This window comes from Pleuronectes platessa, chromosome 7 (assembly GCF_947347685.1).
Source record: "Pleuronectes platessa chromosome 7, fPlePla1.1, whole genome shotgun sequence".
Lineage (NCBI taxonomy): Eukaryota > Metazoa > Chordata > Actinopteri > Pleuronectiformes > Pleuronectidae > Pleuronectes > Pleuronectes platessa.
The window spans coordinates 7,118,792-7,233,056 of NC_070632.1; the positions used below are offsets into that span (position 1 = coordinate 7,118,792).

At 45.2% G+C, this 114,265-nt stretch overlaps 7 protein-coding genes and 1 long non-coding RNA gene across 12 annotated transcripts in view; 1 reads left to right on the top strand and 7 right to left on the bottom strand.

Moving 5' to 3' along the window:
* LOC128444727 (neural-cadherin-like) overlaps nucleotides 1–36,443 on the bottom strand; it is a 94,153-nt gene extending 57,710 nt beyond the window's left edge. The window contains 5 exon segments of the mRNA XM_053427346.1: nucleotides 1,202–1,313; nucleotides 3,217–3,421; nucleotides 5,353–5,578; nucleotides 8,226–8,423; nucleotides 35,441–36,443. Coding sequence (XP_053283321.1) covers nucleotides 1,202–1,313; nucleotides 3,217–3,421; nucleotides 5,353–5,578; nucleotides 8,226–8,423; nucleotides 35,441–36,443 — 1,744 coding nt within the window.
* A 5,088-nt stretch (nucleotides 36,444–41,531) lies between these two features.
* On the bottom strand, nucleotides 41,532–65,136 carry mtss1la (MTSS I-BAR domain containing 2a). Of its 2 annotated transcripts, XM_053427599.1 has the most exons (14): nucleotides 64,654–65,136; nucleotides 61,765–61,826; nucleotides 61,566–61,639; nucleotides 51,142–51,226; nucleotides 50,494–50,585; nucleotides 50,319–50,393; nucleotides 47,848–48,005; nucleotides 47,654–47,761; nucleotides 46,684–46,781; nucleotides 45,212–45,344; nucleotides 44,440–44,514; nucleotides 43,536–43,703; nucleotides 43,200–43,368; nucleotides 41,532–42,958 (listed from the first exon to the last, which is right to left on the bottom strand). In XM_053427599.1, the coding sequence occupies exons 1-14, from the start codon at nucleotides 64,720–64,722 to the stop codon at nucleotides 42,138–42,140; spliced, it is 2,187 nt and encodes a 728-aa protein (XP_053283574.1). In that variant the 5' UTR covers nucleotides 64,723–65,136; the 3' UTR covers nucleotides 41,532–42,137. The 2 variants fall into 2 exon arrangements, with proteins under 2 accessions (XP_053283574.1, XP_053283575.1); XM_053427600.1 differs by lacking the exon at nucleotides 44,440–44,514.
* An 8,507-nt stretch (nucleotides 65,137–73,643) lies between these two features.
* Nucleotides 73,644–79,833, bottom strand: mapk12a (mitogen-activated protein kinase 12a). The gene is made up of 12 exons (XM_053427901.1): nucleotides 79,498–79,833; nucleotides 78,116–78,245; nucleotides 77,927–77,985; nucleotides 77,708–77,819; nucleotides 77,587–77,616; nucleotides 77,421–77,468; nucleotides 77,093–77,207; nucleotides 75,481–75,552; nucleotides 75,160–75,239; nucleotides 74,927–75,005; nucleotides 74,651–74,824; nucleotides 73,644–74,526 (listed from the first exon to the last, which is right to left on the bottom strand). The coding sequence occupies exons 1-12, from the start codon at nucleotides 79,614–79,616 to the stop codon at nucleotides 74,459–74,461; spliced, it is 1,086 nt and encodes a 361-aa protein (XP_053283876.1). The 5' UTR covers nucleotides 79,617–79,833; the 3' UTR covers nucleotides 73,644–74,458.
* Nucleotides 79,796–81,552, top strand: LOC128445114 (uncharacterized). The gene is made up of 2 exons (XR_008339252.1): nucleotides 79,796–80,021; nucleotides 81,416–81,552. It is a non-coding gene; the product is annotated as an uncharacterized LOC128445114 (long non-coding RNA).
* Nucleotides 80,306–87,567, bottom strand: selenoo1 (selenoprotein O1). The gene is made up of 9 exons (XM_053427896.1): nucleotides 86,927–87,567; nucleotides 86,052–86,255; nucleotides 85,749–85,926; nucleotides 85,038–85,168; nucleotides 84,106–84,383; nucleotides 83,813–83,981; nucleotides 82,533–82,718; nucleotides 82,113–82,269; nucleotides 80,306–81,665 (listed from the first exon to the last, which is right to left on the bottom strand). The coding sequence occupies exons 1-9, from the start codon at nucleotides 87,478–87,480 to the stop codon at nucleotides 81,444–81,446; spliced, it is 2,079 nt and encodes a 692-aa protein (XP_053283871.1). The 5' UTR covers nucleotides 87,481–87,567; the 3' UTR covers nucleotides 80,306–81,443.
* Nucleotides 87,568–87,818: 251 nt separating this feature from the next.
* On the bottom strand, nucleotides 87,819–95,608 carry trabd (TraB domain containing). Of its 3 annotated transcripts, none has more exons than XM_053427898.1 (10): nucleotides 95,535–95,608; nucleotides 94,414–94,454; nucleotides 94,104–94,158; nucleotides 93,492–93,658; nucleotides 93,150–93,290; nucleotides 92,359–92,469; nucleotides 92,133–92,272; nucleotides 90,706–90,878; nucleotides 90,245–90,341; nucleotides 87,819–90,133 (listed from the first exon to the last, which is right to left on the bottom strand). In XM_053427898.1, exons 2-10 carry the CDS (start codon nucleotides 94,435–94,437, stop codon nucleotides 89,962–89,964), a joined length of 1,080 nt encoding a protein of 359 aa, XP_053283873.1. In that variant the 5' UTR covers nucleotides 94,438–94,454; nucleotides 95,535–95,608; the 3' UTR covers nucleotides 87,819–89,961. The 3 variants fall into 3 exon arrangements, with proteins under 3 accessions (XP_053283873.1, XP_053283874.1, XP_053283872.1); XM_053427899.1 differs by having other exon boundaries at nucleotides 94,414–94,508; nucleotides 95,535–95,583; XM_053427897.1 differs by lacking the exon at nucleotides 95,535–95,608 and adding an exon at nucleotides 95,250–95,520.
* A 2,485-nt stretch (nucleotides 95,609–98,093) lies between these two features.
* On the bottom strand, nucleotides 98,094–102,183 carry panx2 (pannexin 2). The gene is made up of 5 exons (XM_053427719.1): nucleotides 101,955–102,183; nucleotides 99,671–100,785; nucleotides 99,317–99,452; nucleotides 98,674–98,859; nucleotides 98,094–98,413 (listed from the first exon to the last, which is right to left on the bottom strand). The coding sequence occupies exons 1-5, from the start codon at nucleotides 102,181–102,183 to the stop codon at nucleotides 98,094–98,096; spliced, it is 1,986 nt and encodes a 661-aa protein (XP_053283694.1).
* Nucleotides 102,184–107,582: 5,399 nt separating this feature from the next.
* Nucleotides 107,583–113,641, bottom strand: mlc1 (modulator of VRAC current 1). Of its 2 annotated transcripts, XM_053427218.1 has the most exons (12): nucleotides 113,347–113,641; nucleotides 112,293–112,612; nucleotides 110,860–110,949; nucleotides 110,646–110,699; nucleotides 110,429–110,530; nucleotides 110,217–110,318; nucleotides 109,979–110,050; nucleotides 109,775–109,891; nucleotides 109,608–109,664; nucleotides 108,648–108,770; nucleotides 108,359–108,520; nucleotides 107,583–108,077 (listed from the first exon to the last, which is right to left on the bottom strand). In XM_053427218.1, the coding sequence occupies exons 2-12, from the start codon at nucleotides 112,548–112,550 to the stop codon at nucleotides 108,000–108,002; spliced, it is 1,215 nt and encodes a 404-aa protein (XP_053283193.1). In that variant the 5' UTR covers nucleotides 112,551–112,612; nucleotides 113,347–113,641; the 3' UTR covers nucleotides 107,583–107,999. The 2 variants fall into 2 exon arrangements, with proteins under 2 accessions (XP_053283193.1, XP_053283192.1); XM_053427217.1 differs by lacking the exons at nucleotides 112,293–112,612; nucleotides 113,347–113,641 and having other exon boundaries at nucleotides 107,583–108,074; nucleotides 110,860–110,989.
* Nucleotides 113,642–114,265: the final 624 nt, after the last annotated feature.

The window sequence follows — 114,265 nt, forward strand, 5'->3', positions numbered from 1 at the left end:
GGTGTAAGAATACTCGTGAATAATGGGGCCGTTTTCGCCTTGAATGTGCGTCTTTAAGGGTTTTTCTGCCTTGAGCTGGCATTGATCTGTGGGTAACGTTTAACACCCTGCTGAGGTCCTTCTCTAGCTGAGGCTGCGGCTAAATATTGCAATGGGATCTCTACGGTACGATATCTTAACACATCTGACACTCTCGGTGCAGGGAGAAGTGTAATTCTTGTTTAACGCTGCAAACAGGAAACAAGTGCCACTGATCTTTTTACAGGAAAACCGGTTATCGCACATTATGGAGATTTGAACAGTGAATTCCCAGCACAATACGGTTGTGTTAACAAGTTCAACAGTGTGATGCCGCTAAACACTCAACATTGATGATTATAATGTAAGCTCATGCCATAATAGATCAGATCCATATTGACGTGTCATTACTCATGCAGAAGAGAAAACAATCGAACTGTAAAAATTCACCAAGCATTGTGGACAAACTATTTTGCATTTGGATAAGTAAGCGTTTGAAGCCTTGTCAAGAGACTTTTATGACTTGTATTTACATTCACCAAATTGTTTATGACTTGAGCTGTTTAAGGGTCGAAACTGTTTATGAAATGAATACAGTGAGACCTTTTGCGACTTAATTACCCATCAAAGGAAGGAGTGTCTGTCGTCTTATCACCTAAAAAAAACACATGTGAATCAGCTGTTGATGTTTAGATTCCTCTCCTTCCCCCCCTATGGAACCTGTCTGGATTGGTCCAGAAGGACAGCCCTAAGTCCTGCCATATGAGACCTGTGCTTTTGACTGTTCTTCAATCATCACTCTGAGCTCCTTGTGCCTCCCTGTGTTGATCCTCTCTGCAGAAAGCCCCTTATTAAATACACGTCGATAACTTGGTTGTTTCCAGCCTCTTGTATCTCCAGATTTCCGTCACAGAACCAAATGTGTTTTGTGTCTTTGTAGCAGCGTATTTACTCGAGTGTAATTATGATTATATGATCGCAGATTTAAATTAACTCTCAGTTTCTTTCAGAACGCCGAAGTGATGGAGTTATGAGTCCATATGCTGAAACGGTGACTCGTGGTCTACTGCATCTTTCTCCCCCCAAATTACATCTGTTGTTTTTTTTGTCTTGGATAGTTTCTCTCTCTGCGACTCAGAGAGAAACTGATGGATGTGAGGCGCTCGGGTCAGAGGAGGCTCACCCTGCAGCAGGGACGTTGCCGTGGTTACCGTCTCAGGGACTCCGTCCACGCTGTAGATGGATTGAAGGAACTCCGGGACACAATCGTTCTCGTCTGTTATCAACACCTGAACCTGATTAGTGCCGGCGTGATGAGGAGGGGAGAGAGAGAGGGAGAGGGGAGAGGGGAGAGGGGAGAGAGAAGGGGAGAGGGAGAGGAAGAGGGAGAGGGATAGGGGGAGAGAGGAAGAGGAAGAGGGAGAGGGAGAGGGAGAGGGAGAGGAAGAGGGGAGAGGGGAGAGGGGAGAGGGGAGAGGGAGAGGGAGAGGGAGAGGGAGAGAGGAAGAGGAAGAGGAAGAGGGAGAGGGATAGGGAGAGGGAGAGGGAGAGGGATAGGGAGAGGGAGAGAGGAGAGGGAGAGGGAGAGGGAGAGGGAGAGGAAGAGGGAGAGGGATAGGGATAGGGAGAGGGAGAGGGAGAGAGGAAGAGGAAGAGGAGAGGGAGAGGGAGAGGGAGAGAGAGAGGGAGAGGGAGAGGGATAGAGAGAGGAAGAGGGAGAGGGAGAGGAAGAGGGAGAGGGGGAGAGAGAGAGGGAGAGAGGGAGAGAGGGAGAGGGAGAGGGAGAGGGAGAGGAAGAGGATAGGGAGAGGGATAGAGAGAGGAAGAGGGAAGAGGAAGAGGGAGAGAGGAAGAGGAAGAGGAAGAGGGAGAGGGAGAGGGACAGGGGGAGAGAGAGAGGGAGATAGAGAGGGAGAGGGAGAGGGAGAGAGGAGAGAGGAAGAGGAAGAGGAAGAGGGAGAGGGACAGGGGGAGAGAGAGAGGGAGATAGAGAGGGAGAGGGAGAGGGAGAGAGGAAGAGGAAGAGGAAGAGGGAGAAGGAGAGGGAGAGGAAGAGAGAGAGGAAGTGGAAGAGGAAGAAGAGGACACAGACACAATCAGAATAGAAGAATGCAAAATTAGGCTCCTCTTCCATAACCCTCGGATCCAGGAGACAATCATATACGAAATGTTCCAATGCACAGGAATCTGCCCCCCCGAAACTTAATCCAAATTGCATTTTTATAGTTTTCTCAAGATGCCAGTTCAACACAATCCTTTATCTTCCACTTCCTGATCTCCCCTGAGTCAAAAATAGAAATGTTTTTTTCCGAGCATGTGTGTGCCTCACTGTGTGTTTTTGACAAAGGCCCTTAGCCGCTCTCCGCCCTACAAGCTCCCTGTCACCGCTGTGTGTAACGTGTGAAGTGACAGCTGAGTAATAGTCCTGAAATAGCCGGGATAGGTTTTTCCCAGTCGCCATCACAGAGTCCACATCGTGCAGTTGAGCAGAGGAAGGGTTTCGCCTGCTCGCTCTGTGGCGGTTGGCAAGCTGAGCAGCTGACACGAGAATTGGGTGCAAAAAAGAAAATCTCAGGATTAATAATTGAAATGAAACCGAATGCATGAATAGTTTATCTCCGAAGAGTTCGTTTTTGTGAATGAAGTGTTCGGATGTGGAGCTCTCGCACACCGGCGTGTGTTTAACACAGTTCATCTCCAGATCACACTCCTGAAAAAAAAACGCTTAGGGAGACACGGGCAGGAGGCGAGAAGGAGAAAAAGAAGAGGAGAAACCATTTGGTCCCCCCCCCCCCTGCTCCATTTGTTAACCTTTCAGAACCATTCAGCCGTGCCGTTCCTGCGCGGCTTCAAAACTCGGCTGTCGGTCCTTTGTGGTTATCGCCGAGCGGTGTTGTGTCAGGAGGTCAGAGCTGACACCAGATCAGTGCTGTTAATGCACCTTCTGTCTGCACGTAGCATTTGGGTGAAACCATGTCTGTCTGAGAGCTTTTGTGGAAGTCCAGTGGGGAGAGCGAGCACAAACACAGCTTGTCTTTTGAATTTCTCTTTCAATAAGATCAGACGCTTGTGCAGCAGATGCGATGATAAAGCATCACAGTTGACCTCAGCTCACGGGGGGTTAGTGGAGCTCACTGCACCAACACTCCTACGACTCTCTGGCCGTTTCTCTCTCTCTCTCTCTCTCTCTAAACTGACCTCCGTGGCCGTGCTGAGGCCGCCGGGCTCCTCGCTGGCTCGCACCATCAGCAGGTAGCGTCTCTGGTCGCTCTCGTAGTCCAGCGCCCTGGTCAGGCTGATCTCCCCCGTCTCCTGCCGGATGCTGAACAGACTGCTGGGATTGATCAGCAGGCTGTAGCCGATTGGCTGCTTCTGGAAGGAAATGGCGAGCACCACCAGGAAGCTGCGGAAAAAACAAAGAGAAAGTGATTTTCAAAAACAAAACGAAAAAGCCGCCCTTGCCGTTCGATTCCAATTGCGCACATGGTGAATTAAAAATCGAAATCCTCTTTTCCTACATCAGCACTGCACTGTAATGAAATCAATTACTGTATGGCCCATTGACTACGTCCCATGAACACATTCAATCAGTAATAATGTAATACTGTTATGCAGATATCAATGTTTGTTTTTCTGCTCTGTGTTCTGTAATGGCGTGTGACGATGACATGTCAATTTGTGCTCGAGTGCGCTGGTGTGACCAAATGAATATTCATCAACTTACAGTCGACCTGAACAGGTAGAGTGTGGAGATCCACACCGAGACGAGTGTGGATCTACCCCCAGTTATTTAATATATGTAGATGTGAAACTCCTTGTTTGAGCGATATGATTTCATGCATGTGTTCACTAGAGTTTGGTATTTTGCAGATATGAATATAATGAAAATACCTTTGGGTTTTTATTCAGCTTTTTTGTTCGTGTGCGTGTCTGCGTGTGCGTGTCCAAAAATAACTCAACCACACATGGACTGATTTTCAACAAACTGCACGGGGATATTATTTGGGAAAGTATCTCGAGATGATTCTCTTTTGGAGCTGATCGGTCAAAGGTCCAAGTCCTAGTCAACACATTTTCCAAGCTCTCTCTGTAAGTAATAGGACCAGAGGGACGAAGTGAAGCTTAAATTGATCGGAAAGTGATTTCCCATCTTATGTGATAAGTGACTAGCAACATGCATATTCCAAAAATGCCTTTTTAATAGGCAAACCAAAGTCCAGCAGGCCCCTTTAAATTCAACCAGGCCACATCAGATTTCACACACTCTTTGATACTAACATATTAATATGTCTTAATATTTTTATCAAGATTCACACGTAATGACTTAAGACACGGTCCAGCTTGGTGGTATTAGTGGTACAGATGCATCTTCTCCTGCTGAAGCCAGTTTGTTTGAGACTGGGAACGAGTTGGAGTTTACACACACACACACACACACACACACACACACACACGCACACACACACACACACACCCCTGACTGCAGAGTGCAGTGCTGGAGTTTCCTGTGTCCTCCTCCCCCTCTCCTGCTGACCTGCACTCACTTTAAATAATAAACAGCACCAACACTCAACACAAGTAATTAGAACCTGATCAGTACATGAAATGTATTAGTTTGATTCGCTCCAGAGTTCATGAGGCTGCATGTAAACACAATGTGTTCAGTACAGCACCAGACGTGAGGCGCAGAACCAGGACTCAGTGTTAAAGTGACCTGAGGAGCCAGATTCATGATCAGACACCATCAATTAATATCTAAATACGAGATCGTCAGTCTGTCCCCTAAATCATATAAATTATATATAATGTCACCTAAACCCAATAAAAAAACGGAACAAATTATTGTGAACTTCATTTCCAAATCTGTGAACTGAACTTTGAACCACTTCACACTGACCACATCTTTCCACCAGGTTGTGTAGTGTCAGTCCAGCATCTTTTGTGTTGTGCTAATCAATAGACAAACAATAAACACTGATGGAAAGATAACCTCTTCGTCCAAGGTAATTACAGCTTATTTGGATTAATCAATAATTTGTAATCACATGGTATAAATCACTAAATCCCGACACCGTTATGAAATGGTGTTCTTGCAACATTGCCTGCATGTGCAGGGCAGGTATTGCTCCTGCAATGTTTTTCTTTAATACTCTTTCATTGCAGATTCTGACTCTATAGTCGTACAAGGCTTTCAGGTGTCCCTGACCTAAACCATGTGACTGGGAGCCAGCATGCAAAACACCCCGGCCCTGAAACTGAAGCAAAGCTAAATGGAATCCAGCCACTAGTCATATCCTCCCTGCTTGAGTATGTGCGAGCGGATGCGGTACTCACGGCTGTCCTTCAGGTGTGTTCTCCGGTATGGAGATGGCGTAGCTAATATTGGTAAATTGCGGTGCTCGGGCTCCTGCCATCACGGAGAGCATGGCGGGGGCACTGCGGCTGCCCGGGCCGTCAAGGGCCACCACGCTTAACAAGTACTCCCTGTCCCTCTGGAGCAGCAGCCCCGTGGTCACCACCTGGCCTGTGTTCTTGTCCACCGCAAAGCAGCCGTCACCACCTGCAGGGAAAGACAATATTATTCTCTCGGACTGGATCCAAACCAATCCAATAGTGCTGACTGGAATAACAACTCAGAAATGTTACCCACATGGTAATTTGAAATAGTCTGCCTAAGGTTTGCTGAGTTGAAGGAACACAACACACTTTTATCTAAAATACGCAGTAATTCATATTCATTGAAATGCAGCATTTCTCTGAAATTTATTTATTCATGAAAACCGTATCAGTGATCTGGACATGAAAATAAACATACAAAAGCCGAGGTTAGTTTAATTCAAATCTTTGTGCCACAGGGAATTGACTTTAATTTTAGGGTGTGTGTTTTTAATAATTAAAGATTATTAAAAAAGACGTGATCAATATTCACATCCTCTTATTATTCTAACTCGGACAAAACCCAATGAATTTAGATTTTTAAAGCAGCTTCATCAAGACGACTCTTTAATTGCTGTTTTGCATTTTGACATTCAGCTTCGAATTTGAGCTGCAACACATTTCAGAAAATAAGCGACTCAACACACAGTGGCCCCTGTATCAGCGAGTATTGGTGACATAAATACTTTCTTACATATTCAGACCATTTCATTTACTTCACTTGGAAAAACCTTGTTGCCCCAAATTGTTACTAGAGAATGACGATTCTTCTTTTACATTATCAACCCAACAACAAGGAAAACAGTTGGAAACCTCTACATATCCAATGGCTATTATTTTACCAATATACTTAATCTATTCATCTTTGATTTGAACTGAAGGACTGGCTGATCTCTCCGGGAGTTTAAGCTTGGGGAGTTTGAGCTGAAGGTGGTTGTCCTTGTGCTGCACATTTGTACATTAATCCCTCTGTGTTACACTACAGACCAAATGTATCAGTGTTTATAGCAGATTTAACTTTTTGAATATTTGGAACTTACACTGTCTATTCATGTTTGCTAACTTCTTTCCATAATATGAAGCTGAGCAGGACTTAAACAAAACAGGATTCTACTCTTAGAGACATTGCTCTTAACCCTGCAGGTTACCTTTGAAGGACAACATAAGTACCCGTCTATTTTTTTCCACTTATGAAAACACCACAACCAGTAATTTTTAAATCCTTCTCTCAATAACTTTGCTACGTTGTCTGTGAATCTGGTTCCCTCTAACAAAAGGTAATAGTCCAGTTTCTAAAGAAGCCGTTCTCGTTATTCTGCAAAGTGAATTATGTCGCTATGAATCTATCTGTACGTAAGACTGAAGCACCTTTTTCTCCAGATGATGTATTTTTAGATCAAGGATTTTCTTCTTTTACTCAAAGGTACCCTGTAGCACTTGTGACCACGAGCAGCACTATGGAATAAGGGTTTTTGTCAGCATTTCCTTTTATACTGTGTTTGCTCACAACAATGCAGGTGTACTAATGCAAAGAAAGTGAGCCAACAAACAAACATTTGTTCCTCACGGTTCTGCTGACTGACAGCTGGTGCCAGTCATGTGCAAATATTTGTAGCAATGCATCAATAAAGGCTGCGAAGAAGACGACTTTAGTGAACGTGGATGTAAACAATGCATTTTTAAATAATTAAAAATTGGGCTTTGCAAATGTTTATCCAGGAAGACGTCCAGAACACACACACTGCATTATTTTGACAACCCGTTGTCTTATTTACAGGAAAAGCTCACAGCTTTAGAGAGAAGATCTAAATAACTTTTCCAGCACTGCTAAATACAAAATATGGGGTCAAGCAGGCTGACCTCACTCGTCACAAGCCCAAGCTATTCTCATCCTCTTGAGATCTTGAAAGTTAAGCACAGGATAAGAGGGTTATTTAACACATGTGGAATCTTTAAATATGGTCTAGACAACTTTGGTGAGGTACTTAGTTTGTACAAGCTTTTAGCAGCAAGCCTCACGCTTACATGAGTTCTTAGCATGGCCATGCAGACCACGGGCACCTCGTGGTAATCGTGGTTTAACTCACATCAGGGTGCTGTGTGACGGACTAATGCGAGTCAGACGGGAGTCGGCAGGGTTTTGTAAAGCCCCACTGGCAAGATTAGCGCATCCCCCCATCTTTGACATGCCAACAAACCTCTATCCCCTCAACCACCAGGGGGTATACTACCCTGGCTGACTTCCAAAAGCCCACTGTGCATGTGTTTTGTGCGTGCGGGCGTGTGTTTGCCTGATTCTCTGTGTGTGTGTATGAAATAGAGAGAAGGAGACAGATAGACAAGAGTGCATGATAAGTGCATAAACAAACGTGTGACGGCCTCTGGCTGTGTTTGTGTGTGTGCTTGCGTATGCGTGTGTGTGTGCGTGTGTGTGTCTGTGTGTGTGTGTGTGTGTGTGTGTGTGTGCGTACGTGTGTGTGCAAGAGAGTAAAGCAACTCAGACACAGCGGCAGAGAGAGACAGGGTGAAAGGGAAGCAGTGAAACTAATGGACACCTAAATAGTGTATGGATGCATGAATGAATGTGTGAATGCCTGTGGCTGTCTGTGCGACTCTGCTGGTGTCTGACAAGTTGGATTTATTTCCAGGGTTTCATGGACTGTCAACCTATTTTAACAACAACACAACCTATTCTATTACCACTTTCTACTCATGTGTGTTTGTGTGTGTGTTTGTGTGTGTTTAGTGTGTGTGTATGTGTGCGTGCTTACCATCGGACAGGAAGTATTCCACCTCTCCACTGCTGCCCTCGTCCCCGTCCTGGGCCTGGAGCTGGTAGACGAGCGTTCCAGCAGAGGCCTCGGGGGAGACCACAGCCAAGTACGGGTACGGCTTCATATTCCACTCAGGGACGTTGTCATTGACATCAATGATCTTCAGCTTCACCTTGTTCAGGTACCAATCTGGGCCTGGGGGATAGAGCAGAGATAGTGACGGAGCTGCGGTTACTGAAAGTGACAGCTGTCATGTAACTGTGTGTGGAGCGGCGAGACAAGCAGCCAGGGGAATCCAAAGCAGCGTAAAGCAGCGAGTCAACTGAGGGTACAGGTATGTGAGATATAAATCAACTGTAGTTGATGGCAAAACATAATTCTGCAGGATTAGAATAAACCACATTCATCTACAAAGTGGAACTGACGCCAGGGAAGTCGGTTCAGCTCAAAGTTTTGGCCAAAGCCAATTATCACACTATCTGTAATGGTAGTGTACCCACTATCTCTCCACTTCCTTTTGCTTCACCACAGCTGCCTGGCTTGTGAGGACACTGTTGATGTCAGGAAAGCTGCTTGGGCCCATGGTGGAGGCTAGTGAACGTGACGTCAACCAGCCACTCTCCATCAGGGCTCCCGTCCAGGCAGCCAGACTCCCAGGTTCCCATGGGAGAAAGCCACAGTCGCAGTCTCATCCACCAAGTCTGTGTGTAAGCTACCTTGATCTACCCGCAGGGGCCTTGGGATGATGCCTCGTGGCTGCATGCATTTTGTCACCTGCACACTGGCTCATTGGAGAAAAATAAGAAGATTCCAGGAATCCAATTACCAACTCACTCGCCCTGAGCCGGGGCCGACAGCAAGAGCGCACAGCAGCTCTCAAGGAGGAGGGATGTACAAGTGCATTGCTGTCTATATGACAAGAGCGCAGCATGCCTCTTGCTGGAACTGATAGCAGCGGATCGTTATCCACATTAAATACCACGACACGACCTGGAAACTGTGCACAGAGAGCTTCTTACACTGTCACAGGCCTGATCTAGGACACTTTTTGTGTAAAATCTATTCCTGCAAAGTGGAGCAAGTCACCGAATTGTGAGCTAAGAAACTATTTCCGCAAAATATTGGCTGTGATCTTATGTCGGCGTGGCATGAAGGAATGTCAGAACGGCTGCCAACCAGTTCAGTAGGCTGCGATCCACAGAGGCCATCTGCCTCAGCCCCGAGAGGGTGAACCCCCCTGCCAGGACACACACACACACACACACACACACACACACACACACACACACACACACACACACTAACACACACAGTCCCTGATATGAACACAAACACAAAGGTTTGACATACTGGCAAGTCGTCCTGTCACACCCAGACACATGTTTGCACACTTGACAGAGCTGACATCAGCATGTCTCTTTCTGTCTTCCTGTCTCTCTCTCTCTCTCTCTCTCTCTCTCTCTCACGCACTCAGACATAAACAACCCCCCCACGCACTCCGCAGCACAGAGGTGAGTTACCTCAGGGCTAAAAGTAACTATGGATTTCAAATCCCATTATGTAAAAGGTCTCCTGTGGGTGACCGCGGGCTTTAGATGGACTTTTTAATCCAAGACAGAAGCAGCGGGAGTTTCACTTCCTGAGGGCTGACGCAACAGATGTGCTGGGGCTGCACAAAACAGCTCTACCTTGCTGGCTTCCCCGATATTCTGTAACCTAAATGTCTCTCCAAAGTCAATTATAATATGATAAGAGAAAACTTTATGTTGGTAATGATCGGTGCACGCACCCAGGAAATGGTATAAAGTCTCCAAACAGTCTGAATTGATATCATAAATCTTTCTCTGCACCTACATGTTTGCTCGAGTGAGTTGGAAAGCAGAAAAACAGATGGTGAGATCACCGTTCCTCTCTCTCTTTTTTTAACTGGCTTACAGCTAAGATGCATTTTGATGGGAAATACAATGTGTTGCACACCAGGCTAGCTCCAGAGTGTCCACAAGCCGAAACACAATAGCCATAAAGTGTGTGACAGCTCTTAAAAGGATTGTTAGAGGGATAATAACAGAGGGAGGAAGAAGCTAGAGGAGAGAATTAATCTAGCTCTCTGCTCGGGCTTTAAAGTTGCTCTGCGGAGAGAGAAGTTCTGACTCGGATCTGACGACTGTTGGTTTTGGATAAATGGCCACAGTGTCGGGGGGGGGGGGGGGGGGGCAAAGGAAACCAATCAATGTTCAGATGCTATCTCCTAATATGTCGACAGCGGCAGTTTGTGCAATTTAAGCCAGATCATCCTGCCCCGTAAGACGGAAGAATCCTTTGGTGATGAATAATGAGAAAGGATAAAGATTGTACTGCAAAGTGGAAGGGGTTTAAAAGGCACTTAATCAAAAGGCAATCGGAGCTGCAGCACTTCACAAGTTACTTTACAGTCAAATCTTTTGCGTGGAGCAGCCGCGAGATGCATTCCTGGCCTCCCGCTTGTTGGTGTCTCTTCCAGCCATGTCTCTGTGGTAATGGCGGTGATGATTCTACAAGGCTCCATCTAATTAGCTTGTTACAGAGAGACTAATCAGAGCCAGAGCAGATAATTAGAGCCTATCAGCTCCGGAATGATAATGAAGAATGTACTTTTTGAGTGTGAGTGTGCATATGTGTGTGTGTGTGTGTGTGTGTATGCGAGGTGAGAGGCCGACGATGTGCATGGGGAGAGCGAGATTTGCACGCCCCGTGTGCTGAGGCTGCAAACGTGTGGGACTCCTCTCTGATCCGGCGAGTCAGGTGGAGAGCGGCGGTGAGCGATGGCCCTCGAGCCGCAAGCCGACACCACCCGCCTCACCTCACTGAGAGAAAACGATGCGATCAAATAAAGTCGGAGGGTCACAGGCTCCACCGGATTTTTCCAAAGTCAAATATGCTTTCTGCGCTCAGCGTGATGAAAGGCTGCTCCATACTGTGCGCTACAATCCCATAAGGATAAGAGCATCTGCAGGGGAGGGGGGGGACTAACTGTATTAATGTTTCACACAAAGGTGGGTGACAGGGGTGCAGAGTACGGCTGCATGCGGCCAAGGCTAAGTGACTCGAGCAGCGTGGTGCGTTCACATGTGTGAGCGTGTGTTCTATAACACTGCAAGGCATTCTGTTGATGTTTCCTGCTGTTAATCCTCTCCTTGGGTAGTTTCTATATAAAGCTGCTAAGTGGCTTGGCCGTATGAAGGAAAGAGAAAAAAAAGAAAAGTTGTCTCAAGTGCTTGTGTGCACATACACGCTGCCCACAGTACAAGGACACTGAGTGTGTGTGGGAAGGAGATGAGAGGGAACCGAGGCACAGATACAGAAACACAAATATCTACAGAGGGAGCGACGTAGAGGAGGGAGAGGCAGGCAGCGTGGAGGAAGAAGAAGCATTGTGCGATGCTTAGCAGCAAATGTATTAAAAAAACACGAGAGGAACAAGAGCACCGGGGAAGCACAACAAACAGCGTGGCACAACAACAACACACGCACGGAGCATCCACGTCTGCGAGCGCACAGTAGAGCAGAGCACACAGGCCACGAGAGAGAGAAAAAATGAAGGTAGAACATGTGTTTTAATTAATAACACAGGGCTTCTCTTATGGATCCCTGGTTCCTCCTACATCCAGTGAGGTAGGAAATTAAGAAACAAATATTTCTGTGTGTAATTAAACAAATTGCGTCTACAAGCATAAACGTCAATGGCCCGTGCGAGACATGGATTTCAGGGGTGCTTTCTGATCCGCCGAGTGAATGGAAAGTGAAAGTCAGCTCAACGGGGGGGCAATAAGCTACATTAACCAAATGTTTGCAGAGTTAAGGAGGCTCAATTCTGAGCTGCCCACCCCTCCACCTCTGTGCTTAAAGCCGAGCACGGAGCTGTCAGCAGGAGATCAACACGCTAAAAGCACAGGGGGAAAGAAATCTATTAACTCATTTGATCCCGGGCCCCTCCACCCTCCACCCTCCACCCTCCACCCTGCACCCTGCACCCTGCACCCTGCTGCTGCTCAGAATGGCTGACACAGTAACCGTGTAAACACACATGCCGGGCATTTCCATCCCCAGAACAATTACAAAAGAGGAAAAGCATCTGCAATTAATTCACTGGTTTTACTCTGAATCTGCACGTCTGCAGAAAACGCACATAAAGGTGTTGGATAACGTGTCCCACAATGTGTCTTCTGGCAACTATCTGCCTTCAGATTACTGAGGATGTCCCTATTCGCTCCCATTTCAGCAGCCCCTTCAACTATATCCGGTTTTAAACGTTAATATCTTAAAATGGAACAACTATTTTCAGAATTGCCTGCAAGATACATGAAGTTTTCCAGCTCTCCGCCCCCAAAAAAGGGAATTGTGTGCATAAATATTCTGTGTGTAGTTAATTTCTTGTCCGGGAGTGCCTTACGCTTCAATCCAAAACCCTGCTCACACAACTCGTGACTCATCCACTGTTGTACGGCAGCGAGATACAAATGGAAAGAAAAATGCAGGTGCAGTGCACAGAGATAAAACGCACATGTACAGATAAACGTGCACAGCTAGCGAAACCTATAGTTAACTACAGGGAAGCAGGGAAACAACAAAGGTCCGCTCAGCAGCAGCAATCATCCTCACGGTGCTTCTGACACCTTGACTCTATTCTTAACTCCAAGTATTTATAGTAGCATGTGTGTTTTTCTTCAATGCAAGAATCATCTCATGATGGATTGTTGGATTTCTCCTTCCCCATTACACCTCCATCAGCTACAACCTTTCTGGGTTCTCCCTCTTTCTTCTTCTTCTTCTTCTTCTTCTTCTTCTTCTTCTTCTTCTAGTTCTTCCTGAAGGAATGACACAACTCATTCAATCCCTTTTGTCTTATTGCTTTGAGCAGAGAAGAATGGGGCCTATTCACTCCATAGAAAGAGGATTTAGACGGAAGGGAGTGCTGAGCAGAGATATACTGGTACTGTAAAGCCCTCGGGGGGGGGGGGAGTAAATATATTATAATTTCTTCACAATATTTTGAATTCCATTTAAAGCGAGCATGGCCAATGATGACACCACTTGCTCGTTAAGTCGAAAGCAAGTATTGTAAAAGTTAATCTTTGCATTTGGTGGCAGGGGGATTTCTGACTCTGTGTGCTTAGCTCTGAGTTCCCTCCTCTGTCTCTGGATTGGACGAGACCTTTTCAACAGCAGTCATTTGGGCTCTGTCTCCTCACCTGGCATTTGCACATGGATCACTCCAGAGGATTACCAAGACACCCTGTCGTCTGCACCTGTGCCCATCACGCATCTCCAAAGTGTGTGTCCGGCCAAACACTGCTCACACGTTGTTATTTCAAACGTCACTTCGGCTAAAGCGACACACTGGTGTGCGCTGTCGCCTCACAACACGGATCCTGGTTTGGCTGGGGTGTGTGTGGGGAGATTTGTGCGTTCTCCCCGTGTCTGTGTGGGTTTTCTCCGGCTTCCTTACAGACCACAGACGTGCAGGCTCAGGTTAATGGGTGACACATAATTGACTGTAGGGTGTGAATGGTCATTTGTCTCTATATGTTAGCCCTGCAGTACACTGGCAACCTGTGCACCCTGCCTCTTGCCCACTGTCAGCTGGAATCGGCCCCACCCCCCTCCCCCTCCCCCAGGACCCATTTAGGCTAAGCGGTTTCGATAATGGATGGATAATGTACTTCTACTAAAAGGTCTAAGAGCTTGTTATTATGACAGACGACCGTCGGATTTGTATCACAAGCATTTAGAAAGCGAAACAGAACAAATATATGTAGGGGTCCAACTGTTGAGATTAACAAGATAACGCAATTGGTGACGAGCAAACGTGGGAAGATGAAAAAGAAAGAATGTAGCTTTTGCCAGAACTGTGTCATCCCCAATTCCCTGTATCCACCCAGTTGAAGAAGACATTTTCAAAAGTCATGGAAGTGTTTGTGAGTCTTTTCTAGGAGGTGTGTGCGATGCCATGATCCAAATGAAAGTGGATTGTCGAGACAAAATGTCATCTACGCCTGTGTCTATCATGCATCTCCAACGTGTTCCTGCTAATAGTTGTGTTCCACATTTCACTATTCCTTATGTATGTCACTTCTACTGTAAGGTCTCAAGGCTGGTTACTGTGTCAGACATGTGCCACATCGGTTTTTGTGATGGCGAGCCAAAAAAAGCCAAAAGACATGTATCTTTGTCCTCAGCTTCGATATCCACATTATAAAACGTTGACCATTTCAAACAAAGGGCATATTTACGCCAAACCATTGAACCTGCCAAAGTTGTTTTGAGCAGGTGAAGCAACTGTGCATTTTCTGTTGTGAGGGGGTGTGCGTTGCTCTACAGGCATCACAAAGCCAATTCACACGTCCGCCCGAGGGAGAGATAACCTGCAGGAGATCTTGGACGGCTTTGAAGAGAGATGGGATCTCCCTCAGTGCTGTGGATCAGTGGACGGATCCAATATCCCAATTACTCTTCGCAATAATGCACAACGTCTATTACAGCCGCTCAGGGAGCTGCTCAATTATTTTGCAAGCTGTTGTGGATCATCTCTCTCGGTGAGCGATATAAGTCTGGTACCCGCACAACCCAAATCCCCCCCGCCGACTTGCCAAAGCATGAAAAGCACAAGGGTAAATAATAGCATTATTGGTGGCTCTGTTCCATTAAGTGCACCATGTCGGTGAGTAAGCAGGCACAAAGCCGGAGCCCTGAAACTGGCTCACCTACATGGAAAGCTGCCATCGCCAATTTTTTTTTTTTTGCTTTCATTTCCACTTTCCCACCATGACGAGTCAAAATGTGGCTGCTGTAAAAAAATATATATAAATAAAAGGGTGTATTGTGATTTTTGTCTGAAAGAAATTGACTAATCCGGCGTTTGCATTGAATAAATAAAATAAAGAAACGCATGAGGACAAGCGGCCGTTGCTGCTACACGCTGAAGCAACATGCTGACCGGAACTCGAGTGGATGTGAACTGACAGAGGAGAGCAGAATGAGAAAAAACAAAACCCCATCCATGACGGGAACGTTAGTCATTTAAAAAATATGACTCAACAAATCCCTGCTGGCCATAATGACGAGGATACAAATTCGTTCAGCTGAGGTCACGGAGGTGTCACGTCATGTAGCCGAGGAAAGACCTTGTTCCTTCGCTGGTGTTGAACAGTTTCAGGATTTAGTTCAGTAACACGATGGAAATGTTGTTTCTCTGTCTGTCTGCCAACGACTGGGAACCTGAAGAAAAACATTACTGGCTGTAAAACTCCTGTAGATCAAGTGGTTTGACGTGGGGGCAATGGGACCGTGGGGGTTGAGGTAACAATATTTTGAATTCATGTATTTTACAGCTCTATAAAAAAAAAAAAAACAGTGGGACTGTGCATGTGTTTGGGATCAATAAAATGTATCTTAAAAAAAAAAAATCTGAAATTAGCCATTTTGAATCCATGGAAAATTGGGTCAATCTTCCTGTATTTAGATATTTTCTATTCTTTCCTCTGGCCTTTCTTCTCTGTCCTCACCTGTCACTCTCCGAGCTCCATCTATGGACATGAAAAAACAATAATTATATGAATTTCTATAGACTTGTGATTTTCCGGTGACAGCCTGGCTGCCTCCAGTCGCTCGTGCAACAATAGAAACTGCACCTGTGGAAATGTGACTCACTCCAACCTCGGCTGCTCCGCTGTGGGAAGTGAGGCCCTCGCTGTGTGTGAGTGAAGATGTCAGCATGTAGCCTCAGCCACAAAGACGTGCATGTCAACCGTGGTAAAGCCGTTCCTTTCTGAGTCGGCCATTAAGTGTGCGGAGAGGTTCAGGTTGTGTGGTAGTTACTGAAAACCATGTTTGGTAGAGCGCCGGTGCCGGTGCACTTCACCTCCGTGGAGAAGGTCATTTTTGTCGGTTGCTTTTGTTTGTTGATCTCTCGGTTTGCAGGATTCCACAAAAGCGATTATGAACTTGTCGGAGGGAAGTGTGTGCGCTGGGATTTATCTAACCCACGCAGAAAGTTATGGTTGATGTGCAGCCCCTCTGGGAAGTTTCAGGAAAATGTCCGGACTTCAGTGCATATGTGAAAGAAGCAGCTTTACAGACAACAGTCCATCACATACTGGCCATACTGGGATCTGAAATATTCCTTCAGGGACACATACCTCAGTCAAGCATCTTCCTTGTTGCACAATCTGCTCGACTGACGCCTCAAATGACCCATGAATCGTCCCTGTCGGCCATTTAACACCTGCTATTGATCGATTGTCCACGTTAACTGGTGAGAGTCACAACTTCCCACGGACAGATGCTGTCTACTTAACCAAGCCTGCAAAAAATAATGAAAACCTTTGCCATGCGCACTTCCAAGGAAATTGCTTTTGCACATAGTGTTGTTAACAATGCACAGATATATTCCACTGGTCATGTAGAAGCATCACTCCCCTACACGAACACAGTCAGACCTCTGTGTCAGTGAACATGCTTTCAGATTACTACAGTGGTGGATGTTTAAGCTTCCATGATGTAACCCCGACTCATTTCTTGCTAAGAACCTGATTTTTAAAGGAGTACGTGGTGGATGTTCTCTCTGCTGAGCCGTGGATCATCATCTGAGAAAGCTCATCACGGAAGCTGCTTGTTTTCTAATTTGCTTTCAGTAGTTGTGCTGCAGTGCGAATGCTATTTGTTTTCAGAGAAAGAACACGAGGCTCCGCAATCATCAGATGATTTATTTGAGCCGTGTCGGGTGTTTGGTCAACATGACACACGTGTGAAGCAGGTTTGGGGCACTTGATTAATGTCTTAATTATAGAACAGCCATGCATGTTTGTTTTTCACTCTTGTGTCAGATAGAGCTGCGTTGGACAACCACCTGTTGAGTCTGTTATTGCCCTGCTTGCTTTTGACAGAAACAATGAAAGGCCCCAGTCGAACCGTGGCTAATCCATTAGTGTTTATTCAGGGCTTGTGTATTTCATGTTAAATGGATTGTCCTCGTTCAAATACTGCCTGGTTTCTGTTATTTCGAAAGAAATGCATTTGATAATGTGGCGACAACCTCTTTCCCATTTGTTTTGGACGGGATTCGATCTGTGACATGACGATGCTCTTATAAAATTATTATCACGTCAACAGGATCATTGAAGTGCTCAACACCAGAAACATTAGTGGCAAAATAATGTTTAAATCCTGTAATCCATATCTGTTAATCACCGCTTATATATCACCGTGTAGGACGGATTACAAATACCGTGGCATTACATTATTTCTTCTAGTTGCTGATGGTTTATTTTATCTAAACGGACAAGGTTTGACTTGGAGGACCATATGTCAGAGTTCAGAATTGTAATGGTTTTTATCAATCTGTGCCCATAAACTTTAGCAGTTTGTTCTGAAACGCTTAAATGTAAACAAAGATCACCAGTTCCCATGATCACCGATTGAACTGGAACACTAGTGGGACACATAAGTGAACCATGCTCTGAACCGATCCATATAATTGCAGACCTCTGAGCAGTTTACTGCTGTTTAGAGAAATGAGGATGAATTGATCATCACATCTCTTGTGTCGAGTTGAGACGACAGCGAGGGTCGGTGAAAGGTTTTCAATCGATTTAACCGTTGTGTGTTGTGGACATACACATTTAGAATGTAAAGGTCTATTTGAGTACCTGGACTCAGCCTGGGACAAATGAAAACTGTGCTCAAGGGGCTTTTGTGGTGATGCCACAAAGATACTGAAAAACCAATAATGAAGTTGAAAAGAAACTGTCCTTCACTTTTCTCTGGGATCGTTTGGGTTTTTCTGCATTTTGGCCTTCAACCTTTGAAGTCATTTTTTAAAAATGTTAAGTGTAAAGTTGGGGGAAATCAGAGAATTGATCATATGAACAAAGAAGCCTCCGTAATGATGAGCACTGAAGGAATCCTGAAACAACAGCAACCACAACATGTCGGAGAACTGCGAGAGATGTTTATCGTGAAGCTGCTTCACTCAGGTTTGATGTGTTGTGATTTCCGAGGCTGTTTGTTTTGGAGCGGTGGACGTCGGTTGTTCTTTTTATCTCTCAAAGTCAACAAGCTCTGTGGATGTTTCTAATGAAAGTGTTTAAATGTTACACTCAAGGTTGCAAGTTGGCAAAATAAAAGACTGAACTGATGTTTCTCACCATCAAAAATAAAAGATAACTAGAGTGGCACTCAGGAGAGCGCCAGCCTCCGCTGAGGCGCATCAGTCCCCTAATGAAACCACTTCTAAATTCACAAGATCTTAATTTGTATTTGGATCTGCACCGAATTGCACAAACCTAAAATACCAGTCACCTAAACATGCCTGGTTTTTCCATGAATTATAAGAAATCAAGGGAAATGTCGAAACTAACTTGATTTGTCCAAACCTATGTGATGCACTGGGTTCTTCCCTGGCCCATAACACATCCTTCCATTAAGTGCAAATCAACAAACGGACAGAACGACCTCGATGGAGGTAATACAGGAAGTCGGTCTCGTTCGTTCTCGGATTAAAACATTTTCTCGATGTCAAAATATCAGGAAATAGTCTTAAACATTAACAACCTGATGATTTACAGGCCGATGATTTACAAGTACCTCGAACACCATAAAGCATCCTTCCTCTGCCTCCTCATCTCCTTCATAGACAACACCGTTTTTATTGATTCTTGACTTTGGCTCTAAATTATCGATACGAGGCTTGTAAAAAAAAAAAACTGGAAGCCGACGACTGCAGTAACAGTTTCTCACAAACACTGGAGCGCTGACCTGCTTCCATGGGAATCACACTTCAAACCTTCATGTTAGCTCCCAAACAAAGGCCCGTTGATCAAACCCACACTTTACACACATCACAGTTACTCTCATCTCCACTGACTTGAATTGATTCTAGCTCCCTTCACTTCCTTGACTTTTGTCTTTCTTTTTCTTTTTCTTTTACTTTGGTTGAATCATCCTACATTTGCCTTGGCCACAGCTTTATTCAAACATTTAAAAGCAAAGGACTGACTGACAGAATCTTCTATCTGATCAAACTAATAAAAAATGATATACATATAAATATATATATATATATAATAACTGCATATATTCAGTTATTGCACCCTGCTGCTAGGATTGTATGTATTCTGTTCACAAGCCAGGGCCATTTGAGAAATGTCATCAGTCCTCAGACCAACGGAGCAAATATTGAGGTTTATTTTTCTAACTCTATTCAAATTATGAGGATGAATATAGATGGAAGAACAAAGCCTTTTTCCAACCAGCGAAGGAAGCTCAAAAAGGTCTTTCCAAACCCGACCACTGATAAAATCCAGTTTACACAAGTAATACAAACAGCACCTTATAGAAATCCCTGTTCATTGCTGTTTTATACGCTAATGAAAACCACTTCAAAGACCATCTAATTACATTTAACTACTCTCAATTGTAGGCACTGGGATAACAACAAGATGGGCAAATTAAGGCTGTATCTCTTGTACTTGTAGTGGAAGGAGCCGAAAGCAAATACTAATGTAAAATGTAACTAAATTCTAAGTAAAATGCAAGTACCTGGTAGTTGGGCTAAGTACTTACGTAAATGTACTTTTGTTTCTTCGCACCATGTTACCGAGCCGTGAGGTGCAAGAGAGTTATTTCCGGCATCCGGCTCTTCCAAATTAATGCTGAATGAAATTATCCCACTCGACTCATCAGCACAAACAATACGAGTGTGTCCCTTTGGCAAAGGAGTGAAAGCAGGAACGGTATTACACCTCCGCACTGTGGCTATGAGGTAACACTTTCATCAAGTGTAAAAAGAAATCACAACAAACTGAGAGGGAAGAAACGGTCATAAAGGGAAGAGCTGGGGCTCAATACTGTAAATAATGAAGGGCACTTGTTGACTTCGGTTTTTCATGACCACCAACTTATCTCTTCAAAAAGTTAACGGTAGCTATGAATGGAGAAAGTGTGATATTGTGAGTGGATGTAAAAAACCTTGTGAAACGTTTCTATCGAACTTCAATAACTTCACAAAGCATTGAGCTGCAGTCAAGTTCATCACTGTGTAGTTCCCCTGGAAACATATTTACACGCGTGTTCTTATAGCAAAGAGTTGCGTATGAACACATTTCCAAATAAATCTAAATTATATTATTAATATGTAGCTTAGCATAACAGCGCATTAGCTGTGAAAGACAATGTAAGCCAAGCTATCCTAGACTACACATTATTGTTAGTTTCCTCTGCACGGGCAGCAAGAACTCCTTTCCCCAGATGTTGATTGACTGTTTCAAAATGGACGAACATCCCTTTTCCATCAAGACTCACACCTCAGAGGAGAACAGCCCACACATTAAACAGTCAATTAGTCCAGTCACCATTATAGCTAATGCTAAACACAGGGTAGAAGACTACAGGACCCAGTGCTCCCACCACATCAGTATCATCACTCCAGGATGATGAGGGCAGCAACCGGACTGGTGAATGCAACGTAATGAGGATTTCAGTTTTGTCTGTAAAGAACACGTTGCTGATTGCATTTCTTAAGGAAGATGGTCTAAACGTTTTTGAGGCCCTGATTGAAAGTGAATTATCTGCAGGTCGTCTGTAAGATTACAGATGATTGGGAGGAAAAGGCGATCCTAAGTGAGGCTGTAAACAAACAATCTGTCGTGTTAGAACAAGAGCGTGAGGCCTGGGAATTGATTGGATGGAAAACAAGTGAGTTAAATGAACATCTGGCCACAGCAGCTCTCTTCTCAGCTCTATGAATACCTATAGATTCCTCCTTCGGAGATTTTGATGGGCAGGTAGAGGATTTTCTAGGTGAAACATTTGAAAAAGTAAATTACAGTGAGTCCAGATGAGTGATAGTGTGTGGGATTCCTTGCATCTTCACAAATGGAACCGGAGAGAGAAATAACTGTACAGACAGGTATCTGGCTACATTTGCATAAGCCCCTACATCAGTAGTCAAGTATTGCATCTTCTCAACTATCGGTGATATCACACATAATTAGATCTGGCAGTTGAAGTGTGCTTTTTTGTTCTCAAACATTGCGCTGAAACAATGTGCTGCTGCTATCCAAACAGACACTTTGTGTAGAAATAATATGCTCTCAAGCAGATGTTAGTGGAGTCTATGGGCACACTCACCCGTCCTCACACCCACCAGCACCACCACTCTCTGAATGACAGGGATGTGTGACGGCACACGTGCACGCGCTGTCGCACAGTTCATGGCACAGACTGGTCTTTGGAAAAAGGTGGAAACAGAGTTAATCTAAATGATCCTGACAGATGGAATATTTCAGTGGTAAGAGGATCTGAGGAGGAGACGTCTATAGTAAACTATGTTTGGCCTCTGCCTGCCCTGCTTCTCCACCTCACTCTGGGCTTTCATTCTCTGCTCAGAGCAAAAAGAACGAGGTGTGTACGTCTTTCTGACGCATGCACACCGTGTGTGTGTGTGTGTGTGCATGTATTTGCTTGGCAATGTTTGAGTATTGAAGCTTTTGTGCGTTATGTCTTGTTTGTGTATCCGTGTGTGTTAGCGGGCTTCTATGTGGGTGTAACTGTATGGATTGTGCAGGTATGGATTTAAAGTATGCACTGTGCTGTGCTTTTGATTTTAAGTGTGTGTAGTTTGTGTGCTGATGTGTAACAGTAGCTGTGTTTGTGTGTGTCCAGTAAGACTTAGATTTGTGAGATGCTCCCGTGTACACCTCAGCTCACCTGCTCACCTCAGCTCACTCGCCTGTAGGGGTTAAGTGAAAAGAGGGAGAAGTTCCAGGAAACCCAATGCAGCTCCATATATATAAACAGTATATACATCCTGAAGATGTAGGTGATGTTGGTTTCAGCCAGAGAGGTGCACCACCCGCTAGTGTTTTGTTGTGGTGTGTTGGAGAGCTATACCCCCCCCCCCCCCTCGTTTGATGATGGAGAGGTAATTCAGCTTCACGATGGCATGACTCTAATGATGAGGATGGGAGCGCTGAGAACATGTCAAGGGGAGAAACACTGACAAATACTTTGTGCCTTTGTGAGTGTGTACACACAGAAGCAACACATCTGTGCTTTTGCTGTGTGTGTGTACGTGTGTATGTGTGTATGTGTGTGTGCACGCCGATGAACGTGTGGTCCCAAGCAGAATAGGGTCCAACTCCTGCCGCTGTCCCCATCAGTGACTGGGCTGTTAATGGAGAGTAATGAGGGAGCACTTCCATGGCAGATGTGCCCTCTTTGCAACTCTGCTCTACTCTGAGTCGGTAAAACTGACCCAAGCGAGACATCAGCAGCAAGCGGCCGTCCCCCCCCCCCTTCTGATTAAGACCTGTATGTGTTGCGGGAATCTGAATGGCTTGTTCGCTAAGTTCTCCTCTCGCTACCGAACCCTGGGAAGTAAGAGTAAGTATCACTTTGACAGAGCAGCGTGAGTCAACGTTATGTGACAAAAGCCCCGGCGCTGTCTGCCAGGCCCCAAAATCTGTTAGAGGTCCATCTTCTTCACTGGAGTGTGAAATTATTTTAGCTCTCTGCTCATTATAGGATTTTAAAATGCATTATAGTTAGGGCTTTTATGGTGTGCTGCGGCATTAATTCAATTTGGCCCATTCACGCTTTCTTATTATCACGCTCGGTTCGTGCTACAGTGGGAGGAAGCTGCTGAGCGGTGCTCCCCGGCCTTATCTCTAAAGGATAGAAACTACACTACCCAGCTCAATCAGAGCCGGCACGGACCGCTCCATCCATCCATCCCCTTCTCCCCCTCTCCTTTTCTCCAGATGCTGCTTCCTGTGGTGACCTCCATCTCTCTTTCCATTCGCCATCCCTCTCTCCATTTCCTTCTGAGCCGGTGATTGATGGGGGTTGTCCTCGGAGCCCTTTCGATATCTTTCCATACAAACGCGTGTACAGGCAAACAAACACACACACACACACACACACACACACACACACACACACACACACACACAAACACACACAGCCCCCTGCACGGTCAGAGGAGTCTTCACACACAAACACCTCCTCACTGCAAGACCAGGGCCAGACAGAAGCAACAGAGGGAGCCGCGCGGGTTTAATGGGAAAACAAGCCACAGTGTATGGGTGAGACAGCAATAATCTATCACTGAAACCAGAACCCGGGTCTGTGTTTGTTCTGCACACCGGGCGCCGATGCATTCTGGGGAGCATCCTATCACTGTCTGTTATTGTGCAAAGGTGCAATAATGAGCTGAATATATATTCCTTTGGAAGTCTGGCAGATTAGACGGGAGCAGCGGTGGGAGCTCGGACTCGAGCTGTAACAATGTTCCTTCAAAGCAAACCGCTGCTGGCTCGCATGAATGCACACTGACAAAACTCACACGGACACGGTTCAGCCTTTGTCGTGATTGCACAAACAAACACACGCACACACACACACAAATGCACACAAAACATGCTACACACCGGGCTAGTCACATGCATTAAACTTTAACTCTGCATGCGACTGGCTTACTGGTAATGGGTGAAGAGGAAGAGAGGATGAGGATAAAGTCCTCATTTAGATATCTAATCCAGTGGACAGTCTGTCCTGTGTGGCCCATCATCTCCCGTCATTAGCAGCAGGCCAGCAAGATTAAACAAGATCAATGTTTATCACCCGCTGTGCGCGGCACACACCAAGTGTGAGTCGGCCCCACCTCCTCACGACTCCTCACAGCATCTGCTGCCAGAGCCACGCTAAAGCAACGGAGATCTCTGATTATGCCCAACATACGTGGGGAAGACTAATATTAATCAACTTAACGCCCTAAATCTGTGATCGTGTTCATATTGGATGAGCATCATCTCATGTTAATATTTTTTCTGCAAAGTAAAGCTGTGTAAGTCGGGTTTAGTGTAAATATATAGTGATCTCGCACTCAATCCAAATCAGACGAGAGCCGCGCGACTCATTTGTCTCTTCGAGTTGCAATTATTCATGAGATTAACTCGACGTTTCTGCACAGATCATCAATTCCGGGTTTGACAGACACAGCCATTTCTCAGTGAGAGATATCCATCAAAAACCGCGTTAACGCACATTCATTCACACGATCAATAATTGAAATGATTAAACAGCAGCTGTGGTGTCGGGCCGCAAAGGGCAGCAGTAATTACGAGTCGGCAACTTTGTAAAAAATGACATGCGACGCTGCGGACAGGGTCTGAAGGAGCAGAGAGGCGGTGAACGCTGGAGAAGAAACAGAGCTGTGCTCTCCATTCTGCTCTCTTCTTACATTTTGAGTAAAACACTTTGTGAGGGAGACGGAGGCGGCAAACTCTGTGCACTCAGTTCCAGGTCCTAATCTCTGATGTGTAGCAGTGGAGTGTGTCGATGGGATTCCGCAGCAAGGCCGCCACTAAAAGCAGCACAGCAGCATCTCTATCCTCCCATCCTTCTCAGCACATCATAAGACTGTGGGGACCATATGGTCTGATTAGTCCGCAGAATTAAGCCCCGCGCTGTCGAGGCAGAGAGAAAAATAGAAAGTAACAAATACTTCACTAGTTCCACTGAGAACAGACACACACACTGGAGGCTGGAGCGCACCAAGCACACACCCTCCACATGCACATGCCCGTGCACGTGTGTGACAAGTTCCATCTAAAAGCCCATGTAACCCGTTCTCTCTCCTGGATGCTCATCAGCCTGGAGAGAGCAGCACAATTTCTGTGCATCAAAGACACCTGCTTGTGTAATCAGCCCTGCACAGGCTGTGATGGAGTTGTTCTCTATTTCTCTGCTTCCTGCAACTGATTAAATAACTGAACCATGAGATGGACATCATCTTCAAACACATCCTCAAATCCGAGCCTCGAATCCCTCGCCCTCTGCATGGTCTTTTTTTTATATTTTTTTGATCACCAGTAAGACAAGAATTTAGCAAGAAGCCTTTTTCTTCATTCTTCCGTCTCTTCTTTCTCGCTAGTCATTTTCATCTATCCAACAAAGGCAGTACTTTCACAAATTGCCGTCGCACAATTACTGCAATTTCTGCAATTTGTGCGCTTTTACTCCAAGGCAAAGTTCGCGGCATGTCAAAACATCTCACAAGGCAACTTGGCCAGCCATGTGATCTTTTTCCCCTTGCATTAAAAATCTCCTTGTTCACAGTTCACCCGGCAAAGCTTTCAAAGTTGTCTGTGTCCTGTGTGTTTATCAGTGCATCCTTTGGCCACAGAGAGTGCAGCCGCAGCCATTGTTATGCTCAGTTAATTGGACCTTTGGGTAGAATAGGTTGAGAAATTCGAGGCCAAATAGATAAATAAGCACACGCACTGAATTCCCACGACGCATCCTCGCACTCGCTCCAATTTTCCAACGCTCGCCGCAGCCTATAGGACGGCTCGTCTGAGAGCCTGGTTCATTAGAGGGCTTCGGGACAGTTCTATCTGCCCCCCCGACTCAATCACACACCTACCTGTCTGCGAGTTTGTAAAATATCAGCAACAGTCTGTCCCAGTCTATTCAACGACACATAAATTGTTGTTTAAAGTCATGTTTTGTGACTGGGAGCAAAACAGCTCCTGGTTAATCAATAGCACAAAATCGATTCCACTCTCTCCGGGGAAATGCCACAGAGAGGCTATCCAGCATGCAAAGGTGGAGCCGAGGGAGAAAAGTTTGAGACGGAATGAGGTGGGATATAAATGGTTCATGTGTCCACTACAGATCGTTCCAGATTTAGCCAATCGCTGCCAGCACGAAAGCGGGAGAAATCCAATTATGCCCGAAAACTCCAGAAACCTCAAACTCAAACCGTTGTCTCCCACTAAAACTGTTGTCAGCACATCATGGATTAGATTTAATAAAGCAAAACCTCCTCGGCCGGTGATAAGCTCCTCGTACAATGTGCGAGTCGTGCTCATTTATCACACAGGTAGACGCTAAGCTCAGCGGAGGCATCTCGGGAATCTGTGCCGCTGGAGGTCAGCAAGACATTTACCTGACAGCGGCTGCCTCCGCGCACTGTCTGGAGTTGACAATGTCTGTGGTAATGGGCATCAATAATGCAGACCCTTGGCCGGATAAAAGCTCCCTGCCGCCACGGCTGTCCTCACAGCACCGCGGCGTGAGCGGCGCTCGTGATCTCGCGGCACACCGACAACAAACTTGCATAATTCACAGAATGTGGGATGAGCCGGTGAGGTTTTCCTGCTGTAATGAGAAAAACATTCCTAGTGGAACGAGGACGCCGGAGAGACATGCATTCCTAATCATTCCACAGCTTTGGCCTTAATAATAACTGTGTTTGCCGGCAACTTCAGCCAATTTATCCGTCTCCGAACAGGAGCACAGACACATAAATATCTCTATCTTGCTGCAGTGGCAGTGGGGATGCAACAATCTGATCGGATAATGGCAATACATTTCTGTTATTGTCGTTATGATTTAATTTTTTTTTAAATGTGCTGTTTCTGGCTGTTGGTTATAGTCATTAAGTCCCTCACAGTGCTGCAGCAGGTCCCCGGAGACAGCAGCATCCTGCGCGTCAGCAAGCGCCCAATGAGGACGTGTTTACAGTCGGACTGCTAGCAGCTGTAGTAATTATGAGTCTTGTCAGTCAGGAGTGGTGTGATACAGTGGTGGAACCGGCGAGGCCGCGGAGGGAGGAGGCCGGGGGGGGGGGGGGGGGGGACAAGTTGTCAAAATGTCAGCCGGAGACACGTGGCTCCACTTTTCACTTGTTGCATTTTTCGCACAATCAACCCAGAGGCGGCTTCGTCTTATCTCGAGCAAGCGGTGGGTGTTTTATTAAATGACTGCAGGCCCTGTTACGTGTTGTATTATTTTGACCACTAGGGGAGGTGTATTTTTCTTCAGTGTTATTTCAGTGGAGCCTCATGTGTGTGTTAGAGCCGGTTAGTTCAGCTTTCAGCAGTAGGTGGTGGAGAGCACAAGGTTCTTAATGTAGCTTTATCTGCATCAAAGAGAGTCGTTCAATGTACTTTTGTTTTTTTATGATTTCTGCAAGAAATGAGAGAATCGCCCAATAGGACAAACTTGTTCATAATTTCATCATTCATCACAAATGCAAAGAGGTGAATATCTCCTTCCTGGCAGAGGTAACAAGCACATTTTTGTAATAACTTCACAAGGCTCGGATAAATCCTGCCTGTCTCATCCGGTGTCATTCTACTTCCACAGACCTGTTGGTTAATATCCGGCCTCATTTGACCTCACATTAAAAAAAGGCCCCTGTTTCTTTACAGTTTAAAGTCGGGACAAAGAGAGAACTGCTCCTTTATGAAGACTCAGGATACACTGAAGGGACAAATGTCTGACAAGGAGCTTCTGGGGCAATGGCCTGTATATTGGGGTTTCCAGAGTAGACAGAAGACATCCGGACCAGGACTCTGTCTTCTGTTCACTGTTCACAGCCAAACGCGTCCACACAAATCAAACATTTTGCCACAACAACATAAAAGAGAGTGTTTTTTTATCCAGATGGCATTTTGACTGATGTCTATTATTATAAGACATATAAATGAAAATAAAAGAGTTGGTCCAGATCGTGCCAAGACGTCCATTTCAAGAATACGTCTCTGACTTTGTTCTGCTTCACTTTAACAGAATAGAGTGTGGCACAGATAATGTTCAGATGTTGTGCTGTGGATCTCAAGAGGTTTGGAGCAGGATTTCATTAGGGGATGTTCATTCTTAGATTTGCGGCAAGAAATCTGTCATTTAGGTTGTGTTCCATCTTCATTTACTCTGACCTAGTAACATCTTTACTTACAGAAAATGTTTATCTTTATATAGATTCCAAGATAATTCATAAAAAAACACGAGTTGCAGAGAAATGCTCTCATCATTCTAAGGCAAGTGATTTTCCAGCTAGAGCCTCAGAAAAAGGCCAGATTTGAAAAGCTTTCATCATAAGCATGAAGATAATTTAAAAAGCTGATTTCATTCAAAGTGTTTCACCTCAGTCTCTCTCCACACGGACAGTTTACATGCAGGCCACCAGACTCCATGCTCAAGCGTGATTGGTCAAACTAAAGAAACCCCAAACCGGAAGGTGCAGGTCACGTCACCTACAGATTCTCCGTCCTCCCGTGCAGAAGGTGTTTCTAGGGATGAGGACACCCTGAGGAAGGTGTCAGAGTAAGTGCCGGGAGAGAAAAGTCTGTTTTCTCCCCATGTGCTAAACTACACACACACACACGTCTTTCTCTCTTTTGTTTGTTCCCTCCTTCCAAAGGGCAGGTCATACTTCTCCTCTCATCTTCCCTCTGTTTGCCCCGCAACCGTCTTCCGACAAATATTAGCGCACTCTGCCCTTTTCACAGCTGTACACTGGTAGATTTCCTCACAGCTCCCCTGTGCCCTGTGGCCATCCACCCTGCACTACAGGCGAGGTACATGCACACCTCATTCCCCTGCTGCCACCCCGATAGCTCCTCACTCCTGCCCTCTAACCATCTGACAATTATATTTCATCCCGCTGACCACTCATCAGCAGAGTACAACTCCCTGCCCTTTAAAAAAACAAACAATCTCCCAAACTGGCATGCTTTTATACACACACACACACACACACACACACACACACACATGCCCCCAGCGTTACAACTCGTTCTGACCTTTCTCTGCCCCTCATAGTAGCGTCTCCTATCCATTTAAAATATCTCTCCTCCATGTGCAGGAGAGCCACTTCCCTTCATTTCCCTGCTCTTGTTCTCGCTGTGCTTAATCCCGTCTTTAAAGAGCCATGGCACATACACCCCCCCCCCCCCCCCCTTTCCCCTCCTACACGGCGTCAGGGAACATGCTAGGACTGTCGAGAGGGAAAGGACTGCGGGGATGTTGCACGGACGCATTCCGTCGGAGCAACCACAGAAGCAAATCTGAGACTCTGTGCTCCCGGGGGGGAGGTCTGGATACTGGCAGGACAATCACAACAGTTAACACATGCCCAGTGAGTGATACGCAAACAAATTTACACAGCCCCCTCGTGTGCATGCTCATAAATCCACGCACACGTGCTCACAATCACAGAGGGGGGGGGGGAACATCCTAATAACCATGGGCATTTTTTGTTTTTTACTACACTGAATAAATTCAGACGGCTTTTGTGAAATTGTTTTCTACTTAAACAAACATTCCCCACAGTCACAAATTACCAACAAAAAAAAGGGATCGGGTCTCTTCTTGATTCATTTCACATCGCAAGGGGAGTCTGCAAATATCGTGGGGCGACGGGGGAGTGAGGGGGGGGCAAGTTGAAAAAAAGGGGAATTGGATTAAAGGCAGCGTGAGGCCAGATGCTGACTATGAGACAGAAGAGGAAGGACAACAGAGAGCAGGAGAAGGTTGCCTGACGACTCAGGTTGTGAAGAGGTGATAACCACAAGCAGAATCCCACCCTGCCCACAGACGCCTCTGAGGAACCACTCCGCTATCCCCCACTCGCTCGATACTCCTCCGAACCCGTCAAGTGCCATTAACAGATTCATACTCAGGTGCAGAAAAAAGGATTCGTCAGGTAGGAGACAAGCAAAAAAAAAAAAAACGCGAGAAAAATTCCCCACCAATACAAATCTAAACTGACATCCTCTGTGGGCCAGCCAGGAAACCCAAAAAAAAAATAAAAGCCTTTGCAGGAAGAGCTGCAGAGGTCCCTCACTCCCTCTCCTCAAAACAACACCACATAACTGTTTGAGTCATGAGTCATGGCCTACTTCCAATGCGTCTTTACCGTTTCTTTCTTTTCCTTTTTCTTACGCTGCTGGTTTGATACACGGAGGCGATGTCAGAAAGATATCGCTTCGTGGTTTTCTCTGGGGATTTTTGGGTGTACTGAATATAGTTTAGACGGTAAATATTTCCCCAGCGCCAGCAAGGGGATCGAGGCGGAGAGACGAGGAGGAATACTTTTTTTACGGCGCCCTGAGCAAGAGCAGACTCCTTAGACAAACAAGGTGATACGACTGAGTCTGATACGTCTGTGTCAAGGCATATAAGATCTCAGAAAACCTCTCTATGTACAATCAGTAATTAGATCCCCCCCCCCTCAGAAGATTCCGAATAAGTACACCCATCTAAAGAAAATACTCCATTCTGCAGTCTGAGGATGAGATACACAATATAATATAAAAAAAAGGGTTTGAGTGAAGTCAAATTAAAAGAGGAGAATTTAAGTGAGATGTTTGTTTTGCTTTTGCAAACCAAGACGGAGATTCCCTAACTTTAAGGGTGTAAATAAAAAAGTGAGTTGAAACGAGTCCCAGCAGTGAGATGGTTGTTTGAGATCACGACCTCAGAAATAATGAGCTACGGTAAAGATCTGGATCAACAATGTGATGTGTTTGCATTTAGCAGTCAAGTGTGAGAACGGGTGTGATTAAATAAACGGATCGATTCCTGCCGAAAAGAAAATTCAGCCAACGAAAAAATAATTTATTAAAAAATGTAAATCCGGCTGCTTAGGGTTCCCTGATTCAAAACATGAACAAACACCTGGTTGGGTGATGTTGTGATGCAGCGTGGGATCATGGGAATTTTGTTATCTTCGTCATCGTTGTTGAGGAAAATCGACCTGATGCAAATTTCTTTCACGGATGAGGTGAATTCACGATACAGTGCAAACGACCATGACTAATGGTGATCCTCTAACAGTGGAGGGGGGGGGGGGGGAATCAGCTGACTGGCTTTCTGAGTAGCCGTGTGTTTTACCTCCGTCATTCGTCGTTTGCCCCGGAAGTTATTTCAGAGAAGGACAAAGTCACGGGTTAAGAGGATTAACTGGGAGACCAAAAATAAAACATCCTGCTACCTTGAATAAGAGAGAGGCCGACTCTAGGTTTGAACGTTAGTGGACACATTTTGTAAATACACAGGTCAAAGCAATTTATAGCATAAGTCCAGTCAGGTTAAACATTAAGTATTGCATATTATATCTTTAAAATAGAAATAGTGATACACTGGACACTCTGTTGTGTCACACTGGATATCCACCTAAGCTTATCAGGTATCACCTCTGACACTCCCACCAAACTCAGGGATCGAACCGCAGCCTTTGTACACCGATGTGGAACCATTTTGAGTCAATCCATCAATCTAATGTATTTGTATAAAGCTCATATCCACAAATCACAATTTGCCTCATAGGGCTTAAAGGGATAGTTCACCCAAAAATGAGAATTCCCTCATTATCTACACACCACTATGCCAATGGAGGTGGTCGGTGAAGTGTTTGGGTCCAAAAAACACTTTCAGAGTTTCAGGGGTAAACCGTGTTTCAGCCAAATCCAATACAATTGAAGAAAATGGTGACCACTTCTTCAAATTTAGAATAGCAACACAACAAAGCATAAAATACCTCCGTAGTGCTCACGTGGTGTCGTCCAAGTGTCCGTAAGCCGCAACATTCAAATTTAATTTACTTCCGTGTGTTAAGCCTAAAAAGCAGCTGTGAATTTATTATTTCCGGGTGAACTATCCCTTTAACAAGGTGCCACATAATCTGCCCTGATCCCTCGACTTGTAGAAAGAACAACTGGAAACACTTCAACCTCAGAGATGGACGCCGAGAGCACATCGACAAAATAACAATATTTACAATGAGGCAACTTATTGTTGAAGCCAGAAACTGTAGGAAAGTAGTGCACACTGGTTCCAGATCGATCACGACCCGTGTGCACAGCTAGTCAATAGGAACATCAGCAGGAGCTGCTATAGGAGCTACTGTAAATTATTGTTATCATATTCAGGATTACGAGACACAGACACATTCTGTCGGATGTAGACCTGCATCTTATTATGCATGGTGTAAAATATGTGCAAAAACAGTGTGGCACTAGCACTGTCCTCATTGTATAACACATTGTAAATGATGGCATAATTATAACATTGGTGTATTGTTAAACATTTATTCCAAACGAAACCTTTCAGCTTCAATTTTTGATTAATACAACCGCCAAGAAACGGCTCAGTGGTCAAACATGTCATGTCTAAGAGCCACGGGGGGGGGGGGGGGGGTATTGGGTAAGCACGTTTTCTTTCAGATAAGTACGTCAAAGAGGATGTACTCTTCATCGTGCTGGAATCACCTATCTAAGACATCTAAGTGTCAAGCTACACTTTCTAATCTCCGCCTGAGCAGCACACGTATTAGCTCTCATCATAACGCTCTCCCCACAGCACACTTATTAACATAAGAAAGCCTCGCACTAGTGCGATTAGTATTTCATGCCCACATCAACCAGTTAATGAACACATTCGCAGCACATTTGCTAAATCTGCGCTCACCAGTTAATAACCGTTTGTATGTTTTTTCCCCCACGTAGACTGTAATGAGCGTGTGGGTTCTTGTAATTATCCAGGGGAGCGAACATTAGGCTGTTAAGCACAAAACCAACCACTAACACATTTACGGGGCAAGAAGAAGAGAGGACTGCATGGTAATAAAGCTAATGGTCATAGTGGCAGGGATGCAAGAGTTGCAGAAGAGCAGGGTGAGATTGAGAAGCTCTGTAATGAAACTACCTGCACTATCACAAAGGTCACTGTGCTTTTTATACCTTAGTCTCTACGGAGCCATAATTTAACTCAGGCGCTGGTTTTCGAACCCTTGCTTTGTGATCCTGAAGCGCTGCATTGTGCTCGAGTGGTAACCTTCCTGTTTCCTGTATTGTGTTTTTTTTTTTGGCAGTCAGAATAGTTTTAGAATAGACAATTATTCATCACAACAAAACTAGTTGCGTGTTTTCTGGGTGGGCGTCAATTTCTGGTACCAACCATTTCTATGAACATCAGAAAAGTAAAACAACGCAACTGGGAGGAGGAGTAGAATTCAAGTTATGCACCAACTGTATCTCTATTGTAAAACCTTGTCTTGAAGCTGCATGAAGTCAAACCACCTCGACAATACACTGGTAAATGTATCCTGGTGCATTCTGGGGGAATATGTCAACACCGCCATCATGATCTACGTCAATCCGGTCTTTTAAGTATAGTTCTCGTCGGATGTTACATAGAACAGTGACTCTCAAACTTTTGCACTTTAAAGATCCTTTTTACAACACCAACTGGAACACAGGCGCCCATTTGACAAGATTTATATTCTTCAAGGTTTTATTCCAGGATGTGTTTGAGATTCAGGACCACAACAGTCTTCTCAGTGTGTGACATATGGATGAAAATGTTAAAAAGATAAATTATTCCCCATTTTGCCCAGGGACCCCGCTACAACCCTTCAAGGACCCTTGGGGGACCCTGGACCCCACTTCGAGAACCCCAGGCCACGGGACGTAGGGAGGGTAGCTCTGAATATCTAAAGTCTGATGGATGTTCTTCCAGGAGGCATTTAGAGCAGAGCAGGACCAACATGTAAGAAAAAGGATCTGAATTGCTAACCTCCAAACCATTTGAGCTACTGTTCCACCTCTGCAGCGGAGTTACGATGAAGAATCGAACCAAACTCTCCCAACAAGATTCGCTCCGGTTAAGAGAACTTATAGTTTTCCAACTGTATTTGTCAAACTGTCTGCCGTGCCCTCCTCTTCAGAGATAAAACTACTAACCTCTCATCTGAATCTGCCCATGTATGCGAATGATGTGGTAAACATCTTTAAGGTCAGAGCGCTGAACGCTGCTGACTTGTGTATTCTTTGAACTCTCGCTGCAGACTGCTGCCTGACGATGCTTTCTGTTTGACATTCAGCAGGTGACTGTCAGCGACACCGCGGACAGCTCTGTGCTGCTGAGGGTTCGCCCTGGTAAAAATAAGTGGAGATGCTGCAACGCACAGGGCCTTATTAAAACTGTTGTTATCGTACCGGGGGTCAATTTTCATGTGATCAAACAGCCTCACACTCGCATACAAACAAACACCAGCAAGGACAGAGCTCCTCCCTCCTCCTGCTGCCTCTTTCTCTCATGTGTCTGTGAGCTCGCTCCTTTATCTGTGAGACAGACCCTGCGTTTATAGCAAAACCCGTTCAAACCCATATACAGTGGGAAGCAGAATTTACATAAAAGATTAGGTTGAATCCCTGAAAATAAAAAAAAAGAGGGGGGCTGTAACAAGCAGAAGAAAAGGCCTCCTGTCAGGATTCAGTGTGGAAAGTCACAGGATGGAGAACATGGCATGGCTTTGATCAGGAGAGGGGAGTTCTGCAGGTGAGAAAGGTAAAATGGAGGCAGGTATCAGAATATCTGTCAGGGTGTAGCTGTTTTATTTCTGCTTTCGTAGCTGTGAAGGTGGGGAAGGGGGGGCTGTCAGAATTCTGACTATTTTTTCTCCCTGTGAAACGCCTCCTGACACCCTTTGCCAGAGCGTGTCCCAATCAGGCATGCAATTACAATCTCGAACATGCTCTGCAAGGTAGCCGCAGCCGGCACGTCAAATGAAAACAGCGCACCCTGTTTCCTGCGCACCGTGCGGTTCAATTACTAGGCGAATCCTTTTGATTCCTTGTTTTTGTTGTTGTTTTTTTTTTGGGGGGGGGGGATACGCTCGGAATATATAAGTTTTGGAGGAGCAACACACAACTTCAACAACCGATGGGAATCACGTTTTCCTCCAAGAATCGGAGAGGACGCCTGAATGTGGCAGTGCTACACTTCAAATCCCTGGGACTAAAGAGTGAATGAGAGGAGGATTAGAGGGGTAATGCCAGTAGATGAGAGAGGAGGGTCACAGTGGATTGCCACTCTGCAAGGATTAGCTGCGAAAACAACTTCACAGTGGCAAACTATGTCAATCAAGGACATAATTCAACCACTTCACGTAGACACTTCACTGTAAACTCATGTGGCCCCTGCTCCAGACGAACCTGTCGTGTGAGATCAGGATTGAAACATCTCACAGAGGAATTTGATAGGAATCAGGGAGCATTAAACATCATGTTGAACATGTATCAGGGGTGTGGATGGTTACATGATGGGTCACACCTGTGGAATGAGCCTGGGCTCTGTATGGATGTGATGGATATGTCAGGCCATGTTTGGGGAGGGGTAGGGGGGGGGGGGGGGGAGATCCACTGGTGAATGCTGAGGTGTCCAGATGGCGGCACAGTTTTACCGTGTGCGCATAATGTGCAGCCTTCTCCATTTAAATAGGGCACGATCACCACAATGCAAATAATTCCCAGGGAGAGGGGGGGGGGGGGGGGCGCATGACCCAAGTTAAGTGCGGATTAAGGGGAGAGGAATATTCTACACACCTCGTTTATCCTGAATCTTAACAGTGAGCTCCACGGTGGACTCTGCCTCCCTATCCAGCCTCCTGCTTATCGTGATATCTCCACTGTCGCGCCCCACGCTGACCGGGGAGCTCTGCGTCTCCGGGTAAATCAGCTCGTAGGCGGCGGACTGAAACCTGGTGGGGCTCAGGCTCGTGATGACCGAGCCGATGCTGGCGTCCTCGGACACGTTGAGGTGAACCAGAGAGCCGGGGTCAAGCAATGCCCTCGCCGACCGCCCTGCCCTCTGTGACCGGCGCGCCAATTCACCGTTGCGCTTCTCCCACCGCTGTGGAGCGATGGTCACCACCACACCTTCACTGGTCAGAGGGGGCCAGCCGTGGTCCCTGGCAAAAACTGTGAATCTGACTTGTGAGGGGAGCCCCAGGATGGAGTCCACCAGCAAAACTTCACCTGTCTTCGGGACAACGTAGAAACTGCCGTTTTGGGGCACAGAGATATAAGTCAACTCTGCGTTCTTGCCGCTATCTGCGTCCACCGCCTCCAGCCGGTGCACCACACTCCGGAGCGCAGTGGTGTCGTCTAAAGTTATGTGGACGGTGTCTGCACTGCGAAAAGTCGGTGCGTGGTCGTTGGTGTCCAAAACATCCACTTTGACCGACGCTACCTCGGAGACGACCGAGTCCGACGCGCAGGTCTGACAGCAGACACCTACGCTCAGCCGGTACTCTGACCGAGCCTCTCTGTCCAAGACCCGGGAAGTTTTCAGTAAAAGGTTCCCCCGCCTGTGGTGGGCGAAGGCGCGGAAATCGTCGCTGCCATTCCCGTACAGTTTGAAGTGCATTCCGGAGACTGGGCACCATTTTTGCGCGTCAACGCGCCTCACCGGAATGCTCAGTCCGTTCACTTTAGAAGCCACCGGCGAGTTCTCAAAAACATGCCCGTGAAAGAAAGGCAGTCGCTCCCGTGCTTGATATCCAGCAGCCGCCATGAAAAGGCACCATAACAAGAGCCCCCAAATCATGACGGTGGCAAGTTATGGACCTCCAAGCGACTCAGGGCGGTTAGTAAAAAAAATCCTTCAAAAAGGAAAAGAGAAACACTTAAAAAATCTTCCCCTCATAGTTATCCACGGTGTGATTCTTCCAGGAGACGCACGCGAACTTCCCCCTCGATCATCATGAGAGATCCGTCTCCGGGCTCCTGTGCGCAGTCAGTCCACAGCGCTGCAGGCAGCTGGATGCGTTCAGCACCACAGCACCGGACAGCGCCAAGCGCGGGGGCGTGGCGGCGCGCGGGGATGGAACCCCCGGGTGAACCCACCCCGAGACGGTCGAGAGGGTCCCCGCCTCCAAACCTCCCCACGGCGGCCGAGCTGTGCACACGCAGAGAGCTTTATCCCAGCTGCATGACACCGTCTGCTACAAATCCGCTCTCAGGCGTAAAGAAGTGTTGATAGAGAGCAAAACGCTCCAGTCCAGAGAAGGTCGAGTGCTCATTTATCCGAGAGACACTCTGTCTGTCTGGAATCCAACGCACTCTGCCAGCCCTGCATGTCAGAGTTGCCCTGCGCAAGAACACTTCTGCAGTTGCTGTTTACAGAGACTCGTGCGCTCCACTCTCTCTCCCTGTCTGTCGGAAGGATTTGATCCCACAACCCCTTCTGCTGAAAAGTCACCTCTGAACTCATCATTTTACAGTCCCTGTGATCACCAAATCATGTTTCATTTACAGCCGGAAGAAAAGAGAGGCTGTAAAATGCATCAATATAAATGCAGTCAGAGTATGGGCTGTTAAACTGTGCAAACATGATTATTTAAGACAAGCCACTCTGAGTGGCTCCGTATGTCTCTGCAGCTTGTGTTACATGCAGAGCAGAGTTCAAATGAAAGCAGTCACCCTGATTGCTTCTCCTCTCCCTTCCCACTCTGCTGCCGTGCCAAGCTACCCAGAGCACTCTCGACCCAATCTGTAGGTTGGCTGCTGCTAATTCCCACAGACTGCACACTTTCAATTCCCCTCACTGCTCTGCATGTGACAAGTCAGACGGCTGAATATTACATGGGCCGCAGGGCTGTGAATAGTCAAAAAGATAAGGAAATAATGGTCTGGAGAGCACGGCTGCTCACTGCATCTCCCGCGCCATGTCAACCTTTACTTTAGTTGTGTGCGTGGATCAATATTCATATGCACTGGGGGTACGATGATACGCCCGTCCCACGTGATGTCCCCCCTCTGCTCATACATAGCGTATAGTCTACATCTGTATTCAGTCTGAAAATTCATCAAAGCCTCCGCTGAAAGATCCTTATCAATTTGAAACGACAATCCATCACTGCAATTTTAGCCGAATCCACTCTCTGCAGTAAACTGCTCCTTTTCAGGCAATAACTCTGGTAACTGGCAGTGAGCCCCCAGACAATTTTGAATCCCTGCCTGCAGCTGGAGCACAGAGCTCATATTGGTGGATCGCTGTATTCTTTTACGAGGCACAAAGCTGTGGGCTGTGTTACCAGGACACATGAGCCATCCCAACACTCTCTGGTGGTTTTTTACAATCTCGGACCTGAGGAGGGAGAGGCTTTTTCCCGAAAAGAAATCCGTGCACTTAAAATAGCCACAGCCCAAAGTGTGACAGGGAGCGTATTGATGAGAAATGGCCTCATGTAGCAGCAGTGCCACATTGTCATTTTCGGGTGAAATCTACAATAGACGTCGTTGGAGCTGTCTGAGACGACCCTGAACGCTTTATTGTGCTCCCCCGACTTGTCTTTGAACTTCTTAAGTGCTTCATGAATGCAAATCAAAACCCCTTCTGCTTATCATGTTGTCTTACATGGGGAAATTCACCGTGACTGCCAGCGTGGGAGATAGCTGTGGCGAGGGCCAATACAATCCCTGGGCCCAGGCCATGGTGGTTTACTCGAGGGGTTGCATGAAGCTGCTATCTACTGAGATGAAATCATACAAAACAACCACAACAACAAAGCTGTATTGAATTAAAAGAAATACAAAATCATGAAACGGTCTGTGCATCCCTCTTCCAACAGATAACAAGGAGCTGCAGGGCATTTTGGGGGGAAAAGAAGGAATCCCACTGAAGAAGGCAGGCAACAAACATTAGAAAGCTTCGTGCTTTACTCAATGAATAATTGACTGGGTCCATTCCCTTCACTCAGACGGAGGGAGACGTGGCTAATGAAGGCAAAGGTTGTAGCCTTGCAGCATTTTAAAAGATGCTACCTTTGCTTCTGTTCTCCTCAGAGACGAGGCATGATGGGATTTGGCGAGTGGGGGGGATGGCGGCGATCCTGTAATGTAGCCTGTTGTGTGAGTCGTCTCTTGTTCTTCCTGGAAACACAGGAACTGGGGATGATGGAGGACAGACTTAAGAGGACTTGGCACCGACATCAGCTAATCGGCAGCTAATGTCAGCGAGTGCAGTGTTTAAAAAATGTCTCAGAAATAGACCATTCAGCACAAGTCAACGGAATAATTGGCAGAAGCAGGCAGGTTTATTCGAGAATGACAGGACAATTAGAGCGAGTGACTGAGCAGCGCAGCTCTCGCGGCTGCCATTCATCTGTGAACGTTTATGGAAAGCCCTACACCGTGCAAGTTCGCCTGACAAGAGCCAATTCTGGAAACACCATGACATCCGACAGCAGAGGCAGCAGCAGCTCATGTGGGGCCCCTCAGGACACCCCCAGCCCCCCCAGCCCCCCTTCTTCACAACCCGGGGCCTAACAGCATTTAGAGGAGCTGGAAATATCGAGATATGTCCCACATGTGTTAGATTCGGCTAATTAGATCGGATCTGTGATTCCCTTAAGGCTCCTGGTGCTGTAGTATTTTAAAACCGTGCTGTAAACCATAACTGTTAATTAATAGAGCTGTTAATTACAGTGCAAAGTCTGCAACCTGCTTCAGTATTTACCTTTTCCGCTGTTTTAATAACAATAACAACAACAACAATAATGCAACTGAGCCTCCATCTAGTTTTGAAAAGGCTGGGGGAAAAAAGAGCAACCAAATCAACCGTCTCATCACGGAGCCACACCCCCTGCAGGCTGGATGAGTGTAATAATGAAATGAGAACAACAAGCAGCCACCTTGAAGCAGCAGGAGAAAAAAAGCCCCAAAAATAATTTCATGATTAAAACATCAGGCCCTTTTGTTTTTGATAGAAACAAATACGTGCAACAACTTCAGGGCCGCGTCTTGTCTGAGCAGCGCTTCTTTCTCATATCAGCGTTGTGATTGGAGGAGCCCGGGGGTTGCCTCATTGATTAGCACACTAAGACACCATCATTGATTTGAACCTTATCTCGCCGAAATAGCCCCCGAAACAATCATGGCTCCCTGTTTGCACTATAAAAGGTTTCTTGCAGCATCAAAGGACCGGGGAGATGTTCATTGAAAAGTAAAAGGAGAAAATGAAAATGAGCGTGGCACTGTGTCCTGCTCGCTCTCTGCCTAATGAAGAGGTGAGCTCCTCTTCTTCAGAGGGAAGCCATGATGATGATGATGTTCTCTTTGAAACGCGGTTTAGTCAGTTAGAGCGTTTTCCTTTGGATTGTGCACTTTCTCTCTCAGTTAATTATTCCGGCAAGGCCTAGCCATTAGGCAGGTTTCCATTACTCGGCCAGTTCAAGGCTACTAACTGATAGTGTTAACTCAATAATGTGCTATTTATGAGGCTGAAAGGATTATGAGAGGGGGGGGGGGGATATGAAAAACACTGAAGGCTACGGAAGGTTTCCATGAGCCAAAGCAGCTAATCATCTCCTCGGCCGTGGTTGGTTCTGCTGCATCTCACATCGAGGCCGAAACCCAAAGACCCCCTCCCCCCCCCTCATTATGCGTCAGACCACTGGTTCCGGCTGTTGAATCTTCATTATCTGATCCCGGTCAGACCTTCTGAGCCTGAAATCTTCTTTTGCAAATCAGCGAGACTTGTCAGAGATGATGACTCAGTTTCAGAATTGAAATAGATGACACCCTTCCCCGTCTCGAACAACCGACTGAACCCTGCCTCGTTTCCAGGCTCCACGTCGAGTGGCTGCTCGCTGAGAGCAGCTCTGAATGGACGTCGTGTTCATGTATCAAATGGTGCCCTCCAACAAACTCCTTTATCCTGCATTGAGGCAAAAGGCTGCGTGGTTCATCATCATTGCTGCTGCTGCTTTGTACAGTTGTTTTCGAGCAGGAAGATGATTTGAGGAATAATGATGGGCTTTTCTTCACTACCCCCCACTAACAGAAACAGCCCCCTGGCCAAAATGAATATATATTTAGCAGCTTATGATGCCAAACAAGAGCGAACTAAACAGATTTGTTCGTTTTTGGTTGTTTCTCTGTCAATGAGTGAATGATGTTTAATGAAAGCTGTTCATGTGAAAATCCGAACCTGGTTTGAGTCTTTGTCTCACCACATGTATCATCTCCACTGGAGCAGCCATGGACATGGAAATCATCCATTTCTGCTCCTTTTGGCACCAAAGTCTTCCTCAGCCACAGTGACAGCGAGGGAAGGCTCTTTGGCGCCCTCCTCTGCCTCTACAAGGGGACTGCGGCTTAGTACATCGTGTGACTGTGGGCCACGAGAGCCGAGCACTAAATTATCTTGGGAAATGCGACAGACAAAACTTTGAAATTTTGAAATCACGTCGAGCCTACTGCTGCTGGAGAAATCATAAAATACTGATAGCCTACTTTTAACTGCAGAATAGAAATGTAGAGAAAGATCCTGGGGGGGAAACAGGATCTTCTAAGAAATAAAATAAATTATAAGTAATGAAATTTTTACTTCAAAACCCTGGTGGTGACCCATTTTACCACTAATTATACAGTGAGTATTACATTTCTTTTTTTAAATATGTTTGATTCCTTTGCCTCCCAAACAATAATAATTTGAAATGTCTTACTTATGAATAAGTCATCATGTCTTGATGACCACTCAAAGCTCTTTATGGTACAATTTTGCAATTCACTCATTCACACACACATAGTTCACATGAGCAACTAGGGACGTGGGATGGGGCAAACTGGGATCTGACCGCCGACCTTCTGGTTAGTGGACGACCAATAAAGACATTTTTGGACAAAGACATTAACAATAAAAAGCCTGTTTAATTGCAGAATATATTGACAGTACAGTACAGCAATAAAAACACTGCCATATATGCTCCATTTTACATGACTTACACAGCTGCTGTTCAGCTTATGAAACAAAACAGTAATACGGTACTTGTACAGTAATGATGAGGAACACAACACACACAGACGGGCTCACACAGACAGGTCGCCGTTTTCAGAGAAACGCACAATATTATAATAATCATAAGAGCAAGAACAAGGACACACAGCGTTCGAACCCGTGACGTCTCGGCCGCTGGGTCTAAAGGGACTGACGGGGCTCAAACTACCGGTCACACAGGGAGCAGAGACGCACAGCCACACAAAAAAACAACAGAAGAATAAAAACCAAAGAATATGGATTACTTTGTACGTACACAATACATACATGACATCAAAATGAAATGACTTGACATAGTTCGTGGTCACTCATCACGTCAGTCGACTGGCCTTCATTCACCACACGTTACATCCTCCTTGAGCCTCAGTTCATGTATTACATGAGCGCTGTTGCATGTTACTACAAAGCTTCATTTTGTCAATAAGGACACAGCTGCTTCACAGCCCTCCTCTCCTCGAGCTACCGCAGGATCCTGGGGCCCGACCTGTCGTCAGTCACCGTCTTGCGGAGCCTCACTCCCCGGCGTATTGACACCAGCACGTCCAGGTCCTCCTGGGTCACGGAGGACAGATCCTGGGGTGCATGCTGAGCCGCCTCCCCCAGCAGCAAGCTGGGGAAGGGGAACTGACCCTCACCGAGGGCGTGGGCACTCGCTGCCAGCTCCCCAATCTTCTCCACCAGGCTGTGGCGGTTGGCCGCGAGCAGAGGGTCCTCCTCAGCACTGTGGGCGGCCATGCCAGCAGCCTGCTGGGCATAAACAGTCCTGTCCCCCCCTCCCCCTCCGCCTCCTCCTCCTCCCAAGCCCCAAGTTGTGTCAGGGAGGCTCATCCGCTTTGGAGAAGCCCTCATGTAGTCGTTAGCAGATAGGTCATCCCCGTACAGAAACTCCTCGCTGCCCGTACCATGCAGTGACGGGCTTCCATACCCCGGGGAGTCAGGTACTGTGGGGGTTTTAACCGGCACGATGGGGGGCCGAATGGGAATGGGGCCAGATGTGGATGGCGTGCGTCTCACGCCGGTTTTGGAGGATGGTGTCCGGCGAATCGTGGCTGTCCCCGAGGTGATGGCTCCTGAGCTGCTTCCCCCCGCACCGTTGGGAGTCCCCTGCAGGGTCTTACCTGCAGGCAGACCGGCTGTGCTGGCGGGTCTCTTGGTCTGGATCATGCGGCGGTAGCTCTGAGCAATGTTACTGTGGCGTGGGATGGTGGAGGACTTGTCAAAGTCTGCCTGCCCTTCGCTGTCAGCATCCCCATTGAGTGAGTAGCACTCATAATCCGAACCTGGAAGTGAGTGAGTGTCACAGTGATTCATGAGGATCTATTTTTTACACCCAATAATAAAAAGATACTGACACCGACAAGGCTGGGAAGAGTTACTGTGCGGCTGCTTCCTTACAATATAATGTACAGTAAATCAAAATGGCAGAAAAGGCTATTACTACATTAGAAAGCACACAGGGAGGTGTACATGTGAAGGTAAATTGTCATTTGAAAACTAAAGAAAGGTCGCCTGGGTGTTTACCTTGTGAGGGGATGGTGTCCTCGGAGCAGGACGGGGTGTTGGTCTGAGTGCTGTAGCCGCTCGAGTACTGCAGAGAGTCCCTGCTGCTCTTCTGCTGGTGCTCCATACTCAGGCCTCTGGTCAGGACCATCGCTAGAGTGCTGGCTGCTGGAGAGAGGGGCTCGCCATGCTGAAGCACACACACACACACACACATACATGGTTACAGATACAGACAGGTAGGAAATACATAAAGATGAGTACATTTACATATCCTCCTCACCACACCACGTTTCCCAGGGCACATCAATTTATATACTGACATTTGAATGTTTACTCCCCGGGGGACCTTCTTACCTTGCTCGCTGGGCCAGGTCGGCCTCGGTGTGAATCATCTGGTTGCATCCCAGAATACCCATGTGGACTGGGCGGCGCCTCCAGGTCTCTCATCTTCTCCACAGACTCCCTCCTACGCTGCAGAGTGCTGGCCAGCGACGGCTCGCAGGAACTCAATTTGGCCCAGTCCTGCAGCGGCACATGGAACAATGAGTCGAGGCCTCCAACCGGAGCATGTCCAGCGATTTGCCATCCAACTCTCGTACTGTCGGCTAACACGGACGCTACTGGTTTGGCTCATGAACTGGTTAGATGCTCGGAAAGGTGTGGGCTTATAACAGTGGGCTGGGTAAGTGTTGTTAAATGATAGAGCTGCTTCAGTTCAGCACATCTTTGCGAGGAAAGAGGATGAAACCGAGCTTGATGAGCAACAGCAACATGGGTGTTTGTGAGCTTAATCTTCTACGCTGAGTAATGTGCATGAGGGCCATAAAACACAAGCAACACAGTTTTAAAAAGAGTGGAAAGAAATTAAAAGTAAAATTGCAAATGAAGACAAACCTTCCAGCTAGGAACCTTTGATGTGGGAGAGGGGGTGTTGGATCCGGGGGAGTGATTAAATGTGGGGGACGCAGGAAGTATGACAGAGAGAGGCCTGATGGTGCCAGTGTGTGAGAAAGCAGGGCGGAAGGTACCGAAGGATGAGCATGAGCCAAACTGCGGAACGGACAGACAAGTGTGAGTCAGGGTGCTCAACATCCAGGAACAGGTCCAGGACCAGCCGAACTGCGGCTGTCAAGTACAGAATCAAGTGGAGCCCACGGGGTCTCTTCAAACTACACAACACTGGGTGAAATGCACCGTACAACTCGGCTAATGTTTCCAATAGAGCAAGTGGGGTTGATGAGATACATGCAGCACTAACCGCCGTAGGAGAGCTGCACTCGCTGACAGACTGGCAGGTTTCTGAAGCCTCAGAGGAGGCTGAGCTTGTTGATTTCTGGGAAACGGGAGATGGAGGAAAAACAGTGGAGGGGGAAGAGGAAATGGAGAAAGAGAGAGAGAGAGAGAGAGAGAGAGGTGTGTGTGTGAGATGAGAGATGCAGAGGAACGGGTTGAGTCGGGGTGTTGCTGATTTGTTTTTTCTCTCTCTCTCCCTCTCCCTCTCTCTCTCTGAGGGGATCTATAAGCACGTAGCCCAGGTCCAAAATAAAGCAGCGTTTTTAGATTGTGTGTTTTCCCGAAAAAGAACACTGCGTCAGTTGGAGTGCGCACACTGTAATCTGCTCTGCCCGTGAGAACCTGAGTAACTTTATCAAACCAGTGGGACAGAAATTCCACATCCGCAGCTGATAAGGCTCTATTGCAGCACAACACGGAGGATTCGGTCTGGGTTTGATTCTCCGGCTCTTATTGTAACTGCGGCTTTATCTCAGAAATGCAAAAAAGACACAAATCCCCCGTCGGATTGCAGAAGCCAGATGGAAAAAAAAAAGGGCCCCGTTGTTAAAAAGATTAAAAATTATTGTAAATCTACTTCGACAAGAGAAAGTGGACTTGTTGATGTGTCCTCTTCCCCTTGCAGTTTTTCCCTCAGCAGCTTACACGTCTGCATTTCCAGGTTTCCGATGCGATAAAAAGACCTTATTTCCCCCTGACCAAAGATGAAACTTTAGTATAATGCCAGAGACGGTTACCTGGCTGGTGATATCAGATGGCATGGGCGACGGAGGCTTGGAGTGGGTGTTGGCATCCTGGGAGACAAAGCCAGAGTCGTGGGAGGACACACTGCTGAGCCGATGGGCTCCTGCAGAGGGCATCTGGAGGAGGCTGTTGACAGGAAACCACATCAGTATATACCCCGACATACAGCGTGCGTATAAACAAGAAGGGCTTGTGATCACGATCCCAGCAGCGATTTCCCTTCCCCTTTATCCGTTTCTTATCTGAGGGTTTACGTGTAGGCTGCGGCAGGAGAACAGGAGAAGCCGGATGAAAAATTGATCACAAACGCTGTGAACATGAAGCCGGGGTGATGCGAAGAAATTCTAAATGATGCCATTCTTCTAATTTTGCTGCATCAAAGAGCATTAAAAAGTTATCCCCTCCTTTGATTCGCCTTTCCCCCCCCTGAACTCTAACAGCTATATCTGTGTTTTCCCTAGTCGTGCTCTGTCATCCTTCTCTTTGTCACCCACGCTTTTCTTTTTTAAATGTGCAACTTGTGCTTTTCACCTCCCCTCTGTGCCCCCCCCCACTCTCCACTCTCCCTCTGGAATGCATCTGAAGCTGCCTTTTCTCCTTAATCACTGTCTTCTATAAGATTAAGGAGAATTCCAAATTAGATAAGACAAATGAAATAGGATGAACCTCTCGGACAGAGAGCTTGTTTTTCTTCTATCCCACCATCAATACCCTTCCTTTTTTTTTTGGCATATCTCTGTTGTAATGGGAAATAAAGCCTTCCAACATCTTTATCCACAAGTGAATCTTGTTTCCTCACACGCAGATAAAAACCAGTGACCTTCAGTTGCAGCAGTCGAGCGCCCACTCTGAAGTTTCTCCAAGTTCTTTATTCGTTTTTAATCGACTCTCACCTTAAAATGAGTTCACACTAGCTGTGATTTGCAACTTAAAGCTGCATTAAATGAGTGAGTCAAACACCGAACTCTAAAAAAAGGCTGCAGTGGTAATTGGCAGAAATGTCAGGAGGGTTCTCTTACAGCAACACAAAAAGCAAGGCGATGATTTCCGATGACAACATTTGATATTCCTCTCGCTCAATATTGCAGATTTTAAAATGTCTTCTTGTTTTCTTGGCCTGGAATCTACTTCTGACCCACATTTTAATGAATAAATTGCTCAACCGTCGCCTCATAAGGCCTCATCATGAATATGTGGATTCTGGTTCTCGTGCAGGCTCGTGGCTTTCAGGCTGTGATGTTTCACAGCTTTGGATCTAATCTGCCTGTAAGAAGCTTGGGAACTGTAAATCTGCTCCAAGCAAGAGCTGAGAAGGGGGGGCGGGGGAGTCGCATCCGCTTGTATTCATGACAGACTTTTAATATTTCATTCAATGCAAATGTGTGAGAAATGACACTGCACACGCTAAACAGAGAGCAAAGGGTGATAAGGTGCGAATATGTGCATGTGTCAGATAGAACATCACCTGCACATGCTGCTCTTCCTGGAGTTAGCGCTGCTGGGGGAGGAGGGGGGTGTCTGGTACGACCAGCTGTAGTCTGAGCCTTTCAGGTCCCGGATCACCTGAGACAACAACGTAACCAAACGGTGAGGATACAGTGGCAACAGCAGCCATAGATCTAACTGCTCAAGATACAGAAACACGTGTCATCAAATCGATTATTGTTGTGGTAAGATTTAAAAAAAAAAGAGATGCATAGTCACAATAGATTTAAAAAACTTTCAACGACAAATATCTAATAAGTACACGAGATGATCACATTTGATCTCTTCTACTTATTATACTGCACAACTCTCTGGTGTTGTTATTTAATTGGTATTTTTGCGTCTCTGCTCTGCTGCTGTGACACATTAACGTCCCGCTGGAGATGAGCAGAGTCATTTATTAATCTAGAAACTGCATCAGATAACTGGCTAATGGCAGCGATGCATCTGACTGTAATTTAAAAGTTAAACGATATTTCACTTTTTTTATTTCAAATGTCATTAAAAGACAAAACCAACAGTCTGTAAATCTCTTTCCCGCTTCAAGCCCATTTTCTCCAGTTGAAAACATAAATCTTTACAGACAGATCACAAATAATTACTTTTGTTTGTAGAAAAGACCAAACAACTTCTTAAAAACAACTGTGTGATGCAAATATTACTCAAGCATCAGTCAAAAGCAACTTTATGGTTTAAATTTGTTAAATTTGATTAAGGTTAAATCAAACTTTAAACACAGAAAACATGTGTTTGCTGGATCAATTGATTGTTCATCCTTTTCAAGATTATAATGACAAAATCGCAAAAGCATTGAATGATAAAAGTAAAATATATCTGCAGACTTTTCATTTAATAGAAATGCAAATATACTCGTTTTGATTATGATCCAGATAACCTGAGCAGCTCTGAGAAATAAATAAGTTGGCATCATTTCAGGCTCTGCACCTCACCTGCTCACTGGCCGGCGGCAGCTTGTGTGGGTCTTCAGTCAAACCAGTGAGATCGTCCACTATGGGCTGTAAGTGTGTGATCTCTCCCAGCATGGCGATCTCTACAGTCTGGAGCAAGAAAACAAGGATGCATTGAATTAAACCGCCCTTTGTGTTTTTACTCTCTATTCTCTGCTGTGCAAAGAGCAGCTCACCACCACAGACTGCAGCAGGGTGATGAATGAACAGTAACGGCTTCTCTCCTCCAGCAGGGCTCTGCGCACCGCCTGCTTCTCCGTCTCCTCCATCAGCAGGTACAGGTCACTCACGTCCTGCATGGCACTGTCCAGCTGGGGGCGCAGGTTGCCCCGGCCTGGGAGGAGGCGAAGCGAGGAGGGGGGGGAAGAATAGATGGGAGGAGGGTTGAGACAAGATAGAGGAGGAGGAGGAGGAGGAGGAGGAAAGTTGGAATGGAGGGAGATAATGGATGTGTACACAGAGGAGGGAGGAGGTAAAAAAAAATGGAGATGATTAGAACACATGGTGATAAATTGCTCGTGTACTAGCGGTCAACGCACTGACAAACATTCTGATGGTTCATGGGAATGAGGGGATGAGTCGGCGATTCCGAGTTGATGCAAAGCAACTGGTGGTGACTCCTGAAATGAATGTGATGCCACAGTGACACTGGATGATTGATGATAGACGGCAAAAGGATGAAGATGAAGATGAGCAATGAGAGGCCAAATTCTTCACTTGAGAAAAGACACGCTGCCAGATAAATGTTTTTTTTCACCCTGAAGTTTAATAGCATCTGCAGTGCCTCAGCATTTTTGGTTAAAATCTCAAAGAGTGCCCTCACTGTCCGTCTCTCACATATTTATCTCTTATATCCACAATTCTGTCCTTCTACACATCTACCTGCCAATCTTATATCTATCTATTTAATATGTATCCACTGTATATCTAACTACCTTATATCTATTCATCTTACATCTATCCATCTGACTATCTTCTACATCTGATACCTATATATACACACATCTTATGTCTATCTACCTTATATCTATCCAACTTATATCCATCTTCCATCTGTCTTACATCTATCCATCTATCTATCTATCTATCCATCCATCTATCTATCTTCTACCTCTGATACCTAGCTATAAGTTTTCTATCTACCTATCTATCCGTCTCTCCAACTAACAACACTGTCACAGTCTGTAGCAGACAACACGTTGAACATCTGTCTGACACCGGTCTGTGTGTTGAACACTTCATCACGTTAATTGGCTGATCTTCCAGCGTACCTGAGGTTTAATGGGCCACAAATTAAACACACAGAGCCGCCGAGGATCTGACAGCCTGCCACTTAATAGGTTCTTAAAAACGGAAGTTTAAGTCTGTGCTGAGACACTTAGTCATCATCCCGGAGCCAAATGTCAGCTCGTGACAAGATGATTTTACTAACGGGCATGAGAGATTGTCACACTGACGGGAAGCCAAAGGAACTGAATTGGCAGTTTCTTACTATATTCAAAAGGCATTTATCATATTAAAAAGGAACAGGTCGGGCGAACACTGTCATATCTCTGGAATAGATCAGTGTCAATGTTCATTTTAAGAGTAAAGTCATAGACTTTAAATAAAGATGGACGACATAACTGTTTTGCAAAAGTGAAGCCAAAAAGCGTCTTGATTACCCCGTGGTGGCTGCTAGCAACATAGATTATAAACCAGCTCCTCCATGTTAGTGGATGGGGCATGGGCACTAAATTTCTGGGAAGTGGGAGGATTGGGAGACATGTGTCCACCTTTACATACAGTCTATAAGTAAGACCTGTGCTTTTCCTGCTGTGACCTGGTCCCGTTCTCTTACTCCTGTGTAGTGTTTATTATTTATTGTTACGAATTTGGGGGAAATCATTCGTAAGATATTTACAAAGAATGCATTGCTTGAGGTTTGGATTAAAATGACGTTCAGACAATTTCTTGCCGTTAGGTGAGAATAAAAACACATCACTCTCTTGTCTGTCTATATATAGTTTGCATATGTACCTGTACAGGCATGAAAGTGGCATCAATCTTTTTATGTAATTTTTATTATAAAAATTTCTTTAACCACAAATGCTAAGACAACGCAGGGTTTTCTTTGACTGGCAGTTTCACCTGAAGATGGTTATGATACTTTTGAAACGATCTTTTCATTGAAAAGTTCTCATTCAAGGTTAAGTTTGGCCAACATACCCAGAAGCTCTGCAGCCAGGGTGGGAATAGAGCAGGGGTTGCAGGGACAGGCGAGAGGAGGAGAGACAGGAGAACAGGCAGTGTTAGCTCCATCAAATCAGGACACATTGCAGAAGAGTGGCCAAGGCCACGGGTGAGATTTCACCATGAAAATAGCAGTTTGATTACAACCAGCAGAAGGGGCTGTTTCAAGCCCAGCCAGGAAAGAAGAATATTTCTTTGGCTTATGATTAATAAATCATTATGATTAATAAATCATCCAAAAGCTGTGGAGGAGCATCTGAAACCGTGCCAGGCCTTTTGATTTGATTTGAGGTGTCATTTTCAGCTCCACACTCTAGATGGCACCAGTTCAATCTGAAACATTGGTACAGCAGCCAAGCAGAAACCAGCAGAGTTTCACAACAGGTCCTTTGGTCAACAGGTGGGTTTTTCTCACCTTTTCTTGCTTTTTTCTGGAGCTTGACGGTGTCCAGAGACTTCCTTTTAATCTCCTGGCGAGAGCGCTTGTATTCTGAAGAGAACAAGGCAAAGCCAGAGCTGTGTCACCTTCTCTCCAATATGCACGTTACTTAAAAAGAGAATCACATCACTGGTGCTCGCTGGGTGTTCACCTTTGGCGTGGTCTTTGTCCAGCAGATTTGCCGTCTTCTTCCATTCCTCTAATCTGTCCTGCAGCGGCGTAACCAGACCTTCCATAAGAGCACTGCAGCCACAGGAACAACAAACACAGATTAATGACACACATAAAAACTCAGCCACACAAATTACCAAGTATCGGCTTGTGTATATGCAATATTTCAATATATGTGTATGTAAAGTATATTTAGTGTATTTGTATGCAAGTAAAAAACAGTGGTTGAGTAAGTACTTACTTAAGGAAAAGTACTAGTAAATAGGCAGAAAAGTACTCTTTAACCACTTGAATAAAAGTAAGTGAGTACTTACTTTTAAATCTACCTGAAGTATTAAAAGTAAAATATTTTCTGATATATGTGGTGTAGTAAAAGGGAAAAGTACCCAAAGATGAAATCACTCAAGTAAATCAAAGGTACATACGTACTTAAGATGTACTTTGTTACATCCCACCACTGAGTAGGGATAGATATAGTAGTATATTACACATGTAAATTTATGCAATGATTTGTTAACGTTGCTATGATCATCTCTCTCTCTCTTTCTTCAATAGGCTGCTGAGTGCTTTTCTGGGATCTGGTTTGAATCTCATTGACCTTTGTGATAAATAAAAAAAACACACTTACTTGGTGAAATGGCGCAATTTGCCCTCGATGCTGCGGTGTCGCATACACATCCTCGTCAGAGCGGAGCCAATGTCCCTGGTGGCACCTTGAGAAAGACAAACAGAAAAATGAAGAGTTAAGCATTACACATGATAGATTCGTTTCCTGCTGCCGCCACTAGGTGGACCTGCCCAGGCTGTGGAACCCGAGAGCAGAGCCTGTAAATGTCATATTTGTCTGTGAAACTACACGTGACGCACTAATGGAAACTAAAATCCTACACCGAGTCCTTCCAGGTCCAGAAAATGTGCATTCCCCCCCCCGACACTTCATTACGTGCACGATTCTTGCCACCAGCTCGTGTGACTTGCTTACTGTACTTTTCCTCTCTGTTGAAGTGTAATTAAAATGGGGTCTTAATCTCCTAAGGCCCAGGCTGCTCCACTGTCTTACTGATGGTTAGCAGCCTGGTGTAATACATGGCGGCGCTGATCCTGTTGCAATCTGGGCCACATAGGGCTAATCTGAGGGTCTCTCACCACAGACACACACAGACACACACAGACACACACAGACACACACAGACACACACAGACACTCAAAGGGAAAGAGAGGGGACATCTCTCAGCAGTAGGCCTCTCACAGACAAATGAATTTGAGAGATTTTTGGAGTGTATGTGCACAGGTTCGTGTGTGTGTATGTGTGTGTGTGTGTGTACAGGTGGTGCAATTCACCAACCCCCACTGCCCACCCCACCCCCTCCTGTAGCACCCTTTCCAATGTTCTCATCCCCTCTATCCCGGAGGAAAAAGGAGGGAACCCTGTAAGGGGATATCCCTCTATTCTTCCCTACCGGCTCTGCCTTTCCTGTTCTCTCTGTTTCCTAAACACCATTCATGCAGGGTGGACAGAGAGAGAGAGAGAGAGAGAGAGAGAGAGAGAGAGAGAGAGAGAGAGAGAGAGAGAGAGAGAGAGAGAGAGAGAGAGAAACTGGCTCTGACATGCACAGCAAAAATAAGCAACAAAAAAAAAAGAGCGATTAGCCAGAATAAAAACAGAAAAAAAATTGACTCGCACAGCAGCTCTGAAATCAGACACTTTGTTAGGAATGCTTCAGATGGTTGTGAGCTGAGATCTGTGCTTTCTTTCCTGCGATCACATAAAGAAACTAGGTTACGGTCTCCAGTCGATGTCACGTCACACACTCCAGCACTCGGCTGTCGACTTCACTGACTGTTCCCCTGGTTCAAAGACACTCAGCTGCAGATCTGGACGCCATCTCACAGAGATCAGACAGATGTGGAATAACCCCGGTGTGTTTGTGTGTCTGGAAGAGAGAGAGAGAGGAAGGGAAGGTCGTCCTCTGTCTGCATCGCTTTTTTCAGGGTGACAGGTCAGAGGTGAAAAGTCGGGAAGTGATTGAAGTAACACGTGGAACCTATATGCCGAGCTCCTCCTATAAATAGCCAAAGAAGTGTCCATCTTTAAGGGAGGAATGACTCCAAAGAATGTTCACAGCAACTGACTGGGACATTTGCTTTCTCACATTCAGCCCTACCAGATAATTTCGGGAGATTGTCAGCTCACGTCTGAAAGAAGCAATAGAAACACACACACGTAGGACACGTGTCCTCAGGTTACGCCTCTCTCCACTTCTCTTAATAGCAATGCAGGATGCATGCACAGCTGCAAATCAGCTTTTGCAGAGGCAACAAGCAGGATGGAGGGAGACAGGAGAGAGAGAGAGAGAGAGTAATGTGGGCCCTTTTATCTCTCTAACAGACTTTCCCAATGTCGCCGTCTTACCCCTTAACCACGCCCTCCCCCCTGTCCCATCCACACCTGCCAATTTCCCTCCCGTCTCGCCCTCTCCTCCTTCCCCTCCCGGAGGGGGATCAGCTGACAGCTACATCCTGGGGAGGTCCAGAGGCTTCCTGCCAGTGTCGCAGAGCCCTGCTGGCCTCTGGCCTCGACCGGACGGACAGGGACGCAGGTCTTCACTCCCACAGCACCCGGCATGCACACAGGCATGTGACGAACGCACACAGGCTGGAAGGAGGGTTTAGATGGACTCAAAAGAAAAGTTTCTTTCCCTTTTCTCCTTTATTTCATTTCATATTTATCTTAACTTTGAACAGAGATCCATTCTCTGTTGCTCTTTAAAGTGATATTGTTTTTTTTAGAATTATTTCAATTTGAGATACATTTTTGATTTGTGATACTGGGCTGTATAAATAGAAATTTAGCCAACTCCATCCCTCCCTTAAAATCTTCTGATACCTGACCTTATAGAGATTTGGATCCTGACTAAACATGGGTAGCAACTGGGAAAGTGATTATTTAGCAGACCTGGACCCCTGGGGCTTCAGGGGGAGCAGGGCTGACCTCATAGCAGACACCCACACGTGCATGAATGAAGCAAAACACAGACCAGGATGAGAGAGAGCCGTTATGCAACCCAGTCATATATCTTAGGACACGTAACTGGGACCGACCGAGTAGCACGGCAATGTGTGGTTGATTAAAACAGCACTTCTCTCATGCAGATGGCGCCTGACTCAACATATATTCAGAACACATATAGAAATTGAAGCCAGATCTGCTGCGTATGTCTCCGGGTACATGGGAATTTCAGGGAGAAGGTCAAGCCTCTACTGACTGGTTTTGGTGGGAACACTAAGCTCCAGTTTCCAGCACCAACACAGTGTGGTCCAAGTGTTTAGTGAGTGGTTCCATCCAGAGGTCTGGTTCTGATTAACTGCTGATTCCTTGGGGAAGGAGGAGCATTTTAATAGGCCTGCTTTATAGGGAACTCTCCTGCAGGGAGCCGGGAACCAGGAGCCAGGAGCCGGGAGCCAAACTGCCACGGGTCTCTCCCCTGATGTCTCCAACACTGAATCTTAGCTCGACTATCTCTCTCTTCCAGCATCTACACGTTCAGCTCAGACTTAATTTGCAGCCGCGACCACCGAGCTGGAGTGAGATTCTGCTGCCTCTGGACTCGACTGGTTTTCAAGCTGAAGCCGTTCTCCTGGGTGCTGGCTCTCTCTCTCTCTCCGCTTCCTGTGTCAATAAAACATGTTTATATGGGACAAGCGAAAAGGTACAGAACATCCTCAAGGTTTCACTTCCAGGAATATGAAGTCCCTGTTTTTCTGACACACTCTCATAGAGGGAGCTGAGTTGGGAAATTCCGTCGCTGGCACCTCAGCCGCGGAGCTGGCTGCGGCTGGCACAGACAGTTAAGCCTCCTGCCTTTTCCCCTCCCTCAACCCTTTTAAGTGTGAGCTGGCAGGGACACAGCGGAGGCCGGTGACGGATGAAAAGGGCCGCTGGGTGAGAGGGGGGGATGAAAGAGGGTACACACTGCCGAGGTGCGGCCTGGTACTGGTCGGTCAGGGGGCAGAGGAAGTGCGAGCTGGCTGCCGCAGGTGTAGCCGGCGTTGCCAAAGACAAGATCCCACAATTTAAGGTGAAAAGTCAATTTGTCTACAGAGCACCATAAGGGACGAGAGTTTCTGGGGATACAACATCAAAGAACCTTTCCATTCAACAACCTTATATTTACCACTGGAAATGGCTTTTAAGGAGATTCAGTACGAAAGACTTTAAACCTTCTGTTCAGTTGATGCTGGGTATAATTGCATAAAATGTATATGTTATAGTCATTGTTAAATCATCATGGAATTGTTTTAATCCTTCAGAACTTTTATAAAACCCTCTCTCTAAATATCTAAAAGATATAAATATTAGCATTGAAAACGTATTGAAAGACACTGAAACTGTTAAAGTATAACACTGCAAAAGACATTAATAGAGTGAAACAAGTGAGGACACGTTCTTAATCATCAGGATAATAAATCAATGGGAAGAGTGTTTTCAGCTGTTAAATGCGGAGCAGAGAACATTAGAGTTCCATTAATGAGATTCTTTGTAAATATATACATTTCCATTAGGCTGCAATTATTGATTATTTTCATTATTTATTATCCCTCAATTATTTTACAGATATTTGTTTCTTCAAGAAGAAAATAGCGTAAATGACCACAACTACAACACAACTTCCCAAAGTGACATCGTCACGTTGCACTTTCTGTCCGAAACCCCCAAAAATATACATTTTACAATGTTTTGCAAACTGTCCCATATGTGAAGCCTGAGATGTCCTGTGAATGTGAGGGTGGGTCTGAGTGAAGGTGTGTGTGTGTCTGCAGCAGCAGTTATCAAAACAGCATTCGGGGGCCTTTGTGTCCCTTCCTCACAATGTCTCTCCTTACCAGAAAACAATAGTAATGAAAGGCAGAGGAAACAGCCTCAAGATCAAATGTTTCATTCACACACACACAAACACACACTCATCCCATTGTTGTCTGGCCAAACAGTACAAGCAGCAAGTTTCACCTCTCAACCAGTAACACACACACTCGTAAAAAGCTCCAAGTGTGATGTGGTGTGAACGTGTTCTGGAGCGCATTAGGACAAGACTGGAGGAGGAGCAGGAGAACAAGGAGGAAGTTGGACTTTTCTGCTGGAGGAGCTTCCTGCTCAGGGACATAAACGCTGCTAAAAATAAACGGCGCCCCTTGTCCAGATGTGCTGTTCATTGAAGATGAAAAAAAAAGGCGGGGGGGGGGGGGGGTGCAGAGAGAGAGAAAACAAGAGAAACGTAACTGAAAGGGAAGCGGAGGAGTAATGTATCATGCAATTAATGGGAAGAACAGCAGAACCTCGGGGACTTTCTCCACCTGCAGCTCAGGGAAACGAGCACAGATCCATCCAAGCACAAACAGTTGAAAAAAAAGACAACGGTGATTGATTCAGTAATAAATATAGAGACATCAGGAGATGACATATCTCCCCAGCAAAGCCTTCTATGGAAACTAAATAAATGGGGGACGAACAGACAGACATTGTGATCACTATAGCCCCTGCATTATATGCCGGGTGGGGGGGGGGGGGGGGGGATAAAAAGCCTTTAGGCCGGTTGACTCAGATAAGGTTGTCCTGCTCTCCACTCTTTGCAGTAAGGTTTCCATTATCTGAGCTGACAATGCACTTCCCGTTCCTTTGTTCGGCCAAAGTTAACGCTGCACTGCTCATTTGCAAACAATCCTCCAAACAATGCTGACACCACCAGTACTGCTGCTGCTGCTGCTGGTGGTGGTGGTGGTGCTGCTGCTGCTCACACAGAACTTAATGAGCTCCATCTCCACCTGTAGTCTCTGGTCCTTGTGTTTTTTAACAATGAATTTATTATGAGACGGTTGAAATACAAAGAACCGCTCGACTCTCAGAACAATGAGATTTGTCTGTGACCTTCATTTGGGTTCTGAACTAGTTCAACTCAACTTTTAAACTGTTCTGACACAGTGTCTCATAGAGCTGCCGTGAAGAAGTATTAAATACATATACTCAACCCTAATAAGATACTGCTGAAGAAAACGTATGCCCCCAGCACATCCGGGAAAGATCTCTTAATTAAATTCAGACGAGTCTGTAATCATGCTAACAGCTTGAGGCTGTAATTAGCACATGGATGCTCCGAGTTAAATGCTAACATCTCAATTCATGTCAGTGGTGGCTTGTAATGAAGTACATTTACTGTAGCTAAGTACATCCTTTCATGTATTGCTTCTTTTTGATTTTACTCCATTCCATTTATCAGCAAATGTTTGTCTATTTATTTGTACTTTTTCTTGGGTAAAATGATTGAGTGTTCGTTAGTGAGTTAACTTAGTTTTAGCATTTGCTTATAAGCGATCCATCAAATAGTTGTTGAGATATTTCTAAGAACATAAACCTCATGGGGTTATCCGGGGAAAAGTCAGTGGAGCAACAAAGTCAGGAACAATGCATCCTCTGGGGATCACGAATATTTGGACTGAAGTGGTGGAGGCACTGACTGTATCCAGTAGACGACATACAGCCCTTTGAACATAGTGAGGTTGCCATCAAACACGGTTCTCAGTAAATGTTTTCCAACTGTTCCAACCTTATAAAAATATGTTTGAGTCCTTTTCATTCTCTCTGTTAAACGTTCTCCCTTGCATTCCTCTATCAGGCTCTCTCTCTCCCTCTCTCCCTCTCTCCCTCTCTCTCTCTCTCTCTCTCTCTGTAGTTCCCCTCATCTCTCCAGCTCCTGTCCACGCTGACTTGTTGTTCAGGATACAGTACAGCCGAACACAGTGTTCCACTCAAGTCTCATGGCTGTCTACTTATTCACTCCTCAGAGCAAGAGTCACGCTGAGCCGAAATATTTGTTTTCACTCTCATCTGCTCTTCACATCATTGTTCTGGCCACTTCACCCTTCACTTTTTGTACGTAGTCATTATAATAGCTGGAAAACATTCATTTGTGGCGGGACCGCATTGAGTTCTGAGGGCTGAAAAGGAGACGGAGCAATGTGTTGGGAAGCTTTCAGCTCAGTCTGACAGACAAGGTAGACTGCTCGGATAAATAGAAGGCTCCTGTGGCTTCTTAACGTGACCTTGTGGATATCACGAAATACCTGAGGAGCCTAGCATACAATCAGCAGACTAGTAGGTGGCTGGAACGCTCATCAGTGCGACTGCATGCACATGAATGTCCACAATCTAGAGCACTTAATCTCATTTTACAGAGTCAAACCCCCACAAGATGTAACTCTAGGCCCACATCAGGCTGGAACATGGAATGCCCCTGCTTGATGGATGTCAGCGCCAGTCACATGGGCACACTCTCATTATTTGACATGTCTGTAAAAATAGCTGTGCTGCTGGGATGGTGCGGAGGACAGTAATCCCCTGATCTCGCCCAGTGCTAGGCCGCGGCCGCATGTCGTCCATGCCAGGCTGTCCAGATGGCTGGTCGGGATATCTCTCCCATCTGCCAACCCAGAGAAGCACAGCGGCCAAGCAGATTACTGCTTCACTGACACACTGATCTACTAGCATACCTCAATGCCTCCACTGAGTTATAGACTAAATGAGTAAGAAAATAAAAGACTGAGAGGCAGACAGGGGGCGGGGGGCGGGGGGTTGCACTGACCCCAGTGGAAGTGTGAGTAATGCTGTGGGAACTCGGTAGGCTCTGGCACACAGATGTAAAGAGAAAGAGGTTTGGTCTGTGCTGGACACAAACTTGCAGTGCATGGCAGTCTGGCCGGTGATCCCAGAGTGTGAATTTTTAAAGCTGGGGGTGGCTGATCAGGACGGGCAGGGAAGGCAGTCTGTGTCTGTGTGTTACAGAGTGGGGCTAAGAGGATTAGCTAAACGCCTCTGCCTAGCCCGGATACCCAGAGCTGTGGAAATCCCACTGCAGCCACAACCCCCACTCTGGCCAAACCACCCCCCTCGCTGCATGGCCTCACCTCTCCGAAAAAATGTGTACAGCCTGTATTTCATACCATAATGGAACATTAGCCCTGAACTGCCGACTCTTTGACCTCTGTCCACTTCAACCGTGTCCAGAAATGGAAGCGATGAAGTCAACCGTCCACTAAACCACATGTCACCCGGCCTAGCAACAACAAAGCACCAAACACAGGGCTTACTATCCTGCTGATAAGTCCGCCGCTCTATAATATGTCACACAACAATTTAATATGAAACAACGAAAACTGCTCTAGACAACACACCAAAAACCATTAGGCTGACCAATCCAACAATAAAAACATTCCAGAGACCTGCAGGGCCTCAAACTTTAGTCCCATGAAAGATGGGTGTTGAAACATGGAACATTTATCTTTTAAAAAGGCCAAAATTCTCCAAATACATCCATCTGATATAGACTTCGTGGTTGGCGGAGCCTTATTAAACCCAGATGCGAGTTGTCTGCTCTTTTGACACAGATCCATCAACGCTGCTTGGAGAAACAGTGCTGCCGGACACAGGGCCAAAACGCCAGGCCACCGACTCCTCCAGCTGCTCCATAAAACACAGCCGCTGACGCCACGGCCGTGACCATAAACTCTAAAAAGAACACTGAACAGAACAATGTTAGTCTGACACATGAACACGCGGGAGGGTGTTGTGTGAGGTGGAAGTTCGAGGGGATGATCTCAGAGAGGATACTTTAAGGACGCCCTTCCGAGTTGGAGACACCACAAGCGGCAGGACAGGAAATAATGACATCCTCTTTTCATTCACTGTCCTCTCTCCAAGGTTTCATCAAGGAGCCATGAATGACGGGGAATGTTGCTTTCGTTGGCAGGAAGCGTGTGTGTGCAGTCTGGAGAGCCGAGGGGGGGGGTGAAGGAGGTGAGTGTGTCAAAGGTAGACTGAGGGAAGCAGTAGAAGAATAAGATCAAACTTCCAGCTGTGTCAGCAGCTGCAGCTCATGCCCCCCCCCCCCCCCCCCGATCAACATAGTGGAATCGGGGGCGACTGCGATGACGGCTTACAGCTTGTAACCAAGGGCCGGCCCCCCTGTGGTGCAATCAGCCCTATAAGGCCATGCAGACGCTGAGGCAAACATGATCGCTGCAGACAGACTGGAGAAGGGAGACCGACAGACAGACAGACAGAAGGAGGGGGAGAAACAGCCACAGAGATAGAAATTACTGTTTCCTTAGCAAGTATAGGAAGAGTGGAACATGTGGATGTATATATTTTAGAATAATAACATGACAGCTGTCGGAAGGTCACCTTTGCCTTAAAAATGTCTATGGAAAACTGGGTTCAAAGGCCACCGGGCCACCCTGAGCCAGGCCCAGTATGTATCGACATTCCTCCTGCCAAATTAATTGCCGGGGTTTGGAGCTCGCTAAGAGACTATTGCAGCTCCCAAAGGGGAAATGGGATTTAATGTTACACTGGTTCAGAGCAGAAACAAACGCTCTTTTAAATTCTTTGAAATCCTCGTCGGAATTGAAAAGAGCACATGGACCAAACACCGGAGATGTTTTGGTTGTAATTTGTATCCAGCATTGAAGTCATTAAATAATTCAAATAATAAAATTGTTTGCCCTGCTATCCTTATTTGGACTTTGCATTGACGTCCAATCATTGTGGACAGCCTAACCAAAACCTTATCCACAACATAAGCATGACTAATCCATGACTAACTCTAACCACAACTCACATCACACCCCTAACATTAACCATCACAACCTAATATCTAACCCTAATACTAACCCCAACACTAACTCATGTCTTAACCATGAAAGTGGGTCAGAAAGTGAGGAACGATTCAAAATGTCCTCACAAACACACTAATGCTAAGATGATGTTATCTATAATACTCAGAAATAATAAAATTCAGTTAATAGTTTAGAAGTGACAGAAAAGACAAACACCAATCACAATGTCCCCAAACCATGGATATAATAAATACTAGGTATAATATTTTTTTTACTAGGTGGTTTCAGGTTTATTGAGGAGCAACCAGCCTTGCCATCCTCAAAGCCACCTCCACGCCACCATTATGGCTAAAAGCCAGAAGGTTTCTGATTTACACTCATGTAAAAACCATTAATTATATGATATTTCCCTCCATCCCTTGAGCCTGTGGCCTGACAACGACGTTAATCCTGAAGTTAATGTCCCTGTGAGAGCAGCAGAAGAGCGAGTGGGCGTATGAGTGACACACTTACAGGGATTTTATGCATCTATAGCAGTAAAACTCGCCCTTCTGTCTCATCCCTCTCTCTCTCATCTTTCTCTCTGGTCCACTGTTTTTTTATATACTTTAACTGGGCAGACACACTTCTTCTTTGAAGCGCTGCCCTGCCATGCTCTATACCTCTGCTTTATTGAAGCAGGCTGCCTGCTGCTAGCTGCTAGCAGGTTCACCCCCGGTGCACTTTATTTCATCTCGCAGGGTTCATGTGCGCTCACATCAGGAAGCGTTTAACGTCACCTGATGCAATGAACCATCACAGGCTTACAGGAGTCAAACTGGTGGCAAAGCGTTGAAGAAATGCCACTCTAGTTATTTTCACCAGCAGCAAGTGGTCAGTGGGGGGGGGGGGGGTTGCTGGTACTAACTGTTTTAAAAGCATGGCATGTGACCTGTGAGGTCAGGTGGCCGGCAGCTGTCACCCTTTGAATATCTTTTTGTGTGTGTGTGTGTGTGTGTGTGTGTGTGTGTGTGTGTGTGTGTGTGTGTGTGTGTGTGTGTGTGTGTGTTCAGAGTGTGTGTTCAGTGTGTGTGTTCAGTGTGTGTGTGTGCCTCTACACTTGTGTGATTGTGCACGTGGTCAGGAGCCTTTGCACGCTCGCTTTTTTTTTTGACCTACATACTGCTCTCGATGATCAACTCCAAAGAAATCTGTGTTAATCAGCCGCCTCTCTGGCCGGCTCTGTCTGCTGCCACCAGCCGGGTGACACTCAGATCAGCAGACCTCATTAAGACCAAAGGAACAATAAGCTCAGATTTTCACCCAAAATCCATCTAGTCAAAACAAGAGGGGCATGTTTTTCTCCTTTCTCCGTGTGTCACCTTGAATTAATGGAAAAAACTTACCTCTGGAGTTGGTGGCCATGTCCGCCACCTTCTGAAAGGCATCTAAAAAGGCCACTGCTGCCAGAATTGTGGTCCTGTAGAAATACATCAACACTTAGTTCACTGCACTGTGACTGCATTAAAAGTGGCTGTAAATCTTCCAGGCTGTAAATAAGAATCTTTTCACGGAGGTTTAGTCTTTGTCGGGACTATTTCTCACCTGAGTTGAGAGTGCAGCTTTGTGGCCTTGGCACTGAAGTCTTCCCACACAGGGTAAGAGCTCTGATAAGAGAAGGGAAAAGACATAATTCAAATAAAAAAGGATCTGGGCCAAGGACATTTAAGTGCACAGACAGCTTTCTCTCAAACACACAGATTCGGAAAATACATTATGTTCTCTCCAGCTTGATAGAATCTGGTACAGTGTGATTATACTTCAATGTCAGCTCTTTTCGCTGTAAGTGCGTTTTCTCCCTAATTTACACTGAGTGAAATCCAAATAAAGCCTGACTTTTTGGCCCGCGGCTAGAAACAGGCTGGCGCATTAGCCCCATGCGCTGACTTGTCTTTGACTCGTCTTTGCTGACCTTCAGCACGATTTCCCAGTAAACACTCCTGTTTCTGTTGTCCTCAGTCAACCTGCACGCCCTCCTCTCTTGTGTGTTTTGCCCGCGAGCCGGTACCTGTATTCACGTGCAATGATCTAGTTAAGCTCTTATATCATCACAAGTGTTTTTGTGCACGGGGTCCAGGTAGAAGCGCAGGTCTTTGAAAAGTCTGGATTACATTTACCCCGGGATCATCCCACAGAGCCTTGAGCTACGAGAGCAAAAGCCAAGCCTGAAACAAAGTCAAGGCCAGATCCCATTAGAGCAAGAGCTCCGGAGCCCCCTGGAGAAAGGAGAGAAGGGCCATAACCCCTCTGTGCCTCTTTGATGGAGAGGTCCCGAAACAAGCCACACATTCTGGTTATATATAGTCAGCGTGGAGTCTGGAAACAGTCCTTCACTTCTGATATAACCTCCATTCTATCAATGACAGTGTTTACCACCCAGCCTCTGCCGCTCAGAATCAGGCCTCGGCCTTCACGAGTGATTTAGGAGCCGTCGCTGCTAACAGAAATCTCTGGCGTCTCGGTCTCGCTGTCTGCACTTGACTCAAACAGGTGTCTAATTAGCTTGTGTGGCCTGTGACACCCAGGGGCAAAGAGGATGTGCTGCCAAGACAGCTGAGGGAGGAGGGGGGGAAGACGACATGCAGAGCAGTAGAGATGAGGGTGGCGCTGGGAGGGGGGGGGGGGGCGCCGATTTCCCTCTTCATCCACGCCCAGCAGCATCCAGGGAGGTGGGGAGGGATGAGACGAGGGAAGGAAGAAGGAAGAGAAAGGCTCTTCCTCTTCCAGGCCCTGTCATTCACACTGGTGGGTGAGGTATGAATCATTCTTTTTGGGAGGCTGGTAGAGGCCGCGCTGTTCCAAGGACATTTGTAGAGGTGGTATGAAATCACATCCTGCGTTTCTCTGCGCCTCCCAAACACATCGCTGATCTAATTCTTGATTGGTGATCTAATCCGGCAGAATCATTCTATCATTGCACCATCATCCTCCTCCTCCTCCATTATTTACTCTTTTTCTGTAGCTTCACCAGACACTTATATAACCAACAGGTGACGCCTGTAGCAACGCATCAGCCGAAAGGGGCAGTGTATATGCGTGTGTGTATCATGTATGTAATTGTACACTAAACTGTGACATTGTGCAGGGGGGGGGGGGGGGGGTTAAAGCTGGCCTGACAGGCTTGCGTGGCCCAGCCAGGCGTCAGGAATGAGGTCAGATGTCTGTCTCAGACAGTGGACGTGGACGTTGTGCTGACTCAGGGCTTCAGCCTCATTCATCTGCGTTGCTTATCATTACACAGACTGCCTTTTTTTTTGTAAGAGCTCCCCCCCTCTCCCGCTATCTCCTCCCCTGTCTGTCTCTCTATCTCTGGCGCTAGCGTGAAGCACAACACAAACAGGGGATGTACATGAAATCAAACCAGGGCTGTTGATAGCTGATTCCATCGGAGCCTCCCTGAATAGTCTCTCAAAAGCCACCGTTGAGCCAGAGATCAATATGAAATCTGTTGGGTGGAAAGTGGCTCTTGTCTTATTCGCTCAAATCCACACTTTGTAGAACGAGCATCTCTGCAAATGAGAGGACAGGGGAGTCGCCTCCAGGCCTGATGAATGTGTTTGCACTTTCCATCTGTTGTGGAGAACAACAACAGACCACCCTGGGTTCAACTTCCTTGAAGTGACCCCTCCCCCCAGCACACATAAACACTTACATGTGAGTGATGGATTGAGGGAGACGTCCAGGATCTATAGGTTTAATCTGTCCTGAAAGGTGGAAAGAAATCCTGTTTTCATACACACAGGATACAAGAGGTGTGTGTGTGGCGCAGGGTCATAAACTGCTTGTTGGTAAAGCAGTGCTTTCCTGACTCAGGGCCAAACAACAGGAAGCACAATCAATAACCTTTCAGCCTGTTCCTGTCCAGGAGGCTGCGGTGATGGAGCCGGTCATTCTATTTTCTGAGCATCCTTCCCTGTCTGACATTCAATGTAGAAACCCTGACTGGGCTCAAGGGTCAAATAGCCAACCAGGACAGAGATAACTGAAAAAAATATTCATTATCTTCCAGTTTTTAATTATTGTATTCTTCTTGTCCCCTGATGATTTGTTATTGAACTGATTATAGATTATATGAATGATGAAGTTGGGTTTTGACCTCTGAACCAAACGCTTAAAAGCAAAACCCTGTTCAAAACTAACCAATTTCCTCTGCCTACACTTCAATAAAAGCAAGTTACTGAGTATCACACACCCTGACCCACAGGCTGCAGTGTTAATAAGTGTAACCAGTGCCCTGACATGCAATTAACACAAAGAGAAACATGTTTCATCTCTCAATTTGTCCTGCAGCGGTGTTCCCAGTGGGGGAGGACCCGGTGAAAGAGACAAAGGCAGTAAAAACACACGTCTGATCAACCACAGCACACAACCACAAAGGTCACACAAAAACCCGGTCTACTTTAATACATTTATGTGTGTGTGCGCGTGTGTTACCTTCATGTCGTTCACGATGGCCTGGAATAATCCACCCAGCGCTCCACACTCCTTCTCCACCGACTCCATGGTGCCAAAAACAAACCCTCCCACCCCCCAAAAATAAAGCTCGTGGAGAGAAAAGAGCAAAAACAAAAAGCAGGTTAAATATCCGGCTGCTGGAGAACACGAGACATGGAGATCTGCGTTCGGTTTCGCTCCTGCAACAGCGGAGCCCGGAGAGGATGCGAAGCCGCTGCGAGTCCAGCACAGACAAAAAGAAATGTGCCGCTGCTGCTCGATGGAACCGGGGACCGGGGGGTGGGGGGGGCACTGATCCCTCTCTGCGCCGCCGCTCGCCTCGCTTTTACGCACGGGATCGCGTTGGATGCGGGGACCGGTTCACAGCCGGGAGGAAGCGTGGAGGGCACCGTGGCTCCTCATGATCAGCCGTGGTGGAAACTCAAAATAACGGAGAGCTCCCAAATCTGGGGAAGAGGGCAAGAGGAGGAGGAGGAGCAGAGGGGGGAGTGCGATGAACAGGAGGAGGAGGAGGAGGAGGAGGAGGGGGCACCACGGGAGACGGGATCGGTCGCAGGTCTGGGACGCGGGGACGCGCTCCGTTGTTAGCAGCGGAGCAGATGTCTCGGGGCTGTTGAGTCTCCAGTAATACGATCCATGGGAATGGAAAGGGGGCCGGTCAAGTTTTTTTTTCCCTTCTTCTTCCTCAAGCATAAGTGGGTGAGGAGGAGGAGACAAGAAGGAACAGCCCCCTCCTCCACTCCTCCCCTCCTTCTTCTCCCCATGCAAACAAAAGTGAAGCCTCCCCCTCCTCCTCCTCCTCCTCCTCTCAGGGAACAATTGGCTGATAATGCAAAAAGGAGGATTTCCCGCAGGGTTTTTCTCATGTTTATTCGCACACGCGTCTGCTAATGATCATTTGCATCTCTGTTAGTGGCTCTTCGTTGTTTCTCAGCAAACAGACGCATTAAGCCCCTGAATCCACAAGTCAAGACAGAGGATGTTGATTGAAAACAACAGGATTTAACGTGACTGTTAAGTGAATGAATGGTTTGAGATTCGGGGGAATTAATGACAATATTATGAACAACCTTAATTGTATAGCACTTATGTAAACTAAGTTACAAAGTGCTTCACAAAATACATGGCATTAGAAACAAATTAATACAAAATAAAAGATAATGGACATTTCACAAACAATAGATGAGCCCACAGTTCAATAAGATTAGATTTGAACTGTTTGAATTGTGGCGAAAAACCCTTTTGGTAAATATTTGTGATATTTGTGAAATATTTGTCACGCACCACAAGAGACTTTAAGGCATAACCAGAGCCAGTTTTTCTGTGAGTGTGGGACATTAACGATAGCATAACTAAATTCACATTAGGCCGTTAAACAAAGATTCTCCTGGTTCTTCTACAGAATGTTATCGAGATATTGAAAATTGTGTCATCCCTGACAGAAATCTAAATAATATTTGTATACTTTCAATACTGAAATAAAATGTTGGCTTTTTGTCTAGAAGCAGGTGCAAATAATTGTTTTAGCTCTAGCTGTTTATTCCAATTCATCGAGAACTGCCTCACTACCGCTATTGCAATAACTTTAAAAGGAAATGGACAAGTTCTCAGAAAAAGGTGTCTAGTGCTATCAAACATTCACCCCAAACATTTAATCGAAGTCTCGGCATTAAAGTAATTAAAGTTTACGTGTGTACAATTTAGTGACATCTAGTGGTGAAGTTGCATGTTGCAGCTGAATACCCCTCACCTCACCCTTCCCTTCCAAACAGGGAAGACAACCTGGGGTAACCTTCAGTTGTCATAAAGACTCGTTGGTGTTTAGTTTGTCCAGTTTTGTCTCCTGTAAAAAACATGGCAGCCTCTGTAGAGAGGATCAGCAACTAATGTAAATATAAAATATATACACATAAAGGGCTCATTCTAGGATAAAGAGAACAACAATTTGTACAATTTAGATGAAACACTCTAGTGAAAACATCTCTAAGAGAACACGACAGGTAAAATATGATCGTATATTTTGTTGGACATGAATTTTGAAATGTACAATCCAACAATCCAAATTATCTTGTCACTACTGCTAATAGTACGGTTTCTAAGTGTAATCCAAGTTTTACGAGTGCACCATCTGCCACATTCAGCCTGACAGGAAGAGTTAAGAGACCACCAGCATGTAGCGTATTCTAACCACATCATCACTGGTCTGCTATGGAGGCACTACAGGGGAACTGGGGTCACCCTGCAGCATTCCTGGTAAACATCCTGTCAATGTATTACCCGGCACATCTGCCGCACACACCTTGCTCTCTCATCCCGTCTCTGTGTGGTTTTTTTCCCACAGGAGAACATCCACTCCACCAGGAAGGCCAGTCTGTGAAACATGGCCCAGTTCATCCAAAGAGCTGCGTCGTCCAAAACACTGGAGAGGAAAAACGAGTCTTTATATAATCCAAAAAGATTATTTTTATCACTCGTGGCTCTGTTTCTAACCGCATCGTTTCCCCGGCTCTCACTCCCTCTGGGTCACGTCAGTTAAGTTTGCTCACAAAGCAACAACATGATGTGTTGTACTGTGTAATAATATCCTTTACATTTCTTATACATAGATTTTAAGACTTATTCTGTGGGTATTTATAGAGCAACCTGATATGCTTCATCCTGCCATATAAGAGCAGGACGTATAAACAAGATCAGAGTCATACACTTGGTCACTGTAGGAACAAAAGAAACACAAAGAAAACACAATTGTGGCTTTTTATTAATTTGCGGCGACCATGTTTGGTTTGGTGTCTCCTGCCCATGTGGACGGATCGGAGGCCCGCGGCCCTGTGCGCTCACCACAGCGCTCACTGGCATCCCGAAGAAAAACAGCTATAAAACAGAAAATATCCCCAAAGACAGATGCAGACATTCCTCACCGCCACCGTCAACCAACCCCCTCAGGAAAAAACGAAAAGAAGAGTGTGTTCTGTTCTCTGCCACACCGCGGATACGTGTGCGTCTGTGAGAGTTTCCTTAATTCAGCGAGGATTTGGCTTTTTTAGTAAGGGGGGGAAAAGACGCTGCAGATTCTGTTTCGCCCTCAGTCTTCGGAGTAAGTCCGTACAACTGAAAGCAATCATCGGCCCTAAACACATCAAGCTGCGGCGGCTCAGGAGGTTCTGCCGGCTTATATAACCGTCTTTGAGGGCTTTGACTTCTGGGGACATTTTCATCCACCATTGTGCGATAGTGCCTGTTTGTTTTCCTGACTTCAGGCCGGCTCTGTGTTTCATCTCACTCATACGAGAGACAGCAGGAAAACAATTTATCATTTCATTAACAAGGGCGGGGGGGAAACACAATGGAGGCATCCTGGCATCTTCTCAGCGTGGTGACGATTCGTGATTTGAAATCTGCGCTGCATTAACGCTCAGTTATATAAGCCCATGAGGTGGGAACTTGTGAAGGAAAATGTTTATTTTGCTAATCTTTCCATATTCCCTGGCCCCAGTTCCCTTCCTGCAGCCTCGGCACGGCATTTCACGTTCCCTCTGACCTTGGCCAAGAGAAGTACAGGGCCCCGTGATCTACTGTGCCCTCTCACCCCAGAGCCCGGCCCTGCCCATGACTCAGCTGGAGGCCTTGTCTTTCCTGGTTTATCGGCCGTGGTGAAGGATAACGTTCGGTAAGCCGCGACCCCGCAGTGAAGTCACCGCTGAGGTCACCGCTGAGGTCACCGCTGAGGTCATGTGCCCACCTGACCATGAATCAATCAGTATTTATCATCTCAAATTGCGTCAAGCTGTTGTGTAAGCGATCTTCTGTACACTCACTTTGTTGACTTGTGTGGAATCCGCCTCTGGTTTCCCTTATATGATAAGATCCACTTTATTGATCCCACGCAGGGAAAATTGAGAAACAGATCACAGTGATCATGGGAACGGACAACAAAGAAAGGGATTACGCAACATGTTTCAAGAAATGCTTGTGGTTGTTTTGATATATCATTGTTTCTTTCCGCCATGGAAGCTTGTCACCACTGGAATCTGACTTCACAGAATGAATTCAAGCTGCTTTTCTGTGTCTGTGAGGAAACTACAAACTTTTAACAGCCACCTTTGAACCCTCAGGGGGTCAGGGTTTGATGCGTCGTGTTCATGGGCCTGTCTCTGCTCTCCTGCCGACAAACACCAGCATGGTTCCTCTGATGTCGGGAATCACAAGTGTAGCATTCAGGCTTTATTTGCTTCAGCATCTTATCAGCATTTTTAAGGATGACGCTTAATTTGAGAGCTTTGATGGGGTAAAAAACAGCAAAGATTAAACTCCACTCTCATCTGTGCTTCCTGTTTTAGCTAATTTACTGCAAATGATGTACAACCAAGGACTGCTGCTACTGCTGCTGCTCTTTGCTCAACATATGAGTCTTACAGAGGAAGTGCACTATACTGCCACAAGTTTGTAAGGTACATCGAGCAGTGTGAGTTCACTGGATTGTGTGTTTGTGTTCAGAAGACCTGTGGACAGATGCCGTTGGACTTGTGGTCGTACACTTCACACTTCCTGTAGCTTCTGTCTGATTTTTTCCTGCAGTGTGTATCATTCCATGCTAATAAGATGAGGTGATTGATTTGTGGACTCAACCCAACTTTGTTCATGGAGGATGTTGGCAGGCAAGACTCGTGACAAACAAATAAGCAGTTCCGCCTTATCTGCATGTTTTAAAATCCTGATATAATCTATTTTTACACCATTACCCTCTGCAAAGAAATCATGGAATCCACTTTCAGACACTTAAACCCTGCTTACAATAGAAAATCTTTCACTTTGTCTTATGTTTTGTCATCTTTGTATACCTGTAGTGCTGTAACTGTTTGTGGTGGAGGTGTGCAGAGACTGGAATCTGCTTTTCACAATCCGACGGCTGTCAAATTAATACATTGATTTATTCGTATGCTGTGTCGAGAGAAAAACAAACAATAAACTGCTATATGTAGTTTAAATATATTTATGAGCATCTATCAGTCAATATGTTGTTTCTTTTCAGAGATAAAAAAGGATCATGTCCAAGATGCCAAAGCTCCCAAGCAACAGGGGAGTAACACGGCAAACAGTGGGCTCCTCTTATTCTCCAGTTTAGGAGCAAACCCATTTGTCTGGGTTCAGCAGCTGCCTCCCATCGCCGCTGTGGGTCAGAGCGGGTTCGAGGGCTCTTCAGAAGCGTAAAGCCTCTAAATGTGACACACTACAGCCCCGTACGTCAACACGGCACAGATGGACGCAGAGTCGTCCCGGGAGAGGGATCACAATCTGGGGCATGAACTCTTTGCGTCGCAGATTCCACAGCACTCTTCAAACAGAGGGTGGACGGCTCCTGAGATAATGTAAACTAAACTGCCCCCTCTGACTGAGATAGGCTCACCCCTGAGCCCCGAGCATCTCTCTCCTCGTCTACCCTTCCTTTACTTTCATCCACCCCTCTCTCCTCTCCTGTCTTCCACTTGCAATCTGCCATCTTCACGCTTTTCTCTTTGTACCTCAGCGTTATTATTACTTCCTAAACCTCCCAGTATGCTTCCGTTTGACTTTCTTTTCACCCACCCAGCTCCTGGTGCCCCCTCGCCGGGCTCACCGTGTGAGCCTGTGGAATTTCCTTTTAGAGTTTAGAGCTTGATCCTATACTCTCTTCCTGGAGGGTTTCCACAAACACGTGCACCTCTGTATACGTCTCACACAGATCAGGACAGAGATAGAGCCTGAGGCACGTGGAAAGACAGAAAAATAAGGTCGGAGGGACGAAGGGTGAGACAGAGATGAAGATGGAGAACCCCCCCCTCTCCTGCTCCAGTATGTCGGGCCACGTGACTCACTTTACTGGGAATTCTGCTTGAAAGACAAACACTGGAAGAGAGACACAAACAAATACTGTAGCAAGAAAGCTATAAACGCAAATAACCATTCGCCGAAGCAGACAAATGGAAAACTGGAAAAAGAATTGCTGATCATGGGAAATAATTGAGATTCATTTCCTCTCTTTTGAAAGTGGAAAACATTTTTTTTTTTCAGAGACTGGTTGAACAGCAGTGTGAGCATGCCCCCCCTACAATATAACTGAATACACATTTGGTGCACAGACCTTTAACGCAACCCTTTTTCTTTCTGTTTAGTTGCATGTGCTAAAAAAAGTTCCCTGCGCTCATCCAGAATACATCATCTTAGGAACATCCGTGACACATGTTGTTTGAGGAAACACAGGCCTCCAGCAGCAGCAGCAACACGGATCCAAACAGACATCTGAAACCAGGCAAACACTCACATGGTGAACATCGTGTACACAGAACCACGGTGTAGAAATATAAATCTGTGTAAGAGCCTGCACACAGACAAAACTTGACACATTCTCACTTTGCCTCAATGTAAAAACTCCCCCTGTTTGTCTGGTCTCCAGCAAGGACATGACGGCACAGATTACTCAGAGAATAAATGATCCTCTGTTGCCTGTGTGATGACCTTGGATTGGAAATCAAGAGCTGGTTTTGCTCCTGCAAAGATTGTGTTGTCTCTGATTTGTCCGATCATTAGCCATCAGAGGTTTCTTTTCTTCTACGAGACAAACTAGACAAATTGCAATGTTCCATCACGGTGAACCGCGATCAATCTTTCATGCACGGGAACCAGACTGAGCTGTGAGGAGGGTGCGAGGGGAAGAATGTCCGTGCAGACGCTGTTGATCCTCTCACCATGGTGAGACTCACCGTGATGAGCCTCCCTCAGACGCATGAAATAAACACAGCTATAACAGACATTCCACTTAAAGAAAAGACACTGACCCGGGTCAGATCAGTGTTTGGGCATCGCTGCCATTCCACATGTACTCCCTCCTGAGTCGGTGTCAGTCTGTGGTGTGTGTGCGTGTGTGTGTGTGTTTTCAACATGCCAGGCATATCATGTAAGTACAGATGCACACAAGTGAACTCATCAAGTGTGTGTGGGTGTCTTAAGAAGTATGCGGCTTGAACCCAGCGCAGTCTGAAAATAAACCGCAGGGTCAATAAACAAGACAGAAAGAGAAGGAGTCCTTCCATGTGCTACTGGTGTGTGTGTGTGTGTGTCTGTGTGTGTATGTGAGGAGGGGATCGTGGGGTAAAAAATGTGCTTTCTCCTCTGTTTTCCTGTCTGCAGTGGGAACAGAACTCTCTGACTTTTCGGTGAACTATCCAGCAGGACCCCTGTCCTATGTGTGTGTGTTTGTGTGTGTGTGTGTGTGTGTGTGTGTGTGTGTGTGTGTGTGTGTGTGTGTGTGTTTGTGTGTTTGTGTGTTTGTGTGTGTGTGTGTGTACCCAGGACAGGTCTTACACCCAGAGTTTGCTTTGGAGGATCTCGGGCCCGGGAAAGGAAGCTCGTCCCCGGGGGAGTCGCCCTTGGGAGTCGAGGACCTGGAGGTCACAGGCTTGTTAAATTCAACACCCGCCAGTGGAGGACGTCCTGTGTGAGGAGGAATGAGCAGAATCTCAAAGCAAACAGCCAATCTGTTTAAACATTTGCTCCTCCGAGTTATCAATCACGCTCATTACAAAAGTAAAGTTGTCGGTTTTTAATGCAAAACAATAAATCTCTGTAGCAGCAACAAATAAATCAGCCTCTTTGAGCAAAGTGCTTATGTCAGCATGCTAGCGTTAAATAGACATGGACGACATGTCTCCACTTCCTCCCACTATCGAAAAATGATTCCAGATATTAACGCAAACGCTAACGTAGCAAGCTGCGCTAGCGAGTTCCCACCGATACATGCAGCTCAACCAATCATGAGTCAGTCTCAGCTGCCAATCAAGATGTCTCACCCCATTTCTATTGCATCAACAAACAAATTTAAACAAAACTTACTAAAAAATGGCCATTTGAACAAACCACAAATCAGCATGATAAGAAACATTATTTTACTATTTGACTTTTTAGTTTGTCCCATGTCTAATCTGCTAACATGGAGGAGGCCTGTACTGCAGCCGTTGGGAGTCTTTGGCTTCACTCTGTGTGGAGCAGTCCTGTGCTCCATCTTTATACACAGTCTGTGGTGTTGAGGTGTAAACGGTAAATGATCTGTATTCACATGCTTTTCTAGTTTTACATTCATACGGTGCTTCTATGTGCAGCCCTTTCTCTATGAGCAGGAGCAATGCAATGTAATGTTATATAAAGGTTTCATCTGCTGATGGAGCGAGAGGAAAAGTCAATAACTCGTTACTATTCATCATCCAGGGACCTTGCATATCTGTGACTATATCCCGAGTTTGATTACAATGACGCCCCCTGGTGTTCATTTACCTGTTCCACACAAAAAGCTGTTTTTATGGCCAGACAACAGTTTGGACGTTCATGTGGAAATTAGAATATTTTAAAGGTAAATACCACAAATATTACACACCAAACACTTTACAAGTCCTGGTCGGAACCATTCAACCTTTGCATTAGCTGCATAGTCACGTCTTTGGTGATAGTCAGAAGAAATAAACCTAAAAATATCACCGGTACAATCCTGTTTCATTAACCGAGGTTGAGGAGTCTGAAGGACTGAGACATATCAAGGCAGGAAGAATAAAGCAGAATATAAACTCCTGAAAGAATCCAGCTGTTTTGGAGCCTGATCCATTCCAGATAATACAAATCTGAAAATGTTGTTCTCGGTTGTATGTCCCCAAATTCCACTGAAATACACAATTGAAGTTGTGGAATATAAAGGAAAAGTTTTCGATACTGTAACTCTGTATTCCACTGCAGTGAATAACTTGGATGTAGAGTAACTGTATTAAAATAATTAAATTAAAGGAGAACTCATCATCCTCTGCCTCCCTCACCCCCAGACCTCAGTTCTAACCAATTTTCTTCATATAATCTTTCTTTGTACTGTCTCATCATGTTTCAGTGTTTAAAGATGAAGCTTAAAATCTCAAAATATCCAGGATTTGTTTGTGAAAGAAATTGCATTTGCATCATCTTCAAAAACAATCTTTAATATTAAAAAAATACAGTGGTGGTGTTAAAAAACATTCACTCACGGATCACCATAGAAAATGTGTTTTGTGCAAATTTCAGTTTCATAAAAAAACAACAGTGTGACATTTCTCTCGTGTGTTTTTGGTTTAAAATTGAAAAAGAAAATGTTCGTAGCTTTAACCTGCTGGGATGGAGTTGATAAGAGCTGCCGATCTTTATCGTTAAGGCCCCGGCGAGGAGAGACACAGTACACATACAGAGACGACATGTGCACACAAACACAACAATTAAAGGAATTTTAAGGGCATGTAGTCACTGATCGGGGGATTACCGAACTGATTAAAGAAGCATTTTTCTATCTATTAACTTTAAACCCGGCCTTAACCACAGATACAAATAAGTCTTGGAAATTAAACGACTGACACCAGGCTTTTTCAAGAACGTCAGTGTTCTCAAAACTGTGTCTCCTGTTATTTCTAGATTCACAGGTAAAGAGCGATGTACTTGAATATTATCCGACTTATATCAGGTGTAAGTGTGAGTTAGGATCCTCAGCACAGTAGGAAGTGCTGAAACGACTCAGGATGTAGAGCTGCTGCAACGAAGTCAAGCTACAAAGAAAGAAATCAGTTTTTTTACGATGACGGCGACAAACAGCGAGGAAATCAAAAACACAGCAGGTTGCACTGGAGGGAGAACAGAGTCTGTGGTCATTCATTAATTCTTGTGATCAGAGAGGTTTTGTAGCTGGAGATGAAGAAGACGTGCTCGTTGGGTTTGGTCCCCGGCTGCTCAGCCCACTCTGTGTGTCTCACAGTGATGTTTCCTTGGATTCTGGCACGACGGGTTTGAAGGTCAAGATCTCTGTGAAGGTATGACCTGGAGACAGAAGCACGGCAGGACGCCGATCAAATAAAACGCAAATGCTCTTATTATATTATATATTGTCTGCCCCCACATCCTTGTGTTATTATTCCACTGATCTTTCTGGAATCATCCTTACGTTTCCACTGGTCCAGCGTCAGGTCTGCGTTGTCTAGCGAGTGGTCGTACGTCTGCGCCTCCGTCTCCTCCTCCGTTTCTCTGAACTCGGTGAAGTAGGGGAGCGTGAGGGCCTCGGCGGCGGTCGACCTGCTCTGCGGATCCAGCAGCAACATGCGCTCCAGCACAGACACGGCTGAGGGAGGTGGAAGTAAACAGAATAAGGAAAGAGTGGCAACCAGAAGATAGAGTGTCACACTGAACGCAGACAGAATAACGAGGGCTGAGCGTGTCCTACCTTGTGGATTTGTTGTGGAAATCACCTTCTGGAGGTCTTTCTTTTCCACTTTGGGAAGACCCTTGATGTAGCTTTTAGCCTGAGAAGAAACAAGGACATTTATTCTGAAATAAATCATTAGTTGCCAAACTGTGCCTCCACTGTTGGAGTATTTGGGGCACAACTGGGCTTTAGAATAAAACCAGAGAGTGAATCATCTAAATTCTTGCTTGATTTGCGTGTCTTGCACTCACATCCTGGGATTCTAGTTTTGATATAAATTCCTGAGTTGGTGTTCCGGTGATTTTCATGATCTCAGTCAGCTGATCGAGGTCTGACGAACAGGGGTCAAGGGTCAAAAGGGATTCAAATCACACAGGGGATAATTTAACGGTTATTCTTCCAGAAAACTCCTTCTCTCTAAATGTGCTCCTACATTCTGTGTAATACTCAGCAACCGAGCGACACCTAGCAAACAGTAGTGGATGCTATAGCTGCAGGTGCTAGATATTTGGTGACGTGGGCCCTGTTGCATCTTATTGACCTTTACCCGTGTCCTGCAGGTGAAAGGATACGGTCGCTGCCTTTAAAGAGAGGTTTTCCCTGCAGCATTTCGGCCATGATGCAGCCCACAGACCAAATATCCACTGGAGAAGAGACAGAAATCACGGTTATTGAACTCCACACATTTCAGACTTGATTACTATTATTATAAAGCATTTTATATACGGCGTAGTACGCCATTGGTCAACAGAATAAGATGAGTGAGAGTGTCTGTAAAGTGTTAAAAGATCCCCACCTAGTGGATATGACCAATTATTACATTTGGACTCAATTGAACTTAGATGTTTATAACCTCATGTACTTCCGCTTTTATTCAAAACCCATCACAACATTGTTTAAAAACCCATTTCACTATAATAGAATTATAATAGAAGCTATTGTTTAATTTATAAATATTTATTGAATATAATAGTAATTATTTATATATATTTATTAGGTGTATTTTTTTATACTTAATCTACCTTGTTTTGGGAGTTTTTTAATCTGCTATACAACAAGGCTTCCTCTTCTACTTCAGCTTCTTCTTTTTCATCTTCTTATTATTCATAAACATAAAGACAAAAACAAAAACAATCTCCTCCACCATCACCACAGCAGGAAACCTGAGCCTCTCAGCTCCTTCAAACCTCCTCTCCAAACCCCAGAGGGACAAACAGAGAACCTGGGGAGACATCCATCTCTGGCCCCTCTACTAGAGCTATCTCCCTGTGGGAATGAAATGCTCTAGTTGGTAGGCATGGGATGAGCTGCGCCTTAAAAAAAACTCCTGTCCTTTGTCACACTGAAGCAGAGCAGGGCTCGCACGTAGAAAACAAGGTTCAGACTCTAGTCTGGATTTCAAACATCTATATTTCACATATTGCAGAGCTGCGCAGGAACTGGGAGAAAAAAAAGAGCAAAAGTGCAAAAGTATCTTATCCATGTTGGATTTTCAAGATAAAGTTGTAACTCTCTACCAGCCTTTTACATCTGCTCTAAATACTGTGTCTTTCCTCCTGCTCCGTTTTAGGGTTTAACTTTGTCTGCCAAGATGTTTCATCTATGTAAAGTGTATTAAATAGCACTTTATAATTTCTACTGTCAAACGTATATGGTCCTTTTCTGAATGTTTTTTTACCAGGTAGTCCAGTTTCCTCTCCAAGTACAATGACAAGCAGCTTATTAGAGACGCTGACTTGTCTGTAAATGAACTGTATTCATAAAACAGTTTTCTAATCTTATCGCCCACTCAAAACGCAGGTCACACTCAACCACCCCCCCTCCCCCCCATGACCCATAAGTAGTAAAGACTATGGATGATGGATGGATGGATGCATTATATAATTATTCATAGAAGAGGAATAAATAACGGGCTAATGTCTCAGTGGCATCAAAAGCCCAGAAGGCACAACAACAACAAGACATTTTTAGAAAAATTAATTAAGCAACAAGTCGGAGCCCGTCCTCCTGAGGTTTCAAAGGTCATTGTGGGAAATGTAGTAAATCACAACTGAAACCGACGCCTCGAGCTGGAGGAATTCGAGGATAACAAAACATCAAACCCAGGCGACGAGGCTCTGGTGCTAATGAGGAGCACACGACGGTGTAAGAGTGTGTTCCGTCCTTTAATTAGCTCAACATTACCCGTCTGAGTGTAGTGCATCCAGCTCAGGATGACCTCCGGGGCTCGGTACCAGCGAGTCACCACGTAGCCTGTCATCTCGCTGTCTGCCTGCCGCGCCAAACCAAAGTCCAGAATCTGACCGAGCGTGAACAGAGACAGGGCAGAGTCAGACATAAGGACATCTACACATCGAGGCTGTAGCAATGGGACTTAAAGTCGTTGAATTGGTGATTGATTTCAGAGCAAACAGATACAAATTGTCAAGTTTTTGATTGGAACGGCATTAATGAAGTATTTAAAAATGAAGACAGCTTGTGTGTTTGGAGGTACCAGGGTGTGCAGCCATACCTTGAGCTCACAGTCTTGGTTGATGGCGAGATTTCCTGGTTTGAGGTCCTGCAAAGGTTAAAATGAAGCGATGAGACAACAACTTCCTCCTAAATAAGATAAGAAGACAAGAATGTATGATTCTTAACCTCACAAAAGTATATTTATATCCACCTTAACAACTTACCCTGTGAATTATACCTGCCGAATGAATATACTGCAATGAAAGAATACAACAGGGATTTAATCAACAGAACAGATCGAATGAGGTAATAAACTGTAAAAAAGATCGACGCAGGGTTCTCCACCTTCAGCCCTTTGAGCATCTGATAAACCAAATATTGAATTTTCTCCTCCGACAGCCTCTGCAGCTTCATCAGCTTCCCCAGATCCGTCCCCATGTAGGGCATCACCAGGTAGCTTAGAGAAGAAGGAGAACAAAAAAGTCACGACTATGGAAACTTTACAACCGGCTGCTGCCTCACACCGATCCTGTGGCGTTTGGCTGGGGCATGAAGTTTACTTACAAAAGGTGAAATCTGTCCAGGGAGAGGTCAGCAGTAAACACATCTAAGAGGCCAATCACCTGCATCAGACAGAACGAGACAGAAAATCACCCAGGAGGACGTGACCCTCTGTCCCTCTGGTCGATATTGTATCACACATACATGTTTTCTACTGTAGGAGTAAGATAAAGACTGAGTGTTGGTTCTTACGTTCTCGTGTTTCATGTGTTTGAGGAGCCTCAGCTCCCGGTAGGCCCGTTTGGCGAAGAGCTCGGACTGGAAAGGTCGGTACAGCTTCTTGATCGCCACTTTGCCTCCTATCCTGGAATCCACCGCCGAGCTGCGGATAACAACACATCAGAGGCTCTGAGACAATATTACACATGATATATATATATAAATATACTTTATAGGTAACTTCCAAAGAAGACAATCTGATCTAAAGACATGAGGAAATAATAATGAAAATCCATTCGGTCAGATGAAAAATTTGATAAATCAGATCTTCTCTGAGAATAAAACTACTTTCTTATCTTCTGATCAGGAACTTGATTATTGTTAAAATATGTGACTGCACGTACACAAACACACGCACAAACACACATTTCATTGACTTAAAATGATTTACTGGACACTTACTCTAAGCTTAACCATAGTAACTACTTGCCTAATCCTAACTCCTTATCCTAACCTTAACCTAATCCTAGCCTTTATTGTGTCTTCATCTTCAAATGTAATGATTAACCCAAGTCTGACTTGCTTTTGTCCCTTTAAGGAAGACAAGTCCCCATAATGTTTAAACAGATTTAAGGTCCCCACAACACGAGTATTACCTGAACCACACACAGGTTTGCAGTTATTAGGACTTTGTATTGACTCTGATTCAACATCGGCAGACTAAACAGAGCTGTCCCTAAACCTTAACTATGACCAACTCATAGTTAACCCTGAACCTTAACCAGGACCTAAGCCAAGACGTTTTTATGGGTCCAGGCTTTGGACCCCGTCGTGTCTACCGATCCTAAAAGGTCAGTGATTATAAGCACACACACACACACACACACACACACACACACACACACACACACACACACACACACACACACACACAAACCATCCTGTGCGCCATGTGTGGGTCCGCATGTTGTTCTCAGAGTAGTTCATGTGTTATTAAGTTGCATTGAGTTACTGGGAGCAGTTCAGGACCCGCCCACACCGTCCATCATCGATAACAAAGACGCACAAGGAGCCCGAGGTGCAGCTTGTGTGTCTCTATCTCTACAAACTTGGGGCGAGCTCGTGTGTGGGTCCGTTTAAACCTCGAGTCGTGCGCCCTTCATCAGGCTGTGATCCCCCGGAGAGCAGACTGCAGAACGCGAGGAAGACTGCGGTGAAGGTGTCGGTGCAAGTGTCTCCATCATATCAGGAAGTGGAGCAAGCGCGTGTTCAGCGGAGCGTGCACCGAGTTTTTTCTTTTGTTCGGCCGTGGCACCGTGCGTCCGCGTGATGGATGTCTCACCATCTGGCCCCATTGTTACCAGCGAGCTCCACGCTGAACAGCCCCAGTGTGTGATCGGAGGGTTTCCACTTACCAGACCGTCCCGTACGCCCCGGTCCCCACCTGCCTCAGGTCCCGGTACCGATCCGGCACTTCCCACGAGGTTTTGTTGACTTCTTGACGGTAGTACCCGGGCCGGATACGCTTGGACATGTTTACTGAAGTTGAAAAACCTAAATAAAAAATAGAGTACGTCCGGTTTGAGTCTTCTTCTTCTTCCTTGGCTGTTTTTGTTTTTGTGTCTCTTCGCTACACGCCCATTGTCCCTAATCCCACCTATGCTCTCACCCACACCCACGCACCCGCACACACAGGCTCCAGTGCGCAGCGGCTCAGAGCGCACCGCACCCTGAGGTCACCCAAAGCCACTCCCGCTGGAGACTCACAATTAAAGGTGAAACGCAGACTGGAATGCGAGTAACATGAGACCACAGGCTGACGGAGGGAAACTGAAACGCGTCGGCAGGTGGAGAGAAACATGTGTGGGAGAGATAAGGCCTGGTTCCTGCAGGTTCCATTTCCTAAGAGCTGCGTCCTTGGGACTTGCTGGGACTTGAGGTGAAGACAAACTCAAGAATGTAGTGATGCTAGAGAGACGGAGATATGCTTCCAGGAAACAGAACAAATGCACTGATATATCATAAACAAACAGGACGGTTTACATTGTCCCAGCTCCGGCTCACTTTTATACAAACAGAGACAGGTTTAAATCATTTGCCTGTGTCAGTATGAGGCATGTGACAGCAGGAGTGTTTCATGTTATGAAACAGAAACGTGGAGGTGGAGTTCAGCTCTTACAATAACAAGTCAGCGATGATAGGTTGAAGGAAGGATACCATACGTATTACACATTGCTCTGTTTATTAAAATGGGTTAAAGCAATAGCTGAGGAAGCGCTCAAAGTTATATTTCACACAAGCTAAATTAAAATCTCATTTCATGTCCATTCCTGTCATTGGTTACGTGAAGGTTTTTATGCCAGATCTAAAACTCATATTCCAAACCAACAGATTGATCACAGATTGAAAAGGGTAAGAGTTACCACCAGAGGTGCTGGCCCTTTAAGGCAGTAAATTCATGAATGGGTGTTTCTTCCCTTATCTATAATCTCACTCTGGATAACATCACATTTATAACACTTTGTTAATAAACTTCGTCTAATGGTTTGTCTTGTCATCACCACAATACAATGTTCAGTCATGCATTTCCCATTTATCTATCTCTCAACTGTCGTTGCAATGTTCACTTAACATGAGATTAAACAACCAAATTCATATTTGTGGTTCTGTTCTATGCCAGTCGTGGTGTTTACAATTACAGGAGAATATATTGTGCGTTTTATCTTCTGCGGCTTAAAGGATCAAGTGCAGTAATTTCCTTCCAACCACAAGCACACTTCAAACATCATCTTTCACCCACACGCATACTGTATAAGTCATTATTTGGTTTATGTTGAGGTGACACCCCGCAGGTCATCAGAACCAGACAGGTCCCTGTAGGACTTGTTGTCTGACTCGTCATTACTACCCAACTAAACACTGAACAGACAGGGACTGAGCTGAGGCTGCTTTTCTTTCTTCCATGTAGGCCAAACCCTGGTCGATGTAATTCCTAAGATTAAGTTGCGTTCGAGTGTTAAACTCCATCACAACATCCTGTTTTATTCAGAAATGTGAAGCCATTGGGGGAAACTTATCCTTAGAAGCCACTTCACACATGGTCAAAAACTTTTCACCAGATATGGCCCCGTCATGTTTGTAGTTTAATGTATTTTAACCAAAGTCAACTCAGTCCCTGTTAGTTTTGTATCAGCGAGGAATCCTGTGGTGCGTCATGCCTCATGCTAACTTCCCTGATGCTGCCTGCCATTGAAAGAGAGAGCTGTACAGTGACTAGAAGAGAGGGGAGAGACCTTATAAGTAAAACCATAATAAACTCTCTCTTCATTTCAGGCAGACGAGCTGATAATCAGGAAAGTTACTACGAAGATCATGTGACGCAGAGTTCATTAGCCCAAGCTGGAGGTTTGCTGTCGTAGGGAACAGGATCTCTGGCTGCGGATGGAGACGCAGCTTCTTGCCGATGCTCCTCTTCCTCGTCGCTCTCCGCCCGGTCGGCGCCGCCTCCGCCCGCCCACGCAGGAAGCTCCAGACCTGGCTGTGCAGAGAAAGGCTTCTCGAGAACCTTGAGGACCCGCTGGACCTGTGAGGAAGTGAGAGCTGAAAGTGAAACGCTGCAGCAAAAGGAAATTGAAGTGAACTCTAATAATAATTTATACTCTTATCACTCTTGATGTGCTGCAGAAACCAAATTGTACAAACTCTTAGATATCAGTGTTCCTGAATATGTGATTTTTATCATTAACGTTCATAAATGATTCCCTGGGAAATTTATGAGAATGTGAAAAAACGTTTAAGATGTTTAAGATAGAGAAAATTCCTGGATGCCCCTGTTTCTACAGATCTGCACCAAAATGCAAATGGATTCTTTCTAAGCCCATATCTCATCAAACCACCAAGTTTAGTGGGAATCCAGTCAGTAGTTTTTGCATAATCCCACTGACAAACCAACCGACTGACTCCCACTTGGCGGAGGCAGCAGCAGAAGAAGTACAATGTGTTTAACACAGACAGTGAATCCGAGCCTGACCTCAGAAAAGTCCCCGCTCTCTGCAGCCTCGATTGCATTCTGGGCGATGTAGTTCCTGAGAACCACGCGCGGGTTGGCCCCGTCCATCACTCTCCCCCTCTCCTCCTGGGCGGCCTGCACGTCGCTCTGCCCCTCCAGCTCGCGAGCCAGACGCTTCCTGCGGCAGTGATAACGCAAAAACACTCAGTCGGAGAGTTACAGTCATGGAACAATGTCAGACTCAACACCCATTTCCTCCAGTCGCCCTCCCTCTCTGTCAGCCCCGGTTATCAGTCACACTTCCACCCATCACCATCCACCCAAAAAAAACAAAAAAAAAACTCTCATCCGGTTAAACTAGTTCCTCACCCTTTGCTTTTGTTTTATTATGACTTCTCCTTCTTCCTATCAGAAACCCCGGCTTCTCTCCCTCCATCTCACCTGTAGCTTGTGATCCAGCGAGTCCAGTCCTCGGCCTGTTTGACCCTCAGCTCCTCCCGGCTCGTCTCCATCAGGTCTTTCAGTCGGCTGAGTTTCTCCAACTGCCGCGCTATTGTCGTCCTGTCTGAGATCATCTGGAACAGCGCTGGGTTGCTCTGAGCCATGGAGAGCAGCATCGCCAGCTCCCTGTCATCGGCAGACAGGAATCATAACAGTTCAAATTGGTAGCGACGTGCTGGAGAGAGCAGAGGACTGAATCCGCCGGAGCGGTCGATCCAGGTTTCATCCGCTCTTCAGATACTTTCGAGGGGAAAACAAGGTAATGAGATGAAGAGAAGACGGACGTGCTGTTTATGGCCCGTCCACTGACTCTGTTTACATGAGCAGATTGGGTTAGGCAGGAAATCACATCACATGTTTAAACATGTCATTTCTGATTACTCTGATCCTCCATGTTTACTTCTGGTCTGCTCCATGATCAGATTTTCCTTCTACCACTTCCAAAAGACAGCACAACACATAATTATAAGTCGCCCGCTCTGTCTTATACAATATACAAAGCAGGACCAAATTGACAGATTTAATGAAATTTGGTTTTCTCTCCAGCATTGTCGCAGTTAAAAAAAATAACGACCTGGAGTGTGTTTTTAGCAGCTTTTCATCGAATGATTTTGGTTCCCATTTTGAAACTCGAACTGAAAGATATGACAAATATGGCAAAGTGTTGACAGCAATCAGTAGGAGTGCTTCAGTTTTCATATTTACAAGGGGTTCAATTGACTAATGCGGTTTAACCAATAACCAATTTGAAGTGGGGGTGGGGGAATGCCGTTCCCGTTAAACCGATACGATCATAAATCTTTCTCCTTAACAATCTGTATATTCCCTTCAGCACCCCCTCCATCCCCTCTGAGAGGACACAATGCTAAATAATGGGATGCGCAGTTTATTTTGAAATGACCAGCCCCCTTGAAGATAATGAACAAATCATCTACTGACTATAACCCACAGGGGTGAATATCAACAGCTATTAAAAAATGTGATGGTGGAGGTTGAGTAAAGATCCCTGGAGCTATGAACCATGACTGTACATTCACTGCCCTTCATTTGTTGCTGTGACACTGAACCCTTATCAGCCTACAGTAATCAGATTACTTCAATGTATTTAACTAACTTACTTATCTCCTCACTCTAAATATACTTTGATGTTCTATCTACTACAGAGCAATTTAAGCTAACAGTGTGGACTGTTCTGTACATGGCGGCATTGACCTGCTCACCGTGTATCCATCGTCGGTTTGTTTGCAGCCTTGAGCTCCTCTAAGGAGGCGCACTGCTCCAGCAGGAGTTCTGCCGCCTTCTTCACCAGCTCCTCTTCTCCTTCAGCTTCACCCTCAACGGGACAGGAAATCTGACTCAAGCTGCGGAACGCATTCGTGAAGTCGGCGCCTGCAGCAGAGAAACAGGCAACAGTGGTGCAACAGGTTTAATTTGTCCCATGATTCATCACAGTGCTTTGTGTACATAAGGCTCCATCATCACATTCTGCCGCGAGGAGATATGATGCTCTTACCTGTATTGTGCATGGTCTGCAGCAACTCGGTGATCAGAAGTTCATCCTCAGGCTCCTCCTTCTTCAAAAAGCCCAGTTTCTTCCTCATGTTCTCCAGGTAGAAGCCGTTGTACAGATCCAGGTACTCGTCCATGACAGCCTCAGCTCGGTCCGGGGGCAGCTCTGGGGCTAGCGCCTCTGCTAGCTTCACCAGGTTCCACCTGCAGATCGCCGGCTGGGCCTGGTACGAGTAACGGCCCGAGTTGTCGGAGGCGTTGCAAATGAAATCTGGATCAAACCTGAAGGAAATGAGGAAAGTTGCGATGGACATTTCAAACACAGAATATGTTTATTGTGGTAATAATCATGGTTTTACTGCCCTGCAGAAAAATATAAAGGCTCTTTTGAAATAAAGCAACACTATGCAACTGTTTTACCTTAGAACAGCAGGTTCAAAATTAGTCTGATTGTTCACTGCCTTGGAAATGGGAGATTGTTTCCTCTATGATTCCCACTCCTCACCCTACTTCCTGGTCTTGGTCTATGTTACTTTGGTGATTGTGTGCATTCTCCTTGAAGAATTGAGTAACTGACTGACAGTTGCAACTTAAGTCGCCAGAATCAGGCTCCAGAGAACCTTTAAAATAGGAAGAACTTTGGTGGATTTGTTACATCAGCAGCTCTTCCGGTTCAGGGAGCCGCTGATCATGAGTAATATCCACTGTTCAGTTGTGTTTCAGTTCAGTGAGTGGGACAATGCAGTCAGATATTAGCTTTTTCTCTAAATGAAAACCACTTCATCGCTCGAACGTGGAGCCCAAAATAATTTATCACCACAGGTTGCTGCAGAGGGCGCTGTTGCCCTGAAATACTTACATAGTGTTGCTTTAATATCAAATGACCACACAGAAGCAGCACGTCTCCTGGTCATAAAAACTCTACAAATGTCTGACCTGTCCATAAAGCCATATGGGCCATAGTCCAGCGTGACTCCCAGGATGCTCATGTTGTCTGTGTTCAGGACTCCATGACAGAAACCGACACACTGCCACTGAGCCACGAGTCGAGCTGTACGGAGCATCACCTGCAAACACAACACCTCACAGTAAAGCTACTGTTCTACTACACATCAAAAAGAAACTGTAATCTGAAAACAGCCCCTGAGGAGGGTAGATGACAACATTACTTTCTAATCATCTCATATAAAGCAGAGGACACAGCGACTCAGTCAGTGAACGTAACTGAGTCACTGAGTCTACAGCAGCTTAACAGGATAATATGATCCATAAATGTTCTTCGCTTCAAACTGTAATGTCAGTGCCTTGAACAGGCTTCATGCTGATTTCAGTAAACCTTTCAGTACGCAGTAGTCTTACATACGTACATATTTTCTTAAAATGTCTGGGCCTGTCAATGTAAATGGGCCCCCACCTTTCCTGGGATTAAATGATTATATGACAAAGCCACATATAAATTCACAAGATCTGAATTACATTGCACGTACTCAAAATGATCATGCCCCTAAACATGCCTGATTCTTTAAAATCATGATACATGAATTATTCTCTAAGAAATCAACTAATATTTTGAAACATCCCTATCTCACAATGTTAAAGAAAGAATATGAAATGGGTTGGAAGTTAGTGTCAGTTAGGGGCTCTGACCTCTCTGAAGAAAGCCACGTTCCTCTCCACTCGGTCGGGGTAGTTCTGCTGGATCTCAGGGTAAAACATCTCAATGACGTAATCCAACATCTGACCTCGGATCTCCTCGCGTCCGTAGCTGGGACCCTGACGCCCTGTGGACTCGTCGGCAGGCTTGAAGATCTCAAAGGATCCAAACCTGCACAGCCAAGACGACAGACATCTCTTGTGTTTACAAAGCTCAGACATCATTGATGGATGAGATAGGGGGAGGGGGAGGGGGAGGGGGGGGGGGGGGGGGGGGCGACAATGACCTGCACTCACCTGAGGAAGGTGGGTGCGATGCGGAGAACCACCGAGCATCTCTCCTGGCGGGGGTTTCCGCTGTAGTACACGTCCCGTACCACCCTGCTGTCAGAGGTCACCACGGAGCCAGCTCTGGTGGTGGGCACCCCCAGGAAGAACATGGCCTCACTGCAGAGGAACTCTCTGATACTGGAGCGCAGGACCTTACGGCCATCAGCCTGTCTGAGGAGGGAAGACACAGACCGGTGGAAAATACAGCAAATCACCACAATAATAATAATAATATTGAACAAAGTTGTGCATTCCTGAGACAAAGCAAACCAAAATTAGATCGTTTCTTTCTTTAGGTTTTTCCTTTTCTCTTCCAGACTATATAACTGCAATGAACTTTACTCTATTATCACCAAAAACTTAAACAAAACGCTGCTGCCAGACTTTTAACACGTAAAATGAAGAAAAGTTAAACCAAACTTTTCAGGCATTTACTGTAACCTATGAGTTTCACATTATTTAAATCTCAGGCAGGAAAAACTCAGCAACTTCTGTTAATCTCTTCCTAAGACTCACTTATATTGGTTGGTATTTACTCACTATTGGTTTGTTGAAACTATTTATAGTATTCTATCTTGTTGTATTTTATGTTTTGAAATTGTAATATTTGTTTTATTAACCACTTTGTAACTGTGTTTCACATGGTGTTATATAAATAAAGTTCTTCTTCTTATCAGTGTCAAAGAGATGTTGGATAAACCCCCAAATCAAATATCAATGTGTATTTCAGGCTGGATAACTAATAGAAATAATTTCATCTCATCTCTCATAACAACTTTTCTTCCAAACCCTGGAATGCAACATGACAGACACTGACAGTCCATCCCAGCAGCAGCTTGTACCTGGAGAAAGGAGTCAGCCCTGCTCCCTTCACCTGAATCTCCCACCGGCCGCTCGGGTTTTCCCGCAGCAGCTCCGGGTCCTGACCGGGAGGCACCTTCACCTCCCCCAGGTAACAGGCCGCCCCGTCGCCCAGCTGCCCGGCGAACTGTCCGAACTGGTGTCCGCAGTAGCAGTGGGCGACGGGCTCAGAGCCGGGCATCACCCTGGAGCCGCTTAGATACTCCGCTCCGAGCGGGTCGTCGGTGACCTCCTCCACGCTGAGCCCCAGCAGCGCCAGGGCTTCCTGCGACACGGCGGCGAAGCGAGGCCGGGCCAGCGGCGTCGGCTTCACCCGGGCGAAACACGCTCCCTTCACCTGCCGCACGCCGGTGTCCTCCGACGGGTCCACGGGAAGTTTCCTCAGGGCGGCGTTGTCAAAGTCCAGACGCTCCAGCGGGGAGCGACTCACCGTCAGACCCATGTTCTCCATCCCGCCCGAGCCGAGGCGTCTGAACACGGACACACCAGGCACCACGATGCGTGACGGTCGCAGCCGAGGTCCTAAATAAGCCATGAAACGACGGCCATGAGTGTGTTTGTGTCGCAGCCGCTGATCATGCTTTCATAATCCTGCTGTTTACGACAGACGGTACAACCCTGATCTCTGTCCGACAGGAAACAAAGAGTACATGCGGAACTACGTATGCAGAAGCTCAAATTGATATTAAACAGAGAAAACAAAGTTCAGGTAATAATTCATATTTAATAATAACTATATATGAAAGCTAATATTATTGTGACAGATATATTAACATTGATATTAATATAGTAACATCATTAAGCAACATACTGTATTCTGATGAAATCAACTGCCACCATCAGTAGCTGATATACAAAAGGAAGAAAGCAACATTTTTGAGGCAAATATAGTTTTATCTTTATTTAAAATGCTTCCATAATTCCAAGACATTATTCAGAATTCAATGTTGGGGTTTCAACAAGGACAATACAATACAAGGATACGGGGAAACAATCGTTGCAACAAATAATAGGCATTCATACAGTTTTCTTGGCAATTCTCAAAGTAACAGTATATGTCAAACCATTCAGAGTTCTATGGCAAGGGGACAATGTTTTAATCGGACTGCATTATACTGCTGAGTGGGATATCTGTCCTCCACATTCTCAAGCTGCTTATATATGAATTAATCTAATTCATGAGTTGGAAGACATATTATCTGAATTAGTTTAATGTTTGGGTAGTTTACAAGTGGTCTAATAATGTAAGATGAAACTACACTGCTTCAGTTATTCAAGTCCTGTATAAATTCACTGGGTCTTATCACAAATCTTGTAAATACATTTAGATAATGCACTGTACAAAATTACTTTAAATTAAGTTATGGAAAACTAAGGAAATCAATGTTTGTATATGACCTTGCAACTGTGTTATGGTCTTATTCAGACTGTTGAATTTACAAGTTCCAGGGATGTTATACATCCAGTTTTTTCTATGTGCAATAAGAGACTCTGTACTGTGGGTACCGGTCACTGGGTAAAACCGGGTCAAAGGCAGCAGTGATAGAAGTGTAAGGCTTGACCTCTAAACTTTGACCAACCTCAACTCAGTTCTCTACATAATGGTCAAAACAATTCCACAACTAATTTCCCTCAATGGGAAATCATGACAATCAATATAACTTTTGAATCATCTGCTAGATCAACCAATCCTTGTTCCCCTTTTTACAATCATTCCAGGAAGAGATAATGCATATATCATAAAAAATACAAACAGCTGGTGTGCTGGATGTCAGATGTCCTCATGGGAAGGTTTACAGACAAAGCTTTCTGCCTGTGATGCATATTTCTGTGTCAAGTATGAAACCTTTACTAATAGGTGCAACCAGAAAAAGACTTAAGATGATGGAGCCGCACACTGGAAGTACAATTATATATACAAATAAAATGTTTGATGAATTTCTCTTTCTGAGGCACATTTAAGCTCCACCAGGTTTCTGTGGAAAATCAAATGTAGGAGCCATGGTAACATTTCTGCTGAAACTAAGACGACAAAATTTAGACAGATGTCTGTATTAAGGGCGACAGTATCTGTAAAGTTTGTTTACTTTATCTTAAATCAATAAAAGGACAGAATCTTACAAACAAAGTTGGATCAACCATTTGCTTGTCTAAACTGTGAGATGCATAACACACATTTTTGCCATTCCATGAAGTTAACCATTAGCCCTTACAGCTGCGGTATGAGGCACTTGTCTGTTGATGTAGGCAGGGCCATGCACATAAGGAATCATTTCATGCTAAGCTGTATGAGAGTTTTGTGGAATATTCAACAATTAAGGAAATGATAGTCAACCCTCCAAGTCAGACACTTGCTGACATTAACCCGGAGTTGCTCTATGCACCAACTATTAAACGGATGGTTTAAAAAAAAAAACCTTTCCTAAATTATATTTCTCCATTATATTTATTCTGTCCTTTCCATAGGCTGCACGTACAGTAAAAGACTCCACCAGTCTCTTCTAAAGTGCTCAACTTGAAATGGCCAATATCCCAAAAATCCTGACTGGCACAATAAAGGAGAGAGGAGCAAGGAGAGAGCGATAGGAAGGTGTTCCACTCAGAAAGTGAATCGTCATATCAGGGCAGGTGACTGAAGCTGATTCTGATGGTACTTGTCCAATCATATCTGTGTGTGTAAGTCATTCAGAGGAATTGTGGTGTAAATAGAAATCTGTTGAAAAGGAATTTTTGGCATTTGTAAACAATACAAAATGCAGGATTTGAACAAACTAGGATAAAAAATAAATAAAATAAAGAGTACTGTCATGGTTTCTTTGGCAGTACGGGCCTGCAGTGTTGACAGGGACATCAATACAAGAGGGAAAGCTCTAAACCCCCCTGAGGTCCTCGTTAGTTCATAGTGTGGGCTGGTGAACTTTATTCCTCCAGCCTCACCTCCTTCTGTTAAGGCCACTGGTGATAGATGCATCTTTTTCATTAATCAGAGGTCGTGTCCATGATGCGCTTGGAGCGGTCAAGCAGGCGGTGGCTGTAGAATCTCCAGAACTGATAAGACAGGGGGTAAAGACAGTAGGGCTCTACCTAAACCCCCTCCAGCACGGTAACAGGCATATCCCAGCATTCCCATCATGACGCCCTTCATGACAGTGCGCAACACCCAGCCAAAACGTGAGGGAGGCGCAACACTGAGGAGGAAACACACAAATTGAGCAGCTGTTGAAATGTCAAAGCAAATACAATTACAGTTCATTTGTACTTCTGCATATCAATTATTTAAAACAACTAAATCAACATACCTCATGATTTCACTAATGTTAAGCTGCTTCTCCCAGTTTCTTTCGATGCCTGGAACATGGCCCATCCCAACGACTCCCACCACCACCGCAGGCACTTCTGCAAAACAGTATTGAATGTTCTAGTGACAAATGTGCCAAGTTGGCAACGCTGCCTGTAAACGCCCCCTGGCAACTTAACAGAAACTGATGCACCAACTCATTCTGAAAGAGGTTTGGGGAATAGGGAAATTACCAAAACTCGGATGGTCGACCAGGGAAGTTCAGCAGTATTAACTGAAATATGTTATGGATTCATTCACAAATTTATGAAAATTAATATTTAAGCACCTGACTTTGGCTGGTCCAGTAAAAAAATAATAATTCCAGAACACAAACAGCAAGCTGAATAGTCGATATATTAAAATGAATATAATGATCCACAAGATCTGATGCATTCCTTATTGAAAAAGTGAAATACTCACTCTGGGCATTAGAGGGAGCCTCCACACAGCGTGTAGCCTGACGGAGCGTGTGCGTGAGGTAGATGTCTCTTTCAGCCACGATGGTCTGATGGAGAGCAGGAAACTCGCCAATCATCTCCGACATGGTCTGCTCCAGCAGGTCCTTCTGTTTGCACTTCTCTACGTCCTCTTTACTGAAACATGTAGTGAGGAAATAAAGCTCGGGGTCAATCTGGTTAAATGTTAGATTCTGTATTTATTTTTGGGTGAATTTATTTCTTAAGGATTTTTACTGTTCAATATTGTGAAATGAGCACAACATAGTTTAAGCGGAACTACAAGTAATTTGTTGTTTGATTTCAACACTTCATGCTCAGTATGAATCTAGTGAATGACTTTCAAGCAAAAGACTGCATTGTTTATATTTGAGAGAGACTTTGAAACTCTGTCTGCCATGTGTTCAGTCTGGGAAAAAATGAAATTCAGAGCATCTAAGAGACTTTAAAATACTTTTTCACGTTGTGCAAATGCCCCAGATCATTGGCTTTCAAAACACATCTTCTAACATATAATCTGTTTAAGTCCCCGCCTGTATCATCAGAGAACGTAACTGCACTTTTAAAAGGCTCGGCCTCTATGATGTTGGAGGATGGACACATTATCTTTATGCAACAAGATTCCAGTCAGATCTCATGGACACTGGCAGTCGAACAAATTGGCAGATTTGCTTGTGCTCTGGAAAATGTGTGGGCGCACAGTCGCTCACTCAACAGGGAGCACACAGATATTATCAAACATATCTGAAGCTGCTTTTTTAAGTATAATGTTTGCTACCAACTGCCGCAATTTCCCCAAATGTTGAAATTCATTGATAGTGAGCGTTTACATTTAAACTTCCCTTTTCTTTTCTTTCTCAACCTCTGAAGAACATTAGATATGCAAATAAGGCATGTTCTGAAGTCATTCAAGTGTTTGGTGAATACTTTCCAATTTGACTTTCACAAATTTTAGAATCAAGTAAAAAATTGGACTATGGGCAGAAAGTTGCGGACATCGGACTGGAAGGTCTCTGGTTCGACTCCTCGCAGTGACAATAAAACATACCTGGATGGACAACACCTGGATCTGTTCCAAAGTCCAAAGTGCACTCTCCCTACCCCCACTGTCTAAGTGCCCATGAGCAAGGCACCTTATTCCCCCAACATCTGCTCCCGGGCGCCGTACATGGCTGCCCACTGCTCTGTGTGTCCTGCGATGTTCACCAGATGGGTCAAAAGCAGAGGAAACATTTCCCTCTTCTGCATGTAGTGTGACTGTGCATGTGTTTGGGATCAATAAAATGTATCTTATATCTTATCTTACATCTCTATGCTGCTAACCATCAGCATCTAATAATAGACAGAGAATGATGTTTTCTTGACTACTTGTGACTAAAATTGATGTTATACCTGATTGGATCTGACAGAAAGCAAAGACCCCAGGCCAGACGAGCCTTCTGCCACAGACTGAGGGCAGCAATAGCCCTTTTGAAGGTCACAGGGATCGGCCTGTCCCCCAGGTGAAATTTACAGAAGGGCACCTGTCCAGCCTGTGTGGAGGGAAAAACATCAACAATGAAAAAAAGAGAATAACATAAAGTAAATGATCCAACTCGTTCTCATTTTTGGGATTTACCTCCTTGAAGGCCTCTCTGAACTCTCCTCCAGGAGCCATGCCCAGCTGCTGTGTGATGTGAGCGGAAACTTTGAGCAGGAGAATCTGCATCAGGCCAGACATCAGCCCATTCTGTCAAACAAACATGGCACAGAGAAACAAATATATGTCCAGTGATTATTTTTAATTTGATGACATTAGTACAAGTTGTTTGGTTTAAGGTAAACACGTTGTCATAGAACTAGAAAACCAAGAACAGACTAAAACTCACTCACGTAAGCTGCTTTCAGATTTGCACTGAACTCTGCAGATTCTGTGTATTTTCTCCAGAGGAGGTGCATGTGTTAACGTACATGTCCGAGTGAGAGGCTCCGGATTATCTGCGTACTGTCTCCGACCTGGCCTAGTACTATAAAGTCCGTGGAAATTAAGGAGATTGTGTGAGCGTTGTGTGAACACAGCAGGGGATCCCCGCTGGATAATGGGGAGGATTTGTGGCTGTTGTGACAGCATCCGTGCAGAGAACCTCCTGCTGCATTGTCGTGTGTGAAAGTTAAACTCTGGGTAAACTCCAGACCCAATTCTCAGAGCTTTACCCACAGGTCAGGTTAGAAAATGGCTTAACTGACTTTAAGACCTGCTTATAAAAGGACATATCACTGTGGCTGTCCCCATCGAAGACCTCACCATTTCTACCTTATTCATAATATACTTCACTCTCTCCATCTTTGTTTCACTGTTGCTGCTCCGCACGCTCTCTTATCCCTCACACCACCACCTTTCTTAATTCCCCATCTTCCTGTGAGCCTCACCTGTTTGATGGCCTGCTGAACCTTCTCCATGTTGATGTCTTTGGCTTCCTTTAGCAGTGTACTCTCGTCCATCTTCAACATCGACACTCTGTACTGACACAGCTCCACCACAACCACGTCCGGCTGCACGGCGCGAATCATCTGAGTGACAGAGAAAGACAGCAGTGGGTTTATAAGATAAGAGACAGAAACAAAATATGAGAGCATAAGAGAAGGAGAGACCACCACCTACTCTACAGCTCCTCTCCACATTCACAGTTCCTCCTTTATTCACCAACAGTTCACAGCATTTCAAATCTAAAAAGGGTGTGAATGGCAATGTGTGAATTCTCAATGTCCCACCATTGCCACGTCCTTTTTGCTGCTGTCACTGAAGTGTGCCGTGCCCACCAGGTACAGGAGGCTGCCGTCGGGGGCAGTGAGAAGTGTCACAGTGTCTGGGAGCTCAGGGGACGACTGGCGACGCTGAGCTCGCATCTGCCAAAGCAGCTCCACTGCCTCACCATCAGCTGGACAGCCACCACAGAAACGAAAGAAAAATAACTTATTATGTTTGATGTTTTAAACACATTATTAGTTTTTCTCCCATCATTGAAAGCTTCATCCATACAGCCTCGCTACTAATAATGGAGCTTTTTAGTCAAGTCATAAAACATCTGCTGGTCTAGAATATGGTGAAATATGTCTGTGCCTTAAGGCCACTTCTGGCACATGTATTGCATAAGGAGAAGCTGCATTCTTAAGTGGTTAATACAATATCTAAAGAATTGTAACGCTTAGTTTATTAATGCTCAAAGCATAGAATTATTGTAAGATGTTGTCATGTTGATAATCTAGACATTTTGAAAAAGGTTTTTTTTTTTTAAACAATAAAACAATTCCTTTTTTTAAAATGGTATATTGCACCATCTCTCTGGAGAAGAACAGCACACGCCCAGTATTATCAAAGCTTACAGAGATCTGGAGGTACACACGGCAGTTCGTCTTCTGATGGGCAGATTAACTCATCCTGTGACACATCAAAACACAAAACAATATCTTAGACACACGGCGCCAGGATTATGGAAACTACGCATTTACAAGCTGAGCTCAGTTTGTGAAAGACATGGGGATTGCACAAAATGAAGCAACTGGTCGACAAACAACATTAAAATGTATTATTACGCAAGTCAATCACACAAGCCAATCTCTCTCTCTCTCACACTCGCTCACTTACTCACTCACCAACTCACACACACAAACACACTCTAATACTTTTACACACCTCTGAGTTGTTGTCTTGGTCCATGTTTGAAGCACTACAAGCTGAAGTGACAGAGAGCAAAATGAAGAAGTAAATGCCTGCTCACACCACTCAGTCTGTGGTTTAAACAAACAGAACCACACACACACACACACACACACACACACACACACACACACACACACACACACACACACACACACACACACACACACACACACACAATAATAACTTTAACCTAGGCTGCCAGGACATAATCATTCAAAGTAAAACAGTGTACGCTAACGCTCTTTGATCAAAGGTTAAAGTCTCCATGTGTAGATTCAATTCAGTCATAACATTAGTGGGGAGCGGACAAAAAAAAAACCCATACTTAATAGATATGAAAATAACCTATCATAATATAATCATACGTATGATAATCTGGGTAAGATGCTTGTTATTATACATTTAAATATAGTCAGGATTTCTTGAGGCATAACTGCTGCCAGTGTCGTAGTAAACAAACTTTTCTACGTCTCTCATCACGATGAACAAACAAGTGCATCAGTGTTTCTGGCTCAGCTCCACGAAAAGTGCGTTTAACGTTTAATCGAGTTTCATGGGTGAATATTACGCTTAAGATTTTAAAAATGAATTCCCCTGAAAAAGACACAATAGGTTTAAGGACTCAGACACACGTCAGCCCTGTGTTGTCAAACAGCGGATCACGTCGAGGCGACGGCTAATACAGCTGCGATGCCGACTGCTGACGCTGCTTTACGGGTGTTCGGGTAAAGCAGCTGTTCACGGCTCTAACGCTGCCGGGGGGAAAGTGGAGGATACCCCCGGTGTGTTAAAGAGAAACGAAGAGGTAACTCCATCTCTGCCGGGTGCTTTCACCGCAGAGCCCGAGGAAGAGGTGCCCATGCCGGGGGGAGGCACGTCTACGAGCTAGCTAACTAACCAGCTAGCTTGGCGTCCGGGACTGCTAAGCTAACACCATCGGCGATAACAGCTAATTCAAGCTAACGCTAACTAGTAGGAATGAAAACGAATACAACACAACACAGATGATCTAACAACGCGTGCTGCCTCTCTCCACTACAACAAGTGCGGGTTAAGATAAACTCGCTGTCAACACAGGAAAAGCTTCAACTTACTGATCAAGCTGTCAGCCCGTGTGCGTGTAGGTGTGTGTGTCACGGTGCAGCTTCTCCTGTATAGTGCAACATGACAGCCGCGGTGCATTCTGGTACACGTAGTCATCGACCGTCAGGAGGCACATGTGTTGTTGTTTTTTGTATAAAGAAAAACGTGTTTAATTTTATTTCATTTCAGGCATTTTCACATTTTGTACATCACAGTCAGAGTCTGGACTTTCATCTCCACATTCCCCCTGTCCTCAGCCTTAAAGGTCCAGTGTGTGAGATTCAGGTGAAAGGGATCTATTGGCAGAAATTAAATATAAAATAATTGTGTGTTTGATCTAAATTGTACAAATTGTTGTTTTCTTCACCCTAGAATGGGTCTTTCATATTTAAATACTCGATACCTACATCGGGTCCTCTCGACGGAGGCCGCCATGTTTTTTTTTACCGCACTTCGCCACTAGATGCCACTAAACTCTACACACTGGACCTTTAAATGTGAAGATTTACACAGAAAAATGAGCAGTGCCGTGTTACAGCATATACAACATGCCCTCACACACTGGTGCTACTTGTCCTATAAAGTGCTTCTGGATGCATTTTGTGTGCTTTGAGTAGTCTGACAAAGGGATTCTGAGCCAACCTTTATTGTGACAGTCAGAGAGACCACATCCTTTTGTCTCTTTGTCGCTACTGACACATGTAAAGCGTCCTTGGGCTTCTTGAAAAGTGCTATATACATTCAAGTTATCACTACACCTCCCACAAGGCCCAACAGTCCCCTTATGAAACCACTTCAATTCACCAGATCAGGATGGTTATTTGTATTTGCACCAAATTTCAGATATCATAAATATCAAACCCTTAATTATGCTTAATTTTTTTTAATATCAAGCGCCATGAATTATTCTGAGAAATCAGCGAAAATTTTGCAAAGCACCCTCTCACTGATTTTTATATGCAAAATGTAATGGTTTCTTTCCTGACACATACCACACCCTTTAGCCTAGTTCTGTGGTCATCTCTAGCTTTCATTTTTTAGCTATAATTGGTGACATTTATTGTGATAATTATCAATATCGAATGACACCATTTTTTTTAATCTTGATACATTTTTGGCTCAGCCATCTACCACTACAAATCTTAAAGCGTGTATTTACTGAATACCCCAGACAATGAGATATAGAATGTATGTAGGTGCACCTATCCCACAGATAGGCCTGTGACAATAGCGATAAAGTGTTCTACAGTATTCAGATATTTCCTTTTTAATTGAGGTTCATGTGTGCAGCTGCAATAAATGCATAAGGAGAGGTTGTGGTAGGCGCCCATCCCCTTGTCCACGCACTAGTGAACTCAACCCCTCAGTGTGAAAGGTGCTGACATTGCCTGTATGCTTGGTTTATCTACAAATCACACACAAACTATTCTAGCAAGTCATTCTTTCACAAGTTTCTTTTGGCGATCAAGCAGGCGGTAGAACAATGCGAGACAGGGGAGCACTGAAAAAACAGCGGTTGACAATCATAAGCTTTGTCATTGTGAGTTCCAGTGAGGAACGATTCGACAGCAGCTCGCCTCTTCATTCATTTTCACATCACTCGCATGAGAAGCCGGCAGAACACAGAGTCCAGAACCAGTGAGTCCAGAACCAGTGAGTCCAGCTCCAGTCGTCACGGTGAAGGGATATTCACGTCATCAAGAAGAAAACACCCACGTTACCTTTTCTACTAGATTTCAAAAGATATCTAGCACCTATCACCCACATCAATAAGGATAACTCACTCACACAGCCACTCCTATCACTGTAGAATATTCTGCTCCTTTACAAAATCTGCCTATTTACCGATAAGTAATGACGATCCCTAATCAGTGGTGAAAACGGCGACGACAAAGCGATGTAATTTATTATATTTTAAATATCCTACGAATCACTGAGTCACCGACAGTGTCTATACATCTACAGCTTTCTGTGAACTACGATGCTGTAAGCGCAAACCTTATTGCCACAAATATATTGTGATCTTTTGCATATTGTTGTGCAGATCTCAACAAGTGTATTGCGTGAGCTACCTTTCTACTTGGTTATTGTGATAAAGGGACTAAGCGTTATCATAGGTGTTTAAAAACATCTCCTCTGAAGCCAGAATGTACTTTTCTCTGCAAATATGCATCAATCCAAAGGTGTCTGAGCTCGTCTGCCATCGCCGCTCATCCAATCTTCACTGATAATAGCGGTTTGAACCTGCACTGTAGCACCCTGTTAAACTATATCACTGCTGGTTTCATTGGAGGGTGATGAGCTATACACAGTCATCCTGAGACACGAATGGGACATCAGTGCTTACGGTAATACTCTGGTAAACACAACCATTATTCATCCTTTCTGAGTATTTCAACAATTTAAAAGTGTTTCCCTATCTTTCTCATCAGTCAGCCCAATCCTCCCATCACAGAAGTGTGAGAAGTGAGAGTAGGTAAGCAGGGGAGGCTCTGGATCGGAGTACCGGATTGACACGGTGGTCATGTGCAGATAGGAATCACAGTCGGCGTTCCCCTTCTCCTCCGTCTTTAACATTCCCCGGCGGCGATGAGCTCCCCCGGTCTCCCTGCCAGTCTGTCTCTACGGTGTTCTTCGTCCTCGTCTTCCTCGAAGAGAGTGTGGTGTATGCTGAGCAGCTGGTGTGTGGGCGCTCTGGCCAGGGGTGGTGTCGGTGGCTCTGGGTTTACTGCCTGGGTGAGGGGCTCCATTTGTGCCGGGGAGGACTTGGGACTGAGCGCATCCTCGCTGGACGGCGGGTTGGGGCTCACGCCATTTACATATGCAGTGGTGGGCAGGGTCACGGTAGAAAAGGAAGGGTTGGTAAATTCCGGAGAGCACACCTTAGTTTCTGCAAAGCCAAGAAGGAAAAACAAGAGAGGAAAGATACAAGAGGAGAGAAATGTGGAGGTGAGTATAGATAAATATCAGTATCTTATATCTATTATTGCTTATTTGCAGGATTATGCAAGGAACAGTTGGTTTAGATGTGATGCCCTGTGTGTCTGGTATCTATGAAATTCCTTCAATATTTTACCCGATGATTTTTTTCACAAAAATGTTAGTAATTCTGCCAGAAACCAGAAAGAGACCAGTAAAGATTAGATTTACCTGTAATCGCGCCAGACACATGAACGAGGGTATGTGTGCCTTCAAGGTACACTGTGTCTATGTTGTGCTCTGAGGGAAGTGGTTCCGCTATTGTGGCCTCCACCTTGGGCTTACGAATGGTCAGCATATACGGGTGGACGTCCAGTGAGAAGTTGCGACTCAGCTTTTTCTCCATCACGCTTAAATCTACAAGTCAAGAATCAGATTCACTTAAAAATAGGGAAGTTAAAAAGGAACATAATCCCTCCAAAATTAGCATTAACTGATTTTCTTGCATTTTGGAGGCAAGCTGTGAACACAACATTTATCTGTTAACACCATGTTGTATTCTTATGGTTTACTATCGTTCTGTTTGGTTCTGCTCAGATTGTTTATATGGGTTTATCGGAGCTGACAAGAGGCTAAAGAAAGTGAAAAATATGAACCAAAACAGTAAATATCTGGGCCATAAAACCAAAACAATGAGCTAAAAGACACTAAATATATATATGGGGATCTGAGGGTGACAGCAGAAGTGAAGGGTAATTCTGTAAGAGTTCATTAAAGTGACTTTTGAGCAATTGCTGATTCAAAATTTAGCGCAGCTTTAATTTAAAAATCTCTTTTTCTGGCATGTTCACTTACAGTTTGTAGAGCTGTATACCTTTTGTTGCTGGGTGCTGTGTGCCTTTGCTGTCCAGGAGCGGTGCGATGAAGTGGTCGGCCACCGTCTTTCGTCTGAGCGCTTTGGGTTTTTCAGGCTTGCCGTGATTTTCCAAGCGCGTGAGGGTAAGAGGTTCCTTTACAAAGAATAGAAAACATCATATCACAGGTTAATGGCAAATAAAAAGCACTCAGTGGAGCACACACTTGAGCCAAATCCCCCCAATCCTACACATGTTTGTTCAGTTCTTACAGTTGATTTATAAAAGAAAAAAGGAAGAGAGAATAAGAGAGACTGAAGGTTCTCGGGGAGAAAATGGTGAGTTCTGACACTGTTGTTGTTAAACCGTTGTACCTTGAATGGCTGAGGGAGAGGATTCGAGGATGGGATCCACTTAATCTTCTTGCGAGTCCGTTTGTTGATCAGCGGCTCCCAGGCCATCTCCCCCACTCCCAGATCCGAGGGATCCATGTTGGGATCAATCGTTTGTATCCCACAGTCCCTCACTGTGGGTGTAGCGTCGTGGTTGGACTGTGCAAGCGCAGCCAGGAGCTGCCGGACCACGTTGTCATACATGAGGTCACTCTCGTTGGTGATGAAGTCCAGCCTGTTGAGGGACTTGATGTGGTCCCGGTTCTCGTTGCAAAACATGGCCAGGATGTTGATGTCGCAGAACTGAGACTTCTGCCAGCGTCGACGTGTTTTAATCCCAACTTTATGCAGTTTGTCAAATACAAAGTTGGACTTGCGCACGACAAACAAGTGCAGCAAATTGATCAGGATGATGAGGTTCATGGTGCAGAGCAGAGATATGTCCACAATGGCCATGATGCGCTGCAGCTGCACAGCAGGAAGCTTACAGTTCACCCTGAGCCTCAGCTCTAAATAGCTGCTGATGTCTGGGGGCTCACCCAGCGCACAGGTGAACTCGTTCTGTCTTTGGCGGGCGTAGTAGGCGCTAAGGTAGGAAATGGGGATAGAACTGAGGCAGATAATAGCCAGGTGGCGACCCAGGTAAAGCTTAGCCAGAAAGTTACTTTGGCCTCGTCTCTCTAAGTATTTCTCAAACAGGTTCTGCTCCGGGCTCTTCTCCTTCTCTGCGTTCTCTATGATCTCCCTCCTCTCTCGCTCCGTTATGCCAGGTCCCTTGGACTGGATCTGCTTCTCGATCTTTGGAGCTCGGCCCTCAGCAGCTCGATGGTAGCAGTTGTCGATCTCTTGGAGCAGGAAGTTGAGCTCCGAGGTGAGTCGCGTGGAGGCCATGAACTCCCAGCCCAGAGCAGGGATGTACATGATTCCAGCAAAGGCCAGCAGGGCATAGGGCAGGAACTTGTGCTCAAAGAGTGAAGGCCAGAGGTGATGCTCCACACCAGGCAAAGCATCACTCAGCTCTGTCCAGCAGTAGCCTCTTGCATAAAGTGCCTGGTCCCTGGTGAAGTTGTGCGGTGTGTAACAGTATATGGACTCCTCTGAAGAAAGGGCAGATAGAAACCATCAGTATAACTCACTCAAACAAGTTGGATGATTATATGTCATCATGGTGGGATTCAATTTGAGAAACTGTAAGAAGAATGATGCATTGCTGTATCCACGATCTTAATTTTTGGTTAAACCTCATGAACAATATTTGGCAAAGATTACAAACAGTTTGCTCTAAACTATTTTAAGGCAAGGTAAAGTAGACATATCTGAAACACCTGTAACTGTAAATCTGTATGAGCACACAGTTCAATGTCAAACAACAGATTTATAATGTGAATCAAATATTTATGAATTCTCACTTTCACATCACTTCTAAATAAAAGATCTATTCACATTCATTTCTGAGGACGTTTCTTGTATCCTCCTGAATGGTTCATCTGTGCAGCACAAAGCGCTGTGTCTCTCCTGCAGCTTTTTAAAACGACAGAAGCACCTGACTACCTGAGATAGAGGAAGTGATAATAACACTCCTTCTTGTCCAAGTTCGTCTCTATCAGCTCCGGCTGTTAAGTACAGGTGTCAGCACTTCTACCAGCAAAGTGCAATACGACAAACTATAACTATAACAATATTTTTAATTAAAAAAACTTGAAATGACGTGGATATCTGCCTTGACATTACTTTATCAGAGTAACAGAGGGCAGGCTGCTGTCCTTGTGCTTTAATAGTTATATTTTGACAGGGCTATATTTATCCTTGTGAAAACCAGAGAAGTCGTCTAAATGGTCACATCTCTCAGCTGCTAAAGTTAAACGCTCGGTCCCAGCTGGTTAGATGCTGCTCTGCAGAGCCTGACTCAGCAGTGAACTAACATCCCTCCCATCCATCGTTTCCCTCTTGTCTTTCCAACCAGACTCCCTTCCTTTCGCCCCTCCCAACAATCCATGCCTTCATCTTTAGAGTCTGTCTTCCTCACTCTCTCTCTGTGTCTCTCTGTCTCTCTATCCCCTCCCTTCCTTATCACCTTGTAACACTGGGACAGACAACACAAACGCACCAAACATCGTATCTGTATCTTTTACACTGTGAGTCTGGAGGTGTACATCTGCTAATTTCTTTATCGATTTTAAAGTACTGCAAACTGTGTATATCCCCAAACCTGACCTCAGGGCTGCTGCTATACTTCGAACCCCCTCATTCTGGCTGAGTGTCTTACCTGCAAAGTTCCTGGTGAAGACGAGGGTGACCAGCAGGATGGGGATGATGACCGTCCCTATAGTAACAACACGATCAAAGGGCAGCTCCAGTTTGAGCTGCACCATGAGGCATGCCAGGGCCCCGGCCTTATCATCCTGACAGGAGCCCGGCAGGATCAGCTCCTTCAGCTTCTCGCCGGCAAGCAGAGCTGTGGCCATGTCTAAGTTCTGATCGAGGAGGTTCTGCATCCGGACCACAGAGGAGTCACACTACAACCCCTCTCCGGGCTGGAGGGGAGTGCAGACGCTCCCTGCTGCAATCACAGACTCCTCGACACAGTCTGACGTACACACACACACACACACACGTCAAAGTGTGCCGACCTCAGCCCCTGTCAACATGTGTGGGGAAGTAGCGGGTCATCCTGTTGGATCTGTGTTCTTCACACACACACACACACACACAGACACACACTCCTCTGACTGTGCCTCTTCTGTGTGCGCCTCTATGCTCTGCCCCGTCACCACAGTGCCTGGCCTGCGTCCCCACACGCTCTGTGTGGCAGGATGAGGAATGAGCTGAGTTTAGGAGGCGTCCCTGCAAAGCCCAGGGAGAGTGAGGGTTGGCTGAACAGTTGTTCCCTTGGCACCAGTCAGAAGAAGCTCGGACCAGTCGATACCTGAAAGACAGACAACAAGTTAGGGTGATAAAATGTGGCTAATTATAAGTACAGCTTTAAGTGTGGCTGAGAATATACTTAGATAATGAGCAAATAATGAATTTGATATTGCCTCACACCTTCTTTAAGAATGTGTTCTTATCCAGCGTCCTTCATAATGCAGTTGTTACTGAAGATGACTAACCCACAGGCTCTAAGTGAGGTAACTCCAGAGTTTTTTTTATTGCTTTTAATGGAGCAAGGACACTAAAGGGCAAGTTTAGTCTCAGGGGAGCAGGCTAGCCCGGTTGCATTCTGCGATTTGACAAATCTGTCTGTTTTGGACACTAACTGTCCCCTGCCGTTCTCTGGACTCCTGGTGGTCCTCCTCTCTGAGGAACAGCATGTTCTCACTGGGACGTCGTGTGCACACAGTGGGACGTCTTGTCATGTGTGAGAGCGAGTGTGTGCACGTGAAGCACACATATGCACGTGAATGCAAATGGTTGTTCTGAAACTGTGCAGGGGGTGGATCAGAGGATGCAGCTTGCTCGTTTCTCTTGAAGGTTATGTGAATGTCCTTTTAAGTGAGGAGTGTAAATACATCACCCCTTCACATCAGCAGCCCTCACCCTCTCTCCCTCCTCACCCTCTCTCTCTCTCTCCCTCCTCGTCCTCTTCTTCTTTCTCTCCTCATTACTCCCTCTGCCCTCCTCTCACTTTCGTCTCATTACACACACACACACACACACACACAGCTCATCTATGAAATCCCTTCAAAGCCGAGCTCTCTTAGTCCAGGCCGGGAGAGTGTGCACTTAATGTCCTGGGGAGCGGAACCTTGAGACCGGAAGGTTTTATAGCACTCTCACCCACATGATGAGAAAGATCCTACGGTGAGGATTCTTTTGAAATACGACCAGTGGACACCGTGCAGGACTACTTGTTAAGGCTGACCTCAAGCAGGAGTCTCAAGGATAATCAAAAGGGGAAAAGAACTTTGTTTGCTTTGAATTTAAGGGAGTAGCATCACATTTGAAGTGCTCAGTTAGAAGCTGCACTGCTGTCAGCAAGTGAGCCCCCTGCACCGCTCCAAGTTTGACAGATTACTGTATGTCCCTGAGTCTGACGATGCTGTTTGTGTTTAGAGGGAATCCCACGTTCCTTTGCTGCTACAGCATCCCACTAATCCAGTAGAGCCAACTGCAAAGAGGCAGCAGAGTCAGGGTGAGAAGATCATGATGTCACAGTGAGCTCATCCTCGTGTTAGAGGATGCTTCTCGCTGCTGTCTTCCCGAGAGCCGGCTGCAGAGAGGCAGCGTCTGGGACGATAGAGGGAAGAGATCTGTTCATTCATCATGAGCTGACAGTTCCAGGCAGAGGAACTTTCAGTGCACACTTTCAACACCTAGCTACAGCATCTGGCACACATTTAGGGAACCTACACAGAAAGACAGGACAAAGTATCTTCAGTGTTTCCCTCATCAGGGTGAGAAGATCATGATGTCACAGTGAGCTCATCCTTGTGTTATAGGAGGCTCCTAGCTACTGTTATAGGAGGCTTCTCCCTGCTGTTTTCCCAACAGGTCTGTTCCGGTTTCAAAGAGCCGGCTGCAGACAGTGAGGCAGTGTCTGGGACAATAGAGGTAACAGATCTTTCCATAGATGACAGCTGCAGGTGAAGGAACTTTCAGAGCACATGGCTCAGACACTTTTGCCATCTAACTAAAGCATCTCTCTTTAAAAACGCTGTAAAGGCACACTGCTTTGTATTGATATAGGAAGACAGCATAAAGGAAACTCTGTTGTCCCACTTTTTACTTCCCTAACTGGAAACACTGCAGGGACCTTTCCTCAGGGTGAGGAGATCATTATGTCATCCTCCATGTGTTGCGGGGCGCTTCCAGCTGCGGTCTTTCCTACAGGTTCACGAGACCGCGGGATGGTGAGAAGGAGAAGGAGGAGGAGGAGGAGGAGGAGGAGGAACCCCGACGAGCCGCCGTTTCAGCACCTGAGCGGCGGATAGCTCCTGGAAATAGCTGCTCAACATCAAGTGTCGCGTCTTCGTGTGCGAGTGTGTTCGTTTGTGCGTTTGTGTGTGTGTGTTGCCTTCCCGCTCACACACTCTCCCACTATCTCTGTGAGTGTGTGTGTGTTTGTGTGTGTGTGATAGAGAGAAGAGAAGACCCTGATGCTGTCTACCTGTCCACACTGCATCCACACAAAACCACTCTTCCTCCTCATCATCTTCCTTTTTGTTGTGGACGCTTCAGACACAGAGATATGTGCATGCTGTGGTAAAAAATAATCAAGACCCCACTCACCGTGTCTCGCTGCATCCTCCGGCACGGTAAGAGTTAATCTGCAGTGCGGGCGAGCAGCTACAACATGTATCCGAGCTCACCGGTTTGTTCCGCCTTCCCCTCCCCTCCCCTCCTCTCCCCTCCCCTCCCCTCCCCTGCCCTTCCTCCTCCTCCTCTTCCTCAGAAACAAGGGATGAGACGACACATTACGATGATGTAGTTCATCACATCGCCTCGCGTTTATCCACAACAGGAGAAGAGATGCTGGGGGAAAAAACTCAGCGAGGCTGTGCTGCAGAAATATATTCATCTTATCACCATTGAGATATTGGACAATCGGATTTCTGATCGTTGCAGTGATGTAATCAGGGATAAAACTGGATATTCCCTAATTAAAGAAAAATAATAGGCTCAATTCATAGGCTCAAACCGCCATTCAAATCTTCTATTGGTCCGGTGCACAACAGAGCTTGCGGGGACTGTGACATTGATAGGTCCATGCAGCCTGTCAATCATCTGTGCCCCCGGACCTGGCCACAGACACGCACAAACAGTGAAAGGGAAACATGCCTCTCACGCAAACTCACTGGGTGTGGCGAGCATCTGGATTCCACTTCTATATTTGAACGTGTTTAATTATTCATTTTGGCCAGAGACAGTAGCAACTGCAGCAGAATCACAAATAGTCATGCTGCAGAAGCCAAAGTCAAGATAAGAACAAAGTAGAGCTGACAGTGGAGGAGCCATTATTTAAAATGCATGAGGTATATGCAGTGCTGCACAGGCCTGTGTGATAATACTGACTGCCCACAGCAGCTTGTTTTGAGGGAGGTCTTTAAAGGAAACAGCATCAAATATTAAAATATAAGTGGCTCTTATTGAATAACACAGATTACCAGTTAATTTACCCGGCTACATCATATTACTGCTAAAAATAGGGGCTTGTATTACATCATCTTGAGAAGCTGCACTCTATCGTCCATCATCTCTGCTGGGATTCTTGTTGTCTCCCTGTGAGCGCGCCCCCGATGTTCGTCAGCTCGACTCAGCCACAAGTCAGTTTCTCCTCCAGCCGGTTTCCACCAGTTTAAGCGAGAAGCGCCGCTCCACACTGTGTCTGCTCGTCTCTCTACCTCCCTCCCCCCCCTCCCTCTCTCGCTCTCCTCTCCTCTCCTCTCCTCTCTTACTGTGATGTTCGTGTCTTACATGTGTCATACTGGTGTGAAAAAAAATCCCAGTATTCATTTCCTTTCATTTTAAGGCCTAATACACAGAGTGATCACTTTATTATGAGTTCATCTGCACAATCTCACAATTTTTTTTCATCAGCTTTAAACTATTACATTGCTAGTAACGTTAAGGTTTTTTGTGGAGAGTTTAAAATGTGTGCATCTATTAATACTGGGTTGATGAGGTGGTGCTGTACTGGACTAAACTGTATTCCATGTCTATGTGTCCAATTTATGTCCTCACTTAGTTGTACACAAGGATGGTCAAACCAAAAGAAACACCATCAACATCCGTCCATGCATCCATCTTATTCCTTGAGGGTCACAGTGAAGCCAAAGCCAATCTCCGTTTAGTATTAACACTTCTGAATATAATACAGTCGAGAGCAACAGCACCTGCTTAAGCATATAACTGAATTAACTGAAGCACATTCGACTACAAAGCTGTACCTAATAAATTGGATATTGCTTGAGGTATAAAACAAAACCTGGCCCAAAAGAGTTAGTAAATGCATTTAACTCTTGTTTTATAAACACATCTTGTCTCTTAATGAATGTTTGAGTTTCACTTCAACCCTTTCAGGCATATTCTTGTGTGGGGGGGGGGGGGGGTGGATCCTTGTTAATAAGAATATATCATGTGCGGTGTTTAACACAGACTGGAGCAGAGGGAGTAAATGACAAGAGGAAGGAATTAACTAAACTGGCACTGCAAAATAAATGAGAGCACAACAATAATGAGAACACCATTCTCAATATAAAGAAGCAAGCATCATCTTGAGGCCATCACATCTAAAAAAGGATTTTAAGTAAACAATATTTCCTGGGAAGTTAAATTTAGGATGGAGGCAATTAGAGCTATATTTATCTGCTCTCTGATTGGCTCAGTCTGCCACTGAGACAAATATAATATCCGGGATATTTAATGGAATGAGCGTCATAAAAAAGCAGGAACGTACCACATATAGTTGATGACAATGTTTTATTTTTCATGAAAAGACAATTAATGGAAATGTTCTGCTGTAATAAAATACTCCATAGTACAAACATATCGTCCTACTGAGAGAAATATATATATCATTTACACTGTTGTGATAAGTTATGGCTCTCTGCGGATAATAAAGTCTGTTTTCAAACCAGTTCTTCATGAGCTGTTTTCAGATGTGTTGCATCGCTGATTGTTTTAAATCATCACCAGACGCTGACAGGTTGATAACTCAGAATAAACTGAGCCAGAGGCAGGTGATAAACATGTAAATGTAAAGTAAGTAGGGAGTCTTTGAATGGATAGAAAACTACATACAAAGACATACTGACATGCATGAGCTGGATCTATTGTACTTACACATACTGACATGCTTTTCATCTAACTTTACAACCCTGATATCTGTCCTATTGTACTCTCTTCATTAAAAGGAGAATTAATTCAGGTATTTACAGTATAACAAAGTTAAATATTCATTGCAAAACATGAACATTTAATATACTCAAGCGCATTTAAACAGCTTTATGTTACTGAAGATAAAAACACACAATTGTTGATTGTATCTATATTATGTCAGTTTAAAGATACTTGTGCTTACAGCAGAGAAAGGTTCTCAATGATGCTTCTCACTAACAGACAACAATCATAAAAACACAGAATACAAAAAATCTTAATCAAAAACATGAATTAAAAACATAAGAACAGTTTATTTTCCTTTTCTGATTTCATTCTCATCTTTCCATTCTTCTCCTCTTTCCTCTGTTAACATCGTTACACCTCTTCCTTCTTCCTTCTAACGCTCTGTCGGGATTGTGTTGTGCTTAGAGCTTACACAGTTTGTTTGTTTTTACACTTCTCATCCAAACCTCTCCGAGTACAGTGGGACTGCTCACGGGGCCATTTGGACCACAACTGCCTTCCAAGCTCTGTCTTTGTCAAAATCCTGCGCTCCACTGGACGCCTGCTGCTGAGGGAGCAAAACGGAGCGAGAGGGAGGAGGAGAAGAAAGGGGAAATGTGGAAGAGGAAAGGTGACAAAAAATGAGGAAGATACATCAAGTGTGAAGAGCAGCACAATGTCATTTTCAATTTGAAATAGCTCATTGACTTTTATGTTCTCACACTAACATGCAATTTACATGAGCCATTGCTGGGGAGTGTAACATATTGGTGTTAGTGTTTTATCTTTCTTCATCTTTTGCCAGAAGTGGAGAGAGAGAGAGAGAATTCCTGCTTTCCCCTGCCTCACCTCACAGTAATGGGTCAGCATGGGCATGCTCTCTCCGCACTCTGGAGCCCCCATGCGGAGCTGACTCTTGTAGGAGGCACAGTGCACCACAGTGGCTGAAGTCAGAACTGCCTGCACCAGCAGCAGCACCATGAGAATCAGCAGCAGGATGTCATAGGATTGCTGGACCACACAGACACAGACACACACACGTTCAGACAAGATTGAATTGTTCTGGTGCAAAGGATGAAGAAAATCCTGCAACCTGTACATCGCATTCTGCAACAAATGGACACTTCATTAAGCTCACCTTTTCTGTGGGCACATCATGCAGGAAAATCTCGATGAAGCTGATCACGCTTGAAGAGAGGAAGCCCGAGGCTGAAAAGAGCAGGGGAGACGTCACACTGCTGATGGCGATCAGCACCTCCACCTGAGAAACAAGGATAAAGAGAACAAGATTCAGACCAGAATAGATCCAGGATTATAGATATAGACTGGAAGTTTATCCTTCAAGAGATTTCAGCTTGTCCTTTCACCATATTTCACGTTTTAAGAGCAGAACATCACACAGTGCTTCAGAATACAAAAGAATGAGGAATTGGACGGATTGACTTCAGAAAATAAGATGCCATCCATTATTATCGCCTATATGTCCACAGATCTTAAGTCCAAAGGAAGCATATTTCAAATTAGGAGAAAACCTAAACATATACACACATATATATATATAAAGTCTGGAGCAAAAAACCCTGATCAGAGGACTTAAGAGACTATATATATATATATATATATATATATATATACACATATATATCAAACTCTTATTATGTTGGTCATGAGTCTGTGCCTGATCTGTATTGACACCTAAGTTTTGATGTGATGACTTGATAGAAGAGGAAAGAGAACTAGATAACAACTTACTGTAGTGATTTAACTTTAGAAGGAATAAATACAGAGTAGTAGGAAATAATCTGGCACGTAGGCAGTTGTTTAAAATAGACACTAACACAATAAACAAGGCAAAGAGAAAAGGATCCAGGACAGAACCTTGGGGCACACCAGTGGCAGATAAAAGTTGCCAACAGAAAGTGGGGAACTCCTATCTGAGAGATAGGAGGAGAACAATTCCAGGGCTGAGCCAGAGATACTTACCCCTGACTATATCTACTAACAGCTTAAAGTGTCAAAAGAAATCCAACAGCACTAATGTATATAACTCTGGCATCAGTGGACTATGAGAAGAGCAACAGTATTGTCTTATACTCACCAGGCATTTGTTGGGATATTCTGATACAACGTGACTTGCTATAGCACTGGGAAAACACTGCAAAGGAATAAAGACCACACACAGTTATGAGATAAGACACTTTAATCATCACTCTGAACTGAAATCTCTGTTATTATAAAAAACAAGCTTTAGTAAGAAAAACTTACAGCCACAAGGATCCAGAAAAATGTGACAGACAAGTAGGGACCTGGTAGCAAAGCGTCCATGTTGAGGGCAATGATGCCTCCGAACACAGCTGAGATCCCCACAATCATTTCAATCACCTGTGGAGACACTCTTCATTGGTTGATAAAGACACAAATTGGAACCACATGGTAGCAGAATATGTAATGAAGCAGAAGCCTACTCACAGAATATGCTTTGAGGAGTCGAGCGGGGAACACTGCAGGCTTTATAACCAGGGGTCTGTCATATGTCACCGACTGGAAGATGGATGAAAGATCGAGAGGAGTTAGGTTGGAAGAGTGAGAGCTAAAGGGAGAGAAAGAGGGGAGAGGTATCAGATGGGGGAACAAAAGCCATCAATCACTCACACATGCACACAACACACACACGCACACAACACACACGCACACAACACACACACACCTTCCTGTGGCAGCAGCAGTCCTCTGCAGAGCGGGCTGACAGGATGACAGTACTGGCCATCAACACCTCCAGCACAATCATCAAGATGAGGTTAAAGTTGATCTGGGAACACACAGAGCGGGAGGACTGAAACACGACTGACGACGTGGAGTCATTGATCTGCTGCGAAATGACTGACAGTTCTCATCATCGTGTTATTACGCAGCACTCACATTGACAGCAGAGGGGTTCAGGACCAGTTTACAGCCAAACCAAACCAGGCAGGTGGTTGTTACAGCGAACGTTGACACATAGACCACCTGGAAATCTGACACCTTGAAAACAGAACAATGAGATCAGCATTGGAAATAAACACGGATAAGACGATTCAATTAGAAATCAATTAAAACATAATTATCCCTTTAGCCCACGGTGTGCTTGTTTACTCACTGCAACATGTCTGTTCTTGGCGATGGCAAAACTGGCTATGGCTGCAGGGAGGCCCTGGGAACAACCACAAATGAGCAGCTGCATTAATCTACGCAAGAGGCTGTGGGAAAAAAACCCGTTTTGACACGACAGTCTAATCTGAACAATGTTTATCGACTCATTAAGATGAAGGTAGAAAGGCAATGTAAATGTGATTTGGATTACAGTCACTTACAGAGCCCGCAGCACAGCGCAGGTAGTCCATCGCAACAGGAAACACGTTTCCCAGGTACAGGGAGAACCCAGATGTGATGAGCAGACTGCCCTGAGGACACACACAGGCACAGGCATGCACGCACATACAAATACAGATGGCTCATATATGCATTCAACAGGTGAGGCTGCAAAACAATCTGCATACTAATGCACAGACTTGAAAAAATGCATATATCTTAATGAAGACATGCCCATATCTTGATGGAATAACCCTTTTACGTATCCACTTTTATGTACTCAGATTAAATCCTAATTTTTTGTCCTTTTGATATTGAAAGACTTTCATTATTTGGGACGGAACCTGAAAGTCTTGACCAAAGTTTACTGAAACATTTAATGTGATTAGATTTGGTTTCACTTTGCAATTCAGGGACCGAACTAAAGACTTTATTATCCTGTCATCATCACCTATGTGGGCGGCGTCTATCTTTAAATGACGGGCTTGTGGGTGGATGTGCATCTGACGACAGCACGTTGTCAGTTTGGCCGGTAGCAGTGTTTCTGTTTGACTGGAGAAACTGAATGAACCAGTTCATTTCTCATCAAACACGCTCAGATAACCGGACGACTCCGGAGGTGCCAACTGTTACAGAGCTCGATAAATCCAGTTTTGCCTCATTGTACAACTGCGATAACAGAACTGTCAAAAACTCAACTCATTTTTACCCATGGGGCAAGTTAAGGTTTTAATTGATTAATCTGTTTACATCAAAAATGTATGTAATGTATTTATTACTATGTCTTACTTATTTGTGTTTTCTTGGAATGCTTTCTTTATTTTCTGTGCTCAGCTATATTGTAAAAGAGGTTTTTCCCTTAACAAACTTAGAATAAAGATTGAATGAAAGAATTTAAGGTCGTTGAAACTGTAATATAATTTTGTGTTACCAGCAAAATGAACTTCCTCTTAGTTCACACATATCGTCAGAGGTGAAGATAAGAATCAATCCAGCGAGCTGCTTCTACTTCTTCTAAGAATTGTGTCTCAAAGTGGTTAAAAAATTACAAACTATCCAAATCACAAACTGCAAAAGCACCATTTCATGGTTGATCTTAAAATGTAAAGAGACCAGTTTTGATCCGTGGTTCTGGACTGTGGACTGAGAAACCTTTCACACCTGTTATATTGGTTCAGACTACACAGAAAGTTCTGAGGGTCCTGAACAAACAAGAAAGGTGTGAAAGACATGTTGTTTGTGTGTTTGCTCTGGATTGGATGTGGAAGGACAAAACAAGATTTCTCATTGCCATCTCACTCAAATTTTCAAGATTGGGATTTTTCGTCTCGCCAGAAAACCCCAATCCTTTCAAATCCTGTGTTCTGGACTTTAAAGAAAAGGTAAATCCTGTTCTGTTCCTCCTTTAAGTCTCCCTGACCATGTCCACTCTCACCCCTATGAGGACACTGTAGAGCCAGGCCCTGTAGCTGAAGCAGGGGTGCTTTAGATGCTCCGGCTGGGCCAGCTGCAGGTCACTGGCCCTCACGTCCACTGTGTAGCTATCCCGCTCGGGTCTGTCCCGCTCCCCCCTGTCTGGCCTTCTCTCCAGTCCCCTGTCTCCACGACGTCCCAGCGAGCCGCCACCTCTCTCCAGGGTGGGCATGTGGCTGTAGGTGAACTCGTCTCTGGCTGACAGGTCCTCACACTGCATCTCTGAGGCAATGGTGGACGACTGGGGATCGAATGGGAAACGATCAGAGAGGATTACAACCTCTGGGAAAGGAAGGAAACAAACAAAGAAGTGAAGAGAGGAGATTAAAAATACTGCTGATGAGTGGCTAGTGAATAAAGAGCTCAGGTCCGGCAACTTATTGAGGAGAAAATATTAGAAAAAATAAAAACAGTGGAAATTACAAAAGTAAAATCCGGCCTTGAACAAATAACAAACACAAAAAAACATGAAATCAAGCCTTAACAATAATTAAAAAAAACAGCTTCTTATGATTCTAAAACTTTATAGATTGAGCCCCTCCCCAGAATCTGTGGTCTAAACTAAACACCATATATTCATGGAAAGTAAAGTATCACAGGTTTACCAGTGTTTAACTCAGCAAATAAGTAAAAACATACTAAAATAACATCATATTTTGATTAAGAAAGTGTGTCGACTATTATATATCGAATCCAGTGCAGCTTGGTCAAAATTCAAACACATGCAAACTTCCTCATTAAAAATCCTCATTAATTTGCGTTATTTGCAAAAAATCATAATATTGATTGATGTTTTGTCATCAGAAAGTTTAGTTCATGCAATATTCAAATTGGTGTTAACCTTGTAAATCAGTCCCTGACAAATCCCAGTGATCAAACTCAGAGAAAAAGAGTCACCAGGCTAATTATCACGCAGCAGCAAATAAACAACCCCCCCCCTCCTCTTTCTGCTCGAGCCGAGAGTCGACCCCTCCATCTTCACTTCTCCTTCCACATATCCCTCCGTTCACACTCACCTGCTTTGGAGTCTCTTGCAAACACAGTCCAACAACGGTATCCCTCAGCCGCTGGGATCAAACCAGCACATGGAAGACGGCGTCTCTCTGTATGCGGCTCCTCGTGCGACCCATCTCTCTCTCACGCTCACACTCACGTTTAGTCCCACTCTTCTCCTCTTTTCTCTCTCCCTCTCCTTCTCCCTCTCTTTACACAACGTCTCTTAGAAACAGTTTCTGAAAAGTTTTTGTTTTTGAAGTCTTCAAAGCGTGGAGCTGAAACACATGGCTCTTGTGCTGCCAGCCCACTTTGTGCCAAAGGGAGAGCGCCTGTGCATGACAACAAGGGGAGGACGAAGGGGCTCGCGATGGGGGCACAGTGAGCAGGGCAAACACCCTTTTACCCCCCCCCCCCCCCCTTTTGCTCACACACACACACATGCACATCAACCTACTCACAAGAACTGAACAATAGTGGCTCAGAGCTGCATGCATGACAACACACAGAGTTGTGCGTTTTGAAATTCCACTTCCTAGCGAGAGAAAACGAAGTGGCCACAATGAGGAAATCACACAAATCCCATTAACAACAGTTGGTTTTTGTCTGTGTTGTGCTGAATGCGTGTGCCCCCCTGTGGAGCTCCCCTCATGTCTGCCCTCCCAGTTCACAGCCCAGTAAATTAAGATGCCCAGCAGTGCTTTAGAAAAGAGGCAACAGAGACATGTTCACGGCTTAAATCTCCTGGTCCAAAGCTGCCACATGAAGATGATGGACCAAGAGTCTCCCCTGAAATCCTATTGGATGACGACATCTTGTGTGTGGGTTCATTGTGTCACTGTATGAAGCGTGTACATGTGAAGTCTTTAACAGAGCAGAGCATTCCCAGCTCCACATTGTTCCTGGGCAGTGGAGGCCATGGCAACTCCTGAACAACTGCAG

What these genes read in the sequence shown, in the direction of transcription:
- trabd (XM_053427897.1), bottom strand. Translation starts at nt 95,301, where the DNA reads ATGGGCACCTCTTCCTCGGGCTCTGCGGTGAAAGCACCCGGCAGAGAT. An exon ending in ACCAAGACAACAACTCAGAG is followed by an intron (nt 94,159 to 94,413) that starts GTGTGTAAAAGT and finishes GATGTGTCACAG; the next exon opens with GATGAGTTAATCTGCCCATC. An exon ending in TTCAGCAGGCCATCAAACAG is followed by an intron (nt 92,470 to 93,149) that starts GTGAGGCTCACA and finishes TTTGTTTGACAG; the next exon opens with AATGGGCTGATGTCTGGCCT.
- mlc1 (XM_053427218.1), bottom strand. Translation starts at nt 112,550, where the DNA reads ATGCAGTGTGAGGACCTGTCAGCCAGAGACGAGTTCACCTACAGCCAC. An exon ending in TGCGCTGTGCTGCGGGCTCT is followed by an intron (nt 110,700 to 110,859) that starts GTAAGTGACTGT and finishes GGTTGTTCCCAG; the next exon opens with GGCCTCCCTGCAGCCATAGC. An exon ending in TGAACCCCTCTGCTGTCAAT is followed by an intron (nt 110,319 to 110,428) that starts GTGAGTGCTGCG and finishes GTGTGTTCCCAG; the next exon opens with ATCAACTTTAACCTCATCTT.
- mtss1la (XM_053427599.1), bottom strand. Translation starts at nt 64,722, where the DNA reads ATGGAGTCGGTGGAGAAGGAGTGTGGAGCGCTGGGTGGATTATTCCAG. An exon ending in AAGCTGCACTCTCAACTCAG is followed by an intron (nt 61,640 to 61,764) that starts GTGAGAAATAGT and finishes GTATTTCTACAG; the next exon opens with GACCACAATTCTGGCAGCAG. An exon ending in GGACACCATCCCCTCACAAG is followed by an intron (nt 42,959 to 43,199) that starts GTAAACACCCAG and finishes ACTCACTTCCAG; the next exon opens with GTTCGGATTATGAGTGCTAC.
- panx2 (XM_053427719.1), bottom strand. Translation starts at nt 102,183, where the DNA reads ATGCAGAACCTCCTCGATCAGAACTTAGACATGGCCACAGCTCTGCTT. An exon ending in CTTCACCAGGAACTTTGCAG is followed by an intron (nt 100,786 to 101,954) that starts GTAAGACACTCA and finishes CCCTTTCTTCAG; the next exon opens with AGGAGTCCATATACTGTTAC. An exon ending in TGTGTCTGGCGCGATTACAG is followed by an intron (nt 98,414 to 98,673) that starts GTAAATCTAATC and finishes TTGGCTTTGCAG; the next exon opens with AAACTAAGGTGTGCTCTCCG.
- mapk12a (XM_053427901.1), bottom strand. Translation starts at nt 79,616, where the DNA reads ATGTCCAAGCGTATCCGGCCCGGGTACTACCGTCAAGAAGTCAACAAA. An exon ending in CTGGACAGATTTCACCTTTT is followed by an intron (nt 77,820 to 77,926) that starts GTAAGTAAACTT and finishes TTCTTCTCTAAG; the next exon opens with CTACCTGGTGATGCCCTACA. An exon ending in TTCCACAACAAATCCACAAG is followed by an intron (nt 74,825 to 74,926) that starts GTAGGACACGCT and finishes CACCTCCCTCAG; the next exon opens with CCGTGTCTGTGCTGGAGCGC.